The 143,082-nt window shown below is 45.3% G+C and overlaps 3 long non-coding RNA genes across 8 annotated transcripts; all 3 read left to right on the top strand.

The window, feature by feature from the left end:
- The first annotated feature begins 18,968 nt into the window (after nucleotides 1–18,968).
- LOC139764391 (uncharacterized) lies at nucleotides 18,969–28,729 on the top strand. 2 transcript variants are annotated; one of them, XR_011716359.1, is made up of 6 exons: nucleotides 18,969–19,020; nucleotides 19,870–20,096; nucleotides 21,856–22,017; nucleotides 25,908–26,105; nucleotides 27,582–27,839; nucleotides 28,074–28,729. It is a non-coding gene; the product is annotated as an uncharacterized lncRNA (long non-coding RNA). The 2 variants fall into 2 exon arrangements; XR_011716358.1 differs by lacking the exons at nucleotides 18,969–19,020; nucleotides 19,870–20,096; nucleotides 21,856–22,017 and adding an exon at nucleotides 24,915–24,999.
- A 1,292-nt stretch (nucleotides 28,730–30,021) lies between these two features.
- On the top strand, nucleotides 30,022–83,487 carry LOC139764392 (uncharacterized). Of its 5 annotated transcripts, none has more exons than XR_011716363.1 (4): nucleotides 30,022–30,126; nucleotides 34,168–34,326; nucleotides 66,019–69,590; nucleotides 82,658–83,487. It is a non-coding gene; the product is annotated as an uncharacterized lncRNA (long non-coding RNA). The 5 variants fall into 5 exon arrangements; XR_011716362.1 differs by lacking the exon at nucleotides 82,658–83,487 and adding an exon at nucleotides 76,129–76,468; XR_011716360.1 differs by lacking the exon at nucleotides 82,658–83,487 and having other exon boundaries at nucleotides 66,019–70,019.
- Nucleotides 83,488–111,235: 27,748 nt separating this feature from the next.
- Nucleotides 111,236–129,982, top strand: LOC139764271 (uncharacterized). Its single transcript, XR_011716339.1, has 4 exons — nucleotides 111,236–111,367; nucleotides 114,836–114,967; nucleotides 116,802–116,934; nucleotides 129,903–129,982. It is a non-coding gene; the product is annotated as an uncharacterized lncRNA (long non-coding RNA).
- Nucleotides 129,983–143,082: the final 13,100 nt, after the last annotated feature.

Below are 143,082 nucleotides of genomic sequence, written 5' to 3' on the forward strand. Positions count from 1 at the left end.
GGTACAAACACAGTACAAATAGGTACAAATGGAGTACAAACAGGTAATTGCAAATAGGAATACAGTATGAATAGGTCACCACATAACGAAGGTTAAGGTCAAGAAGATAACAATTATCAAGACCAGCCCCGTATCAGTGAATAAAGAGGTCAAGGTCACACTTCCAACAGACGAAACCAGAAGCCAGACTCACAACAGAGGTCAAGGTCACACTTCCAACAGACGAAACCAGAAGCCAGACTCACAACAGAGGTCAAGGTCACACTTCCAACAGACGAAACCAGAAGCTAGACTCACAACAGAGGTCAAGGCCACACTTCCAACAGACGAAACCAGAAGCTAGACTCACAACAGAGGTCAAGGTCACACTTCCAACAGACGAAACCAGAAGCTAGACTCACAACAGAGGTCAAGGCCACACTTCCAACAGACGAAAACCCGAAGCTAGACTCACAACAGAGGTCAAGGTCACACTTCCAACAGGTGAAACCAGAAGCCAGACTCACAACAGGGGTCAAGGTCACATGGACAAGACCACATCCACGGCAGATAATGAAGACCACACCTGCAGATCTGGTCCAAAACTACCCACCCACAACCGGGTGCAGGAAGCCTCACTAACGGTTTAAGACACTCCTCCACCTGCAACAGTGTCCGAAAAACACGTTTTAAACAGTGGATGAGGCCATTGCCACAACAGATGACCGAGGTCACATCTGCAGTGGTCTAAGGAGATACCTACAACAGTGGGCAACTCCCACAACAGTGGGGAAGATTACATTATAACAGTGGTCAAGGCTACACCCACATCAGTGGATGAGGATATGTCCACATGAGACTATTCCCACAACTGTGGTCGAAGCCATACCCACAGCAGTGGTCGAGGCTATACCCACAACAGTGGTCCAGGCCATACCCTCAACAGTGGTCGAGACCATACCCACAACAGTGGTCGAGACCATACCCACAGCAGTGGTCGAGGCCATACCCACAATAGTGGTCCACGCCATACCCACAAGTGGTCCAGGCCATACCTACAATAGTGATCGAGACCATACCTACAACAGTGGTCGAGACCATACCCACAACAGTGGTCGAGGCCATATCCACAACAGTGGTCGAGGCCATACCCACAACAGTGGTCCACGCCATACCCACAACAGTGGTCCAGGCCATACCCACAACAGTGGTCGAGACCATACCCACAACAGTGGTCGAGGCCATATCCACAACAGTGGTCGAGGCCATACCCACAACAGTGGTCGAGGCCATACCCACAACAGTGATCGAGACCATACCCACAATAGTGACCGAGGCCATACCCACAAAAGGCCAGACTCATATTTATGGAAATCACAACACTAAGCTCAAACATCACTGACACAATTACAGTAACTCTACAAATTTCTAAGAAACTAAAATAACTAAAGAATAATTAACAGGATCATTTCATGATTTCGGCTGAAAGTTCAATATAAAATTAAAACAACTAAAGAATAAATTGACAGGATCATCGTATGATGGTATCTGTTGAAAGTTCAAATCATAAAGTATATATGATAAACCTTCCGAGGTACTTGTGATACTCACGTACTTACTTGCGACACCTGCCACATCTAACAGCTGAGAACGAAGCAAGACTAGCGTTCTCTGCAGTGCCTTCAAACTTTGCCTAGGCCAGTGCAGTGAGACAGAACAGTGAAAACAAAGGTTTGTCAACTTGCGAGGAAAACTGGGAAAGTTTTACGAAACTCTGTCACTGCAAACACCTTTCTATATACACCCCTGCCGTCCGACAGCTCCGACAGCCGCAGAAACAACCCAGCGGTTCGGTTCACTGAGACATCAAAGACAGCTGCTGCAGCAAAATTTGAACACCAAATACCTTTGTAGGCGAGAGAGAGAGAGAGAGAGAGAGAGAGAGAGAGAGAGAGAGAGAGAGAGAGAGAGAGAGAGAGAGAGAGAGAGAGAGAGAGAGAGAGAATAAATCAAAGGAAAAGTGACTTGGAGGTGCAACAGGCGTGAGGTGGCTTTTCCACACTGACAAAGGATCTTTCATCCCTTTAAGCCTGGGAAAACGAGCAGCTGATGATATTCAACAAGCGCAGGACTCACTGTGATACGGAAGCAACTGCCAGCGGCAGATGTTTGTTTCCTGGAAGAAAAAAAAAGTTCTGTAAATTGGCGGAAGAAAAAGATGATGTATATTCCCTCCCTGGAAAACCAGGCCCTGGACCCGCAGGACGGGAGGCGTAAGACGTGTTGGAACGACGCTCACGAGGTAATAGGTGATCGAGTTATAAGACTGTCATGAGGTATTAGGTGACCCAGTTATAAGACTGTCATGAGGTATTAGGTGACCCAGTTATAAGACTCTCATGAGGTGATCGAGTTATAAGACCGTCATGAGATATTAGGTGATCGAGTTATAAGACTGTCATGAGGTATTAGGTGACCGAGTTTTAAGACTGTCATGAGGTATTAGGTGATCGAGTTATAAGACTGTCATGAGGTATTAGGTGACCGACTTATAAGACTGTCATGAGGTATTAGGTGGCCAAGTTATAAGACTGTTATGAGGCATTAGGTGACCGAGTTATAAGACTGTCATGAGGTATTAGGTGACCGAGTTATAAGACTGTCATGAGGCATTAGGTGACCGAGTTATAAGACTGTCATGAGGTATTAGGTGATCGAGTTATAAGACTGTCATGAGGTATTAGGTGATCGAGTTATAAGACTGTCATGAGGTATTAGGTGACCCAGTTATAAGACTGTCATGAGGTATTAGGTGATCGAGTTATAAGACTGTCATGAGGTATTAGGTGATCGAGTTATAAGACTGTCATGAGGTATTAGGTGATCGAGTTATAAGACTGTCATGAGGTATTAGGTGATCGAGTTATAAGACTGTCATGAGGTATTAGGTGATCGAGTTATAAGACTGTCATGAGGTATTAGGTGACCCAGTTATAAGACTCTCATGAGGTGATCGAGTTATAAGACTGTCATGAGGTATTAGGTGATCGAGTTATAAGACTGTCATGAGGTATTAGGTGACCCAGTTATAAGACTGTCATGAGGTATTAGGTGACCGAGTTATAAGACTGTCATGAGGCATTAGGTGACCGAGTTATAAGACTGTCATGAGGTATTAGGTGACCCAGTTATAAGACTCTCATGAGGTGATCGAGTTATAAGACTGTCATGAGGTATTAGGTGATCGAGTTATAAGACTGTCATGAGGTATTAGGTGATCGAGTTATAAGACTGTCATGAGGTATTAGGTGACCCAGTTATAAGACTCTCATGAGGTGATCGAGTTATAAGACTGTCATGAGGTATTAGGTGATCGAGTTATAAGACTGTCATGAGGTATTAGGTGATCGAGTTATAAGACTGTCATGAGGTATTAGGTGACCCAGTTATAAGACTGTCATGAGGTATTAGGTGATCGAGTTATAAGACTGTCATGAGGTATTAGGTGATCGAGTTATAAGACTGTCATGAGGTATTAGGTGACCCAGTTATAAGACTGTCATGAGGTATTAGGTGATCGAGTTATAAGACTGTCATGAGGTATTAGGTGATCGAGTTATAAGACTGTCATGAGGTATTAGGTGATCGAGTTATAAGACTGTCATGAGGTATTAGGTGATCGAGTTATAAGACTGTCATGAGGTATTAGGTGATCGAGTTATAAGACTGTCATGAGGTATTAGGTGATCGAGTTATAAGACTGTCATGAGGTATTAGGTGATCGAGTTATAAGACTGTCATGAGGTATTAGGTGATCGAGTTATAAGACTGTCATGAGGTATTAGGTGATCGAGTTATAAGACTGTCATGAGGTATTAGGTGATCGAGTTATAAGACTGTCATGAGGTATTAGGTGATCGAGTTATAAGACTGTCATGAGGTATTAGGTGATCGAGTTATAAGACTGTCATGAGGTATTAGGTGATCGAGTTATAAGACTGTCATGAGGTATTAGGTGACCCAGTTATAAGACTGTCATGAGGTATTAGGTGATCGAGTTATAAGACTGTCATGAGGTATTAGGTGATCGAGTTATAAGACTGTCATGAGGTATTAGGTGATCGAGTTATAAGACTGTCATGAGGTATTAGGTGATCGAGTTATAAGACTGTCATGAGGTATTAGGTGATCGAGTTATAAGACTGTCATGAGGTATTAGGTGACCCAGTTATAAGACTCTCATGAGGTGATCGAGTTATAAGACTGTCATGAGGTATTAGGTGACCCAGTTATAAGACTCTCATGAGGTGATCGAGTTATAAGACTGTCATGAGGTATTAGGTGACCCAGTTATAAGACTCTCATGAGGTGATCGAGTTATAAGACTGTCATGAGGTATTAGGTGACCCAGTTATAAGACTCTCATGAGGTGATCGAGTTATAAGACTGTCATGAGGTATTAGGTGATCGAGTTATAAGACTGTCATGAGGTATTAGGTGATCGAGTTATAAGACTGTCATGAGGTATTAGGTGATCGAGTTATAAGACTGTCATGAGGTATTAGGTGATCGAGTTATAAGACTGTCATGAGGTATTATCCCACGATGGAGACAACGCGACAGAAATTAAACTTGCCATGGATCAACAACGAAGATGATTTCTTAACTCATTTATTCCCATAGTCCTCGTCTTCGGCTGGTACCCCATGTTCTGTGTTCACATATCAGGAATGTGTATAAACCCATCTCATACGTGGTGCTTGAGAGGGAAAATAGTTTGGACTGAGCAGGGGTCAGACACACACCCCTCATCCTTAACACCAGACTGGCTCACGCTTGGGGAGGGTGGGTTGTCACCACCTCAGTCCTCATTCTTTCGAAGGCCAGATTGGCTCACGCTCAAAGGGTCGTCTGCACCTAAACCCCTTACCCCTGAGACCTCACACACCCAGCGATAAAGTAAGGTGGCGAGGCTAAGAAACCGTGCACGTCAACTACAACAGGATTAGCCTCTCAACCTTACCATCCCTGGGGCAATATCTTTGTTGCCCATCCCTATTCGCTCTTTGTGCTTCTTCAGGGGCGGTGACCAAACGTGAGGAGCATATTGCAGTTCTGGACTTAACGTAAGGTATGAACGGATTAATGTTATTTTCTTGGTATATTTATTTATTCATTTTGCTTTGTCGCTGTCTCCGCGTTAGCGAGGTAGCGCAAGGAAACAGAGAAAAGAAAATACAAATATTTTCAGATATTCTAACATATTATAGTGGATAGCTGCCACAGTTACCACCGTGGTCCTCCGTTATGTAACGGTTAGCGTTCCTGACCATGACGCGGGGGGTCGAGTGCATTGGTTCGAATCCTGGTTACGGCAGTCGGTCCACAGTCAAACCAGCTGTCTATCCATGGTTTGGTATGGTCGATGATGAGTACCTGGCTCAGCTTAGGGTATATGAGATGGCAGGGTATAATGAGATGGTAGGGTATAATGAAATGGCAGGGTATAATGAGATGGCAGGGTATAATGAGATGGTAGGGTATAATGAGATGGCCTTGATTAAGACCTCAGTTGCCCTCGCCGTCTCAGCTAACATAAGAAAAAACTGCTCCAGTGGAATGGTTCAAAGAAATGTTTAAAACATCTTCATCTGTAGCCTATACTGCGGGAAGGTGCTTCTGTTCGTCCGTCCTTGGCCTGTAGACACGGTGAGGAAGTTGCCAGACACAGGATGCCATGAGATTATCTATTTCTTAACGGGATAGAAACAGCTGGCTCCTGAGAAGGATTGTTTTCGGGAAAATATTTTACTATTGAATGAGGAGAGGAAAAATGAAGGGATGAGTGGTTGTACCACTGGACAATGCTATTAACTGTTCAGGGTGTGGCGGCCGGGAGGGAGGAGAGTCGTGGTGGTAAAGGAAGGTCTGGTAACCAGAAACGAAGGGAATGGTGGTGGTGAAAGAGGGCGTGGTGATGGTGGTGGTGGTGGTGAAGGAGGGCGTGGTGATGGTGGTGGTGGTTGTGAAGGAAGGCGTGGTGATGGTGGCGGTGGTAGTGAAGGAAGGCATGGTGATGGTGGAGGTGGTTGTGAAGGAGGGCGTGGTAATGGTGGCGGTAGTAGTGAAGGAGGGCGTGGTGATGGTGGTGGTGGTGGTGAAGGAAGGCATGGTAATGGTGGTGGTGGCGGTGGTGGTGAAGGAGGGCGTGGTGACGGCGGTGGTTGGTGGTGGTGGTGAAGGCATGGTTGGTTGCGTCCATTGGAGCAAACAGACAAGGGCTCAGATGGCCCAAGTATTTGAGTTATTCTGAGATATTCCAGCTATCTTAGAGGTCAGAGCCAACCCAGAGCTTCAAGGAAGTGCTGATGGCACCTTTCATCCTGGCCAGAGCCGAAGGGTTTGGTAGCAGTGTTGATCTACCGTACAAATAGCATTACTGAAACAAGCATTGATCCATTCCAGCCCTCAGGAGGGTGACCGTTCTGCCACCTCTAACTATCTTCCTAATACCTTGACATCTACCATTTCTAAAGTCTTTGAGTCCCTCCTCAACTCCTATATCCTTAAACACCTCGAAAATCACAGTCTTCTCTCTGATCACCGGTGTGGCTTACGTAAGGCAAGATCCACTGGTGATATTCATTTCCTATCTCACTAATGTTTAGTCATCATCCCTGAAAGATTTGGGGGAGTCTTGTGTAGTTGTCCTTGACATGTCTGAGGCTTTTGACAGGATTTGGCATCGGGGTCTCATCTCTAGGCTCCCTTCTTTTGTTTTCCCTCTCTCACTTTGCTCCTTCAAATCTACCTTCCTCTCCTGCCGATCTATCTCTGTGGTTGTTGATGGATCAGCACCCTCCCCTTTTCCCCATCAACAAGGGTGTTCCTCAAGGTTCTGTCCTGTCCCCTACACTTTTTCTCCTTTTCTTTCAACGATTCCCTCTCCCCCACAAATGATCCAATGCACTCATACGCTGACGACTCAACTCTACATTCACCCACATCCTTCAATTCTGCTTCTTCTTCTCATACTCGATCTGTATCTCGTCTTGACACAGCTTCCTCAATAAACTCAGACTTGGACAAGGTATCCCAGTGGGGGTGACAAAATCTTGTTCAGTTATAATGCCTCCAAGATCCAATTTCTACCCATTTCTTCATCAAAAACTCATCACAACTCTCGTTTTTCCTTTGACGGTTCTGTAATTCCACCTCTTGACGCAATGAACATACTTGGTATTACTGTAACATCTACTCTTTCTTGGAAACCCCTCAATACAAGAATAGATTAGTCTGCCTTTAAGAAAGTGTGTCCTGTTTAGATGTCGAACCTTCTCTTCTGAACAGTTAATCCGTTTATACAAGGGATTTATTCGTCCTTGTACGGAGTACTGCTATCGCATTTGGGATGGTTTTAGCTCTGTATACTTACTTAACAGAGTTGAGTCGAAAGCGATCCGACTTATAAACTGTCCCATGCTAACTCCTAAACTTGACCCCGTTGCCTAAGCCGCAATGTTGGTTGACTTTCCCCTCTTCTGTAGGTGTTACTTTAGTTTCTGCTCCCGAGAGCTAAGTGTTTGTGAACTGTAACCCTTGTGACTCAACTCATCTGTATTGCTAGTGGTGCTAGTTACCTGTAGCCCTTGTAACTCAACTCATCTGTATCGCTAGTGGTGCTAGTCAACTGTAGTCCTTGTAACTCAACTCATCTGTATCGCTAGTGGTGCTAGTTACCTGTAGTCCTTGTAACTCAACTCATCTGTATCGCTAGTGGTGCTAGTTAATTGTAGTCCTAGTAACACTACTCACTGTATCGCTAGTGGTGCTAGTTACCTGTAGTCCTTGTAACTCAACTCATCTGTATCGCTAGTGGTGGTAGTTACCTGTAACCCTTGTAACTCAACTCATCTGTGGTGCTCGTTAACTGTAGCCCCATTAACATAACTCACATGTAGCACCAGCATGTTAATCACCTGTATCCTTAGTAAGACCTTCTATGCGTAACCCTAATGACGCCACCTGCTATAATCCTGGCACACCACGTTCTTAATGCGTCTCAGGCCCTCAGCATAGAGGCGTAATGGCGCACTGAAATCTGTGCTATGATACGCATTGCACCAGAGACAAACAGTGTTATGGTGTACATCATGTACTTTGGTAATGTACTCCTCAGCCAAGCCTCGTAATCATGTACAGTTCGGGCTGCGGTAATTTACTATACTATACCCCTCCAGTACTATGGTGTACCGCCTGTGCTGTATTACTTCACTGTAACATAGCACTGAAGTGCTATGGCGTCCTGTGGTGTGCACTGTACCACAACAAAGCAGTGTAATGGCATATACATCTTGAGCTGCAGTAACGGCTGTGCCTCAGGCGGATGGCACACTCAAACCCGGTGGACTCACCGTATGCGACGGGTCCACGTCTGCTATTATCCGACCCGGGAGGAGCTGCGTTAGCTGCCCATCCCCCTGGGCCACGGGCCACACAGGCTGTAGTGGTGATGGTGGTGGTGACGGGCCGGAGGACTGCCTCCAGCACCTCACAAGAAGACCATTCAGTTAGGCTGAGGAAGAGAAGGAGACTCTGTGAAGTCAGGGTTAAGTATAAGGTCTTCTTAGATAAGGCACCAAGAACCTGACGAGTGCTGCCGAAGAGATGTATTTTCAGCAGGTGTTACAGCGAGACATAATCCTTCTGAGAAAAGCTCTGTCTCACTCTCCACAACAGAGGGAGACGATCGATACAACCCTGTTACCCAGCGGCAAAATACTGTCGAAGCTAAGTCATCTGGAGAAGGGTGGGAGACCCATGCGAGTTTCTGGCCTCCCTCAACCCACCAGCCGGAAGCCTAACATCCCCCCCCCTCCTCCTCCCCACTTCTTCTGGAGTTGTACTAGGAAACAGCGTTTGCTAAGAGCATGTTATTCAAGCTACACATTTTGCGTATCTCTCTGCTCTTTTCTGTCACCTTCGATAACCATTACCGTAAACTTTGTGGAAAAAACAGCTGTCTGGAAGAGGTCTGTCTATATGGTTATCCTTGTAAACTAACCTCCAACTAAACTCTAATAATCACCTTAGGTGATGTGTCTTGTTCACAAAATTTTGTAAGTATTTTTGACGCTCCGAAAACGTTTTCCAGTTTTTCCGTTACTGGAGTGGCAGACCGCACTTCAACTTGGTGAACACAAAGCTAATGGCCCGTCTGTCCTACTCCTCCTAAGATCACGCAATGCTGCAATATCTCCAGGTCTGGCAGTGTTATGGTTTCATGGGTTCTGAGTGACTCTTGCTCTAACTGGTAAGTCATGGCTACGGCATTGACTAACTCAGCTTTAGGACTTACTCTACCTGGTTCTATAACCTTGCGGTCCATGAGACGACTTGACCAGTGCCTTATTATCTTCCAGTTTCGCTCAAGGGCTGTCGAACGGTGAAGTACCGACTTTATTACTTACTTTCACCGCCGCGGGAGTCCCCAGTACATCATGGTCCTCCTTGGTGTACTGGTTAGCGTTGCTGGTCTTTACACATTTTTGGGCCACCTATGGTAGAGCGCATATATGCATACATACACATATCAACATATACATACATATACTTACACAGATATATACATGTACATATTCATACTTGCTGGCCTTCATCCATTCCTTTCGCTACTCAGCCCCACAGAAAATAGCATCGCTACCCCCCCCCCCCCCCCCCACTTTAGCGAGGTCGCGCCAGGAAAACAGACAAAAAGACCACATTCGTTCTCAGTCTCTAGCTGTCATGTGTAATGCTCCGAAATTACAGCTCCCTATCCACATCCAGACCCACAAACCTTTCCATGGCTTGCTCAGGACAGCACGTTGACTCCAGTATACCACGTTGTTCCAATTCACTCTATTCCGTGCATGCCTTTCACCCTCCTGCATGTTCGAGCCCAGATCGCTCAAAATCCTTTTCACTTCATCCTTTCACCTCCAATTTGGTCTCCAGTTTCTCTTTCTTTCCTTCAACTCTGACACACATATATCTTCTATGTACAACCTTTCCTCACTTATTCTCTCCATATGTCAAAAAAATTTCAACACACTTTCTTCTATTCTCTCAACCACACTCTTTTCATTACTACACATCTCTCTTACCCTTTCATTTCTTACTTGATCAAACCACCTCACACCACATACTCTCCTCAAACATTTCATTTCCACTACATCCACCATCCTCCGCACAACTCTATCTATTGCACATGCCTCGCAAACATATAATATTGTTGAAGCTACAAATCTTTCAAACATACCCATTTTTTCCTCTCCGAGACAACGTTCTCGCCTTCCACACATTCTTCATCGCTCTCAGAACCTTCGCCCCCTCCCCCACCATATGACTCACTGCCGCTTCAATGTTCCATTCACTGCCAAATCCACTCCCAGACATCGAAAGCACTTTGTTACCTCAAATTTTTCTCCATTGAAACTTACATTCTACCTAACTTGTCCCTCAACCCTTGCTTTCCTTCACATTTGCTCTTGAATTTCTCCTTTAACACTCTTTTCCAATTTCTGCAGTTTCTCACCCGAATCTGCACCCAGTGCTGTATCAACGGCGAACAAGAACTGACTCCCTTCCCAGGCCGTCTCATCCCACACAAACTGCATACTCACCCCTCTCTCCAATACTTTTACAAATGCCTCCCTAACCACCTCATCCGCTCATAAACCACTTACACAACCATGGAAACATTACACACCCCTGTCGCAGACCGACATTCTCTGGGAACCAATCACTCTTCTCTCTTCCTACTAGTAAACATGCGCTATACCCTTGATAAAGACGTCTCACTGCTTCTAGCAGCTTACCTCCCACACCACATATTCTGAAGACCTTCCACAAATCATTTCTATCAACTCTATCATATGGCTTTTACAGAACCATTAATGCTACATACAAATCCATCTGTTTCTTTAAGTATTTCTCACATACATTCTTCAAAGTAAACACCCGATCCACACATCCTCTACCACTTCTGAAAACACACCCAGCCTGATTCTCTGTATATGTCTTCACCCTCTCAGTCATTACTCTCCAATGCAATTTTCCAGGAATAGTAAAAAAACTTATGCCTCTATAGTTTGAAAACCCACTTTATCCTCATTCCCTCTGTACAGTGGGATTATACAAGCATTTCACCAACCCTCAGGCACTTCGTCATGATTCATACATACAATGAATATCCTTTCCAGCCAATCAACAGCACAGTTACCCACTTTTTTAGTAAATTCCACAACAGTACCATCCAAACCCGCTGCCATGCCAGATCTCATCTTCCGCAAAGCTTTCGCTACCTCTTTTCTGTTTACCAAACCATTCTCCTTAACCTTTTCATTTCGCACACCACCCCGACCAAAACACCCTAAATCTGCCACTCTACCATCTAACACTTTCAACAAACCTTCAAAATACTCGCTCCATCTTCTCACTTCATCACTACCTGTTATTACTTCCTCACTTGCCCCCTTCACTGATGTTCCCGTTTGTTTTCTTGTCTTACGCACGTAAGTTTAATAATACTCTCTCACCCCAACTCTCATTTGCCCTCTTTTTCAACTCTTGCACCTTTCTCTTGAGCTCCTGCCGCATTTTTTTACACATCTCCCGGTCATTTGCACTATTTACTTGCAAGTGTTGTCCAAATGCCTCTCTTTTCTCTTTCACTTTACTTCATCCCATCATTCACTACCCTGTCTAATCTGCCCACCTCCCATCTTTCTCATGCCACATACATCTTTCGCGCAAGCCATCACTGCTTCCCTAAATACATCCTATTCCTCACCCACTCCCCTCACGTCATTTCCTCTCCAAACTCACTTACTCTTACCACTCTCTTCTCACCAACATTCTCTCTTCCTTTTTGAAAACCTCTACAAATCTTCACCTTCGCCTCTACAAGATAATGATTAGACTTTCCTGCAGCTGCCTCTCTTAGCAAATCAACATCCAAAAGTCTCTCCTTTACGCGCCTATCAATTAACACGTAATCCAATAATGCCCTTTGACCATCTCTCCTACTCACATACGTATACTTATGTATGTCTATCCTTTTAAACCAGGCATTCCTAATCATCAGTCTTTTATCAGCACACACATCCACAAGCTCTTCATTTCGATTTACAACACTGATCACTGAACCTAGCCTGAACCAGGTTCCCATATTATCGACCAATCCCTAAGGGTGGATGAACAGCTGGGTTGACTTTGGACCGACCGCCGCAACCAGGATTCGAACCTACGCGCTCGAGCCTGGGCGGCCCGTGATAGACAGATGGATAGATATATAGACAAAGAATGAGTATTGTATATCCGATCTGAGAAGCAAAGATTACGACTGGCTCAGAATATATACACGTTTGGAAATTTCAGGACAGCAAATGTTTGCCTTAAGACTTCTCATCCATTACTACGAGTGGAATCAGGAACATCCATCCTCGAGTAATTTCTCAGATCGAGAGTATTGAAACCTGTGATAATTTTCAATACTTTTTTTTCAGATCATCATTCAACCCTCTCCTTTCCAAGCCAAATAGCTTCAGGTTGTCGTGTAGGCTCTCATAAAATTTTTTTGTTGGTCTGTCTAGGAATCCCTTTGTGTGCTTTCCGTCGTGCTATTACCTTTCTATTTCAGAAACACAGTATTCGATGCGAGGGTGCATTAGTAAATTGTAAAGGAGGACTGTATTCACGGACCACGGGTCGAATTCCCGACCAATGAGTCTTGAAATTCTAATCCTCTTCTTACTGCTTGTCTATACCGCTTACATGGCTTTAGGTTGTCAGAGACTATTATACCTAAAGCAGTTTCCCTCATTTACCTTGCGTAGCTCAGGAGAATAAATGCTGCTGCTCGCTTTCTCCATTATACCGACAACAGATGTCAACATTCATTTGCCATCTGTAAACCTAGTCTAGCAGACTGTCCAATTCGATTTCGAGCTGTAAACGTTCAATTTCTGACGTAGATTTAATTCTTGATGTAGTATCGTCTTCGAATTCTGATAGGTTCTGATGCAGGCTGATGTCTGTGTCGTCAATGTACTTGAGCAAGAGAACAAGTCTCGTTGCTGCTCCCTGTAGCACACCACTTGTCACGTCTAACTAGTCTGAGGTTTCGACATTACTCATCATTCATTGTTGGTGGCCAGTCGCCCAATTTTCTGAGCACCGAAGTTCCTCCTCCTCCTTACCTCTATTCACTATGCTTTTGCTCGTAATAGACGACTTCAATCACTTTACATTCATTATATATGTTGATTTTAACCTTAATCAAGTGGACTTGTTAGACAGGAACGAATTCGTCGAAAACCTCGCTGAGATTCGTTGATTAAAATTTGGTAATGAAAATGATTTACCGCGAATGATTGTCTCCATAAATTTGCCACAACCGAAACTGCGTAACCAGTAAGTCAACTTAACCTGTGTGTGGGTCATTACAACCTGTGGCGTGGTCAATATAACCCACAGGTGGCGCAATGTAAGTTGTGAGAGGATCTATATAACCTGTGGGTGGATCAATATTAATCAGAATAACACACAGGGTGTCATTACACCCTGAGTGAGGGCCATTAAACTCTGCTGATGGATCAATATAGCATAATTAGTATACAGTACCAGCTGGTCAGTATACAATGCCGGTGGGTTAACACATCCTAGCCGTAGGGTAATATACCCTGCTAGTGGGTCAGCTAACCCTACCAGTGGGACAATACACCATGCCGATTGATGGATATACCCTACCAATGGGTCGATATACCCTACCGTTGGGCTAACTTCAAGCTGTAGAACACGCCAAGGACCGTCATACACACATACATTTACGCTCTCAGTAACGAGGAAACCAGTCATAGAAGTCAGTCATTTGTAACTCCATATACAAATACTTTGTCAAGACTAACGACTTAGCTTATTTCAGGGTTATGAACTTATTTTTTTAGGAGCAATATGTAAACATATGAGAAGCAGGAGTGGCACTGTGTACAGACCTGATCCCATGTGTAGCGATTCAGCCTCCAAGTAACACCGCAACAAAGCCTCCAGTAACACCACAAAAATTTCCAGTAACATTGTAAGACTATTGAATAAAAGATAACGCAGAGGATAGATACTTGCAACAGACAGACAGACAGACAGACAGACACACACACACACACACACACACACACACACACACACACACACGCATCTGAACTCCCCTTCTGCCCCCATCCCCTCATTACCCCTGACCGGACCATCATCACACAGGAGCGTCTGTCTCCGACGACTTTTGACTGTGAAAGATATACCAATCAAATACTAGTGAGAGTCACTCGAGGGCCCTATGTTGGAGCTGCGATTAACTCAATGTGGGCAACATGACAGTGATGACACCGTCAGATGCCTCAGTCCTCCCACCGTTGAACTGACCCAGCAAAACACCAAGACCTACCTCCACTGGTCATCTTCCATAGGCTCTCTGTTGGTTGTGTGAGCCTACGGGACATGACCTGTGTATACCCCGTTGCTCACCACTGTGAGACGAAGGGTATTCGAGTACATAGTACTCGAATAGTCGTTTCTCTTTTAGGGGTGATCATAGCCTAGTGGTAGTGCTCCCGCTTGCTACGCAGGGGTCCCGGGTTCGATCCTGGCTGTTGGGGGTTTGTATGTTATACAGAAGTGTGTGTTCATATGCAGTATATATACATATATATGTAAAAGTATATATATATATATATATATATATATATATATATATATGTATATATAATGTATATATGGCGATAACCACAAGGAAAAACACGATGAGTTCCGAGTGCACTTTCGTGTATATTGCATCTTCACGGGAAATATACCTCCCCTGAGGAAGCAACAAATACAATAGTGCGCTCGGGCATTAATAGGGTCACATTAGTCCTCATGGTTAATCAGCAATTACTAGATAACTTACTAGATAACTATATATAAATATATATATTTTTTTTTTCATACTATTCGCCATTTACCGCATTAGCGAGGTAGCGTTAAGAACAGAGGACTGGGCCTTTGAGGAAATATCCTCACCTGGCCCCCTTCTCTGTTCCTTCTTTTGGAAAATTAGAAAAAAAAAAAACGAGAGGGGAGGATTTCCAGCCCCCCGCTCCTTTCCCTTTTAGTCGCCTTCTACGACATGCAGGGAATACGAGGGAAGTATTCTTTCTCCCCTATCCCCAGGGATAATGTATATATATATATATATATATATATATATATATATATATATATATATATATATATATATATATAGTCGTTCAGTTGCCCGTTCCGTCGCAGCCAACCTAAAAAGAACAAGTACCAAAGCCAACACGCGCTGCTTGTTCAACACCACCAGGGCGGCCAATTAAAAAGTTATAATCGACTTATTCTCTCCCGCTGTAGAGTCCAAATATTGGTGATTAAAGTTATCCCAATTCCTGAAGTTTTATACACACTCTCCTTTACACCTCTTCCCTCTCCCTGTCTTTCTCTTCTTTCCTATCTCTTTTCTCATTTTCATGTATAAATTCCTCCTCTCGAGTTGTTCTTTTTAATAACATTAATTGAGATTTATCTAGGTAAACATAGTTTTAAGAAGTGCCTTCATTGGGTAGAGAATGTTTGTTCATGTCTTGTGACCAGTACGTGTGTTTACGTGTCTCTGTACGAGGGTTTTAGATGAATAACTGCAGTGTTTTCTTTATCATATTTTCTGCTATAGAAATGCACAGACAGTCGAGGCATATGACTGCCAAAGCAAAGTCAAGCTTCCCAGTTCAATGTTCTGTTTTCCGTGATTACAATTTTCTATCTTGTCTCTTTAATATACATCTCTCTCTTTTTCCCTTTCAGCGCCTCCTTTTTCATCAAGTCTCAAGAAATACGTATTCACTTCTTCCCAAGGTGACCTCCGCAGATTGCATTACCGTATCGAAATCTAACCACATGCAACATGGTATATCGGCGTTGGTGAACCTAGCACAGGTATGTTTCCCAATGTTCCTTACGAAAGATTCTCATATGTATATGTTGTAGAAGCCTTGATATCACTTGTGACTGTTCCAGATTTGTTGTGTCTATTTCCTTGTAGCTATGACATCCCAGAGCATAAGAGTTCCTCATTCCATCTACATTACCACCTTGTAGCTATGACACCCCAGAGCATAAGACTTCCTCATTCCATCTACATTACCATCTTGTAGCTATGAAACCCCAGAGTATAAGAATTCCTCATCCCATCTACATTACCACCTTGTAGCTATGAAACCCGAGAGTATGACATTGCCTTAGTACATATGCACTGCCAGCCTTGCTGCGTCCTGTGTCGTCTCGCATCATTTTCACGTTGGATATGAAAAAAGAAGAAATCACTTGGCCTCTTTGGAGGTTAGGTTATTATCAGGGAAATGAGAGATTATCAAATCATTATTTTCTCTCCTGGAAATTACTGGCTGAAGCCTTTGGTAATTACAGCAGAGCTAGTCCACTCACTCCCTCATTCATCCTGTTTCTTGTTTTTGTTTTTTGGTATACGTCCGCCAGCAGAAATTGCATGTAATTTGATTTCGATATTGACTTTAGCCTCAAGTGTGCCTATGATATCATCAATCCTGATCTAATATTCAAATATCTCCTCATTTCCATATTCTGATTCCTTATTTTTCTTATTATCATTACTTCCTATTTCCCGCCATCTGGATATTAGTATTTTCTACTAAAACTTCGCTTTTTTTTTTTCATTTTCTTCTCAATCATCCTTTTTTTTTTCATTTTCTTCTCAATCATCCTTTTTTTTTCATTTTCTTCTCAATCATCATTTTTTTTTCTCTTTTTTCCCTTTGCTCATTCCCGAGCGAATTTCAGCACTCCCGCGTGTGCAGCAAATCTATCAATCTATCAATTTTAACAAGCTCATCATACCTGAGCTTGTTAAGTGTGATGAACTGAGCAGTATTGGACATCAAGCCATGTTTTCCTACCGTTATTTAGTATACTAACAATATTCATAAATAATATTCATCTACTCTGTTGTTCCCGTTGCTCGACTGTTCAGTACATTTCCAACAGTATATAACAGACAACAGAGCTTACATGTTTACTTAACAAGACGCAAGTGCAAATCTTATTACTGATGCGGCTAGGTTCTGTATGCACAAATGTCCATCTTTATGAGAATTTCCAAACTCTGTGCAAATGATTGGAGGCTACAGTAATGAACGAGCCCTTACACTGCCTCCACCGGGCTGTTCCGGCGTGAAGGGAGCATTATAGAGTCTCTCCGAATGAGAGGCAACAGGAACAAGCATAGTGGCTGGCATCCAAAATAGACCCATGTTGTTCATGACTGCGGTGATGAAGAAGGAGCTGGGGACTGGAAATACGAGACTTACAAAGGAGAATTTCCGAGCAGGAGACAGTTGGGTTCGTAAGCACGACTGGTGATAGAGAGAGACTTACAGTAGACGAGAGAGATGATGTTCTACAAAGTGGGTTCATAAGAACGGCTGGAGATAGAAGGAGAGTTGGAGAAAATTCAGGGAAGGAGATATTCTGTGAAAATGGTTTCATGAGGGCGATTGGAGATGGAAGAGATATACAAGAGACGGGATGAGATACTCTATGCAGTGGGTTCGTGAGCACGATTGGAGACAGGAGAGTTCCAGAGGACAAGGCAGGAGACATTCCGTGCAAGTGGGTTGGCAAACGCGACAACAATAATGAACAATGGTACTTAGCCTTACGATTCCTCACACATGGCGCGGGACACCAGAATCCGTTCTTGTGTCAAATTAAAGTTTCAGTTTGAGAATTTTCCTCTGCCTAACACGTGTGCGTAATACATGGGTCATCAAAGCAAAGCTGTTTGTTAGTAACTTTACTCTGGCTTCGGCAGACGATTCAATTTAGCTGTTGAGGGCACCAATTAAAGTTTTACTCTAAGTTTATGTTGACCAATACCAAACGATATTTTGCACTGGTCATCAAAATAAGCTTCACTTTGGGAATTACATATTTTTGGTCGATGACTGGCGATTATATTTAGCTTTCATGGCCTCCACGAATGATGAAAGTAAAGTTTCAATTTGGAATTTGATTTTAGTCTAGGCCAGACGCTCTTATTCTACTATTGTGGGCTTTACAGATCACTAAAGCAAAGCTTCACTTAGGGAATGTTACTTGGCAGATGCCTGACAATTCTCTTGAGCTTTTGCGGGCTCCCCGAGAGGTATCATAGTAAAACTTTACTTTGCTAACTTTAATATTTGAGTGACGTTAGACGATTTCATTCAGCTCTTGCTGGCTCCACGGGTCATCAGCTAGTATCTTAATACGATTATCTTCATCCGGTTTCTATTGGTCATAACACATTTGGGAAGTACTGAAAGAACTTAATGGTTTACCGTCCCCCCTCTACATGATTGCGTTTTCTATGGTGGTGTCTGACTATGAACAAGTACGGGATGATGTACTTAATGGCATGTTGCGAAGAAAATGATATTTGTAATTGCACTGTCAATGATGGAATATGTTATATTGATCGCAATTTTGTCTTCCGTCTTGATTTGCAATTGAGAAATATACGTGTAAAAGAGTATTTAAAAGTTGACTTGGCGTCGATATGGTTCGAATTAGTCTGAAATCTGGACGATATCCGATTACGAATTGTTCCGTTGGCTGTGATTTTGGTTGACTTAGGTTCAACATTATTCAATGTTCGCCTTTCTGTCAACAAAACCAGTTTCCTACGGATAAATGTTAATAAACACTCATTTTGCACAAATATATGGCCTCATTAGGAAGTATGTAGTGCAAAACGAACGTAACATAAAGGGTATGCAAATCATTTTAACGGATTGACACGCTTCGCGTTCATGTCGATGTTCTGAACCATGACTAGTGCCTACAGTGTTGGCTCCTGCTGCTTCATTTGTTCTGTTGTGGTGGTGAGTAACGGTCGTGCGGTCCGGCAAGTGACGTGGTCAAGCCGTCACTCAGGTGAGTGAGGGTTAGAAGGTTAGCATGAGTGGCCACTGGCGACTGCCAACCTGGTCTCTAGCTTTCAGACGCCTGGTAGGTAGCTGACAGCCAAGCTATGTAGCTGTCAGCCAGCTAGGTATCTCTTAGCTAGCTGTTAGCCAAGCTAAGTCCCTGTCAGTCAGGCTAGATAGCTCCCAGCCTGCGAGGTATCTCCCATCTAGCTTCGTGTTCTCGGCTAGGAGATGCTTGATATTTCTATAAACAAAAGGTCGTACTTGTAGCTAGGTTTATGAGCCCATTTGCTAAGGTTGTAACCAATAGTTGATTGATTGACGAATTGTATTCATTTAGGTGGACTGGGAGTGTTGACTTTTCTTACTGTAGTTAACACAAGTGGAACATATAGAAAATGTATAACGTCAATAGACAGAGAATTTAGTGTATATCATTAATCTAAGTGGCACCTTGTGATTGGACCAGCCATACAGGTTATTACAATTATACAATTGTTTGGGTAAATTACCAGTTTAGCTCACCATCGAAATGGCTAAGTTTGTTTAGGGTTTGCAATATACATATAGTAACAAGACCAATGGGTAGCTTTTGATGCTCCTTGTGCTATTGGAAGAAAACGGAAGGATAGATTAAAGGAAATGGATAGACTAGAATTGTTATTAAGAAATTTTATATTGTAATATGCAGCTAATTTTAAGAATAATTTTCAAAAGTAGTAAAGTGAGGTGTAATACACCCATGACTTAAAATCTCTTATTTCCAACACAGAAACGCTGGTAAATGTTAAAAACAAAATAGGTTAATTTAAATAAATATAACAAATGCCTATTTAAAATATTTTTATTAATGTAGGAAACTAGCACGATGGTCATTTCCTGAGTTCCAGTGAAACTCCGGAGTTGGGAGTAGGTAGTCTCTAACTGCCCAAGGACCAGTCAGCCTCCGTTGTCAGCTGGCGTCATAAGAGAGAGTCAGCCAATATGACAGTACTCCGTCAGGAGGAAGGAGGAGCGACCCACCCACCCGCCCGCCGTCCGTCGCCTGTCAGGACACGTGCCCCTCCTTCATGCGTCAGCGGGGTAAGTTTGACGAGGGGGAAAGACCTTGGATGGGTCGTGGCTTCAGCTTACCCACTTGTGTCAGGGAGCGGGGCGGGGCGGGGCGTTGGGAGATTGTGTGAGACGGAGCAAGTTACCGTAGAGTCCCAGGGAGAGGAGAGGACCACTGTAGGGAGTCAGGGAATACAACACCGAGCTAGTAGTGGTGGCTGACACATAGCTGTCAGTGAGGATCGCGCCGGCATGTGTCAGGCGTCATCGTCAGTCTTGGAGAGCCCTGACGTCCAGTGTCATGAGAAGACGTCTCAACACGCGCCAGGCTGTGAGGTGCTGACGTATGTTGGCTGGTGAGACATCACTGGAAAGAGCGACTTTGATGCTACTGGGAGTGAGCCGTTCTTGCTAAACAGGGAGCAAGTCGTTCTTGTTTATCAGGGAGCGAGTCGTTCTTGCTTATCAGGAAGCGAATCGTTCTTGCTTATCAGGAAGCGAGTCGTTCTTGCTTATCAGGAAGCGAGTCGTTCTTGCTTATCAGGAAGCGAGTCGTTCTTGCTTATCAGGAAGCGAATCGTTCTTGCTTATCAGGAAGCGAAACGTTCTTGCTTATAAGGGAGAGAGTCGTTCTTGCTTATCAGGGAGCGAGTCGCTCTTGCTTATCAGGAAGCGAGTCGTTCTTGATTATCAGGAAGCGAGTCGTTCTTGATTATCAGGGAGCGAGACGTTCTTGCTTATAAGGGAGAGAGTCGTTCTTGCTTATCAGGGAGCGAGTCGCTCTTGCTTACCAGGAAGCGAGTCGTTCTTGCTTATCAAAAACCGAGTCATTCTTGCTTATAAGGGAGAGAGTCGTTCTTGTTTATCGGGGAATGACTTTAACGTGCGTTGGAGACCACGCTCGTTGTAGTATACTGTCCTACATCAGGACGTAAGGCTGTGACGTGCTTCGGGGAGGGAGGCCCATCGTAGTGCACTGTCGTATTATCATGCAAGGCTACGACATGCGTCGGGGAGGGATGCCCGTCGCAGTGCACTGTCGTACATCAGGACGTAAGGTATTTAGTGATGATTTCAATCATATCAAATAGGGTTACAGGTCTAATGACCTTCCTCATAGGTCGATGGCCGTAAAACCCAACAAACAACAGACGTAGTGCGCCGGCATCGTGGTCTCCGCTTGAAGTTGATTACTCCATAACAGAGGTCTTATTTATAGCAAGGTTAATGAGTCATAGGAGATCATTGGTTGTAACCAGTGGTTAATGACTGATCAACAATAAATGGACATGGAGGTGCGGTCATCTCTGTAGTTCCCACGGCAAGAAAATGTTGAATGAAGTCATTAGTCAGAAACTATTCTTTCAGGCAACAGCTTTTGATTGTTCGTCATGGAACGATTGACCCACCATAAAGGTTATCACAGTTATATGGTTATTTGCGTCAATTGATAGTTTAGCTCATAATCAGAATAATGTTTTCTTATGTTTTGAATCTGCAGTATACAAACAATAAGAGACCAAATTTTGAAGCTCCTTGTGCTCGTAAGTGAAAACGAACAATTGCGTCTTTTTTACCCTAAAGATTTTTGTTCTTGCAATTGCAACCAATTTTAAGCGTATACTTAGAGGCATTATGAACCCATGACTTCAAATCTATTATTACCCACACATAAACACTGGTAGGTATTACATACAAGATGTCTTAATTTAACTTAATGTATGTTAACAGAAATATATACCTTAATGTATTCAGATGAAATAGAAATTGAATCACCGTTCATTTGCAGAATTCCAGTCAAACAACGGGTTGGATATCATGAACTTCCGTCCACCGTCGAGGACCACTTCACCCTCAGTCGCCGCTGACGTCGCAAGAGGGAGGGAGAGAGGAGGCCGTCATGAGAGCACTCATCTGTCTTGCGTCATGGAGGGTGGTACCTCATTCATGTGTAAGTTTGATAGGAGGGTAAACCTTCGTTGAGTCAAGGAGGATGGTACCACCTTCATGTGTACGTTTGATATGGGGTAAACCTTCGTCGAGTCAGGGAGGGTGGTGCCTTCTTTACGTGTAAGTTTGAAAGGGGGAAAAACTTCGTCGAGTCAAGGAGGGTGGTACCCTCTTCACGTGTAAGGTAGATATGGAGGGTAAACCTTCGTCGAGTCAAAGAGGGTGGTACCTCCTTCTCGTGTACGTTTAACAGGGGATACACCTTCGCCGAGTCATGGAGGGTGGTACCTCCTTCATGTGTAAGTTTGATAGGGGGTAAACCTTCGTCGAGTCGAGGCGTAAACCACCGACGGTATGTGGCAAACTTGGACCCTCCGACTTGTGTCAGGTTAGGGAGCAGTTGTTTTTCACGGAGCGCTATGCTGTCAGGTATCATCCAGGAGGCCATAGTCTTTTGTCTAGGATAGAGTTTATGTACCATCCCAGGGAAGGAGAAGGGTGAAAACCCGACGGGTGGCAGTGAGTAAGACACTGTTGTGTGTCAAGGAATGAATCTCTGGGATAATGTATCAGGCGTCTTCGTCTGTCTTGGAGTGATCTGCCACCGTGAGGTGCGGACGCATGTTTGCTGGTGAGACGGTTGCTTCAAAGTGAGCGGCTTTGATGTTAGAGGACGAGCCGGGCTTTGTTGTTTGTCAGGGTTGAAGGGGGAGAACCCCTCGTCGTCTGCCAGAGAACAACAGGCCGCCGTAGCAAACTATCTTACATCAGGGCATAAGCCCACGACGTGAGGTCGAAAGGAAGCCACTAACGTCTGTCAATGAGTGAGTAGCGTTTCTTCGCTGTCAGACCAGAAGCCGCCCTTGTGTGCCAGGGAGTTAGTAGGGACGATGTGTCCAAGAGGGAGGTAAAAACATGCGCTAGAGACAAGACAGAGGATCTGTCAGCGTGAGCAGCCTTTCTTTGCCACGGTAGTGTGTTAGGAAGTAAGCAGCGGTGGTTTAGTGTTGTCACTGTAGTAGTGTGAGGCAGGAAGCCAGCCTTGAGTATCAGGGAGTTAGTCATTACTGTGTCATGGTGTAAACTACCGACGTATGTTACCGACGAAGCCACCGACGTTTTTCTTTTTTTATTTTTTTTTACCTCTGAAGTGTGTGTGTCAGGTAGGAAGCCATGGTGATGGAGTTAGGCAATGTAGTGTATCTTGGAGTGAGCTACCGACGTGTAACAGAGACGAAGCCACTGACGTCTTGTCTCAGTGTTTTTAGTGTCAGGTAGGAGGCCATAACGTTGTGTGTCAGAGAGAGAGAGAGAGAATCGAATTTGGGTTGCCATGAGGTGAGCTACCAACACACGTGTGTTAGAGACGAAGCTCATCGATGACTGTTGGAAAGTGAACAGAGTTTTTGAGTTCGTCGAAGTAATGTGTGGTGAAGTAAGCTACCGACGTGTATCAGAGACTGAGCCACCGGTGCCTGTCGAGAGTGAAGAACGTTTTCTTTTCACCTTTGTAGTGTGCTATGCAAGAAGCTACATGAGTGTATAAACGAATCAGTCGAAGTACATTGTCGAAGAATGAAACAACGACGCCTACCCAAAGCGTCCCTTTAGAATATTTGTTGTAGCTAATGCCAGACGATTATTTTCAACTTGCATTGCTTATGAGTCGTCAGAGAAAAGCTTCACTTTCAGACCTATTCAGGCTAACGTTAGACAGTTTTATATAGGTTTTGTTGGGCACATATGTGGGTCGTCAAATTAAAGTTTGACTTTGAGAAATTTCCTCTGGCTAACACTTGTGTGTGCTACATGGGTCATCAAAGCAAAGCTACAAGTTGGCAACTTTACCTGGCTTCGCCAGACGATTCATTTTAGCTGCTAAGTAAAGTTTTACTCCATGTTTATGCTGATCAATACCAAACGATATTTTCCACCTCTATCAAGCTTCACTGGTCATCAGAATAAGCTTCCCTTTTGGAAATATATATTTTTGGTAGATGACTGGTGATTACTTTTAGCTTTCATGGGCTCCACGAATCATTAAAGTAAATTTTCAATTTGGAAATTTCATTTTCGCCGAGGAGAGATGATTTTACTTAATTTTTGTGGGCTTTAGAGATCAGTAAATCAAAGCTTTTTTTTAGGAATGTTACTTGGCAGACGCCTGACAATTCTATTAAGCTTTTGCGGTCTCCCCTAGAGGTATCATAGTAAAACTTTACTCTGCTAACTTTATTATTTGGGTGAAGTTAGACGATTTCATTCAGCTCTTGCTGGCTCCACGGGTCATCAGCTAGTATCTTAATACGATTATCTTCATCCAGTTTCTACTGATCATAACACATTTGGGAAGTACGGAAAGAACCTATTGGTTTACCGTCCCCCCTCGACATGATTCCGTTTTCTATGTTGGTGTCTGATTATGAACAAGTTCGGAATGATGTACTTAATAGTAAGTTACGAAGAAAATGATAGTTGTAATTGCACTGTCAATGATGGAATATGTTATACTGATCGCAATTTTGTCTTACGTCTTGGTGTATGATTAAGAAATATACGAGTAAAACGGTGTTTAAAAGTTGACTTGGCGTCGAAATGGTTCGAATTAGTCTGAAAGCTGGACGATATTCGAGTCCGAAATGTTCCGTTGGCTTTGACTTAGGCTGACTTAGGTTCAGCATTATTCAGCGTTCGACTTTCTCGTAACCAAATCATTTTCCCACGGTTAATTGTTTATACCATACTCATTTGGCATAAATACATTGCCTCATTAGGATATGGCCTCATTAGGAGGTATGTAGTGGAAAACGAAAGGGGTACGCAAATAATTTTACCGGATTGAGGTAACACTTCGCGTTCATTTCGATGTTCGGAACCATGACTAGCGACTACAGTGTTGGCTCCTGCGGCTTCATTTGTTCGGTTGTGGTGGTGAGTAACGGTCGTGCGGTCCGGCAAGTGATGTGGTGGAGCCGTCACTCAGGTGAGTGAGTGTTAGGTTAGCATAAGTGGCCACTGGCGATTGCCAACCTGGTCTTTAGCTTTCAGACGGCTTGTATGTAGCTGCCAGCGAAGCTATGTAGCTGTCAGCCAGCTAGGTAGCTCTTAGGTAGCTGTTAGCCAAGCTAAGTCCATGTCAGCCAGGCTAGATAGCTCTCAGCCTGCTAGGTAGCTCCCAGCTAGCTTCGTGTTCTCGGCTAGGAGATGCTTGACATTTCTATAAACAAAAGGTTGTACTTGTAGCCAGGTTTGTGTGTCACATTTCTTAAGGTTGTAACCAGTTGTTGATTGATTGATGAACTGTATTCATTTAGGTGTACTGGGAGGTGTTGACGTTTCTTATTGTAGTTGCCACAAGTAGAACATATAAAAAATGTATGACGTCAGTAGACAGAAAATTTAGTGTATATCATTAATTTAAGTAGCAGCTTGTGATTGGTCGTCCTGGGGCGTGTGACCAGCCACACAGGTTATTACAATCATATCATTGTTTGGTTAAATTACCAGTTTATGTATCCATCATAATGGCTAATTTTGTTTTGGGTTTGCAATATACAAACAGTAACAGACCAGTGGGTCGCTTTTGATGCTTCTTGTGCTAATGGAAGAAAACGGAAACATAAATTAACAGAAATGGAGAGACTAAGATTGTTTTTAACAAATTTTGCCTTGCAATTTGCAGCCAATTTTAAGTTTATTATTAGAAATGGTAAAGCGAGGAGGTAAAGTACACCCATGACTTTAAATCTCTTAATTCCAACACAGAAACGCTGGTAAATCTTAAATAAGTAATAGGTTAATTTAACTAAATATAATGTATATCAACAGATGAATATGCCTATTTGTAATATTTCTATTGATGTAGGAAACTAACACGATGGTCATTTGCAGAGGTACAAACTCCGGAGTTGGGAGTAGGTAGTCGCTAACTGCCCAAAGCCAGCCAGCCTCCGTTGTCAGCTGGCATCACCTGAGGCAGTCAGCCAATATGACAGCACTCCGTCAGGCGTCAGGAAGAAGGAGGAGCGACCCACCTGCCCGCCGTCCGTCGCCTGTCAGGACACGTGCCCCTCCTTCATACGTCAGGTGGTAAGTTTGACGACTGGGGTAAACCTTGGTCGGGTCAAGGTGTGAGCTACCCACCTGTGTCAGGGGGCAGGGTGGGGCGGGGCGGGGCGTTGGTTAACAGGGAATGATATGATCTTGAGGGAGACTGTGTGAGAGTGAGCAAGTTACCGTACACCCCCAGGGAGAGGAGAGGACCACTGTAGGGAGTCAGGGAGTACAACACCGAGCGTGGGGCGGTGGCTGACACACAGCTGTCATTGAGGATCGCGCCAGCATGTGTCAGGCTTATCAGAGTGCGCTGACGTCATGTGTCAGGAGGAGACGTCCCAAGATGCGCCATGCTATGAGGTGCTAACGTATGTCAGCTGGTGAGACATCATTGGAAAGAGCGGCTTTGATGCTGCAGAGAGCGGGTCATTCGTACTTATCAGAGAGCGAGCCGTTCTTGCTTATCAGGGAGCGAGCCGTTCTTGCCTATCAGGGGGTGAATCGTTCTTGCTTATCAGGGAGCGAGTCGTTCTTGCTTATCAGGGAGCGAGTCGTTCTTGCTTATCAGGGAGCGAGTCGTTCTTGCTTATCAGGGAACGAGCTTTAGATTCAAGCATAAATTTGGCATCTTGTATCTAGTCTAGGCTAGGGTCGGCTGGCCAGGGAGCGACAGCTTGTCTACTGGATCGCGCTGAGGTAGGCTATGGTCGGCTGGCCAGGGAGCGGCAGCTTGTCTACTGGATCGCTCGCTGGGGTAGGTTGGGATCGGCTGGCTAGGGAGCGACAGCTTGTCTACTGGATCGCACGCTGAGGTAGGCTAGGGTCGGCTGGCCAAGGAGCGGCAGCTTGTCTACTGGATCGCTCGCTGGGGTAGGTTGGGATCGGCTGGCTAGGGAGCGACAGCTTGTCTACTGGATCGCACGCTGAGGTAGGCTAGGGTCGGCTGGCCAGGGAGCGGCAGCTTGTCTACTGGATCACACTGAGGTAGGCTAGGGTCGGCTGGCCAGGGAGCGGTGCAGCTTGTCTACTGGATCGCGCGCTGAGGTAGGCTAAGGTGAATCGGAGTGAGGAGAGGTTGGTGCTCAGAGGTCGCATGATCACTCTCCTTGATAATGTTTTGTCCCTACGGGTGGTGGAGAGCAGTAACCTTAACAACTTAATGGAAGTTAGGAGTGTCTGTGAAAAGGAGTGGGGGACATGGCAGCAATAATGAAGGCTACATAGTGAATGAGGTCCCTGCATCAGAGTTTATTAGCAGCCAAATACTCCGGGTGACTCTATTAGGGTATGGCTAAGCCTTGATAACAATGAAGTAGGCAATATATCTGGGAATATTATAATCATTATTGTAACCACAATTTCATACTAAAGATATTATGTAGATTATGTCAAAGTTGTGAAATTAGGATTATAACTATCTAAACTTGGTAATTGAAATTGATATTTTCAATTTAGGCAACCGATTGTATCCATTCCCTGTGAACATGGTTGTGTTTTATTGTTTGGCAGAGAGAACAGGAGCTGCAAAGTTAACCTCCCTCCAGCGAACGTGATGGGCATAAGACGTCTCCCCGTTGAGCGGCAGGCGAATATTGCACGACAAAGGAACACACCACAGAACTCCCGAGAGGAATGAAACGCCCTGAGGGAACAGCACACATCCCGAGCGAAACTTAGATTCTGGTCTGAAGCAGTGTTCACGGAGGTGATGTGGTGTGTCTCCAACTCTCATGGCAAGGTTCACTGTTGGAGGAGGAACTGTACCAGGTAGGAAGTTAATGATTTGTTGCTCTTCAAAGACTTAGAGCGTCGTAGTTATGGTAATAAGAAATTCATGCGGATACCCAAATGTTCTTGATATACTGTTTATACACCACAAATGATATAAAATCATGCCGAACCAGTACAATAAACATTAAAATCATACAATGTTGGCACGAATGACCGAGCCAACATGAGCGAGGAGGCCCGTTCATGTCACTTTACCTACTGCATCTAGAGGAAAGTGACCTTACATGGCCTGGGTGACGTTTTCCACATTGGATGTCGCTTTACTGCAACCACTGTAGCAGTAACTGCTGGAGGAACGTTTCTTGCCGTCTCTGTGGGCGAGAGGGGTTTACCACCTCTCCCTGCCGGGCCTGTCATTTCTATTAGCGACAGGTGTGCCCCGTCCACACTGCCCGTGTTGTTCAACGCTGGTCCCTAGGGAACAAGACACCCTACAGCTCCTGGGCTAGGACAGCAAAGGAGTGGACCTGATTGTCACTGAACATATCTGGGCAGAAATGGCGTACACCTGCCCACCAGGAGACGAGAAGTGTAGCCACCAACTACTAAACCATGTCCACGCCCTTCAGGGAACTCTGCAAGCTGGACAGTGTATTGAATTGTACCTAAAAGTTGGGTTTTATTTGTCTCTATAAATTGATAAGTTTATTATTGCTTGATATACATTAGTGTCAATAATAAGCATAGGACAATGTATACTTGTACGATATGTAGAGGAAAATGTATGTATGTGATTTATTCATGCTGTTATTGAGGGTTGTTCATGCTCAGTTCTGAGTTAGATGGGGACCACCAACATTTTTATTTGTCTTTCCAGCTGTATGGAATAACTTACGAGTGATAACGATTACAATAAAACATTTGAACGGTTAATTGTGTTTGATTATATGTCTCTTGTTTTTATGCTGTATCAGACGACAAACCTCCCCCACCAACACATGGCAACGCAGCAGTGTGATACGAATGAAGAGTCGTCAGTAAAGAGAAAGAAATTAATAATTTGAGTATCGGCCAACTTTACTGCTGACGATTGATGGAGTGTATCCGTGCACTTGCTTACGAGAAAAACAAATCCATATTGATAGGAGTATCCAAGCGAATATCATTAATGGGGAAATCGTGTGGCATAATTGTAACCTATTTCCATAATATCAGCAGTGATCAGTTAAGTATACACCTTGCTGCTCAGATACTTAACAATACTACAGCAACACTTGGTTCAGTGGTTTGCATTAACCTCTTGCAGCCTTCTCCTACCTCCAGCTTTATAGATTTTACACCCTCTCTGAAATGTCTGAGGTAAACTTTGGTTGTTAGGATGATGAATGAGGATGAATGTCACTGGACCTTCGTAGAAGTTGATAGTATAGAGATAAGTTCTACTTTCATCCACAGAGGGTAATGACACTATGTATAGCTGTATACATATACCACAAATATCTATAGATAAACATTGCTCTTACCGTACCAAAAACACAAAAGTTATATGAAGGAATTTGAAAGCAAATATTTCAATAGAATAATGAAAGGTTGAAATGTGTCAATGTTTATGATATTTTGCTGAGGAAAAAATGTAGATACAATGATAGATCTATTTGTTCCCAACAGTGTGAAGCATATAATTCTCAGTAGAATAAGGATGATAACATAGAAAAGAAATACAGAATCTTGAACATTTTTCAGAGATACAAAAGAATATCTTATAGGAAATATACAAAGATGACTGAATAGTTTACTACAGCTCTTATTATATAAACTATGTATTTCTTATACAAGAAGTTTTCCATACGTTTTCAGCAATTAAAGATTGTAAGTTATGTTTACAAGCAATGGTATGTGGGTCTTATTTCAGTTCTTTCGATGTCAATTTTAGCACAGTTTCAGATGTTGTTAACAGGTGTTGTATATGGAAATCATATTATTTATTCACTTAACTGTCAAGCAGATGGTATAAGACCAATCTATGTTTACTTCAAATTGTGAATTATGCTATTAATTACCTGTGATATCTTGTTTCATCGTTGACTGCGTGTTTGTATGCATAGTCCTATAATAGTTCATAACTCGCCCCCAGATGGCGTTACTGCCAGCATCACAAAAATCAGTATGTCAAAGTCTTTAAGTTGCGCTTCTTTACATGTATTTATCGCTGAGCACGGCCGCCATTTGTAGTCTTCTCTGTGTCGCCTCCCAAGACGGACGTGTTCTTACGCTCTGTATTTCAAGTCTGTGTTGCCTGATGTTGTGTTTACTCGTCTTTTCGGTAAGTCAGGCTTTGCTTAGCACTATGGTAATGTTTCTGTGTATTTTTCCTTGACAAGTGGGGCTTCCATGAGCTTTTATTCCGCGTATCAATACGTAGGAAGGATTACACAGCTCCTAGCTAGGATGCCATTTGGGTTTCGTTTAGAATGGCATGATCAACTCTCTACTTTCAGCCTTCCTATCTTCAGTTACCCTTCACAGCTTTCATCGGATTATTTACATATATCTAAATTTGATGTACGTTTATTAGTGTTAAATATATGTTGTGCTGCTTATGGTAGCCTTGCATGTTCGTTTTTTAACTAGTGTTTATAGGGGTGTTTTTCACTTGGTGTAGTGTTTACAAAGGAAGTGTTTTTTTTCAAAATGAATGCAATGTTTTGCAATTTGTCCGTATGCTCAGGGCTGGGATCAGGATAAACATACTGAGAAACGCCAGTCAGGGCAAGCCACCACTGCTCCCTAGCGGTGGTAGCCATAACTACATGCGGAGTGGCATTGCGCAGGGCAATGTGCAGTCGTAGCTGTTCCGACCACAGTCTCGTACCAGCTACTGACCTGTACGGAGCTGTTGCCGGTCTTTCAGAGGTAGGAGATAGCTATTCCTCCCTGGTCGTTGTCGCTACCCTTGCTTAGTTTTGAAGGTTTTTTGAAAGTTATTGTTCATCAATATCTTTTATAAGGTTGTTCTATGCAAAATCGATCTTTCATTGACGGTTGTCCGCAAGAGAACTCCGCTTGACCTTTGTGCGACCGGCTCCGCCTTGAAACTTTTCTGCATAAAACAATTGCCCGACCTTTGTTTTTTCGGGATAGTTAGTTTTTTTTTCCACTATCTGGGGTGGTTTGGCATTCCAGATTTTGAGGTTAGGCCCCTTTAGGATGGACATAGGTAAGCCATCCACTGCCCCCGTAGGGGGTAGTGGTAACGGACGCTTCCATAAAAAAGAAGAAACGCTGATTTCGTGTTGGCCCATACGATCAGAGCAACGACTCTTGCTTCCCTCAGTCTCTTCCTAATCAGAAACGTCATTGATGGTTGGTTTGGACATGTTGAAACGATCAGGAAACTGGTTAGTGGTGATTTCATAAGTCGACGAAACAGGTAGCGGAGCTACTTAAGTTGACGAAGTTCCATATTTATGACGTGGTCTCAATACCCGTTGCCATGAATTCATGCAGGGGGGTCATCTACTGCACTGATGTCATGGATATGTCAGAGGACGACATTGTGAAGGAACTAGCAAACGAGGACGTTATCGCTGCCTAGCTCATCACCAAAATTATCAATGGCCAACGGCGTAGAACTCCCCTGATTAACCTAACCTGCGGGAAAGCTCGGCTACCGGACAATATCTCTATTGGTTATATGCGATGTCAAGTTCGTCCCGACATTCCGAATCCCTTACGTTGCTTTAAATGCCAGGAATTTGGCCGCTCCTTAAAGCGTTGCACTCTTTCTGCCAAATGTGGGAGGGAAGTGTGGTAAGGAGGGTCATACCGCTGAGGATTGTATGGCTAATAGGATGTTGTGTGTTAACTGCGATGGCAGCCACCCAAGCTGGGACCGGGCCTGTCCCCGGTTCCAGTTTGAGAAGGCCGTCTGTGCAGTCAAGACACAAAATAACATCTCTTATGGTGAGGGTAGGAGGAGGGTTAAGGAGTCTCGTGAAACCTCTAAACTTAATGAATCCTACGCGTCGGCTTTGAAATGTAATCCGGTTATGCGAACAATCTCGACACAATCCTTGTGACACCCCGATCGTCAGTTCCAAATATCCAGCTCCATTCAACCCTACACCTACACCTAATCCTACAACCACAGTCCAGAACAAATCCGATACCAATACCACATCCTCATTCCGTCCTACATGAAGGAAAAAGAACAACTCTAACTCATATTTAAACCATGACTAAACTTGGAATACAAACTACGTGTCGTCATTTTTCCGGTACCTCCAACTAGGAGGCCTCTGGTTCACAGGTCTTCTTCGTTGGAGGACATAAACTTGGTGGATGCCAGACAATCCACATCCAGGGACCATGTATGGTCGCCTTGGGACTCGCCCAAGTCTCGACATAAACGGGCTAAGAAACCTGGTCGGTTAAATAACTCTTAAATCAACACGTTCAACATAATTCATTGGAATTGTAGTGTATAGGCCTTAGGCAAAAGCAAGCACAACTACAAATGTTGCTTGCACTATATAGGCCTGCCGTGATCTGTTTACAAGAGACAATTCTAAACGGCACAGTCGAAGACTGTTCCGTTGTAGATAGCTAACACTCGTATAGAAGAGACGAGAATCGTGGGGTAGCTATCTATGTACACCAGAATTTGCCTCACACACGAGTGACTTTAAAACCTAATCTAGACGTTAGCGCATGTAGAATAAAATTTAATGATATATACCTGGACATATGTTGGATATATTGCTGCAGTTCAAATGCACTTGATAATGATGAGTCAAATTGGCTTGTTAATCAAAACCTAACCGTAAAGTAGCTTTAGGAGACTTCAATGTTCATCATTATCAGTGGGGAAGTATCCGGGCAGACGCCAGGGAGGAACAAATTGTTGATTATGTAATCAATGCCAACCTCACTCTTCTGAACGATGATAGTGGAACTCGTGTAGATGACCGGACTGGCAATATCTCGGCAATTGATTTATCCTCGTCATCGCCAGATATACTTACTAGATTATTACAAGAAAAACATCTGATTTAACATTGTCAGTGTACTCTGGGGCAACTCGAGTAATATTGACAAATTGATGGTCTTTCTCAGAGAAACAGAATTGATCCAGATGATGTAAGGTTGTTCGTTGGTGGTTCTCTGTGGAGGGTTTGGCTTTGGTGTAAGGCTCCTCCTACTTGGGCTGTTTGTATGGTAGGTGGACATGTCGACACATTAAACGGTCGGCCTTGAGGGGACGTGGTGGTTATTTTCCGGGGCAGCTGCGCCATGGGGTTGAGCTGGCGGTCCTCCAAATGAATTATCATCATCTATGTGCATGACGTGGTGGAGGACTATCTTTCGTCTGTCCTATCTCTTCGCACTCTTGGGTAAACTGCAACTGTGGCTGCTGTGCCGACTGGGCTGTGTTTGCCGCCACGTTGGCTCAATACCCACAGAATCTTTTTTCCCATTATTTCTAATTACAAGTCATCTATCATATGATTATAATTTCTCTTTTTCTATCTTTTTATTAAGATAGGTATTTAGGTGTGACAAATCAGATACTAGATAGGATTACAGGTCCTAATGACCTTCCTCATAGGTCGATGGCCGTAAATGCCAACAAACAACATACGTAGTCTGCCGGCTTCGTGGTCTCCGCTTGGAGTTGATTGCTCCATAAAAAAGAGGTTTTATTTATAGCCAGGTTAATGAGTCATGGGAGACCATTGGGTGTAACCACTGGTGAATGACTGGTCAACTATAGGTGAACATGGTGGAAGTGTGGACAACTCTGTAGTTCCTACTGCAAGAAAGATGTAGATTAAAGTAATTCGTCTGGAACTTTGGTTTATGTTACGATTCGTTCAGGCAACAGCTTTTAATTTCTCACAGTCTTTTGGAACGTGTGACCCCTCCAAATAGGTTATTACAGTTATATGGTTATTTGCCTTAATTAGCAGTTTAGCTGAACATAGGAATAATGACGACCTACCTTTTGTATTTGCAGTATAAAAACAATAAGAGACCAGCTTTTGAAGCTCCTTTTACTGGTAAATGATGACATACAATTGCATCTTGTTTACCCTAACGTTTCACAGATCAAGAATTGTAAGAATAACATTGCTAGCGAGAGTCTTTTGTCCTCGCAGTTGCCACCAATTAGAAGCATATATTTAAAGATGGATGATAATAGATTAAACTATAATGTGCCCATGATTTCAGATCTATCATGACCCACACACAAACATTGGTAGATGCTACATATAATATGTCGTAATTTAACTTAATATCAATAGAAAAATATGCCTTAATGTGTTCAAGCTGAAAGGGAAATCAAGACAGCGTTCATTTCCAGAATTCCAGTCAAACAACGGGTTGGATATGATGACACTCCGACCACCGTCGAGGACCACGTCACCCTCAGTCGCCTGCTGACGTCGCAAGAGGGAGGGAGGAAGCCGTCATTAGAGAACTCAAGTGTCTTGCCTCAAGGAGGGTGGTACCTCCTTCACGTGTAAGTTTGATAGGGGGTTAAACCTTCGTCGAGTCAAGGAGGGTGGTACCTCCTTCACGTGTAAGTTTCATAGGGAGGTAAACCTTCGTCGAGTCGAGGCGTGAACCACCGACATAAATGATTGACATGACGGTATGTGGCAGACTGGGACCCTCCCTGTGACTTATGTCACGATTGGGAGCATTTGGTTCCTCAGGGAGCGCTATGCTCTCATGGTATTGTTAGCCGGGAGACCATGATTTTGTGTCGGAGAGTGAGTTGCCGTAGCACCCTAGGAAGGGAGGGAGAGAGAGAAAGACATTAAACCCGGTGCGTGGCAGTAAGACTGTTGCGTGTTAGCGAATGACTCACTCGTTATGAGTCATTGTTGAGGGGGGGAGGGAGAGAACCTCTCGTCGTGTGCCAGAGAACAACAGACCGCCGTGGTAAACTATCGTACATCGGGGCATGAGCCCACGACGTATGGTCTAATCGAAGCCACTGACTTCTGTCAGGGAGTGAGTAGCGTTCCTCCACCGTCAGATAGGAAGCCGCCCTTGTGTGCCAGGGAGTTAGTGGGAACAGTGTGTCCTAGAGTGAGGTGCCAACATGTGCTAGAGAAAGAGCCAGAGAATCTGTCAGTGTGAGCAGCCATTCTTTGCCACGGGAGTTTGTTAGGAAGTGAGCAGCGGTTTTGTTTTGTCGCCACTGTAGTAGTGTGAGGTAGGAAGCCAGCCTACTGCATCAGGGAGTTAGTCATGTATTGTGTCATGGTGTGAACTACCCACGTATGTTACAGACAAAACCACCGACGTGTTTTTGCCTCTGAAGCGTGTGTGTCAGGCAGGAAGTAATCGTAACGGAGTTAGGCCATGTAGTGTATCTGGGAGTGAGCTACCGATGTGTATCAGAGACGATGCCACCGACGTCTATCAGGGAGTGAGCAGTGTTTTTAGTGTGTCAGGTAAGAAGCCATACCGTTGCGTGTCAGAGAGAGAGAATCGAATTTGGTTTACCATGAAGTGAGCTACCGACACACGTGTGTAAGAGACGAAGCTCAATGATAACTGTTGGAGAGTGAGCAAAGTTTTTGAGTTCGTCGAAGTAACGTATGTTGAAGTAAGCTACCGACGTGTATCACAAACTGAGCCAGCGACGCCTGTCGAGAGTGAGTAACGCTTTCTTTTCACATTTGTAGTGTGTAAGGCAGGAAGCCGCAATGTATGTATAAACGAATTAGTCGAAGTAGATTGTCGAGGAATGAACCAACGACGCCAAACTAAAGCGTCCCTTTAGGACATTTGTTATAGATAATGCTAGACGACTATTTTCCACTTGCATGGTTTATGGGTCGTCAAAGTAAAGCTTTACATTCAGTCTTTTATTTAGGCTAACGGTAGACGGTTTTATATGGGTTTTGTGGGACACATATGTGAGTTGTCGAATTAAAGTTTTACTTGAGGAAATTTCCTCTGGCTAACACTTGTACGTGCTACATGGGTCATCAAAGAAAAGCTGCACGTTGGTGACTTTACTCTGGCTTCGCCAGACAATTTCATTCTGCTGTTGAGGGCAACACAGGTAATCAAAGTAAAGCCTTACTGAGTTTATGCTGAACAATGCCAACCGATATTTGGCAGCTCTATCGAGCTCCACAGGTCATCAAAATAGGATTCACTTTGGGAATTATATGTTTTTGGTACATGACTGGCGATTACATTTAGCTTTTAGGGAGTGATATGAGCTTAAGGTATTAGTCGGTAGGTTATGTGTTAGGGAGCGAGTTGCCGCAGTCTCCCAAGGAGAGAGCCACTGCAGGGGGTGGTGGTGGCGGACACCCTACTGTCAGGGAGTGAATCGCCGGCATGTGTCGGGCTTCATTGTCAGTCTTGGAGTGCGTGACGTCCTCTGTCAGCAGGAAACGGACCAACACGCGCCAGGCTGTGAGATGCTGACGTATGTCAGCTGGTGAGACATCATTGGAAAAAGCAGCTCTGATGGTACAGTCGTTCTTGTTTAACAGGGAGGGAATACCTTACGTTTCTCAGAGAACAAGCCGTCGTAATGCACTGTCGTACGTACATATATAAAGTACGTATAAAGTACATATATAAAGTGTGTGGAAGAAGAAAGTTAAGAGTAAATGTGAATAAGAGCAAGGTTATTAGGTACAGTAGGGTTGAGGGTCAAGTCAATTGGGAGGTGAGTTTGAATGGAGAAAAACTGAAGGAAGTGAAGTGTTTTAGATATCTGGGAGTGGATCTGTCAGCGGATGGAACCATGGAAGCGGAAGTGGATCATAGGGTGGGGGAGGGGGCGAAAATTTTGGGAGCCTTGAAAAATGTGTGGAAGTCGAGAACATTATCCCGGAAAGCAAAAATGGGTATGTTTGAAGGAATAGTAGTTCCAACAATGTTGTATGGTTGCGAGGCGTGGGCTATGGATAGAGTTGTGCGCAGGAGGATGGATGTGCTGGAAATGAGATGTTTGAGGACAATGTGTGGTGTGAGGTGGTTTGATCGAGTAAGTAACGTAAGGGTAAGAGAGATGTGTGGAAATAAAAAGAGCGTGGTTGAGAGAGCAGAAGAGGGTGTTTTGAAATGGTTTGGGCACATGGAGAGAATGAGTGAGGAAAGATTGACCAAGAGGATATATGTGTCGGAGGTGGAGGGAACGAGGAGAAGAGGGAGACCAAATTGGAGGTGGAAAGATGGAGTGAAAAGGATTTTGTGTGATCGGGGCCTGAAGATGCAGGAGGGTGAAAGGAGGGCAAGGAATAGAGTGAATTGGAGCGATGTGGTATACAGGGGTTGACGTGCTGTCAGTGGATTGAATCAAGGCATGTGAAGCGTCCGGGGTAAACCATGGAAAGCTGTGTAGGTATGTATATTTGCGTGTGTGGACGTGTGTATGTACATGTGTATGGGGGGGGTTGGGCCATTTCTTTCGTCTGTTTCCTTGCGCTACCTCGCAAACGCGGGAGACAGCGACAAAGTATTAAAAAAAAAAAAAAATATATATATATATATATATATATATATATATATATATATATATATCTTTCTTTCTTTCATACTATTCGCCATTTCCCGCATTAGCGAGGTAGCGTTGAGAACAGAGGACTGGGCCCTTGAGGGAATATCCTCACCTGGGCCCCTTCTCTGTTCCCTCTTTTGGAAAAAAAAAAAAAAAAAAAAAAGTGAGAGGGGAGGATTTCCAGCCCCCCGCTCCCTCCCCTTTTAGTCGCCTTCTACGACACGCAGGGAATACGTGGGAAGTATTCTTTCTCCCCTATCCCCAGGGATAATATATATATATATATATATATATATATATATATATATATATATATACTCGTTAACAAGATGCCTTGATTAGGGCATTCAGGTGCCCCTGCTGCCTCGGACATCGTATGAAAAATGAATCGACCACAACAGTTCGCATACGTGTCTTGGAAATTCCCGTCGACAAAGGTTGTTTTGGGAAATACCACATTAAAAGCAGGACGAGCATATTGCACATGTTTTAGTCTGGTCTATTGACACACTTCTGTTGATTCTGTGTCCACTTATTATTACACGTTAAGGAAGTACTATAAATACATATGGGGTCATTGGAAACCATCGGCGAAATTCCATTTTCTATGGTGAGTGTGGTAAATGGTGATATAGGTTGGTAGTCCTGGCTATGGCCGTCCTCGGAGATGTACTATCTATAATCGCGATAAAAATATATTTCCATCATCGAGGACAAATTTCGTCTCAGTCGTGGTTTACCGTAAAAAGACAAATAAGTAAAACATTGTATAGAAATTGACTGACGTCAGAAGAGTCGGAATATATCATAAACGTGGACGACGTCTGAATCCGAAATGTTACATTGACTCTGACTTGGACGGACTGACATTCAAATTATATACTTTATTATAGAGCAAAAGAAATTTTCCTACATAAACTTTTAGTAACACACGCATGTAGCACGAGTACATGGAATATTAGTAAGCGTATAGTCAAAAATGAATGTTACAAAACGATAAAAGCCCATGCAAGTCATTACATTGGATTGAGACAACGCCTTGCAATACAAAAAAGCCCCGCTTCTGCTTCGAGATGGCGGAGGAGCGCGGTCATTCCGAAACCGAAGACTAGTATGTTTCTGGTTCATATGTTCATTTCCTGGGTTGTTGTGGTGAGTGACAATATCGCGTTGAGGGTTCCGGGAAGTGTAGTGGTGGAGGACACTTCAGGAGACTAGAGAAGAGGTAAGGTACTGGTCACTGAGATACTCGGGGTAAAACCCAATTTGCTGACACAAGTCTTGTGGTGGTGGAAAGGTGAGGATATGAGGCCACAGGTGTCAGGTCGCCGGCTCGGTAGCTGCGTTGAATGATGTTTGCATAAACAAAGGTCTTATTTCTAGCCAGGTATGAGTCACATTTGGAGATTAATGGTTGTAACCAATGTAGAGTGAGTGGTGAACTAGAGTTAGGTGTACTTAGTATAATTAGCACAGCTAAAAAATGTAGAAAACCTATGAACTCTGTAGACAGACACTTCGAGGTATATTACTATTCACTCATATGACAGCTTATGATTATTCATCCCGGAATGTGTAACCCGCCATTCACATTATTACAGTTAACATGGTTTTGGTAAATTGGCGGTTTAACTCATTTGAAAATTTTTTTTTTTCTTTTGGATGTCCAACATACAAATAGTAACAGACCACCGGGTCCTTTTTTAAGCTTCATGTTTCCAGGGAAAGAAATTAGAAATCTGCTGTAAGAGTTCGCCCCACTTCCAAATATCCCTTATACGTGGCGACTTCATGCGTTATCACAGCAGCTGACCACAAAAATAATGGTACATTTCCATTATGATCATGTACTTCTGGGGATGTTAGGTAAGATTTTCATAGGCTGTGGTCGGCTTTGCGGGGAGCTACTACACTGGGTCAGAGTGAGGTAGGCTAGAATAAGTGGGTGAGTAGTGGCTTCTGTACTGGATCACGGTGACGTAGGGTAGCTTCGGTCAGCCGTGAAGCGGTGGTTAGTATACTGGATCACGGTGAGGTGGCCCGAAAATGGGCGATGAGAGTTGTGGCTACTTTACTGAGTTATGGTGAGGTAGGCTAGTGTCGTCTGGCCGGGGAGTGGCAGCTCAACTACTGGATCGCGGTGAGGTAGGCTAGGATCGGCTGGCCAGGGAGCAGCAGCTTGTCTACTGGATTGCGTTGAGGTAGGCTAGGGTCGGCTGCCAGGGAGTGGCAGCTCGTCTACTGGATTATATTGAGGTAGGCTAGGGTCGGCTGGCCAGTGAGTGGTAGCTCATCCATTGGAATATATTGAGGTAGGCTAGGGTCGGCTGGCCAGGGAGCAGCAGCTTGTCTAATGGATCGCGGTGAGGCAGGTAAGGGTCGCGTGACCAGGGAGAGGCAGCTTGTCTAATTGATCGCGGGGAGGTAGCTTGTCTAATGGATCGCGGGGAGGTAGGCAAGGGTCGGATGGCCAGGGAGCGGCAGCTTGTCTACTGGATCTCGGTGAGGTAGGCTAAGGTCAGCTGGCCAGGGAGCAGCAGCTTGTCTACTGGATCGCGGTGAGGCACGCTAGGGTCGGCTGGCCAGGGAGTGGCAGCTCGTATACTGGATCGTGTTGAGGTAGGCAAAGGTCGGCTGGCCAGGAAGCGGCAGCTTGTCTACTGGATCGCGGTGAGGTAGGCTAGGGTCGGCTGGCCAGGGAGTGGCAGCTTGTCTACTGGATCCTGGTGAGTTAGGCTAGGGTCGGCTGGCCAGGGAGCGGCAGCTTGTCTACTGGATCGCGGTAAGGTAGGCAAGGGTCGGCTGGCCAGGGAGCGGCTGTTTGTCTACTGGATCCTGGTGAGTTAGGCTAGGGTCGGCTGGCCAGGGAGCGGCAGCTTGTCTACTGGATCGCGGTGAGGTAGGCTAAGGTCGGCTGGCCAGGGAGTGGCAGCTCGTTTAATGGATTATATTGAGGTAGGCTACGGTCGATGGCCAGGGAGTGGCAGCTCTTCTACTGGTAAGCGTTGAGGTAGGAAAGGGTATGTTGGCGAAAGAGCGGCAGCTTTTCTACTGGTTTGCTTTGAGGTAGCCTAGGGTCGGCTGGCCAGGGAGCGGCAGCTTGTCTACTGGATCGCGGTAAGGTAGGCAAGGGTCGGCTGACCAGGGAGCGGCTGTTTGTCTACTGGATCCTGGTGAGTTAGGCTAGGGTCGGCTGGCCAGGGAGCGGCAGCTTGTCTACTGGATCGCGGTGAGGTAGGCTAAGGTCGGCTGGCCAGGGTGTGGCAGCTCGTTTATTGGATTATATTGAGGTAGGCTAGGGTCGGCTGGCTAGGGAGTGGCAGCTCATCTACTGGATTATATTGAGGTAGGCTATGGTCGATGGCCAGGGAGTGGCAGCTCTTCTACTGGAAAGCGTTGAGGTAGGCAAGGGTAGGTTGGCCAAAGAGCGGCAGCTTGTCTACTGGTTTGCTTTGAGGTAGCCTAGGGTCGGCTGGCCAGGGAGTGGCAGCTCGTCTACTGGATCGCGTTGAAGTAGGCTAGTGTCGGCTGGCCAGGGAGCGGCAGCATGTCTAATGGATCGCGGTGAGGTAGGCTAGGGTCGGTTGGCCAGGGAGCGGCAGCTTGTCTGCTGGCCAGGGAGTGGTAGCTTTTCTACTGGATCGAGTTGAGGTAGGCAATGGTCGGCTGGCCAGGGAGCGGCAGCTTGTATACTGGATCTCGGTAAGGTAGGATAGGGTCAGCTTGCCAGGGAGCGGCAGCTTGTCTGCTGGATCTCGGTGAGGTAGGCTAAGGTCGGCTGGCCAGGGAGCGGCAGCTTGTATACTGGATCGCGGAGAGGTAGGCTAAGGTCGGCTGGCCAGGGAGTGGCAGCTCGTCTACTGGATCGCGTTGAGTAGAGCAATGGTCGGCTAGCCAGGGAGCGGCAGCTTGTCTACTGGATAGCGGTGAGGTAGGCTAGGGTCGGCTGACCAGGGAGCGCAAGCTGCCACTCTTTGGCCAACCTACCCTTGCCTACCTCAACGCTCGTCTACTGGATTATATTGATGTAAGCTAGGGTCGGTTGGACAGGGAGTGGCATCTCATCTATTGGAATATATTGAGGTAGGCTAGGGTCTGCTGGCCAGGGAGTGGCAGCTCGTCTACTGGATCGCGTTGAGGTAGGCAAGGGTAGGTTGGCCAGGCAGCGGCAGCTTGTCTACTGGATTGCTTTGAGGTAGGCTAGGGTCGGCTGCCCGGGGAGTGGCAGCTCGTCTACTGGATCGCGTTGAGGTAGGTTAGGGTCGGCTGGCCAAAGAGCGGCAGCTTGTCTAATGGATCGCGTTGAGGTAGGCAAGGGTCGCCTGGCCAGGGAGCGGCAGCTTGTCTACTGGATCGCGGTGAGGTATGCTAGGGTCGGCTGGCCAGGGAGCGGCAGCTTGTCGGCTGGCCAGGGAGTGGCAGCTCGTCTACTGGATCGAGTTGAGGTAGGCAAGGGTCGGCTGGCCAGGGAGCGGCAGCTTATCTACTGGATCTCGGTGAGGTATGGTAAGGTCGGCTGGCCAGGGAGCGGCAACTTGTCTACTGGAGCTCGGTAAGGTAGGCTAGGGTCGGCTGGACAGGGACCGGCAGCTTGTCTACTGGATCTCGGTGAGGTAGGCTAAAGTCTTCTGGCCAGGGAGCGGCAGCTTGTCTACTGGATCGCGGTGAGGTAGGCTAGGGTCGGCTGGCCTGGGAGTAGCAGCTCGTCTACTGGATCGCGTTGAGGTAGGCAAGGGTCGGCTGGCCAGGGAGCGGCAGCTTGTGTACTGGATAGCGGTGAGGTAGGATAGGGTCGGCTGGCCAGGGAGCGCCACCTTGTCTACTGGATCGCGATGAGGTAGGCTAGGTCGGCTGGCCAGGGAGCGGCAGCTTGTCTAATGGATCGCGTTGAGGTAGGCAAGGGTCGGATGACCAGGGAGCGGCAGCTTGCCTACTGGATCGCGGTGAGGTAGGCTAGGGTCGGCTGGCCAGGGAGCGGCAGCTTCTCGGCTGGCCAGGGAGTGGCAGCTCGTCTACTGGATCGCGTTGAGGTAGGCAAGGGTCGGCTGGCCAGGGAGCGACAGCTTGTCTACCGGATCTCGGTGAGGTAGGCGAAAGTCGGCTCGCCAGGGAGCGGCAGCTTGGCTACTGGATCGCGTTGAGGTATGCAAGGGTCTGCTGGCCATGGAGTGGCATTTCGTCTACTGGATCGCGGTGAGGTAGGCTAGGGTCGGCTGGCCAGTGAGTGGTATCTCGTCTATTGGATCGCGCTGAGGTAGGCAAGGGTCGGCTGGCTATGGATAGGCAGCTCGTACACTGGATCGCGTTAAGGTAGGCTAGGGTCGGCTGGCCAGGGTGTGGCAGTGGCAGCTCGTCTACTGGATCGAGTTGAGGTATGCAACGGTCTGCTGGCCAGGGAGCGGTAGCTTGTCTACTGGATTGCGTTGAGGTATGGTAGGGTCGGCTGCCCAGGGAGTGGCAGCTCGTCTACTGGATCGCGTTAAGGTAGGCTAGGGTCAGCTGGCCAGGGAGCGGCAGCTTGTCTACTAGATCGCGTTGAGGTAGGCAAGGGTCGGCTGGCCAGGGAGCAACAGCTTGTCTACTGGATCGCGGTGAGGTAGGCTAGGATCGGCTGGCCAGGGAGCGGCAGCTTGTCGGCTGGCCAGGGTGTGGCAGCTCGACTACTGGATCACGTTGAGGTAGGCAAGGGTCGGCTGGCCAGTGAGCGGCAGCTTGTCAACTGGATCTCGGTGAAGTAGGCTAAGGTCGGCTGGCCAGGAAGCGGCAGCTTTTCTACTGGATCGCGGTGAGGTAGGCTAGGGTCGGCTGGCCCGGGAGCGCCAGCTTGTCTGCTGGATCTCGGTGAGGTAGGCTAGGGTCGGGTGTCCAGGGAGTGGCAGCTCGTCTACTGGATTATATTGAGGTAGGCTAGGGTCGGCTGGCCAGGGAGTGGCAGCTCATCTACTGGATTATATTGAGTTAGGCTAGGGTCGATGGCCAGGGAGTGGCAGCTCTTCTACTGGATCGCGTTGAGGTAGGCAAGGGTAGGTTGGCCAAAGAGCGGCAGCTTGTCTACTGGATTGCTTTGAGGTACGCTAGGGTCGGCTGGCCAGGGAGCGGCAGCTTGTCGGCTGGCCAGGGAGAGGCAGCTCGTCTACTGGATCGAGTTGAGGTAGGCAAGGGTCGGCTGGCCAGGGAACGGCAGCTTGTCTACTGGATCTCGGTGAGGTAGGCTAAGGTCGACTGGCCAGGGAACTGCAGCTTGTCTACTGGATCTCGGTAAGCTAGGCAAGTGTCGGCAGGCCAGGGAGCGGCTGTTTGTCTACTGGATCCTGGTGAGTTAGGCTAGGGTCGGCAGCCAGTGAGCGCCAACTTGTCTACTGGATCGCGGTGAGGTAGGGTAGGGTCGTCTGGCCAGTGAGTGGCAGCTCGTCCACTGGATTATATTGAGGTAGGCTAGGGTCGGCTGGCCAGGGAGTGGCAGCTCATTTACTGGATTATATTGATGTAGGCTAGGGTCGATGGCCAGGGAGTGGCAGCTCTTCTACTGGATCGCGTTGAGGTAGGCAAGGGTAGGTTGGCCAAAGAGCGGCAGCTTGTCTAATGGATTGCTTTGAGGTAGGCTAGTGTCGGCTGACCAGGGAGTGACAACTCGTCTACTGGATCGCATTAAGGTAGTCTAGGGTCGGCTGGCTAGGGAGCGGCAGCTTGTCTAATGGATCGCGGTGAGGTAGGTAAGGGTCGGATGGCCAGTGAGCGGAAGCTTGTCTACTGGATCGCGGTAAGGTAGGCTAGGGTCGGCTGGCCAGGGAGTGGTATCTCGTCTACTGGATCGAGTTGAGGCAGGCAAGGGTCGGCTGCCCAGGGAGCGGCAGCTTGTCTACGGGATCTCGGTGAGGTAGGCTAAGGTCGGCTGGCCAGGGAGCGACAGCTTGTCTACTGGATCGCGGTGAGGTAGGCTAGGGTCAGCTGGCCAGGGAGCGGCTGTTTGTCTACTGGATCCTGGTGAGTTAGGCTAGGGTCGGCTGGCCAGGGAGCGCCTGCTTGTCTACTGGATCGCGGTGACGTATGCTAGGGTCGGCTGGCCAGGGAGTGGCAGATCGTCTACTGGATTATATTGAGGTAGGCTAGGGTCGGCTGGCCAGGGAGTGGCAGCTTGTCTACTGGATCTCGGTGAGGTAGGCTAGGGTCGGCTGGCCAGGGACGGCAGCTTGTCTACTGGATCTCGGTGAGGTACGCTAGGGTCGGGTGTCCAGGGAGTGGCAGCTCGTCTACTGGATTATATTGAGGTAGGCTAGGGTCGGCTGGCCAGGGAGTGGCAGCTCATCTACTGGATTATATTGAGGTAGGCTTGGGTCGATGGCCAGGGAGTGGCAGCTCTTCTACTGGATCGGGTTGAGGTAGGCAAGGGTAGGTTGGCCAGAGAGTGGCAGCTTGTCTAATGGATTGCTTTGAGGTAGGCTAGGTTCGGCTGGCCACGGAGTGGCAACTCGTCTACTGGATCGCGTTGAGGTAGGCTAGGGTCGGTTGAGGTAGGCTAGTGTGGTAGGATAAGGTCAGCTGGCCAGGGAGTGGTAGCTCGTCTACTGGACCGCGCTGAGGTAGGCAAGGGTCGGCTGGCCATGGATTGACAGCTCGTCTGCTGGATCGCGGTGAGGTAGGCTAGGGTCAGCTGGCCAGGGAGTGGTAGCTCGTCTACTGGACCGCGCTGAGGTAGGCAAGGGTCGGCTGGCCATGGATTGACAGCTCGTCTGCTGGATCGCGATGAGGTAGGCAAGGGTCGGCTGGCTAGGGAGTGGCAGCTTCTCTACTGGATCGCGGTGAGGTAGTCTAGGTTCGGCTGGACAGGGAGTAGCAGCTCGTCTATTGGATCGCGTTGAGGTAGGCTAGGGTCAGCTGGCCAGGGAGTGGCAGCTGGTCCACTGGATCGCGTTGAGGTAGGCTACGGTCAGCAGGCCAGGGAGCGGCAACTTGTCTACTAGATATCGTTGAGGTAGGGAAGGGTCGGATGGCCAGGGAGCGGAAGCTTGTCTACTGGATCACGGTGAGGTAGGCTAGCGTCGGCTGGCCAGGGAGCGGCAGCTTGTCGGCTGGCCAGGGAGTGGCAGCTCGTCTACTGGATCGCGTTGAGGTAGGCAAGGGTCGGCTGGCCAGTGAGCGGCAGCTTGTCTAATGGATCTCGGTGAGGTAAGCTAAGGTCGGCTGGCCAGGGAGCGGCAGCTTGTCTGCTGGATCGCGTTGAGGTAGACTAGGGTCGGATGGCCAAGGAGCGGCAGCTTGTATACTGGATCTCGGTGAGGTAGGCTAAGGTCGGCTGTCCACGGAGCGGCAGCTTGTTTACTGGATCGCGGTGAGGTAGGCTAGTGTCGGCTGGCCAGGGAGGGGCAGCTTGTCGGCTGGCCAGGGAGTGGCAGCTCGTCTACTGGATCGAGTTGAGGTAGGCAAGGGTCGGCTGGCCTGGGAGCGGCAGCTAGTCTACTAGATCTCGGTGAGGTAGGCTAACGTCAGCTGGCCAGGGAGCGGCAGCTTGTCTACTAGATCGCGTTGAGGTAGGCAAGGGTCGGCTGGCCAGGGAGCAACAGCTTGTCTACTGGATCGCGGTGAGGTAGGCTAGGATCGGCTGGCCAGGGAGCGGCAGCTTGTCGGCTGGCCAGGGTGTGGCAGCTCGACTACTGGATCACGTTGAGGTAGGCAAGGGTCGGCTGGCCAGTGAGCGGCAGCTTGTCAACTGGATCTCGGTGAAGTAGGCTAAGGTCGGCTGGCCAGGAAGCGGCAGCTTTTCTACTGGATCGCGGTGAGGTAGGCTAGGGTCGGCTGGCCCGGGAGCGCCAGCTTGTCTGCTGGATCTCGGTGAGGTAGGCTAGGGTCGGGTGTCCAGGGAGTGGCAGCTCGTCTACTGGATTATATTGAGGTAGGCTAGGGTCGGCTGGCCAGGGAGTGGCAGCTCATTTACTGGATTATATTGATGTAGGCTAGGGTCGATGGCCAGGGAGTGGCAGCTCTTCTACTGGATCGCGTTGAGGTAGGCAAGGGTAGGTTGGCCAAAGAGCGGCAGCTTGTCTAATGGATTGCTTTGAGGTAGGCTAGTGTCGGCTGACCAGGGAGTGACAACTCGTCTACTGGATCGCATTAAGGTAGTCTAGGGTCGGCTGGCTAGGGAACGGCAGCTTGTCTAATGGATCGCGGTGAGGTAGGTAAGGGTCGGATGGCCAGTGAGCGGAAGCTTGTCTACTGGATCGCGGTAAGGTAGGCTAGGGTCGGCTGGCCAGGGAGTGGTATCTCGTCTACTGGATCGAGTTCAGGCAGGCAAGGGTCGGCTGCCCAGGGAGCGGCAGCTTGTCTACGGGATCTCGGTGAGGTAGGCTAAGGTCGGCTGGCCAGGGAGCGACAGCTTGTCTACTGGATCGCGGTGAGGTAGGCTAGGGTCAGCTGGCCAGGGAGCGGCTGTTTGTCTACTGGATCCTGGTGAGTTAGGCTAGGGTCGGCTGGCCAGGGAGCGCCTGCTTGTCTACTGGATCGCGGTGACGTATGCTAGGGTCGGCTGGCCAGGGAGTGGCAGATCGTCTACTGGATTATATTGAGGTAGGCTAGGGTCGGCTGGCCAGGGAGTGGCAGCTTGTCTACTGGATCTCGGTGAGGTAGGCTAGGGTCGGCTGGCCAGGGACGGCAGCTTGTCTACTGGATCTCGGTGAGGTACGCTAGGGTCGGGTGTCCAGGGAGTGGCAGCTCGTCTACTGGATTATATTGAGGTAGGCTAGGGTCGGCTGGCCAGGGAGTGGCAGCTCATCTACTGGATTATATTGAGGTAGGCTTGGGTCGATGGCCAGGGAGTGGCAGCTCTTCTACTGGATCGGGTTGAGGTAGGCAAGGGTAGGTTGGCCAGAGAGTGGCAGCTTGTCTAATGGATTGCTTTGAGGTAGGCTAGGTTCGGCTGGCCACGGAGTGGCAACTCGTCTACTGGATCGCGTTGAGGTAGGCTAGGGTCGGTTGAGGTAGGCTAGTGTGGTAGGATAAGGTCAGCTGGCCAGGGAGTGGTAGCTCGTCTACTGGACCGCGCTGAGGTAGGCAAGGGTCGGCTGGCCATGGATTGACAGCTCGTCTGCTGGATCGCGGTGAGGTAGGCTAGGGTCAGCTGGCCAGGGAGTGGTAGCTCGTCTACTGGACCGCGCTGAGGTAGGCAAGGGTCGGCTGGCCATGGATTGACAGCTCGTCTGCTGGATCGCGATGAGGTAGGCAAGGGTCGGCTGGCTAGGGAGTGGCAGCTTCTCTACTGGATCGCGGTGAGGTAGTCTAGGTTCGGCTGGACAGGGAGTAGCAGCTCGTCTATTGGATCGCGTTGAGGTAGGCTAGGGTCAGCTGGCCAGGGAGTGGCAGCTGGTCCACTGGATCGCGTTGAGGTAGGCTACGGTCAGCAGGCCAGGGAGCGGCAACTTGTCTACTAGATATCGTTGAGGTAGGGAAGGGTCGGATGGCCAGGGAGCGGAAGCTTGTCTACTGGATCACGGTGAGGTAGGCTAGCGTCGGCTGGCCAGGGAGCGGCAGCTTGTCGGCTGGCCAGGGAGTGGCAGCTCGTCTACTGGATCGCGTTGAGGTAGGCAAGGGTCGGCTGGCCAGTGAGCGGCAGCTTGTCTAATGGATCTCGGTGAGGTAAGCTAAGGTCGGCTGGCCAGGGAGCGGCAGCTTGTCTGCTGGATCGCGTTGAGGTAGACTAGGGTCGGATGGCCAAGGAGCGGCAGCTTGTATACTGGATCTCGGTGAGGTAGGCTAAGGTCGGCTGTCCACGGAGCGGCAGCTTGTTTACTGGATCGCGGTGAGGTAGGCTAGTGTCGGCTGGCCAGGGAGGGGCAGCTTGTCGGCTGGCCAGGGAGTGGCAGCTCGTCTACTGGATCGAGTTGAGGTAGGCAAGGGTCGGCTGGCCTGGGAGCGGCAGCTAGTCTACTAGATCTCGGTGAGGTAGGCTAACGTCAGCTGGTCAGGGAGCGGCAGCTTGTCTACTGGATCGCGGTGACGTTGGCAAGGGTCTGCTGGCCATGGTGTGGCACTTCGTCTACTGGATCGCGTTGATGTATGCAAGGGTAGGTTGGCCAAAGAGCGGCAGCTTGTCTACTGGATTGCTTTGAGGTAGGCTAGGGTCGGCTGGCCGGGGAGTGACAGCACGTCTACTGGATCGCGTTGAGGTAGCATAGGGTCGCCTGGCCAGGGAGCGGCAGCTCGTCTAATGGATCGCGGTGAGGTAGGCAAGGGTCGAATGGCCAGGGAGCGGCAGCTTGTCTACTGGATCGCGGTGGGGTAGGCTAGGGTCGGCTGGCCAGGGAGTGGCAGCTTGTCGGCTGGGCAGGGAGTGGCAGCTCGTCTACTGGATCGAGTTCAGGTAGGCAAGGGTCGGCTGGCCAGGAAGCGGTAGCTTATCTACTGGATCTCGGTGAGGTATGGTAAGGTCGGCTGGCCAGGGAGCGGCAGCTTGTATACTGCATCTCGGTAAGGTAGGCTAGGGTCGGCTGGCCAGGGAGCGGCAGCTTGTCTACTGGATCTCGGTGAGGTAGGCTAAGGTCGGCTGGCCAGGGAGCGGCAGCTTGTCTACTGGATCTCGGTGAGGTGGGCTAGGGTCGGCTGGCCAGGTAGTGGCAGCTCGTCTACTGGATCGCGTTGAGGTAGGCAAGGGTCGGCTGGCCAGGGAGCGGCAGCTTGTATACTGGATCGCGGTGAGGTAGGCTAGGGTCGGCTGGCCAAGGAGCGCCAGCTTGTCTACTGGATCGCAGTGAGGTAGGCTACGGTCGGCTGCCAGGGAGTGGCAGCTCGTCTATTGGAATATATTGAGGTAGGCTAGGGTCGGCTGGCCAGGGAGTGGCAGCTCGTCTACTGGATCGCGTTGAGGTAGGCAAGGGTAGGTTGGCCAAAGAGCGGCAGCTTGTTCATTGGATTGCTTTGAGGTAGGCTAGGGTCGGCTGGCCGGGGAGTGGCAGCTTGTCTACTGGATCGCGTTGAGGTAGGCTAGGGTCGGCTGGCCAGGGAGAGGCAGCTTGTCTAATGGATCGCGGTGAGGTAGGCAAGGGTCGGATGGCCAGGGACCGGCAGCTTGTCTACTGGATCGCGGTGAGGTAGGCTAGTGTCGGCTGGACATGGAGAGGTAGCTTGTCTACTGTATCGCGATAAGGTAAACAAGGGTTGGCTGGCCAGGGAGTGGCAGCTTCTCTACTGGATCGCGGTGAGGTAGTCCAGGTTCGGCTGGACAGGGAGTGGCAGCTCGTCTATTGGATCGTGTTGAGGTAGGATAGGGTCGGCTGGCCAGGGTGTGGCAGCTCGTCTACTGGATCGAGTTGAGGTAGGCAAAGGTCTGCTGGCCAGGGAGCAGTAGCTTGTCTACTAGATTGGGTTGAGGTAGGCTAGGATCGGCTGGCCAGGGAGTGGCAGATCGTCCTCTGGATCGGCCTGAGGTAGGATAGGGTCAGCTGGCCAGGGAGCGGCAGCTTGTCTACTTGATCGCGGTGAGGTAGGCTAGGGTCGCCTGGCCAGGGAGCGGCAGCTTGTCTACTGGATCGCGGTGAGATAGGCTAGGGTTGGCTGGCCAGGGAGCGGCAGCTTGTCGGCTGGCCAGGGAGCGGCAGCTTGTCGGCTGGCCAGGGAGTGGCAGCTCGTCTACTGGATCGAGTTGAGGTAGGCAAGGGTCGGCTGGCCAGGGAGCGGCAGCTCGGTTATTGGATCGCGTTGAGGTAGGCTAGTGTCGGCTGCCCAGGATGGAGCAGCTCGTCTACTGAATCGAGTTGAGGTAGGCAAAGGTCTGCTGGCCAGGGAGCGATAGCTTGTCTACTGGATTGCGTTGAGGTAGGCTAGGATCTGCTGGCCAGGGAGTGGCAGCTCATCCACTGGATCGCGTTGAGGTAGGCTAGGGTCAGCTGGCTAGGGAGCGGCAGTTTGTCTACTAGATCGCGTTGAGGTAGGCTAACGTCGGCTGGCCAGGGAGCGGCAGCTTGTCTACTGGATCGCAGTGAGGTAGGCTAGGGTCGGCTGGCCAGGGAGCGGCAGCTTGTCGGCTGGGCAGGGAGTGGCAGCTCGTCTACTGGATCGAGTTCAGGTAGGCAAGGGTCGGCTGGCCAGGAAGCGGTAGCTTATCTACTGGATCTCGGTGAGGTATGGTAAGGTCGGCTGGCCAGGGAGCGGCAGCTTGTATACTGCATCTCGGTAAAGTAGGCTAGGGTCGGCTGGCAAGGGAGCGGCAGCTTGTCTACTGGATCTCGGTGAGGTAGGCTAAGGTCGGCTGGCCAGGGAGCGGCAGCTTGTCTACTGGATCGCGGTGAGGTAGGCTAGGGTCGGCTGGCCAGGTAGTGGCAGCTTGTATACTGGATCGCGTTGAGGTAGGCAAGGGTCGGCTGGCCAGGGAGCGGCAGCTTGTATACTGGATCGCGGTGAGGTAGGCTAGGGTCGGCTGGCCAGGGAGCGCCAGCTTGTCTACTGGATCGCGGTGAGGTAGGCTAGGGTCGGCTGCCAGGGAGTGGCAGCTCGTCTATTGGAATATATTGAGGTAGGCTAGGGTCGGCTGGCCAGGGAGTGGCAGCTCGTCTACTGGATCGCGTTGAGGTAGGCAAGGGTAGGTTGGCCAAAGAGCGGCAGCTTGTTCATTCGATTGCTTTGAGGTAGGCTAGGGTCGGCTGGCCGGGGAGTGGCAGCTTGTCTACTGGATCGCGTTGAGGTAGGCTAGGGTCAGCTGGCCAGGGAGCGGCAGCTTGTCTAATGGATCGCGGTGAGGTAGGCAAGGGTCGGATTGCCAGGGACCGGCAGCTTGTCTACTGGATCGCGGTGAGGTAGGCTAGTGTCGGCTGGACATGGAGTGGAAGTTCGTCTACTTTATCGCGGTCAGGTAGGCAAGGGTCTACTGGCCATGGAGTGGCACTTCGTCTACTGGATCGCGGTGACGTAGGCTATTGTCGGCTGGCCAGGGAGTGGTAGCTTGTCTACTGGATCGCGATAAGGTAAACAAGGGTTGGCTGGCCAGGGAGTGGCAGCTTCTCTACTGGATCGCGGTGAGGTAGTCTAGGTTCGGCTGGGCAGGGAGTGGCAGCTCGTCTAATGGATCGTGTTGAGGTAGGATAGGGTCGGCTGGCCAGGGTGTGGCAGCTCATCTACTGGATCGAGTTGAGGTACGCAAAGGTCTGCTGGCCAGGGAGCAGTAGCTTGTCTACTAGACTGGGTTGAGGTAGGCTAGGATCGGCTGGCCAGGGAGTGGCAGCTCATCCACTGGATCGCGTTGAGGTAGGCTAGGGTCAGCTGGCTAGGGAGCGGCAGCTTGTCTACTAGATCGCGTTGAGGTAGGCTAATGTCGGCTGGCCAGGGAGCGGCAGCTTGTCTACTGGATCGCGGTGTGGTAAGCTAGGGTCGGTTGGGTGGGGAGCGGCAGCTTGTCGGGTGGGCAGGGAGTGGCAGCTCGTCTACTGGATCGAGTTCAGGTTGGCAAGGGTCGGCTGGCCAGGGAGCGGTAACTTGTCTACTGGATCTCGGTGAGGTATGGTAAGGTCGGCTGGCCAGTGAGCGGCAGCATGTATACTGGATCTCGGTAAGGTAGGCTAAGGTCGGCTGGCCAGAGAGCGGCAGCTTGTCTACTGGATCTCGGTGAGGTAGGCTAAGGTCGGCTGGCCAGGGAGTTGCAGCTCGTCTACTGGATCGCGTTGAGGTAGGCAAGGGTCGGCTGGCCAGGAAGCGGCAGTTTGTCTACTGGATCGCGGTGAGGTAGGCTAGGGTCGGCTGCCAGGGAGTGGCAGCTCGTCTACTAGATTATATTGAGGTAGGGTAGGGTCGGTTGGCCAGGGAGTGGCAGCTCATCTACTGGAATATATTGAGGTAGGCTAGGGTCGGCTGGCCAAGGAGTGGCAGCTCGTCTACTGGATCGCGTTGAGGTTAGGCAAGTGTAGGTTGGCCAAAGAGCGGCGGCTTGTTTATTGGATTACTTTGAGGTAGGCTAGGGTCCGCTGGCCGGGGAGTGGCAGCTTGTCTACTGGATCGCGTTGAGGTAGGCTAGGGTCGACTGGCCAGGGAGCGGCAGCTTGTCTAATGCATCGCGGTGAGGTAGGCTAGTGTCGGCTGGACAGGGAGTGAAAGCTCGTCTACTTTATCGCGGTGAGGTAGGCAAGGGTCTACTGGCCATGGAGTAGCACTTCGTCTACTGGATCGCGGCGACGTAGGCTATAATCGGCTTGCCAGGGGGTGGCAGCTTCTCTACTGGATCGCGGTGAGGAAGTCTAGGTTCGGCTGGCCAGGGAGCGGCAGCTCGGTTATTGGATCGCGTTGAGGTAGGCTAGGGTCGGCTGCCCAGGATGTAGCAGCTCGTCTACTGAATCAAGTTGAGGTAGGCAAAGGTTTGCTGGCCAGGGAGCGGTAGCTTGTCTACTGGATTGCGTTGAGGTAGGCTAGGATCGGCTGGCCAGGGAGTGGCAGCTCGTCCACTGGATCGCGTTGGGGTAGGCTAGGGTCAGCTGGTGAGTGAGCGGCAGCTTGTCTACTAGATCGCGTTGAGGTAGGCGAAGGTCGGCTGGCCAGGGAGCGGTAGCTTGTCTACTGGATCGCGGTGTGGTAAGCTAGGGTCGGTTGGGTGGGGAGCGGTAGCTTGTCGGCTGGTCAGGGAGTGGCAGCTCGTCTACTGGATCGCGTTGAGGTGGGCAAGGGTCTGCTGGCCAGGGAGCGGCAGCTTCTCTACTGGATCGCGGTGAGGTAGGTTAGGGTCGGCTGGCCAGGGAGCGGCAGCTTGTCTACTGGATCGCGGTGAGGTAGGCTAGGGTCGGCTGGCCAGTGATAGGCAGCTCGTCTACTGGATTATATTGAGGTAGGCTAGGGTCGGCTGGCCAGGGAGTGGCATCTCGTCTACTGGATTATATTGAGGTAGGGTAAGGTCGGCTGGCCAGGGAGTGGCAGTTTATCTACTGGTTCGCATTGAGGTAATCTAGGGTCGGCTGGCCATGTAGTGGCAGCTCGTCTACTGGATCGCGGTGAGGTAGGCAAGGGTCGGCTGGCCAGGGAGCGGCAGCTTGTCTACTGGATCGCGGTGAGGTAAGCTAGGGGGTGCTGGACAGGGAGTGGCAGCTCGTCTACTTTATCGCGGTGAGGTAGGCAACGATCTGCTTGCCATGGAGTGGCACTTCGTCTACTGGATCGCGGTGAGGTAGGCTACCTAGGGTCGGCTGGCCAGGGAGTGGTAGCTCGTCTACTGGACCTCGCTGACGTAGGCAAGGGTCGGCTGGCCATGGATTGGCAGCTCGTCTACTGGATCGCGATGAGGTAGGCAAGTGTCGGCTGGCTAGGGAGTGGCAGCTTCTCTAATGGATCGCGGTGAGGTAGTCTAGGTTCGGCAGGACAGGGAGTGGCAGCTCGTCTATTGGATCGCGTTGAGGTAGGCTAGGATCGGCTGGCCAGGGAGTGGCAGCTGGTCCACTGGATCGCGTTGAGGTAGGCTAGGGTCAGCAGGCCAGGGAGCGGCAACTTGTCTACTACATATCGTTGAGGTAGGGAAGGGTCGGCTGGCCCGGGAGCGGAAGCTTGTCTACTGGATCGCGGCGAGGTAGGCTATGGTCGGCTGGCAAGGGAGCGGCAGCTTGTCGGCTGGCCAGGGAGAGGCAGCTCGTCTAATGGATCGCGTTGAGGTAGGCAAGGGTCGGCTGGCCAGGGAGCGGCAGCTTCTCTACTGGATCGCGGTGAGGTAGGCTAGTGCTGGCAGGCCAGGGAGTGGTAGCTCGTCTACTGGATCGCGCTGAGTTAGGTTAGGGTCGGCTGACCATGGAGCGTCAGCTTGTCTACTGGATCGCGTTGAAGTAGGCTAGTGTCGGCTGGCCAGGGAGCGGCAGCTTGTCGGCTGGCCAGGGAGTGGCAGCTCGTCTACTGGATTGCGTTGAGGTAGGCAAGGGTCGGCTAACCTGGGAGCGGCAGCTTGTCTACTAGATCTCGGTGAGGTAGACTAAGTTCAGCTGGCCAGGGAGCGGCAGCTTGTCTACTGGATCGCGGTGAGGTAGGCAAGGGTCTGCTGGCCATGGTGTGGCACTTCGTCTACTGGATCGCGGTGAGGTAGGCTAGGGTCGGCTGGCCAGGGAGTGGTAGCTCGTCTACTGGATCGCGCTGAGGTAAGCAAGGGTCGTCTGGCCATGGATTGGCAGCTCGTCTACTGGACCGCGATGAGGTTCGCAAGGGTCGGCTGGCCATGGAGTGGCAGCTTCTTTACTGGATCGCGGTGAGGTAGTCTATGTTCGGCTGGACAGGGAGTGGCAGCTCGTCTATTGGATCGCGTTGAGGTAGGCTAGGGTCGGCTGGCCATGATATGGCAGCTCGTCTACTGGATCGAGTTGAGGTAGGCAAAGGTCTGCTGGCCAGGGAGCGGTAGCTTGTCTACTGGATTGCGTTGAGGTAGGCTAGGATCGGCTGGCCAGGGAGTGACAGCACATCCACTGGATCGCGTTAAGGTAGGCTAGGGTCAGCTGGCGAGGGAGCGGCAGCTTGTCTACTAGATCTCGGTGAGGTAGGATAAGGTCAGCTGGCCAGGGAGCGGCAGCTTGTCTACTGCATCGCGGTGAGGTAGGCAAGGGTCTGCTTGCCATGGAGTGCCACTTCGTCTACTGGATCGCGGTGAGGTAGGCTAGGGTCGGCTGGCTAGGGAGTGGTAGCTCGTCTACTGGACCGCGCTGAGGTAGGCAAGGGTCGGCTGGCCATGGATTGGCAGCTCGTCTACTGGATCGCGATGAGGTAGGCAAGGGTCGGCTGGCTAGGGAGTGGCAGCTTCTCTACTGGATCGCGGTGAGGTAGTCTAGGTTCGGCTGGACATTGAGTGGCAGCTCGTCTATTGGATCGCGTTGAGGTAGGCTAGAGTCGGCTGGCCAGGGAGTGGCAGCTGGTCCACTGGATCGCGTTGAGGTAGGCTAGGGTCAGCAGGCAAGGGAGCGGCAACTTGTCTACTAGATATCGTTGAGGTAGGGACGGGTCGGCTGGCCATGAGCGGAAGCTTGTCTACTGGATCGCGGTGAGGTAGGCAAGCGTCGGCTGGCCAGGGAGTGGCAGCTCGTCTACTGGATCGCGGTGAGGTAGGCAAGGGTCGGCTGGCCAGTGAGCGGCAGGTTGTCTAATGGATCTCGGTGAGGTAAGCTAAGGTCGGCTGGCCAGGGAGCGGCAGTTTGTCTACTGGATCGCGTTGAGGTAGACTAGTGTTGGCTGGCCAAGGAGCGGCAGCTTGTCTAATGGATCTCGGTGAGGTAGGTTAAGGTCGGCTGGCCAGGGAGCGGCAGCTTGTCTACTGGATCGCGGTGAGGTAGGCTAGGGTCGGCTGGCCAGGGATTGGCAGCTCGTTTACTGGATCGCGCTGAGGTAGGCTAGGGTCGGCTGGCCAAGGAGCGGCAGCTTGTTTACTGGATCGCTGTGAGATAGGCTAGTGTCGGCTGGCCAGGGAGCGGCAGCTTGTCGGCTGGCCAGGGAGTGGCAGCTCGTCTACTGGATCGCGTTGAGGTAAGGAAGGGTCGGCTGGCCAGGGAGCGGGAGCTTGTCTACTAGATCTCGGTGAGGTAGGATAAGGTCAGATGGCCAGGGAGCGGCAGCTTGTCTACTGGATCGCGGTGAGGTAGGCAAGGGTCTGCTGGCCATGGAGTGGCACTTCGTCTACTGGATCGCGGTGAGGTAGGCTAGTGTCGGCTGGCCAGGGAGTGGTAGCTCGTCTACTGGAACGCGCTGAGGTAGGCAAGGATCGTCTGACCATGGATTGGCAGCTCGTCTACTGGATCGCGATGGGTTAGGCAAGGGTCGGCTGGCCATGGAGTGGCAGCTTCTCTACTGTATCGCGGTGAGGTAGTCTATGTTCGGCTGGACAGGGAGTGGCAGCTCGTCTATTGGATCGCGTTGAGGTAGGCTAGGGTCGGCTGGCCAGGATGTGGCAGCTCGTCTACTGGATCGAGTTGAGGTAGGCAAAGGTCTGCTGGCCATGGAGCGGTAGCTTGTCTACTGGATTTCGTTCAGGTAGGCTAGGATCAGCTGGCCAGATAGTGGCAGCTCGTCCAGTGGATTCCGTTGAGGTAGGCTAGGGTCAGCTGGCCAGGGAGCGGCAGCTTGTCTACTAGATCGCGTTGAGGTAGGCAAGGGTCGGCTGGCCAGGGAGCGGCAGCTTGTCTACTGGATCGCGGTGAGGTAAGCTCGGGTCGGCTGGCCAGGGAGTGGCAGCTCGTCTACTGGATCGCGTTGAGGTAGGCAAGGGTCGTCTGGCCATGGATTGGCAGCTTGTCTACTGGATCGCGGTGAGGTAGTCTATGTTCGGCTGGACAGGGAGTGGCAGCTCGTCTACCGGATCGAGTTGAGGTAGGCAAAGGTCTGCTGGCCATGGAGCGGTAGCTCATCCACTGGATCGCGTAAAGGTAAGCTAGGGTCAGCTGGCTAGGGAGCGGCAGTTTGTCTACTAGATCGCGTTGAGGTAGGCTAACGTCGGCTGGCCAGGGAGCGGCAGCTTGTCTACTGGATCGCAGTGAGGTAGGCTAGGGTCGGCTGGCCAGGGAGCGGCAGCTTGTCGGCTGGGCAGGGAGTGGCAGCTCGTCTACTGGATCGAGTTCAGGTAGGCAAGGGTCGGCTGGCCAGGAAGCGGCAGCTTGTCTACTGGATCGCGGTGAGGTAAGCTCGGGTCGGCTGGCCAGGGAGTGGCAGCTCGTCTACTGGATCGCGTTGAGGTAGGCAAGGGTCGTCTGGCCATGGATTGGCAGCTTGTCTACTGGATCGCGGTGAGGTAGTCTATGTTCGGCTGGACAGGGAGTGGCAGCTCGTCTACCGGATCGAGTTGAGGTAGGCAAAGGTCTGCTGGCCATGGAGCGGTAGCTCGTTACTTGATCGCGTGAGGTAGGCAGGGTCTATGGCATGGGTGGGCAGCTTCTTCTATGGATGCGTTGAGGTAGGTAGGGTCGGCTGGCCAGGAGGGAGCTTGTCTATGGATCGTAGTAGGTAGGGCAGGGGGGGTCTCTGGCCAGGGAGTGGCAGCTCGTCTATGGATCGCGTGAGGTAGGCTAGGGTCGGCTGGCCAGGAGTGGCAGCTCGTCTACTGGATCCGTTGAGGTAGGCAAGGTCGCTGGCCAGGGGTGGCAGCTGTCTATGGATCGCTGTTGAGGTAGGATAGGGTCGGTGCAGGGTGGGCAGCTGTCTACTGGATCGGTTGAGGTAAAGGTGCTGCCAGGAGCGGAGCTTGTCTACTGGATGCGTTGAGGGTAGGCTAGGTCGGCTGGCAGGATTGGCAGCTCGTCATGGATCGGTTGAGGTAGGCTAGGGTCGGCTGGCAGGGAGGGCAGCTGTCTACTGATCGGAGTCGGTGGAGGAGGAGCTTAAGGGGTCTGGCTGGCAGGAGGGAGCTTGTCTATGGATCGCGTGAGGTAGGCGTGAAAGGGTTCGTGGCCAGGATTGGCACGTCTATGGATCGAGTTGAGGTAGGCAATGTCGGCTGGCCAGGGAGCGGCAGCTTGTCTACGGATTCGGTGAGGTAGGCAAGGTCGGCTGGCCAGGGAAGGCAGCTTGTCTACTGGATCGCGGTGAGTAGCTAGGTCGGCTGGCAGGGAGGCAGCTCGTCTACTGGATTTTGAGATAGCTAGGGTCGGCTGGCCAGGGATGGCAGCTTCTACTGGATTTGAGGTAGGCAGGGTCGATGCCAGGGAGGGCAGCTTTCTACTGGATCGGTGAGGTAGGCAAGGGTGGTGGCCAGGAGGGCAGCTTTCTACTGGATCGCGGTAGGTAGCTAGGTTCGCTGGCAAGAGTGGCGCTGTCATTGATCGCGTTGAGGTAGGAAGGGTCGGCTGGCCAGGGTGGCAGCTGTCTACGGATCGGTGAGGTACTAAGGTCGCTGGCCAGGAGCGGTAGCTTGTCTACTGATTGTTGAGTAGGCTAGGGTGGGCTGGCCAGGGAGGCAGCTGTCACTGTATCGGTGAGGTAGGCTAGGTCGCTGCCGGAGCGGCACTTTCTCAGATCGCGTGAGGTAGCAGGGTCGGCTGGCAGGGAGGGCAGCTTTCTACTGGATGCGTGAGGTAGGTAGGTCGCTGCGGGAGCGCAGCTTGTCTACGGATCGCGGTGAGGTAGGCTAGGTCGGTGGCCAGGGAGGGCAGCTTGTCTACTGGATTGGTGAGGTAGGCTAGGTCTGCAGGGAGGCAACTTGTCTACTGGATCGCGGTAAGGTAGGCAAGGTCGGCTGGCCAGGGAGCGACTTTCTAATGGATCGGGTCAGTAGGTAGGGTCGGCTGGCCAGGGAGCGCAGCTTGTCAATGATCGCGGTGAGGTAGGCTAGGGTCGGCTGCAGGGGTGGAGTATGATTATATTGAGAGGCTCTTTATGATCGCGTTGACGTGCAGGGTGTTGGCAAAGACGCATTGTTATGATTCTGAGTGCTAGGGTCGGTGCGGTGGCAATATCTACGATCGCGTTGAGTAGACTGGTCGCTGCAGGAGCGGAGTTCTATGGTCGCTGTAGTAGGTAGGTCGGAGGCAGAGCGGCATGTCTCTGCATGGATGGGTAGCTAGGGTCGGCAGGGAGGCCTTGTGGCTGGCCAGGGAGTGGTAGCTCGTCTACTGGATCGAGTTGAGGTAGGCAAGGGTCGGCTGGCTAGGAGCGGCAGCTTGTCGGCTGGGCAGCGAGTGGCAGCTCGTCTACTGGATCGAGTTGAGGTAGGCAAGGGTCGGCTGGCCAGGGAGAGGTAGCTTATCTACTGGATCTCGGTGAGGTATGGTAAGGTCGGCTGGTCAGGGAGCGGCAGCTTGTATACTGCATCTAGGTAAGGTAGGCTAGGGTCGGCTGGCCAGGGAGCGAAGCTTGTCTACTTCATCTCGGTGAGGTAGGCAAAGGTCTGCTGGCCAGGAAGCGATAGCTTGTCTACTAGATTGGGTTGATGTAGGCTAGAGTCGGCTGGCCAGGGAGTAGCAGCTCGTCCTCTGGATCGGACTGAGGTAGGCTAGGATCAGATGCCAAGGGAGCGGCAGCTTGTCTACTGGATCGAGTTGAGGTAGGCAAGGGTCGGCTGGCCAGGGAGCGGCAGCTTATCTACTGGATCTCGGTGAGGTATGGTAATGTCGGCTGGCCAAGGAGCGGCAGCTTGTCTACTGGATCTCGGTAAGGTAGGCTAGGGTCGGCTAGCCAGGGAGCGGCAGCTTGTCTACTGGATTGCGGTGAGGTAGGCTAGGGTCGGCTGCCAGGGAGTGGCAGCTCGTCTACTGGATTACATTGAGGTAGGCTAGGGTCGGCTGGCCAGGGAGCGGCAGCTTGTCTACTGGATTATATTGAGGTAGGCTAGGGTCGATGGCCAGGGAGTGGCAGCTCTTCTACTGGATCGTGTTGACGTAGGCAAGGGTAGGTTGGCCAAAGAGCCGCAGCTTGTCTACTGGATTGCTTTGAGGTAGGCTAGGGTCGGCTGGCCAGGGAGTGGCAACTCGTCTACTGGATCGCGTTGAGGTAGGCTAGGGTCGGCTGGCCAGGGAGCGGCAGCTCGAACTAATGGATCGCTGTGAGGTAGGTAAGGGTCGGATAGCCAGGGAGCGGCAGCTTGTCTACTGGATCGCGGTTAGGTAGGCTATTGTCGGCTGGGCATGGAGGGGCAGTTTGTCGGCTTACCACGGAGTGGTAGCTCGTCTACTGGATCGAGTTGAGGTAGGCAAAGGTCGGCTGGCCAGGGAGCGGCAGCTTGTCTACTGGATCTCGGTGAGGTAGGCTAATGTCGGCTGGCCAGGGAGCGGCAGCTTGTCTACTGGATCGCGGTAAGGTAGGCTAGGGTCAGCTGGCCAGGGAGCGGCAGCTTGTCTACTGGATCTCGGTGAGGTAGGCTAAGGTCGGCTGCCCAGGGAGCGGCAGCTTGTCTACTGGATCGCGGTGAGGTAGGCTAGGGTCGGCTGGCCAGGGAGTGGCAGCTCGTCTACTGGATCGCGTTGAGGTAGGCTAGGGTCGGCTGGCCAGGGAGCGGCAGCTTGTCTACTGGATTGCGTTGAGGTAGGCTAGTGTCGGCTGGCCAGGGTGTGGCAGCTCGTCTACTGGATGGTGTTGAGGTAGGCAAGGGTCGGCTGGCCAGGGAGTGGCAGCTCGTCTACTCGATCGCGTTGAGATAGGCAAGGGTCGTCTGGCCAGGGAGCGGCAGCTTGTCTACTGGATTGCGTTGAGTTAGGCTAGGATCGGCTGGCCAGTGAGGCCAGTGAGGCAAGGGTCGCCTGGCCAGGGAGCGGGAGCTTTCCTACTGGATCACGGTGAGGTAGGCTAGGGTCGGCTGGCCAGGGAGTGGCAGCTCGTCTACTGGATCGCGTTGAGGTAGGCAAGTGTCGTCTGGCCAGGGTGCGGCAGATTTTCTACTCGATTGCGTTGAGGTAGGCAAGGGTCGGCTGTCCAGGAAGTGGCAGCTCGTCTACTGGATCGCGTTGAGGTAGGCTAGGGTCGGCTGGCCAGCGAGCGGCAGCTTGTCTACTGGATCTCGGTGAGGTAGGCTAGGGTCGGCTGGCCAGGGAGCAGCAGCTTGTCTATTGGATCGCGATGAGGTAGGCTAGGGTCGGCTGGACAGGGATTGGCAGCTCGTCTACTGGATCTGTTGAGGCAGGCTAGGGTCGGCTGGCCAGGGAGTGGCAGCTCGTCTACTAGATCGCGTTGAGGTAGGCAAGGGTCGGCTAGCCATGGAGTGGCAGCTCGTCTACTTTATAGCGGTGAGGTAGGCAAGGGTCGGCTGGCTAGGCGTGGCAGCTTTTCTACTGGATCGCGGTGAGGTAGTCTAGTGTCTGCTGGACAGGAAGTGGCAGCTCGTCTACTGTATCGCCATGAGGTAGGTTAGGGTCGGCTGGCCAGGGAGTGGCAGCTCTTCTACTGGCTCGCGTTGAGGTAGGCAAGGGTCGGCTGGCCATGGAGCGGCAGCTTGTCTACTGGATAGCGGTGAGGTATGCTAGTGTCGGCTGGCCAGGGAGCGGCAGCTTCTCTGCTGGATCGCGGTGAGGTAGGCTAGGGTCGGGTAGCCAGGGAGTGGCAGCTTGTCTACTCGATCGCTTTGAGATAGGCAAGAGTCGTCTGTCAGGGAGCGGCAGCTTGTCCACTGGATTGCGTTGAGGTAGGCTAGGGTCGATTGGCCAGGGAGCGGCAGCTTGTCTACTGGATCGCGGTAAGGTAGGCTAGGGTTGGAAGGCCAAGGAGCGCCAGCTTGTCTACTTGATCGCGTTGAGGTAGGCTTGTGTCGCCTGGCCAGGGAGCGGCAGCTTGTCTACTGGATCGCGGTTAGGTAGGCTAGGTTCGGCTGGCCATGGAGTGGCAGCTTGTCTACTGGATCGCGTTGAGGTAGTCTACGGTCGGCTGGCAAGGGAGTGGCAGCTTCTCTATTGGATCGCGGTGAGGTAGGCTAGGGTCGGCTGGCCAAGGAGTGGCAGCTCGTTTACTGGGTCGCATTGAAGTAGGCAAGGGTCGGCTATCCAGAGAGAGGCAGCTTATCTACTGGATTGCGTTGATGTAGGCTAGGGTCGGCTGGCCACGGAGTGGCAGCTCGTCTACTGGATAGCGTTGAGGGAGGCAAGGGTCGGTTGGCCAGGGAGCGGCAGCTTGTCTACTGGATTGCGTTGAGGTAGGCTAGGGTCGGCTGGCCAGGGTGTGGCAGCTCGTCTACTGGATGGTGTTGAGGTAGGCAAGGGTCGGCTGGCCAGGGAGCGGCAGCTTGTCTACTGGATCGCGGTGAGGTAGGCTAGGGTCGGCTGGCCAGGGGGCGGCAGCTTGTCTACTGGATCGCGGTGAGGTAGGCTAGGGTCGGCTGGCAAGGGAGTGGCAGCTTCTCTGCTGGATCGCGGTGAGGTAAGCTAGGTTCGACTGGCCAGGAAGTGGCAGCTTGTTTACTGGATTGCGTTGAGGTAGACAAGGGTCGGCTGGCCAGGGAGTGGCAGCTCGTCTACTGGATCGCGTTGAGGTCGGCTACTGTCGGCTGGCCAGGGAGTGGCAGCTCGTCTACTGGATCGCGTTGAGGTAGGCAAGGGTCGGCTGGCCAGGGAGTGGCAGCTTGTCTACTGGATCGCGGTGAGGTAAGCTAGGGTCGTCTGGCCAGGGAGCGGGAGCTTGTCTACTGGATCACGGTGAGGTAGCCTAGGGTCGGCTGGCCAGGGTGTGGCAGCTCGTCTACTGGATCGCGTTGAGGTAGGCAAGTGTCGTCTGGCCAGGGTGCGGCAGATTTTCTACTCGATTGCGTTGAGGTAGGCAAGGGTCGGCTGTCCAGTGAGTGGAAGCTCGTCTACTGGATCGCGTTGAGGTAGGCTAGGGTCGGCCTTCCAGCGAGCGGCAGCTTGTCTAATGGATCTCGGTGAGGTAGGCTAGGGTCGGCTGGCCAGGGTGCAGCAGCTTGTCTACTGGATCGCGATGAGGTAGGCTAGGGTCGGCTGGACAGGGATTGGCAGCTCGTCTACTGGATCTGTTGAGGCAGGCTAGGGTTGGCTGGCAAGGGAGTGGCAGGTCGTCTACTAGATCGCGTTGAGGTAGACAAGGGTCTGCTAGCCATGGAGTGGCAGCTCGTCTACTTTATCGCGGTGAGGTAGGCAAGGGTCGGCTGGCTAGGCGTGGCAGCTTTTCTACTGGATCGCGGTGAGGTAGTCTAGTGTCTGCTGGACAGGGAGTGGCCTGCTCGTCTACTGTATCGCGATGAGGTAGGTTAGGGTCGGCTGGTCAGGGAGTGGCAGCTCTTCTACTGGATCCCGTTGAGGTAGGCAAGGGTCGGCTGGCCATGGAGCGGCAGCTTGTCTACTGGATAGCGGTGAGGTATGCTAGTGTCGGCTGGCCAGGGAGCGGCAGCTTCTCTACTGGATCGCGGTGAGGTACGCTAGGGTCGGGTAGCCAGGGAGTGGCAGCTTGTCTACTCGATCGCTTTGAGATAGGCAAGGGTCGTCTGTCAGGGAGCGGCAGCTTGTCCACTGGATTGCGTTGAGGTAGGCTAGGGTCGGCTGGCCAGTGAGTGGCAGTTTGTCTACTGGATCGCGTTGAGGTAGGCAATTGTCGGCTTGCTAGGGAGCGGCAGCTTGTCTACTGGATCGCGGTGAGGTTCTCTAGTGTCGGCTGGCCAGGGAGCGGCAGCTTGTCTACTGGATCGCGGTGAGGTAGGTTAGGGTCGGCTGGCCAGGGAGTGGCAGCTTCTCTACTGGATCGCTGTGAGGTAAGCTTGGGTCGGATGGCCAGGGAGTGGCAGCTTGTTTACTGGATCGAGTTGAGGTAGGCAAGGGTCGGCTGGCCAGGGAGCGGCAGCTTCTCTACTGGATCGCGGTGAGGTAGGCTAGGGTCGGCTGGTCAGGGAGCGGCAGCCTGTCTACTGGATCTCGGTGAGGTAAGCTAGGGTCGGCTGGCCAGGGAGTGGCAGCTTTTCTACTGGATCGCGGTGAGGTAGGCTAGGGTCGGCTGGCCAGGGAGTGGCAGCTCGTCTACTGGATCGCGTTGAGGTAGGTAAGAGTATGCTGGCCAGGGAGTGGCAGCTCGTCTACTGTATCGCGGTGAGGTAGGCTAGGGTCGGCTGGCCAGGGAGTGGCAGCTCGTCTACTGGATCGCGTTGAGGTAGGTAAGAGTATGCTTGCCAGGGAGTGGCAGCTCGTCTACTGTATCGCGTTGAGGTAGGCTAGGGTCGGCTGGCCAGGGAGTGGCAGCTCGTCTATTGGATCGCGTTCAGGTAGGCTAGGGTCAGATGGCCGGGGAGCGGCAACTTGTCTAAAGGATCGCGTTGAGGTAGGCAAGTGTCGGCTGGCCACGGAGCAGCAGCTTGTCTACTGGATCGCGGTGAGGTAGGCTAGGGTCGGCTGGACAGGGAGTGGCACCTCGTCTACTGGACCGCGTTGAGGCAGGCTAGGGTCGGCTGGCCATGGAGCGGCAGCTTGTCTACCCGGATAGCGGTGAGGTATGCTAGGGTCGGCTGGCCAGGGAGCGGCAGCTTCTCTACTGGATCGCGGTGAGGTAGTCTAGGGTCGGGTATTCAAGGAGTGGCAGCTCGTCTACTCGATCGCGTTGAGATAGGCAAGGGTCGTCTGGCCAGGGAGCGGCAGCTTGTCTACTGGATCGCGGTGAGGTAGGCTAGGGTCGGCTGGCCAGGGTGTGGCAGCTCGTCTACTGGATCGCGTTGAGGTAGGCAAGGGTCGGCTGGCCAGGGAGTGGCAGCTCGTCTACTGGATTGCGGTGAGGTAGGCTAGGGTCGGCTGGCCAGGGAGCGGCAGCTTGTCTACTGGATCGCGTTGAGGTAGGCAAGGGTCGGCTGGCCAGGGAGTGGCAGCTCGTCTACTCGATCGCGTTGAGATAGGCAAGGGTCGTGTGGCCAGGGAGCGGCAGCTTGTCTACTGGATTGCGTTGAGGTAGGCTAGGATCGGCTGGCCAGTGAGTGGCAGTTCGTCTACTGGATCGCGTTGAGGTAGGCAAGTGTCGGCTGGCCAGGGAGCGGCAGCTTGTCTACTGGATTGCGATGAGGTAGGCTAGGGTCGTCTGGCCAAGGTGTGGCAGCTCGTCTACTGGATCGCGTTGAGGTAGGCAAGGGTCGGCTGGCCAGGGAGCGGCAGCTTGTCTACTGGATTGCGGTGAGGTAGGCTAGGGTCGGCTGACCATGGAGTGGCAGCTTGTCTACTGGATCGCGGTGAGGTAGGCTAGGGTCAGCTGGCCGTGGAGTGGCAGCTCATCTACTGGATCGTGTTGAGGTAGGCAAGGGTCGGTTGGCCAGGGAGCGGCAGCTTGTCTACTGGATCGCGTTCAGGTAGGCTATGGTCAGCTGGCCAGGGAGCGGCAGCTTGTGTACTGGATCTCGGTGAGTTAGGCTAGGGTCGGCTGGCCAGTGAGCGGCAGCCTGTCTACTGGATCTCGGTGAGGTAGGCTAGGGTCGTCTGGCCAGGGAGTGGCAGCTCGTCTACTGGATCGCGTTGAGGTACGTAAGAGTATGCTGGCCAGGGAGTGGCAGCTTGTCTAATGGATCGCGTTGAGGTAGGCAAGGGTCGGCTGGCTATGGAGTTACAGCTCGTCTACTGGATCGCGGTGAGGTAGGCAAGGGTCGGATGGCCAGGGAGTGGCAGCTTCTCTACTGGATCGCGGTGAGGTAGTCTAGGGTCGGCTGGACAGGGAGTTGCAGCTCGTCTACTGGATCGCGTTGAGGTAGGCTAGGGTCGGCTGGCCAGGGTGTGGCAGCTCGTCTACTGGATCGAGTTGAGGTATGTAAGGGTCGGCTGGCCAGGGAGCGGCATCTTGCCTACTGGATCGCTGTGAGGTAACCTATGGTGAATCGGAGAGTTGAGAGGTTGGTGCTCAGCGGTGACGTGATCACACCTCTTGATAATGTTTTCTCCATACGGGGCATCGCACATGATGTTGCCCTGTCCTCAAACACTGTGGAGTGGAATAGTAGATGGGTGGAGAGCGGTAACATTAACGACTTAATGTAAGTTATAGTGTGTGTGAAAAGGAGTGGGACATGGCAGCAATGATGAAGGATGCATAAAGAATAAGATATCTGCATCAGAGTTTATTAGCAGCCAAATCCAACGTCTCTGTTCGCGGGTGACTATATAAGGGTATGGCTAAGTTTTGATGACAATGAAGTTGGCAATATATCTGGAAATATAATAATCATTATTGTAAACACATTCTCATGTCAAAAATATGTATTTTATGTAAAAGCTATGAAATTAGGCTTATAACTATCTAAACTTGATTATTGAAATTGAAATTTTCAATTTAGGCAGTCGAAAGTGTCCCATGGTTATGTTTCATTGTTGGCAGAGAGAACATGAGCGACAGAGGCAAACCCCCTTCAGCGAACGTGATGGGCATAAGACGTCTCCCCGTTTAGCGTCAGGCGAATTTTGCATGGCAAAGGAACACACCAACCTCATCCTCGCCTGGGCCGCCAGCGTCGCCGTGTTCCTGCTGGAACTGCCCAGACACCGCTGCTCTCGCCGCTAAGAGCCAGGCACTGCTGGAGCTGCTCAGACACCGCTGCTCTCGCCGCTAAGAGCCAGGCACTGCTGGAGCTGCTACGGCATAGTTGTGTTGATGCTAAGAGCCAGACAGTGGTAGTGTTGCTCAGGCATCACTGCTCTTACCGTAAGAAGGCAGGCACTACTGTACCAGCACCAGTGCTGATAGGATCCTCACACAAAACTGTATAGGTCATGTTTCTCATTGCCAGGTGTCCATCAGTGGTGGGGTTCCTCAGGTACCAGTGCTCTTGCCTCTGCCACCATTGAGAGGGAGGGCTTAGGTAGTAGCGTAATGGCCCCTCCCACGACCCCTTGCAAATTGAAGGCATACTACTCCGACTATATTTCATTATGTGACTCCGCCACCAGTGAAAGGGAGAGCTCAGGTGGTTAGTGTATTGGCCCCTCCCAGTAACCCAGCTAACTCAAGAATTATCCCGTTGAGACATTCGCATTTCTCTGATATCTAAGACACTATTACACTCATATACCAAGCACTATTCACTGCTTACACACCACTGCTTTTATGCTTGGCGTGTCAAACATTGTTCCTACACAGACCACCGGGAAATATAGGACTCTGGTGGTAGGTCACATATCCTGGACTTAGTAATAATCAATAATCAGCACAAAACACTCGTATGTCGGTCCACACGTGTGTTACAACGTCCTGGTCCTTTTTTTTAAGTCAGGATTTCCATACTGTTACATTCCAGCACGAATTATGATTTTCATCAGTCAGTATGAAAAACAACTGCAGATTATTATCTTGAAAAAATTCATGTGGATCAACTACAGTACATTTTGCAGTCCAGTCTTATAGAATTAGGCTTACAGTAGTTATACTTGAATAGTGTTCTATATTTCACTGTTTAAGTCAACTATGTATATGCTTGAGAAGTTTTTAGTAGAATCAATTTGACCACGAAAATTTAACTAAGGTTGGTGTGTAGGATCCCATAATGGCAGACACAGAAAGGCATTGGAGTACCACTGTAATGTTAAGAAGCTGTAATGAATGGTGGGTAGGCAGACCAAGCCACAGAGATGAGGAACTTGGCTAGTGCACTAACATGGGTTTGTTCTCCTATACACTGGTTAAGGTGGGCTGGTCAGTACACAAAGAGTAGTGGGTCATCCTCTACATGGGTGAGGGTGGGCTGGTAAGTACACAGGTATGAATGGATTAACCATAACACAGACAGTGACTCCCCTTGACCACTCCGACTGTCATTCTAAGTGAAGGCCACTTTGTTCAATTAGCTTTAGTTTAATATGAAGCACATCATTCTCCTGTTGGGAGAAACCTTGTCGTAATAACACTGTGGTGATTGTACTTTAGATAGATATCAGCATTTATTTCTACGTAAATAAACAGGTAAATCAGCAAGTCAGGATGTACTCGTCTATGTAAGAGATTTTTTTTTTTCCTGTAGATTATCCAAGGGCCTAATATCCTGGGCGGCTCTGAAAATATGATCCGACTTTCACTGAATTATCATTGCTTTGTGATTTCATGTTTGTTAAACATACCAGGTATTTGAAAATGTTCCAATCTTGTGTAGTTACATTTAGAAATGAATACTGTGTACATTAGACATAGTCTCATCATATCCTTAACAGAACTCGAGGAAGGTGAGTGGAAGGTAAGCAAGAATATTCTGGCTTCAGGGTCCTATAGTCTTTAATACGCCACTGATGACAGGAAGCTGTTGCAAGCAAAGGATTGTACGCTTGTTATCTGTACCAAAGTGTATGACATTGCTTGCATAAGAGATTCGTTCTCACTGTTGCAGCTACGACCCGGAAGGTGAGTTGTTAGTGGAAGATAAGGTGCATTAAGAAAATATAATCACAACTCGGCCACAATCAGCAAGAAGCCAATTTCACATCAGTGTCTTTTACACCATCGACTGTAGAACTGGACCGGGAAAAGGCTTTGTATTAAGCTGTCAATACCAGTGTCGGTGTACTGAATGACGTGAGCATTGTTGAAGGAAATGATGCCACTGAAATACGTCAAATGGCTGCAAGGTTACAACCGGGATACCCAGAGGACCTGGAGGAATGCTATCCTGATGAATCCTTCACTATGTTCCGTGCACAAAGGGCGTCACATGTGATGACAAGACCCTTTATATGCACTTCGTGAACTAGAAACTTCACAACTGGATATGCCTTTGCCCAACATATGAGTTGCTTTGATTATACATGTGACTATTATGGCGCCAAATGCTGGAGGGGATCGAGCTATTAGAATATCTAGAAACATACATTCCACATGAGCGTTACTGTATGTTAACCCAGCATGTTATCGACTCCGTGATCAGCTTATATAAGATTTGTGTACAGTGTTATAATTTCATGCTTTAAGTGTGAGGAATTAACGGTTTTAATATAGTGCCTGGCGCCCCAAGGTAGCTTAACTCTCACAGGGGTTCCACAAGTGAACACAGGTATAAGGTATCATGTGTTAAGTTGAATTCTGAATTATTTTCTATCACTGGTTTTCATACGTGTTATCTGCGTCAGTAGAGATAGATCTTTGACCATACGACTGGCATATCCGTCCAGTCGAGGAAGATCTGTTTGGGAAATATTACTCTCCCAGACTAGTGTGGTGCCAGTCTAGCACGAGTGATATTTAGTACTGACCTCAGCGATCTGATAGCTTCACAATAATCACCTGCTCTGCGTTTGACATCTCCTCTGATGACATTTTTTGATATTTTCGGGAAAGAAGAGATGATAAGTTCCACCGAAATTTGAAAGATTCCAAAATGATCAAAATCAAACCACTTCATTATCAGTATAAGATCGTTTTACTATTAAGCACATTTTACTTAATGTGTCACCTACGAGAAAGTTTTTTTTTTTTACCCTAACCTTTCTCTGCACGTTCTCCTTTACAAGTTACGAGCTCATCCATAAGATAGCTTTAGTGGTGGCACTATTTGACGTCTTCATAAAACCTTTAGGAATCTAGGGTAGTTACCCTTCTCAAATACATTCTCCGTCGTTCAAATATGTGACGTCAGATGTTTTGTCAGTTAACCCAGAGCACTGGTGGCTTAAGGATGTATCCAGTGTGTCTCTGTCTTTGTACAATGGTTTTAAACCCGTTTTTTCGACAGTGTTGCGGTGTGAGAAGTGTTGACATACCAGTGGATATAAGAACAATGGCCAATGATTCTAAAGCGTCTTCATCTGGTGTACAGACATTCAGAGAGTGAAACATTGAGTTGTCGATGCCATGAAGATCATACACAAACAAGCGTTCGTCACAAGAGGCAGCCAAATGGAGGTCAAAGTATTATACTACCATACATTTGGATAGAGGTCATACTGAGGACGCTGCATGACCTGGACGAGGTAAGTAAGTTTTCGTTGAAATCATAAGACATGTTTGACGCCATCGGTGAATCACTGAACGAAACCCATGACGGAAGTGGGTGGAGCTGTTGCCGTATGGTTCATCGTCAAATCCTTATTATGCTTTACTTCTCGTGAAATTTATAGACGATACGAGTGAATAGTTATGTTATCTATACATTACGTAGAAGCTGTACATTTTTACATATGAGCATAAAGAATATACTTTGATTACGTGATTACGTATCGAGATATCTACTTTTTCATATATGTCTATTTAAAAGAAACTCTAAATGAGCTTTGTATGATCATTTTGATGAAGAAATAGATAATTTTATCTGATACAGAGCATATATTATCAGAAAAGACGTCAACATGTTTGTTTGGTAGGGTGAAGTACATGGAGACATCGAGACCGTGGGAGGGTGGGAGCCGTCGGCCTCAGACCTGTTAACACGCTTCTGGATTCCAGCCCAAGTTTTCATCTCAACCTTTTTTACACGTTGTATTCATATATGTTGGTGACGTCTCCTGATGTTATGACGTCACTGTTCCATGATTAGGTCGGCCTGATGACGTCTTCAAAATGGTTTTGACGTCAGCACAGAAATGTTAGGAAGATTTGATCATATATTTCTTACAGTTCACTCTGTTAATGTTTCCCCCTGAGCTGCGTTACATAGGCTGAGTCTGTCATTATCTTTTAGACCAGTGGATTTCACTCACGTGTACGTTTTTCATATGTTTCGTGTTATAAGGTTTATATTAAGTCTCTTTATAGTATCCTATAACGTGTTATAAGATGGGATCTTATATAATAATTCTTTTTTTTTAACAATACTGCCATTATTTATGACCCCTTGATATGCCTTGACTATATAGTAACCTGTTGCCTCTTATTGAACCTATAATATGTCTTCAACTGTACCTGTAGGTTGTTTCGCTGTAACTAATGGTCATCTTCTGCTGCACCTAATACTGTGCCTTCAGGTTATCTTCTACTGTACCTCCAGGTTGTCTTCTACTGTACCTCCAGGTCGTCGTCTACTGTACCTGCAAGTTGTCTTCTTCTGTACCTACAGGTTGTCTTCTACTGTACCTACAGGTCGTCTTCTACTGTACCTACAGGTCGTCTTCTAGTGAACCTCCAGGTCGTCTTCTGCTGTACCTCCAGGTCGTCTTCTGCTGTACCTCCAGGTCGTCTTCTGCTGTACCTCCAGGTCGTCTTCTGCTGTACCTACAGGTCGTCTTCTAGTGAACCTCCAGGTTGTCTTCTACTGTACCTCCAGGTCGTCGTCTTCTGTACCTACAGGTTGTCTTCTACTGTAACTACAGGTCGTCTTCTGCTGTACCTACAGGTCGTTTTCTAGTGAACCTCCAGGTTGTCTTCTGCTGTACCTCCAAGTCGTCTTCTACTGTACCTCCAGGTCGTCTTCTGCTGTACTGAAGGTCGTCTCCTGCTGCACCTCCAGTTTTTCTTCTGCTGTACCTCCAGGTTTCCTCTGCTGTACCTCCAGGTTGTCTTCTGCTATACCTCCAGGTTTTCTTCTGCAGCACCTCCAGGTTTTCTTCTGCAGCACCTCCAGGTTTTCTTCTGCAGCACCTCCAGGTTGTCCTCTGCTGTATCTCCAGGTTGTCCTCTACTGTACCTCCAGGTTGACTTCAGCTGTACCTCCAGGTTGTCTTTTGCTGTACCTTCAAGCTGTTTGCTTCACCCCCAGGTTGTCTTCTGCTGCACCTTCAGGTTGTCATATGCCATACCTCCAGGTTGTCTTCTGTTGTACCTCCAGGTTGTCATCTGCTGCACTTACAGGTTGTATTCTGCTGTACATCCAGGTTGTCTTCTGCTGTACCTAAAGGTTGTCTTCTGCTGTACCTCCAGGATGTCCTCTGCTCCACCCTCAGGTTGACTTCTGCTGTACCTCCAGGTTTTCTCCTGCTGCACCTTCAGGTTGTCTTTTGCTGCACCTTCAGGCTGTCTTCTACTGCACCTCCAGATTGTATTTTGCTGTACCTCCAGGTTGCCTTCTGCTGTACCTCCAAGTTGTCTTTTGCTGGACCTCCAGGTTGTCTTCTGCTGGACCTCCAGGTTGTCTTCTGCTGCACCCCCAGTTTGTCTTCTGCTGTACCTCCAGGTTGTCTTCTGTTATACCTCCAGGTTTTCTTCTGCTCCATTTTCAGGTTTTCTTCTGCTGCACCTCCAGGTTGTCTTCTGCTACACCTCCAAGCTGTTTCCTCCTCCTCCAGGTTTTTTGCAGCTGTGCTTCCAGGTTGTCTTCTGCTGAACCTCCAGGTTATTTTCTGCTGTACCTCCAAGTTGTCCTCTGCTGTACCTTCAAGTTGTCTTCTGCTGTATCTCCACGTTGTTTTCTGCTACACCTTTAGGTTGTCTTCTCCTGCACCTTCAAGTTGCCTTCTGCTGCACCTCCACGTTGTTTGCTGCACTTCCAGGTTGCCTTTTGCTGAAACCCAGGTTGTCCTCTGATGTACCTCCAAGTTGTCTTCTGTTATACCTCCAGGTTTTCTTCTGCTATACCTCCCGGTTGTCTTCTACTGGACCTCCAGGCTGTCCTCTGCTGTACCTCCAGGTTGTCTTCTGCTGAACCTTCAGGTTTTCATCTGCTGTACCTGCAGGTTGTCTTCTGCTGCACCTTCGGTTTTTCTTCTGCTGCACCTCCAGTTTGTCTTCTGCTGCACCTTCAGGTTGTCTTGTGCTGTACCTCCAGGTTGTCTGCTTTACCTCCAGGTTGTCTTCTGCTATATTTTTATTTTTCACTCTTGCCAGTTAGTAATGTGCGATGGGGAAGATCTCACTACTGCGCGAAGGTCTTATTTGTCGGCTACACTACGTATCGATAGTGAAGGAAGTTGTTAATTTGGAAATAATGTATGAATACTATAAGGGGGAGACTATAGGCCAGAGGGCTGATAGCATAGTTCGAGATAAGTTTGAGGTGGCAGTTAGATGATGTTTCGGACTCTGTTGGGCCCGGCGACTTAGGTTGCCGACTTAGGCACAGCGACCTTCCAGCACCGCTCCCGTTCCGGTGCGGCCGTCGCGCGGGAGCAATGGGCAGCCCTGCCAAGGCGTCCACCATCCCGCCCGACAACCCGCCCTCAGGAACTGGTACCTGCCTGTGGGGGCCATGGGAGAACAGCCTAATCCCGCACACCCCAAGCCGACAAAGGGGAGATGACCTTGCGCCTGCCCGGTGGGCCGACACCAGATGTTCGAGGCAGGCTCTGACTATTAACCTGTGCTCTTTGACCACATCCTGTGAAGGGAGTGTGTCCAGGTTAGGGCTTTGACACTGCACACCTCGAGGTCCCGGTATGTCAGCCCTAACCCCCTGAGATCACTCACCCTTTCCTGACACCATGCACCTCGCCAACTCAGGGTGGCCGAGGTTACGTGCACGGTGTCTTTCCCGGTGTATTCCCGTACGCCTTGTAAGACTTCCGGGATACCGCAGTAGCTGCACTTGTATGCATGTGCAGCCGAAAGCGGGAAGTGAACCCCAGAGACCTGGGTGTCGATGATATAGGTCTCTGTACCTTTAGAAGCCACGATGTCCGACTTTCTAAAGGACCCCACAATCGAAATGCGAGGCTCGCAGGACACCTGAAAACCTCTTTGCCCCAGTCGCCCAGCTAAAAAGGCACAGATGTTATCGTGTCGCTTGACCCGACCGCCGTGTGTACGAGGGCACATCTGCGCGATGTGTCCCAGCGTACCCGGCTTCTGGCAGGTGTCACAGAGGCCGTTGATCTCGGGCCGGCCTCTGGACGCCCTGGCAGGGGTGGGCAAGGCTCCTATCCGCACTTGGACGGCCTTCACGTAATCGGCACCGGACAGGAAACGGTTCCCGCTATTCACCCATCTGCTAACCTGAGGCACAGCGGCAGCAGATGGAGCGAGACCCACACCGTCAACGGTGCTGACCAGATTGGCCCAACGTGCGTGATGGCGTTCTAGTTTGTTCCCCGCCTGCCGACCAGCAATGGATGCGGGTCCGGTCTCGCGCTGCAGCTTGCTCATCACTGCAGGCTCCCGGACAGCTGCCTGAATCACCGGGTCGGTCGGGGTGAGTAACTTCTCGAACCTGGCTTGTTTATTCAACCGGACGGTCGAGACAAAGTCTAGTATACCCAGCCCACCATCTCCAGCTGTCGAGTGGAAGTATGCGCAAGGCACGTCAAGGGCTAGGCGTAGCCAGCGGCGAACCGCCACTCGCACTTGCCTGTCCATACGTGCTAACTGTGTCTTATAAACTTCCCCCAACACCAGTCGATGCATGAGCTTGGGCACCAGATGTCCCAAAAGCAACGCAATCCGCTTTTGGAGGTTTGAGAGGGGCTCTGGTGATGTTATGGAGCCCTTCTTCTAGCAAGGCACCGTAGGACTTAAGCCGACCCCCAGCTCTGACAAGAACGCCGAGGTACTTGTATTCGTCCTCAGCACTCCTCATGGATCCGACAGCGCTGCCCAGAGACTTGGAACGTCCCGTTCTTGTTGACGCACCAAGTCTTACGCTTGCCGTCGACCTCCATGCTGAGGGTACGACATTTCCCTGGGTTGACTTTGAAGCCCATCCACCCTCCCCGCGAGGGTCTCAGCCATCGCGTTCATTGCCTGCTGTAAGCCAGTGGGCGTCTGCGATACCAGGACCAAATCATCGGCAAACGCCAGTGCGTAATACCTTCTGGTCACCTAACCTAACCCCTACACCAGTCTCCTTCACCCGTGCGATTCCCTCGTCAATCACAAAGTTGACGAGAATCGGTGATGGTGGATCACCCTGCTTAACCCAACGAATCATATTTATCTTCTCCAACATCTCGTTGCTGCCTTCGATGTGTGTGGAGGTTCGGTCATACGTCGACATGACGTATATACCCTGATGGGGCCTGGGATGATGCCCCCCATCCGCGACATGGCCCGCTCGATAGTGCTATGATGCAGGTCTGAATGGATCAGGTCTTATGGTGCGCGTATGCAAATCACCCAGGTCACATGGTCAGCGTATGCCAAATACCTCGCGTTTATTAGGTATTTGTTTATGCTTATGGCTCATGTTTACAATTTGTTCTATTGCCAGGGGAGAGAGGTAAGGGGTGAAGGGGGGTAAATTCAAACGCCTATTTCCTCAACTTTGAAAGTGTTTCTGTAAACATTCGCACTATCATTGGTCATTGCTGTGTCCATTCCGTTTGCTGGTGTCCTTCGTGGTCGCGTCATAAGCAGAACCCAATAATTACATTTTGATAGTAAAATGGAGACTTCTCATTGGCCAAATTCAAAGAGTTTGTGTCTCGTGGTCCCGCCCCGCCCACCGACTATGGAACAACGTTGGTGATTGGTTGGCCAGTGAAAGCCATTTGGACATTGGCTTGTGCGTGACTACGTCACAGGTCGTGGCGCTTCCAGTGGCAACGGAAAATCAACGGAATCTGGTTCTATTTCAAATCGTGTCGTATTTGGCCATAAAGCATGGGAAGCCATTAGTTATGGACGTACATAACGAATCATTAATGAGCTATGCTTATTATAGATTGAGAATTAGGGCTTTAAAAGAGAACATTATGTAAGTATTAGACGACGAAACATTAACTTCTCTGATCATTAGGACAAATTGAATCATGGCGGTTGACATATGTACAGTTGGAAATTCAAAATATTAATCTAACATAGAAGTAGTAAAAATATCTGGTACATTGGCCATATTTTGAGAGTTTAGTATGTTCCCAAAACGAACGTTACAAAGAGGAAAAATAAGTATTTAGGTCACTGGATTAAGAGAACAGCTTTGTGTCTGGGAAATGGTTTAAGATTCGCCTTCGGATTCAAGTCGGCTGACGAACGGATCCATTACGGATTCAAATCCGGCGACCAGTGTGTGTTGCCCACTTGTTTTGTTGCGGTCACTGAAGGTGCTGTGACAAGTGTTATTTCAAACGTGCCGGTGGAGCCTTCACGGATCTGTGACAAGTGTTACTGGAATCGTAGTGGTGGAACCTTCAGGCATCTGTGACAAGTGTTACGGAAAGTGGAGCCTTCACGGATTTGTGACAATTGTTACTGATAACAAAGTGGTGGAGCCTTCACGGATCTGTGACAAGTGTTACTGGAAACGTAGTGGTGGAGCCCTCATGGATCTATGGCACCCCCAAAGGTTCTTTTAAGTAAACTTTTAATTTGTCTCTTTCCCTTTAGATACCACTATTCCCCTGCAAAGGCCTTTGAAGACGCCAAAGGGGATTTAGATTTATCCTTCAATTTTCTTCTAAATTTTTGGATGCCTACATGCAATTCGCTTGCCCTCTGGGATCCCCAAAGTGGTATTAAAGTAAGCTTTCCAGATGTTTCTTTCCTTTTTGATGCCTCTATGCCCCTGTAATTGCCTTTGGCGGCGCCAAAGGGGATTTAAACTCGACCTTTAATTTGTCTTTCTATTTTTGGATGCCACCATGCAACTGTATTGGACTTTGGCACCCCTAAACGGTCTTTTATGTAAACTTTTAATTTGTCTCCCTTCAGATGCCACTACTCCCCTGTAAAGGCCTTTGAAGACGCCAAAGGGGATTCAGATTAATCCTTCAATTTTCCTCTAAGATTTTGGATGCCTCCATGCAATTCCCTTGCCCTTTGCCATTCCCAAAGTGGCATTAAGGTAAGCTTCCCAAATGTTTCTTTCCCTTTTGGTGCCTCTATGCCCCTGTAATTTCCCTTTTGGTGCCTCTATGCCCCTATAATTGCCTTTGGTGGCGCCAAAGGGGATCTAAACTAAAGATTCAATTTGTCTTTTTATTTTTGGATGCCACCATGCAAAGGTATTGGACTTTGGCACCCCTAAACGCTCTTTTAAGTAAACTTTTAATTTGTCTCTTTCCCTCCAGATGCCACTATTCCCCTGTAAAGGCCTTTGAAGACGCCAAAGGGGAGTTAGAGTAATCCTTCAATTTTCCTCTAAATTTTTCGATGTCTCCACGCAATTCTCTTGCCCTTTGGCATCCCCAAAGTGGTATTAAAGTAAGCTTTCGAAATGGCTCTTTCCCTCTTGATGCCTCTATGCCCCTGTAATTGCCTTTGGCGGCGCCAAAGGGGATTTAAACTAAATCATTAATTTGTCTTTTTATTTTTGGATGCCACCATGCAAAGGTATTGGACTTTGGCACCCCTAAACAGTCTTTTAAGTAAACTTTTGATTTTATCTTTCCCTTCAGATGCCACTATTCCCCTGTAAAGGCCTTTGAAGACGCCAAAGGGGATTTAGATTAATCCTTCAATTTTCTTCTAAATTTTTGGATGCCTCACCGCAATTCTATTGACCTTTGGCATCCCCAAAGTGGCATTAAAGTAGGCTTTGCAAATGTTTCTTTCCCTTATGACGCCTCTATGCCCCTGTAATTGTCTTTGGCGGCGCCAAAGGGGATTTAAAATAAACGTTTGTCTTTTTATTTTTGGATGCCACCATGCAACTGTATTGGACTTTGGCACCCCCAAAGGGTATTTTAAGTAAACTTCTGATTAGGGTCTTTCCCTTTAGATCCCACTATTCCCCTGTAAAGGCCTTTGAAGACGCCAAAGGGGATTTAGAGTAATCCTTCAATTTTCCCTCTAAATTTTTGGATGTCTCCACGCAATTCTCTTGCCCTTTGGCATCCCGAAAGTGGCATTAAGGTAAGATTCCCAAATGTTTCTTTCCCTTTTGGTGCCTCTATGCCACGGTAATTGCCTTTGGCGGCGCCAAAGGGGATTTAAACTAAAACTTTAATTTGTCTTTTTATTTTTGCATGCCACCATGCAACTGTATTGGACTTTGGCACCCCCGAAGGGTATTTTAAGTAAACTTTTAATTTGTCTCTTTCCCTTTAGATGCCACTATTCCCCTGTCAAGGCCTTTGAAGACGCCAAAGGGGATTTAGATTAATCCTTCAATTTTCATTAAAATTTTTGGATCCCTCACAGCAATTCTCTTGACCTTTGGAATCCCCAAACTGGCATTAAAGTAAGTTTACAAATGTTTCTTTCCCTTATGATACCTCTATGCCCCTGTAATTGCCTTTGGCGGCGCCAAAGGGGATTTAGAATAAACCTTTAATTTGTCTTTTTATTCTTGGATGCCACCATGCAACTGTATTGGACTTTGGCACCCCCAAAGGGTATTTCAAGTAAAGTTTTGATTAAGGTTTTTCCCTTTAGGAGCCACTATTCTCATATAAAAGCCGTTGAAGACGCCAAAGGGGATATAGATTAATCCTTCAATTTTCCTCTAGATTTTTTGGATATCTCCACGCAATTTTCTTGCCCTTTGGAATCCCCAAACTGGCATTAATGTAAGCTACCCAAATGTTTCTTTCCCTTTTGGTGCCTCTATGCCCCGGTAATTACCTTTGGGGGCGCCAAAGGGGATTTAAACTAAACCTCTAATTTGTCTTTTTATTTTTTGATGCCACATTGCAAATGTATTGGACTTTGGCACCCCCGAAGGGTATCTTTAGTAAACTTTTAATTTGTCTCTTTCCCTTTAGATACCACTATTCCCCTGTAAAGGCCTTTGAAGACGCCAAAGGGGATTTAGATTAATCCTTCAATTTTCTTCAAAATTTTTGGATGCCTCACCGCAATTCTCTTGACTTTTGGCATCCCCAAAGTGGCATTAAAGTAAGCTTTGCAAATGTTTCTTTCCCTTTTGATGCCTCTATACCCCTCTAATTGCCTTTGGCGGCCCCAAAGGGGATTTAAACTAAACCTCTAATTTCTCTTTTTATTTTTGGATGCCACCATGCAACTGTATTGGACTTTGGCACCCCCAAAGGGTATTTTAAGTAAACTTTTAATTAGGGTCTTTCCCTTTAGATGCCACTATTCGCATGTTAAGGCCTTTGAAGACGCCAAAGGGGATTTATATTAATCCTTCAATTTTCCTCTAAATTTATGGATGCCTCACCGCAATTCTCTTGACCTTTGGCATCCCCAAAGTGGCATTAAAGTAAGCTTTGCAAATGTTTCTTTCCCTTTTGATGAATCTATACCCCTGTAATTGCCTTTGGCGGCTCCAAAAGGGATTTAAACTAAACTTTTCAATTGTCTTTTTATTTTTGGATGCCACCGTGCAGCTGTATTGGACTTTGGCGCCCCTAAACGGTCATTTATGTAAACTTTTAATTTGTCTCTTTCCCTTCAGATGCCACTATTCCCCTCTAAAGGCCTTTGAAGACGCCAAAGGGGCTTTAGATCAATCCTTCAATTTTCATCTAAATTTTTCGATGCGTCCATGGAATTCTCTTGCCCTTTGGCATCCCCAAAGTGGCATTAAAGTAAGCTTTCCAAATGTTTCTTTCCCTTTTGATGCCTCTATGCCCCTGTAATTGCCTTTGGCGGCGCCAAAGGGGATTTAAAATAAATTTTTAATTTGTCTTTTTATTTTTGGATGCCACCATGCAACTGTATTGGACTTTGGCACCCCCAAAGGGTATTTTAAGTAAACTTTTAATTAGGGTCTTTCCCTTTAGATGCCACTATTACCCTGTAAAGGCCTTTGAAGACGCCAAAGGGGATTCAGATTAATCCTTCAATTTTCCTCTAAATTTTTGGATGTCTCCACGCAATTCTCTTGCCCTTTGGCATCCCCAAAATGGTATTAAAGTAAGCTTTCGAAATGTTTCTTTCCCTTTTGATGCCTCTTTGCCCCTGTAATTGCCTTTGGCGGCGCAAAAAGGGGATTTAAACTAAATCTTTAATTTGTCTTTTTATTTTTGAATGCCACCATGCAAAGGTATTGGACTTTGGCACCCCTAAACGGTCTGTTAAGTAAACTTTTAATTTGTCTCTTTCCCTTCAGATGCCACTATTCCCCTGTAAAGGCCTTTGAAGACGCCAAACGGGAGTTAGATTAATCCTTCAATTTTCCTCTAAATTTTTCGATGCGTCTATGCAATTCTCTTGCCCTTTGGCATCCCCAAAGTGGCATTAAAGTAAGCTTTCCAAATGTTTCTTTCCCTTTTGATGCCTCTATGCCCCTGTAATTGCCTTTGGCGGCGCCAAAGGGGATTTTAAATAAACCTTAAATGAGAGTTGGGGTGAGAGAGTATCATTAGATTTTAGGGAGAATAAAAAGATGTTCTGGAAGGAGGTAAATAAAGTGCGTAAGATAAGGGAGCAAATGGGAACTTCAGTGAAGGGCGCAAATGGGGAGGTGATAACAGGTAGTGGTGATGTGAGAAGGAGATGGAGTGAGTATTTTGAAGGTTTGTTAAATGTGTTTGATGATAGAGTGGCAGATATAGGGTGTTTTGGTCGAGGTGGTGTGCAAAGTGCGAGGGTTAGGGAAAATGAGTTGGTAAACAGAGAAGAGGTAGTAAAAGCTTTGCGGAAGATGAAAGCCGGCAAGGCAGCAGGTTTGGATGGTATTGCAGTGGAATTTATTAAAAAAGGGGGTGACTGTATTGTTGACTGGTTGGTAAGGTTATTTAATGTATGTATGACTCATGGTGAGGTGCCTGAGGATTGGCGGAATGCGTGCATAGTGCCATTGTACAAAGGCAAAGGGGATAAGAGTGAGTGCTCAAATTACAGAGGTATAAGTTTGTTGAGTATTCCTGGCAAATTATATGGGAGGGTATTGATTGAGAGGGTGAAGGCATGTACAGAGCATCAGATTGGGGAAGAGCAGTGTGGTTTCAGAAGTGGTAGAGGATGTGTGGATCAGGTGTTTGCTTTGAAGAATGTATGTGAGAAATACTTAGAAAAGCAAATGGATTTGTATGTAGCATTTATGGATCTGGAGAAGGCATATGATAGAGTTGATAGAGATGCTCTGTGGAAGGTATTAAGAATATATGGTGTGGGAGGCAAGTTGTTAAAAGCAGTGAAAAGTTTTTATCGAGGATGTAAGGCATGTGTACGTGTAGGAAGAGAGGAAAGTGATTGGTTCTCAGTGAATGAAGGTTTGCGGCAGGGGTGTGTGATGTCTCCATGGTTGTTTAATTTGTTTATGGATGGGGTTGTTAGGGAGGTGAATGCAAGAGTTTTGGAAAGAGGGGCAAGTATGAAGTCTGTTGGGGATGAGAGAGCTTGGGAAGTGAGTCAGTTGTTGTTCCCTGATGATACAGCGCTGGTGGCTGATTCATGTGAGAAACTGCAGAAGCTGGTGACTGAGTTTGGTAAAGTGTGTGAAAGAAGAAAGTTAAGAGTAAATGTGAATAAGAGCAAGGTTATTAGGTACAGTAGGGTTGAGGGTCAAGTCAATTGGGAGGTGAGTTTGAATGGAGAAAAACTGGAGGAAGTGAAGTGTTTTAGATATCTGGGAGTGGATCTGGCAGCGGATGGAACCATGGAAGCGGAATGGATCATAGGGTGGGGGAGGGGGCGAAAATTCTGGGAGCCTTGAAGAATGTGTGGAAGTCGAGAACATTATCTTGGATAGCAAAAATGGGTATGTTTGAAGGAATAGTGGTTCCAACAATGTTGTATGGTTGCGAGGCGTGGACTATGGATAGAGTTGTGCGCAGGAGGATGGATGTGCTGGAAATGAGATATTTCAGGACAATGTGTGGTGTGAGGTGGTTTGATCGAGTAAGTAACGTAAGGGTAAGAGAGATGTGTGGAAATAAAAAGAGCGTGGTTGAGAGAGCAGAAGAGGGTGTTTTGAAATGGTTTGGTCACATGGAGAGAATGAGTGAGGAGAGATTGACCAAGAGGATATATGTGTCGGAGGTGGAGGGAACGAGGAGAAGAGGGAGACCAAATTGGAGGTGGAAAGATTGAGTGAAAAAGATTTTGTGTGATCGGGACCTGAACATGCAGGAGGGTGAAAGGAGGGCAAAGAATAGAGTGAATTGGAGCGATGTGGTATACCGGGGTTGACGTGCTGTCAGTGGATTGAATCAAGGCATGTGTATGGGGGTGGGTTGGGCCATTTCTTTCGTCTGATTCCTTGCGCTACCTCGCAAGCGCGGGAGACAGCGACAAAGCAAAAAAAAAAAATAAAAAAAATTTTGGATACCACCATACAACTGTATTGGACTTTGGCACCCCCAAATGGTAATTTAAGTAAACATTTAATTAGGGTCTTTCCCTTTAGATGCCACTATTCCCCTGTAAAGGCCTTTGAAGACGCCAAAGGGGATTTAGATTAATCCTTCAATTTTCCTCCAAATTTTTGGATGTCTCCAAACAATTCTCTTGCCCCTTGGCATCGCCAAAGTGGTATTAAAGTAAGCTTTCGAAATGTTTCTTTCCCTTTTGATGCCTCTATGCACCTGTAATTGCCTTTGGCGGCGCCAAAGGGGATTTAAACTAAATCTTTAATTTGTCTTTTTATTTTTGGATGCCACCACGCAAAGGTATTGGACTTTGGCACCCCTAAACGGTCTGTTAAGTATATTTTAATTTGTCTCTTTCCCTTCAGATGCCACTATTCCCCTGTAAAGGCCTTTGAAGACGCCAAAGGGGAGTTAGATTAATACTTCAATTTTCTTCTGAATTTTTCGATCCGTCCATGCAATTCTCTTGCCCTTTGGCATCCCCAAAGTGGCATTAAAGTAAGCTTTCCAAATGTTTCTTTCCCTTTTGATGCCTCTATGCCCCTGTAATTGCCTTTCCCGGCGCCAATGGGGATTTAAAATAAACCTTTCATTTGTCTTTTTTTTTTAATGCCACCATGCAACTGTATTGGACTTTGGCGCCCCCAAAGGGTATTTTAAGTAAACCTTTAATTAGGGTCTTTCCCTTTAGATACCACTATTCCCCTGTAAAGGCCTTTGAAGACACCAAAGGGGATTTAGATTAATCCTTCAATTTTCCTCTAAATTTTTGGATGCCTCACCGCAATTCTCTTGACCTTTGGCATTCCCAAAGTGGCATTAAAGTAAGCTTTGCAAAGGTTTCTTTACCTTTTGGTGCCTCTATGCCCCTGTAATTGCCTTTGGCGGCTCCAACGGGGATTTAAACTAAACCTTTCATTTTTCTTTTTATTTTTGGATGACACCGTGCAGCTGTATTGGACTTTGGCACCCCTAAACGGTCTTTTATATAAAATTTTAATTTGTGTCTTTCCCTTCAGATGCCACTACTCCCCTGTAAAGACCTTTGAAGACGCCAAAGGGGATTTAGATTAATCCTTCAATTTTCCTCTAAGATTTTGGATGCCTCGAGCAATTCCTTTGCACTTTGGCATCCCCAAAGTGGCATTAAGGTAAGCTTTCCAAATGTTTCTTTCCCTTTTGATACCTCTATGCCCCTGTAATTGCCTTTGGCGGCCCCAAAGAGGATTTAAACTATTACTCTAATTTGTCTTTTTAATTTTGGATGCCACCATGCAACTGTATTGGACTTTGGCACCCCTAAACGGTCTTTTAAATAAACTTTTAATTTGTCTCTTTCCCTTCAGATGCCAATATTCCCATGTAAAGGCGTTTCAAGACGCCAAAGGGGATTTAGATTAATTCTTCAATTTTCTAAATTTTTGGATGCCTCACCACAATTCTCTTGACCTTTGGCATCCCCAAAGTGGCATTAAAGTAAGCTTTGCAAATGTTTCTTTCCCTTTTGAAGCCTCTATGCCCCTCTAATGCCTTTGGCGGCACCAAAGGGGATTTAGAATAAACCTTTAATTTGTCTTTTTATTTTTGGATGCCACCAGGCAACTGTATTGGACTTAGGCACCCCCAAAGGGTATTTTAAGTGAACTTTTAATTAGGGTCTTTCCCTTTAGATACCACTATTACCCTGTAAAGGCCTTTGAAGAAGCCAAAGGGAATTTAGATTAATCCTTCAATTTTCCTCTAAATTTTTGGATGCCTCAACGCAATTCTCTTGACCTTTGGCATCCCCAAAGTGGCATTAAAGTAAGCTTTACAAATGTTTCTTTCCCTTTTGATGCCTCTATGCCCCTGTAATTGCCTTTGCTGGCGCCAAAGGGGATTTAAACTAAAGCTTTAATTTGTCTTTTTATTTTTGGATGCCACCATGCAAAGGTATTGGATTTGGTACCCCTAAAAATTTTTCGATGCGTCCATGATATTCTCTTGACCTTTGGCATCCCTAAAGGGGCATTAAATTAAGCTTTCCAAATGTTTCTTTCCCTTTTGATGCCTCTATGCCCCTGTAATTGCCTTTGGCGGCGCCAAAGGGGATTTAAAATAAACCTTTAATTTGTCTTTATTTTTTTTGGATGCCACCATGCAACTGTCTTGGACTTTGGCACCCCCAAAGGGTATTTTAAGTAAAATTTTAATTAGAGTCTTTCCCTTTAGATGCCACTATTCCCCTGTAAAGGCCTTTGAAGACGCTAAAGGGCATTTAGATGAATCCTTCAATTTTCCTCTAAATTTTTGGATGCCTCCACGCAATTCTCTTGCCCTTTGAAATCTCCAAAGTGGTATTAAAGTAAGCTTTCGAAATGTTTCTTTCCCTTTTGATGCTTCTATGCCCCTGTAATTGCATTTCGCGGCGCCAAAGGGGATTTAAACTAAATCTTTAATTTGTCTTTTTATTTTTGCATGCCACCATGCAAAGGTATTGGACTTTGGCACCCCTAAACGGTCTGTTAAGTAAACTTTTAATTTGTCTCTTTCCCTTCAGATGCCACTACTCCCCTGTAAAGGTCTTTGAAGACCCCAAAGGGGATTTACATTAATCCTTCAATTTTTCTCTAATTTTTTGGATGCCTCACCGCAATTCTCTTGACCTTTGGCATCCCCAAAGTGGCATTAAAGTAAGCTTTCCAAATGTTTCTTTCCCTTATGTTGCCTGTATGCCCCTGTAATTGCCTTTGGCGGCGCCAAAGGGGATTTAAAATAAAACTTTAATTTGTCTTTTTATTTTTGGATGCCACCATGCAACTATGTTGCACTTTGGCACCCCCGAAGGGTATTTTAAGTAAACTTTTAATTAGTCTCTTTCCCTTTAGATGCCAATATTCACCTGTAAAGGCCTTTGAAGACGCCAAATGGGATTCAGATTAATCCTTCAATTTTCCTCTAAATTTTTGGATGCCTCATCGCAATTCTCTTGACCTTTGGCATCCCCAAAGAGGCATTAAAGTAAGATTTAAAATGTTTCTTTGGTTTTTGATGCCTCTATGCCACTCTAATTGCGTTTGGCGGCCCAAAAGGGTATTTAAACTAAACCTATAATTTGTCTTTTTATTTTTGCATGCCACCATGCAACTATATTGGACTTTGGCACCCCTAAACGGTCTTTTATGTAAAATTTTAATTTGTCTCTTTCCCATCACATGCCACTAATCCCCTGTAAAGGCCTTTGAAGACGCCAAAGGGGATTTCGGTTAATCCTTCAATTTTTCTCTAAATTTTTGGATGCCTCAACGCAATTCTCTTGACTTCTGACATCCCCAAAGTGGCATTAAAGTAAGCTTTCCAAATGTTTCTTTCCCTTATGATGCCTCTATGCCCCTCTAATTGCCTTTGGCGGCGCCAAAGGGGATTTAACCTAAGTGTTTAATTTGTCTTTTTTTATTTTTGGATGCCACCATGCAACTGTATTGGACTTTGGCACCCCCAAAGTGTTTTTTAAGTATACTTTTAATTAGGGTCTTTCCGTTTAGATACCACTATTCCCCTGTAAAGGCCTTTGAAGACGCCAAATGGGATTTAGATTAATCCTTCAATATTCCTCTTAATTTTTGGATGCCTCACCGTTATTCTCTTAACCTTTGGCTTCCCCAAAGTGGCATTAAAGTAAGCTTTCCAAATGTTTTTCCCTTTTGATGCCTCTATGCCCCTGTAATTGCCTTTGGCGGCTCCAAAGGTGATTTAAACTAAACCTTTCATTTGTCTTTTTATTTTTGGATGCCACCGTGTAGCTCTATTGGACTTTGGCACCCCTAAACGGTCTTTCTTGTAAAGTAAACTTTTAATTTGTCTCTTTCCCTTCAGATGCCACTACTCCCCTGTAAAGGTCTTTGAAGACGCCAAAGGGGATTTCGATTAATACTTCAATTTTCCTCTAAGATTTTGGATGCCTCCACGCAATTCCCTTGCCCTTTGACATCCCCAAAGTGGCATTAAGGTAAGCTTTCTAAATTTTTCTTTCCCTTTTGGTGCCTCTATGCCCCTGTAATTGCCTTTGATGGCGCCAAAGGGGATTTAAACTAAAGCTTTAATTTGTCTTTTTATTTTTGGATGCCACCATGCAAAGGTATTGGACTTTGGCACCCCCGAAAGGGTATTTTAAGTAAACTTTTAATTTGTCTCTTTCCCTTCAGATGCCACTATTCCCCTGTAAAGGCCTTTGAAGACGCCAAAGGGGAGTAAAATTAATCATTCAATTTTCCTCTAAATTTTTCGATGCGTCCATGAAATTCTCTTGCCCTTTGGCATCCCCAAAGTGGCATTAAAGTAAGCTTTCCTGTTTTTTTCCCTTTTGATGCGTCTATGCCCCTGTGAATGCCTTTGGCGGCGCCAAAGGGGATCTAAAATAAACCTTTAATTTGTCTTTTCATTTTTGGATGCCACCTAGCAAAGATATTGGAGTTTCGCACCCCTTAACGGTCTTTTAAGTAAACTTTTAATTTGTCTCTTTCCCTTTAGATGCCACTATTCCCCTATAAAGGCCTTTGAAGACGCCAAAGGGGATTTAGATTAATCCTTCAATTTTTTTATAAATTTTTCGATGCCTCACCGCAATTCTCTTGACCTTTCGCATCCCCAAAGTGGCATTAAAGTAAGCTTTGCAAATGTTTCTTTCCCTTTTGATGCCTCTATGCCCCTCTAATTGCCTTTGGCGGCCCCAAAGGGGATTTAAAATAAAACTTTAATTTGTCTTTTTATTTTTGGATGCCACCATGCAACTGTATTGGACTTTGGCACCCCCAAAGGGTATTTTAGGTAAACTTTTAATTAGGGTCATTCCCTTTAGATGCCACTATTCCCCTGTAAAGGCCTTTGAAGACGCCAAAGGGGATTTAGATTAATCCCTCAATTTTCCTATAAATTTTTGGAATCCTCACCGCAATTCACTTAACCTGTGGCATCCCCAAAGTGGCATTAAAGTAAGCTTTGCAAATGTTTCTTTCCCTTTTGATGAATCTATGCCCCTGTAATTGCCTTGGCGGCTCCAAATGGGATTTAAACTAAATCTTTAATTTGTCTTTTTAGTTTTGGATGCCACCATGCAAAGGTATTGGACTTTCGCACCCCTGAAGGGTATTTTAAGTAAACTTTTAATTTGTCTCTTTCTCTTCAGATGCCACTATTCCCCTGTAAAGGCCTTTGAAGACGCCAAAGGGGATTTAGATTAATCCTTCAATTTTTTTTATAAATTTTTAGATGCCTCACCGCAATTCTCTTGACCTTTGGCATCCCCAAAGTGGCATTAAAGTAAGCTTTCCAAATGTTTCTTTCCCTTATGATGCCTGTATGCCCCTGTAATTGCCTTTGGCGGCGCCAAGGGGGATTTAAAATAAACCTTTAATTTGTCTTTTCATTTTTGGATGCCACCATGGAACTGTATTGCACTTTGGCACACCCAAAGGGTGTTTTAAGTAAACTTTTAATTAGGGTCTTTCCCTTTAGATTACACTATTCCCCTGTAAAGGCCTTTGAAGACGCCAAAGGGGATTTAGATTAATCCTTCAATTTTCCTCTAAATTTTTAGATGTCTCCACGCAATTCTCTTGCCCTTTGGCATCCCCAAAGTGGCATTAAGTTAAGCTTCCCAAATGTTTCTGTCCCTTTTGGTGCCTATATGCCCCTGTAATTCCCTTTGGCGGCGCTAAAGGGTATTTAAACTAAATCTTTAATTTGTCTTTTTGTTTTTGGATGCCACCATGCAAAGGTATTAGACTTTGGCACCCCTAAACGGTCTGTTAAGTAAACTTTTAATTTGTTTCTTTACCTTCAGATGCCACTATTCCCCTGTAAAGGCCTTTGAAGACGCCAAAGGGGAGTTAGATTAATCCTTCAATTTTCCTCTAAATTTTTCGATGCGTCCATGCAATTCTCTTGCCCTTTGGCATCCTCAAAGTGGCATTAAAGTAAGCTTTCGAAATGTTTCATTCCATTTTGATGCCTTTATGCCCATGTAATTGCCTTTGGCGGCGCCAAAGGGGATTTAAATTAAAGCTTTAATTTGTTTTTTTTTTATTTTTGGATGCCCTATACAACTGTATTGGACTTTGGCACCCCCAAAGTGTTTTTTAAGTAAACTTTTAATTAGGGTCTTTCCCTTTAGATGCCACTATTCCCCTGTAAAGGCCTTTTTAGACTCCAAAGGGGATTTAAATTAATCCTTCAATTTTCCTCTAAATTTTTGGATGTCTCCACGTAATTCTCTTGCCTTTTGGCATCTCCAAAGTGGTATTAAATTAAGCTTTCGAAATGTTTCTTTCCCTTTGATGCCACTATGCCCCTGTAATTGCCTTTGGCGGCGCCAAAGGGGATTTAAACTAAATCTTTAATTTGTCTTTTTATTTTTGGATGCCACCATGCAAACGTATTGGACTTTGGCACCCCTAAACGGTCTTTAAAGTAAATTTTTAATTTGTCTCTTTCCCTTTAGATGCCACTATTCCCCTGTAAAGGCCTTTGAAGTCGCCAAAGGGGATTTAGATTAATCCTTCAATTTTCTTATGAATTTTTGGATGCCTCACCGCAATTCTCTTGACCTTTGGCATCCCGAAAGTTGCATTAAAGTAAGCTTTGTAAATGTTCATTTCCCTTTTGATGCCTCTATGCTCCTCTAATTGCCTTTGGCGGCCCCAAAGGGGATTTAAACTAAACCATTAATTTGTCTTTTTATTTTTGGATGCCACCATGCAACTGTATTGGACTTTGGCACCCCCAAAGGGTATTTTAAGTAATCTTTTAACTAAGGTTTTTCCCTATAGATGCCACTATTCCCCTGTAAAGGCCTTTGAAGACGCCAAAGGGGATTTAGATTAATCCTTCAATTTTCCTCTAAATTTTTGGATTCCTCAAAGCAATTCTCTTGCCCTTTGGCATCCCCAAAGTGGCATTAACTTAAGCTTCCCAAATGTCTCTTTCCCTTTTGGTGCCTCTATGCCCCGGTAATTGTCTTTGGCGGCGCCAAAGGGGATTTAAACTAAATCTCTAATTTGATTTTTTAATTTTGGATGCCACCATACAAATGTATTGGACTTTGGCACCCCCGAAGGGTATTTTTAGTAAACTTTTAATTTGTCTCTTTCCCTTTAGATGCCACTATTACCCTGTAAAGGCCTTTGAAGACGCCAAAAGGGGATTTAGATTAATCCTTCAATTTTCCTCTAATTTTTGGATGCCTCCACCGTAATTCTCTTGCCCTTTGGCATCCCCAAAGTGGCATTAAAGTAAGCTTTCCAAATGTTTCTTTCCCTTTTGATGCCTCTATGCCCCTGTAATTGCCTTTGGCGGCGCCAAAGGGGATTTAAAGTAAACCTTTAATTTGTCTTTTTATTTTTGGATGCCACCATGCAACTATGTTGCACTTTGGCACCCCCGAAGGGTATTTTAAGTAAACTTTTAATTTGTCTCTTTCCCTTTAGATGCCAATATTCACCTGTAAAGGCCTTTGAAGACGCCAAAGAGGATTTAGATTAATCCTTCAATTTTCCTCTAAATTTTTGGATGCCTCACCGCAATTCTCTTGACCTTTGGCATCCACAAAGAGGCATTTTGATGAATCTATGCCCCTGTAATTGCCTTGGCGGCTCCAAATGGGATTTAAACTAAATCTTTAATTTGTCTTTTTAGTTTTGGATGCCACCATGCAAAGGTATTGGACTTTCGCACCCCTGAAGGGTATTTTAAGTAAACTTTTAATTTGTCTCTTTCTCTTCAGATGCCACTATTCCCCTGTAAAGGCCTTTGAAGACGCCAAAGGGGATTTAGATTAATCCTTCAATTTTTTTTATAAATTTTTAGATGCCTCACAGCAATTCTCTTACCCTTTGGCATCCCCAAAGTGGCATTAAAGTAAGCTTTCTAAATGTTTCTTTCCCTTATGATGCCTCTATGCCCCTGTAATTGCCTTTGGCGGCGCCAAAGGGGATTTAAAATAAACCTTTAATTTGTCTTTTTATTTTTGGATGCCACCATGCAACTGTATTGGACTTTGGCACCCCCAAAGTGTATTTTAAGTAAACTTTTAATTAGGGTCTTTCCCTTTAGATACCACTATTCCCCTGTAAAGGCCAATGAAGACGCCAAAGGGGATTTAGATTAATTCTTCAATTTTCCTCTAAATTTTTGGATGCCTCACCGCATTTCTCTTGACCTTTGGCATCCCCAAAGTGGCATTAAAGTAAGCTTTACAAATGTTTCTTTCCCTTTTGATTCCTCTATGTCCCTCTAATTGCCTTTGGCGGCCCCAAAGGGGATTTAAACTAAAACTTTGATTTGTATTTTTATTTTTGGATGCCACCATTCAACTGTATTGGACTTTGGCAACCCTAAAAGGTCTTTTATGTAAAATTTTAATTTGTTTCTTTCCCTTCAGATGCCACTACTCCCCTGTAAAGGTCTATGAAGACGCCAAAGGGGATTTCGATTAATACTTCAATTTTCCTCTAAGATTTTAGATGCTTCCACGCAATTACCTTGCTCTTTGGCATCCCCAAAGTGGCATTAAGGTAAGCTTCCCAAATGTTTCTTTCCCTTTTGGTGCCTCTATGCCCCTGTAATTGCCTTTGGTTGCTCCAAAGGAGATTTAAACTAAAGCTTTAATTTGTCTTTTTATTTTTAGATTCCACCAAGCAAAGGTATTTGACTTTGGCTCCCCTAAACGGTCTGTTAAGTAAACTTTTAATTTGTCTCTTTCCCTTGAGATGCCACTATTCCCCTGTAAAGGCTTTTGAAGACGCCAAAGGGAGTTAGATTAATCCTTCAATTTTCCTCTAAATTTTTCGATGCGTCCATGCAATCCTCTTACCCTTTGGCATCCCCAAAGTGGCATTGAAGTAAGCTTTCCAAATTTTTTTTCCCTTTTGATTCCTCTATGCCCCTGTAATTGCCTTTGGCGGCGCCAAAGGGGATTTAAGATAAACCTTTAATTTGTCTTTTTATTTTTGGATGCCACCATGCAACTGTATTGGACTTTAGCACCCCCAAAGGGTATTTCAAGTAAACTTTTAATTAGGGTCTTTCCGTTTAGATGCCACTATTCCCCTGTAAAGGCCTTTGAAGACGCCAAAGGGGATTTAGATTAATCCTTCAATTTTCCTCTAAATTTTTGGATGTCTATACGCAATTCTCTTGCCCTTTGGCATCCCCAAAGTGGTATTAAAGTAAGCTTTCGAAATGTTTCTTTCCCTTTTGATGCCTCTATCCCCCTGTAGTTGCCTTTGGCGGTGCCAAAGGGGATTTAAAATAAATCTTTAATTTGTCTTTATATTTTTGGATGCATCCATGCACAGGTATTAGACTTTGGCACCCCTAAACGGTCTGTTAAGTAAACTTTTAAGTTGTCTCTTTAATTTCAGATCCCACTATTCCCCTGTAAAGGCCTTTGAAGACGCCAAAGGGGATTTAGATTAATCATTCAATTTTTCTCTAAATTTTTGGATGCCTCACCGCAATTCTCTTGCCCTTTGGCATCCCCAAAGTGGCATTAAAGTAAGCTTTCTAAATGTTTCTTTCCCTTATGATGCCTCTATGCCCCTGTAATTGCCTTTGGCGGCGCCAAAGGGGATTTAAAATAAACCTTTAAGTTTTTTTTTTAATTTTGGATGCGACCATGCAACTGTATTGGACTTTGGCACCCCCAAAGTGTATTTTTAGTAAACTTTTAATTAGGGTCTTTCCCTTTATATACCACTATTCCCCTGTGAAGGCCTTTGAAGACGCCAAAGGGGATTTAGATTAATCCTTCAATTTTCCTCTAAATTTTTGGATGCCTCACCGCATTTCTCTTGACCTTCAACCAATGTTTCCAATTTCACCACTAAATTTTATATAAAATTTTTAATACTTTTCCTTAGGTTCCCTTCAGATGGGCTTTACCCAAGGGAATTTGAGTACCCAATTTTCTTAACTTTGGATCCCCAATTCTTTCACAATTCTCCATTGCTTTAGCTGCAAATGTTTAAGCCCTTTGAGTTTACCCTTTAATTGCCTTTTGCGCCAGGCTTTACTAAGCTGTTTACATTATTTTTGATATTGAATTTATTATTTGGCCCCTCAAGTACTTTATAACTTTTTGTAACCTAAGCATAATCCTCCCTTAAAGCCTTTGAAGACCCAAAGGGATTAGATTAATCCTTCAATTTTCTCTAAATTTTGATGCTCAGCAATTTCTTGCCCTTTGCATCCCAAAGTGGCATTAAAGTAAGCTTTCCAAATGTTTCTTTCCCTTTGATGCCTCTATGCCTGTAATTGCCTTTGGGCGCCAAAGGGGATTTAAAATAACTTTAATTTTTTTTTATTTTTGATGCACTTGCAACTATGGACTTTGCACCCGTACTTTTAAGAAACTTTTTAATATTCCTTTCCCTTTAGATGCCACATTCCTTAAAGCCTTTGAACCCAAAGGGGATTTAATTAACCTTCAATTTCTCTAAATTTTGATGCCTTCACTGAATTCCTCTTGCCTTGGATCCCCAAAGTCATTAAATAACTTTTCAAATGTTTCTTTCTTTGATGCCCATGCCCCTTAATTGCCTTTGGCGCCCAAAGGATTTAATAAACTTTAATTTTTTTATTTGCCACTCAGTTGGCTTTGGACCCAAAGGTTTTAATAAATTTAATTTTCTCTCCTAATCCTATTCCCTGTAAAGCCTTTAAGACGCCAAAGGATTTTTCCTTAATTTTCTTAATTTTGCTCCAGCAATTCTTGCCTTTGGACCCAAAGGATTAAAGTAACTTTAATGTTTTTCTTTTGATCCATCCCTGTATTGCCTTGGCGCCAAAGGATTTAAATAAACTTTATTTTTTAGATCCACATTCCCCTGTAAAGCCTTTGAAACGCCAAGGGATTAGATTATCCTTCAATTTCCTCAATTTGATCTCAGCAATTCTTGCCTTTGGCATCCCAAAGTGTAATAACTTTCAAATGTTTCTTTCCCTTGATGCCTTATGCCCCTGTAATTGCTTGCGCGCAAGGGATTAATAACTTAATTGTTTTATTTGATGCACCATGCAAGTATTGACTTTGGCACCCCAAAGTTTAGTAAATTAATGTCTTTCCTTGATGCAATCCTTAAAGCCTTTGAAGACGCCAAGGATTAATTAATCCTTCAATTTTCTCTAAATTTTGATTCACAATTCTCTTGCCTTGCATCCAAATGGATTAAAGTAAGCTTTCAAATGTTTCTTTCCCTTATGCTTATCCTTAATTGCTTGGCGGCCAAAGGATTTAATAACTTTATTGTTTTTTTTGGATGCCACCATGCAGTATTGACTTGCACCCCAAGGTTTAAGTAACTTTTAATTGTCTTTCCTTAATCCACTATTCCTGTAAAGGCCTTGAAGACGCCAAAGGGGATTAGATTAATCCTTCAATTTTCCCAATTTTGATGCTCCAGCAATTCTCTTGCCTTTGGCATCCCAAAGTGGCATTAAAGAACTTTCCAAATGTTTCTTTCCTTTGTGCCTCATGCCCTGTATTGCCTTTGCGGCGCAAGGATTAAATAAACTTTATTTGTCTTTTATTTGGATGCACCATGCAACTTGACTTTGGCACCCAAGGTTTTAAGTAAATTTAATTCTTTCCTTAGATGCCATATTCCCCTGTAAAGGCCTTTGAAGAGCCAAAGGGATTTAGATTAATCCTTCATTTTCCTCTAAATTTTGGATGCCCACGATTCTCTTGCCTTGCATCCCAAAGTGATTAAGTAAGCTTTCAAATGTTTCTTTCCCTTTGATGCTTAGCCCTGTAATTGCCTTTGCGGCGCCAAGGATTAAATAACTTTAATTTGTTTTTTATTTGATGCCACCATGCAAGGTATTGGACTTTGCACCCAAAGGTTTTAAGTAAACTTTTAATTTGTCTCTTCCTTAATGCCAATTCCCTGTAAGGCCTTGAAGACGCCAAAGGTTGATTAATCCTTCAATTCTCTAATTTCGATGCTCCAATTCTCTTGCCTTTGGCATCCCCAAATGATTAAAGTAGCTTCAATGTTTTCCTTATGCTTACCCTGTAATTGCTTTGCGCGCCAAAGGATTTAATAACCTTTAATTTGTTTTATTTGATGCACCATGCAGTATTGACTTTGCACCCCAAAGTTTTTAATAAACTTATTCTTCCCTTAGCCATTCCTGTAAGCTTGAAGACCCAAGGATTTAGATTAATCCTTCAATTTCCTATTTTTGATGCCTCACGATTCTTCCTTTGGCATCCAAATGATTAATAACTTCAAGTTCTTCCTTTGCCTCTTCCCTGTAATTGCCTTGCGCCCAAAGGATTAAATAAACTTTATTTCTTTTATTTGAGCCCCTGAGTATTGGACTTTGGCACCAAAGTCTTTATAATTTTATTTTTCTCCTTAGATGCCACTATCCCTGTAAAGGCCTTTGAAGACGCCAAAGGGGATTAGATTAATCCTTAATTTTCTCTAAATTTTGGATGCCTCCAGCAATTCCTTGCCTTTGCATCCCCAAAGTGGCATTAAGTAAGCTTTCAAAGTTTCTTTCCTTTTGTGCCTCTATGCGCACCATGCAATGTATTGGACTTTGCACCCCAAAGGTTTTAAGTAAATTTAATGGGTCTTTCCTTTAGATGCACTATTCCCTGTAAAGGCCTTGAAGACGCCAAAGGGATTTAATTAATCTTCAATTTTCTCTAATTTTTGATGCTCAGCAATTCTCTTGCCTTTGGCATCCCAAAGTGGATTAAGTAACTTCAATGTTTCTTTCCCTTTTGATGCTCTATGCCCTGTAATTGCCTTTGGCGCGCCAAGGGGATTTAAAATAAACTTTAATTTTTTTTATTTTTGGATGCCACATCAATGTTTGGACTTGGCACCCCAAGGTATTTAAGTAATTTTATTAGGGTTTCCCTTTAGATGCACTATTCCCTGTAAGGCTTTGAGACGCAAGGGGATTAGATTAATCTTCAATTTTCCTCTAAATTTTTGATGTCCGCATTCTCTTGCCTTTGCACCCAAAGTGATTAAGTAAGCTTTCAAATGTTTCTTTCCTTTTGATGCCTTATGCCCCTGTAATTGCCTTTGCGGCCCAAAGGGATTTAAATAAACTTTAATTTGTTTTTTATTTTTGGATGCCACCATGCAAGTATGGACTGGCACCCAAAGGTTTTAAGTAAACTTTTAATTTCTTTCCTTAGATGCCATATTCCCTGTAAGGCCTTTGAAGACGCCAACATAAAGTAAGCTTTCAAATGTTTCTTTCCCTTTTGATGCCTCTATGCCCTTAATTGCCTTTGGCGGCCCAAAGGGGATTTAAATAAACCTTTAATTTGTCTTTTTATTTTTGGATGCCACCATGCAACTGTATTGGACTTTGGCACCCCTAAACGGTCTTTTATGTAAAACTTTTAATTTGTTTCTTTCCCTTCAGATGCCACTACTCCCTGTAAAGGCCTTTGAAGACGCCAAAGGGGATTTAGATTAATCTTCAATTTTCCTCTAAGATTTTTGGATGCTCCACGCAATTCTCTTGCCCTTTGGCATCCCCAAAGTGGCATTAAAGTAAGCTTTCCAAATGTTTCTTTCCCTTTTGATGCCTCTATGCCCCTGTAATTGCCTTTGGGGCCCAAAGGGGATTTAAACTAAACTTTAATTTGTCTTTTTATTTTTGATGCCACCATGCAAAGGTATTGGACTTTGGCACCCCTAAACGGTCTGTTAAGTAAACTTTTAATTTGTCTCTTTCCCTTCAGATGCCACTAATTCCCCTGTAAAGGCCTTTGAAGACGCCAAAGGGGATTAGATTAATCCTTCAATTTTCCTCTAAATTTTCGATGCGTCCATGCAATTCTCTTGCCCTTTGGCATCCCCAAAGTGGCATTAAGTAAGCTTTCCAAATGTTTCTTTCCCTTTTGATGCCTCTATGCCCCTGTAATTGCCTTTGGCGGCCAAAGGGGATTTAAAATAAACCTTTAATTTGTCTTTTTATTTTTGGATGCCACCATGCAACTGTATTGGACTTTGGCACCCCAAAGGTATTTTAAGTAAACTTTAATTAGGGTCTTTCCCTTTAGATGCCACTATTCCCTGTAAAGGCCTTTGAAGAGCCAAAGGGATTTAGATTAATCCTTCAATTTTCCTCTAAATTTTTGATGCTCACCGCAATTCTCTTGCCCTTTGGCATCCCCAAAGTGGTATTAAAGTAAGCTTTCGAAATGTTTCTTTCCCTTTTGATGCCTCTATGCCCCTGTAATTGCCTTTGGCGGCGCCAAAGGGGATTTAAATAAACTTTAATTTGTCTTTTTATTTTTGGATGCCACCATGCAACTGTATTGGACTTTGGCACCCCTAAAGGTCTTTAAGTAAACTTTTAATTTGTCTTCTTCCCTTTCAGATGCCACTATTCCCCTGTAAAGGCCTTTGAAGACGCCAAAGGGGATTTAGATTAATCCTTCAATTTTTCCCCTAAATTTTTGGATGCTCCCCGCAATTCTCTTGCCTTTGGCATCCCCAAAGTGGCATTAAAGTAAGCTTTCAAATGTTTCTTTCCCTTTTGATGCCTCTATGCCCCTGTAATTGCCTTTGGCGGCCCAAAGGGGATTTAAATAAATCTTTAATTTGTCTTTTTATTTTTGGATGCCACCATGCAAAGGTATTGACTTTGGCACCCCTAAACGGTCTTTAAGTAAACTTTTAATTTGTCTCTTTCCCTTCAGATGCCACTATTCCCTGTAAAGGCCTTTGAAGACGCCAAAGGGGATTTAGATTAATCCTTCAATTTTCCTCTAATTTTTCGATGCTCTCACGCAATTCTCTTGCCCTTTGGCATCCCCAAAGTGGCATTAAAGTAAGCTTTCAAATGTTTCTTTCCCTTTTGATGCCTCTATGCCCCTGTAATTGCCTTGGTGCGGCCAAAGGGGATTTAAAATAAACTTTAATTTGTCTTTTTATTTTTGGATGCCACCATGCAAAGGTATTGGACTTTGGCACCCCTAAACGGTCTGTTAAGTAAACTTTTAATTTGTCTCTTTCCCTTCAGATGCCATATTCCCTGTAAAGGCCTTTGAAGACGCCAAAGGGGAGTTAGATTAATCCTTCAATTTTCCTCTAAATTTTTCGATGTCGTCCATGCAATTCTCTTGCCCTTTGGCATCCCCAAAGTGGCATTAAAGTAAGCTTTCAAATGTTTCTTTCCCTTTTGATGCCTCTATGCCCCTGTAATTGCCTTTGGCGGCCAAAGGGGATTTAAAATAAACCTTTAATTTGTCTTTTAGCCGGTTGTTAATTTCCTTTTCTAATGGATTTAACAAACAATTTTCTTTGGATCCCAATGATTAGACTTTCCCAATTTTCTTTAGTATATCCTTTTTCCTTTGACGCCCAAAGGCTTTAAAACTCAAAGGGATTTGTTATTTTATTCCTCAAATTTTGGATTGCACCAAATCTGTTTGATCCAATGGTTTTCATAGTTTCATATCTTTCTCCTTTGAGCCTATGCCTGAATTTCCTTTGCCCAATGGTTAAAATTTTATTTGATTTCTTTGGTCCCATGCAAAGTGGACTTAGCCCAAAGTTTTTACTTTATCTTTCCCTCTTAATGCCTTTGCGGCCAAGGTTAAAAACTTATTTTTATTTTAATTTCCCTAAATTTGTGCTCTGCAACCAGTCTTTTATCCAAATGCATTAAGTAGCTTTCCTTTCTTCCCTTTGCCTAAGCCTTAATGCCTGGGGTCAAGGATCTAAAATTTACCTTAATTTGTTTTCTGATCCACCTTGCATCCAAAGTTGGCACTAAGGTTTCAATATACTTTCTTTTGGTCTCTTCCCTTAATTCCTTTGAGGCCAAGGGAACAAAGGTTTAATTATTTATTTTTATTTTTGATGCCACTGAAATTCTGCTTGGCACCCTAAAGGTTTAAGTAACTTTAATGTTCTTCCTTAGCCTATCCCTGTAATGGCTTTGGCGCCAAAGGGATTTAATTAACTTAATTTGTTCTTTAATTTTGATGCCCATGCAATTTGCTTTGGCACCCCTAAAGTCTTAAGTAAGTTTAATGTTTTTCCCTTAGATGCCACTATCCCTGTAAGGCCTTGGACGCAAAGGGGATTTAAATCCTTTTTTCTTTATTTTTGGATGCTCCAGCAATTTCTTTGGCACCCAAAGTGGATTAAGTAAGCTTTTAAATTTCTTTCCCTTTGATCCTATGCCCTGTAATGCCTTTGGGCGCCAAAGGGGATTTAAATAACTTTAATTTTTTTTTATTTTTGATGCACCTCATGTATTGGACTTTTTGGCCACCCCTAAAGGCGATTTAAGTAAACTTTAATTGGTTTTCTTTAATCCATTCCCTGTAAAGGCTTTGAGAGCAACCCCCCCCCCCCCCCCCCCCCCCCCCCCCCCCCCCCCCCCCCCCCCCCCCCCCCCCCCCCCCCCCCCCCCCCCCCCCCCCCCCCCCCCCCCCCCCCCCCCCCCCCCCCCCCCCCCCCCCCCCCCCCCCCCCCCCCCCCCCCCCCCCCCCCCCCCCCCCCCCCCCCCCCCCCCCCCCCCCCCCCCCCCCCCCCCCCCCCCCCCCCCCCCCCCCCCCCCCCCCCCCCCCCCCCCCCCCCCCCCCCCCCCCCCCCCCCCCCCCCCCCCCCCCCCCCCCCCCCCCCCCCCCCCCCCCCCCCCCCCCCCCCCCCCCCCCCCCCCCCCCCCCCCCCCCCCCCCCCCCCCCCCCCCCCCCCCCTTTTGGGACCCCTAAACGGTCTGTTAAGTAAAACTTTTAATTTGTCTCTTTCCTCTTCAGATGCCACTATTCCCCTGTAAAGGCCTTTGAAGACGCCAAAGGGGATTTAGATTAATCTTCAATTTTCCTCTAAATTTTGATCGTCCACGCAATTCTCTTGCCCTTTGGCATCCCAAGTGGCATTAAGTAAGCTTTCGAAATGTTTCTTTCCCTTTTGATGCCTCTATGCCCCTGTAATTGCCTTTGGCGGCGCCAAAGGGGATTTAAACTAATCTTTAATTTGTCTTTTTATTTTTGGATGCCACCATGCAAAGGTATTGGACTTTGGCACCCCTAAACGGTCTGTTAAGTAAACTTTTAATTTGTCTCTTTCCCTTCAGATGCCACTATTCCCCTGTAAAGGCCTTTGAAGACGCCAAAGGGGATTTAGATTAATCCTTCAATTTTTCTCTAAATTTTTCGATGCCTCACCGCAATTCTCTTGCCCTTTGGCATCCCCAAAGTGGCATTAAAGTAAGCTTTCGAAATGTTTCTTTCCCTTTTGATGCCTCTATGCCCCTGTAATTGCCTTTGGCGGCGCCAAAGGGGATTTAAAATAAACCTTTAATTTGTCTTTTTATTTTTGGATGCCACCATGCAACTGTATTGGACTTTGGCACCCCCAAAGGGTATTTTAAGTAAACTTTTAATTAGGGTCTTTCCCTTTAGATGCCACTATTCCCCTGTAAAGGCCTTTGAAGACGCCAAAGGGGATTTAGATTAATCCTTCAATTTTCCTCTAAATTTTTCGATGCCTCACCGCAATTCTCTTGCCCTTTGGCATCCCCAAAGTGGCATTAAAGTAAGCTTTCCAAATGTTTCTTTCCCTTTTGATGCCTCTATGCCCCTGTAATTGCCTTTGGCGGCGCCAAAGGGATTTAAAATAAACCTTTAATTTGTCTTTTTATTTTTGGATGCCACCATGCAACTGTATTGGACTTTGGCACCCCCAAACGGTCTTTTAAGTAAACTTTTAATTAGTGTCTTTCCCTTTAGATGCCACTATTCCCCTGTAAAGGCCTTTGAAGACGCCAAAGGGGATTTAGATTAATCCTTCAATTTTCCTCTAAATTTTTGGATGCCTCACCGCAATTCTCTTGCCCTTTGGCATCCCCAAAGTGGCATTAAAGTAAGCTTTCGAAATGTTTCTTTCCCTTTTGATGCCTCTATGCCCCTGTAATTGCCTTTGGCGGCGCCAAAGGGGATTTAAACTAAATCTTTAATTTGTCTTTTTATTTTTGGATGCCACCATGCAAAGGTATTGGACTTTGGCACCCCTAAACGGTCTTTTAAGTAAACTTTTAATTTGTCTCTTTCCCTTCAGATGCCACTATTCCCCTGTAAAGGCCTTTGAAGACGCCAAAGGGGAGTTAGATTAATCCTTCAATTTTCCTCTAAATTTTCGATGCGTCCATGCAATTCTCTTGCCCTTTGGCATCCCCAAAGTGGCATTAAAGTAAGCTTTCCAAATGTTTCTTTCCCTTTTGATGCCTCTATGCCCCTGTAATTGCCTTTGGCGGCGCCAAAGGGGATTTAAAATAAACCTTTAATTTGTCTTTTTATTTTTGGATGCCACCATGCAACTGTATTGGACTTTGGCACCCCTAAACGGTCTTTTAAGTAAACTTTTAATTTGTCTCTTTCCCTTCAGATGCCACTATTCCCCTGTAAAGGCCTTTGAAGACGCCAAAGGGGATTTAGATTAATCCTTCAATTTTCCTCTAAATTTTTGGATGTCTCCACGCAATTCTCTTGCCCTTTGGCATCCCCAAAGTGGCATTAAAGTAAGCTTTCGAAATGTTTCTTTCCCTTTTGATGCCTCTATGCCCCTGTAATTGCCTTTGGCGGCGCCAAAGGGGATTTAAACTAAATCTTTAATTTGTCTTTTTATTTTTGGATGCCACCATGCAAAGGTATTGGACTTTGGCACCCCTAAACGGTCTGTTAAGTAAACTTTTAATTTGTCTCTTTCCCTTCAGATGCCACTATTCCCCTGTAAAGGCCTTTGAAGACGCCAAAGGGGATTTAGATTAATCCTTCAATTTTTCTCTAAATTTTTGGATGCCTCACCGCAATTCTCTTGACCTTTGGCATCCCCAAAGTGGCATTAAAGTAAGCTTTCAAATGTTTCTTTCCCTTTTGATGCCTCTATGCCCCTGTAATTGCCTTTGGCGGCGCCAAAGGGGATTTAAAATAAACCTTTAATTTGTCTTTTTATTTTTGGATGCCACCATGCAACTGTATTGGACTTTGGCACCCCTAAACGGTCTTTTAAGTAAACTTTTAATTTGTCTCTTTCCCTTCAGATGCCACTATTCCCCTGTAAAGGCCTTTGAAGACGCCAAAGGGGATTTAGATTAATCCTTCAATTTTCCTCTAAATTTTTGGATGCCTCCACGCAATTCTCTTGCCCTTTGGCATCCCCAAAGTGGCATTAAAGTAAGCTTTCGAAATGTTTCTTTCCCTTTTGATGCCTCTATGCCCCTGTAATTGCCTTTGGCGGCGCCAAAGGGGATTTAAACTAAATCTTTAATTTGTCTTTTTATTTTTGGATGCCACCATGCAAAGGTATTAGGACTTTGGCACCCCTAAACGGTCTGTTAAGTAAACTTTTAATTTGTCTCTTTCCCTTCAGATGCCACTATTCCCCTGTAAAGGCCTTTGAAGACGCCAAAGGGGATTTAGATTAATCCTTCAATTTTCCTCTAAATTTTTGGATGCCTCACCGCAATTCTCTTGCCCTTTGGCATCCCCAAAGTGGCATTAAAGTAAGCTTTCTAAATGTTTCTTTCCCTTATGATGCCTCTATGCCCCTGTAATTGCCTTTGGCGGCGCCAAAGGGGATTTAAACTAAAGCTTTAATTTGTCTTTTTATTTTTGGATGCCACCATGCAAATGTATTGGACTTTGGCACCCCAAACGGTATTTTAAGTAAACTTTTAATTTGGTCTTTCCCTTTCAGATGCCACTATTCCCCTGTAAAGGCCTTTGAAGACGCCAAAGGGGATTTAGATTAATCCTTCAATTTTCCTCTAAATTTTTGGATGCCTTCACGCAATTCTCTTGACCTTTGGCATCCCCAAAGTGGCATTAAAGTAAGCTTTCAAATGTTTCTTTCCCTTTTGATGCCTCTATGCCCCTGTAATTGCCTTTGGCGGCGCCAAAGGGGATTTAAACTAAACCTTTAATTTGTCTTTTTATTTTTGGATGCCACCATGCAACTGTATTGGACTTTGGCACCCCTAAACGGTCTTTTAAGTAAACTTTTAATTTGTTTCTTTCCCTTCAGATGCCACTATTCCCCTGTAAAGGCCTTTGAAGACGCCAAAGGGGATTTAGATTAATCCTTCAATTTTCCTCTAAATTTTTGGATGCCTCCACGCAATTCTCTTGCCCTTTGGCATCCCCAAAGTGGCATTAAAGTAAGCTTTCCAAATGTTTCTTTCCCTTTTGATGCCTCTATGCCCCTGTAATTGCCTTTGGCGGCGCCAAAGGGGATTTAAACTAAACTTTAATTTGTCTTTTTATTTTTGGATGCCACCATGCAAAGGTATTGGACTTTGGCACCCCTAAACGGTCTTTTAAGTAAACTTTTAATTTGTCTCTTTCCCTTCAGATGCCACTATTCCCCTGTAAAGGCCTTTGAAGACGCCAAAGGGGATTTAGATTAATCCTTCAATTTTCCTCTAAATTTTTGGATGTCTCCACGCAATTCTCTTGCCCTTTGGCATCCCCAAAGTGGCATTAAAGTAAGCTTTCGAAATGTTTCTTTCCCTTTTGATGCCTCTATGCCCCTGTAATTGCCTTTGGCGGCGCCAAAGGGGATTTAAACTAAATCTTTAATTTGTCTTTTTATTTTTGGATGCCACCATGCAAAGGTATTAGACTTTGGCACCCCTAAACGGTCTGTTAAGTAAACTTTTAATTTGTCTCTTTCCCTTCAGATGCCACTATTCCCCTGTAAAGGCCTTTGAAGACGCCAAAGGGGATTTAGATTAATCCTTCAATTTTCTCTAAATTTTTGGATGCCTCACCGCAATTCTCTTGCCCTTTGGCATCCCCAAAGTGGCATTAAAGTAAGCTTTCAAATGTTTCTTTCCCTTTTGATGCCTCTATGCCCCTGTAATTGCCTTTGGCGGCGCCAAAGGGGATTTAAACTAAACCTTTAATTTGTCTTTTTATTTTTGGATGCCACCATGCAAAGGTATTGGACTTTGGCACCCCTAAACGGTCTTTAAGTAAACTTTTAATTTGTCTCTTTCCCTTCAGATGCCACTATTCCCCTGTAAAGGCCTTTGAAGACGCCAAAGGGGATTTAGATTAATCCTTCAATTTTCTCTAAATTTTTGGATGCCTCACCGCAATTCTCTTGCCCTTTGGCATCCCCAAAGTGGCATTAAAGTAAGCTTTCAAATGTTTCTTTCCCTTTTGATGCCTCTATGCCCCTGTAATTGCCTTTGGCGGCGCCAAAGGGGATTTAAAATAAACCTTTAATTTGTCTTTTTATTTTTGGATGCCACCATGCAAATGTATTGGACTTTGGCACCCCTAAACGGTCTTTTAAGTAAACTTTTAATTTGGTCTTTCCCTTTAGATGCCACTATTCCCCTGTAAAGGCCTTTGAAGACGCCAAAGGGGATTTAGATTAATCCTTCAATTTTCCTCTAAATTTTTGGATGCCTCACGCAATTCTCTTGCCCTTTGGCATCCCCAAAGTGGCATTAAAGTAAGCTTTCCAAATGTTTACGCAATTCTCTTGCCCTTTGGCATCCCCAAAGTGGCATTAAAGTAAGCTTTCTAAATGTTTCTTTCCCTTTTGATGCCTCTATGCCCCTGTAATTGCCTTTGGCGGCGCCCAAAGGGGATTTAAACTAAAGCTTTAATTGTCTTTTTATTTTTGGATGCCACCATGCAAAGGTATTGGACTTTGGCACCCCTAAACGGTCTTTTAAGTAAACTTTTAATTTGGTCTTTCCCTTCAGATGCCACTATTCCCCTGTAAAGGCCTTTGAAGACGCCAAAGGGATTTAGATTAATCCTTCAATTTTCCTCTAAATTTTTGGATGCCTCACCGCAATTCTCTTGCCCTTTGGCATCCCCAAAGTGGCATTAAAGTAAGCTTTCAAATGTTTCTTTCCCTTTTGATGCCTCTATGCCCCTGTAATTGCCTTTGGCGGCGCCAAAGGGGATTTAAAATAAACCTTTAATTTGTCTTTTTATTTTTGGATGCCACCATGCAACTGTATTGGACTTTGGCACCCCCAAAGGGTATTTTAAGTAAACTTTTAATTAGGGTCTTTCCCTTTAGATGCCACTATTCCCCTGTAAAGGCCTTTGAAGACGCCAAAGGGGATTTAGATTAATCCTTCAATTTTCCTCTAAATTTTTGGATGCCTCACGCAATTCTCTTGCCCTTTGGCATCCCCAAAGTGGCATTAAAGTAAGCTTTCGAAATGTTTCTTTCCCTTTTGATGCCTCTATGCCCCTGTAATTGCCTTTGGCGGCGCCAAAGGGGATTTAAACTAAATCTTTAATTTGTCTTTTTATTTTTGGATGCCACCATGCAAAGGTATTGGACTTTGGCACCCCTAAACGGTCTTTTAAGTAAACTTTTAATTTGTCTCTTTCCCTTCAGATGCCACTATTCCCCTGTAAAGGCCTTTGAAGACGCCAAAGGGGATTTAGATTAATCCTTCAATTTTCCTCTAAATTTTTGGATGCCTCACGCAATTCTCTTGCCCTTTGGCATCCCCAAAGTGGCATTAAAGTAAGCTTTCCAAATGTTTCTTTCCCTTTTGATGCCTCTATGCCCCTGTAATTGCCTTTGGCGGCGCCAAAGGGGATTTAAAATAAACCTTTAATTTGTCTTTTTATTTTTGGATGCCACCATGCAACTGTATTGGACTTTGGCACCCCTAAACGGTCTTTTAAGTAAACTTTTAATTTGTCTCTTTCCCTTCAGATGCCACTATTCCCCTGTAAAGGCCTTTGAAGACGCCAAAGGGGAGTTAGATTAATCCTTCAATTTTCCTCTAAATTTTTCGATGCGTCCATGCAATTCTCTTGCCCTTTGGCATCCCCAAAGTGGCATTAAAGTAAGCTTTCCAAATGTTTCTTTCCCTTTTGATGCCTCTATGCCCCTGTAATTGCCTTTGGCGGCGCCAAAGGGGATTTAAACTAAATCTTTAATTTGTCTTTTTATTTTTGGATGCCACCATGCAACTGTATTGGACTTTGGCACCCCCAAAGGGTATTTTAAGTAAACTTTTAATTAGGGTCTTTCCCTTTAGATGCCACTATTCCCCTGTAAAGGCCTTTGAAGACGCCAAAGGGGATTTAGATTAATCCTTCAATTTTCCTCTAAATTTTTGATGCTCCACGCAATTCTCTTGCCCTTTGGCATCCCCAAAGTGGTATTAAAGTAAGCTTTCGAAATGTTTCTTTCCCTTTTGATGCCTCTATGCCCCTGTAATTGCCTTTGGCGGCGCCAAAGGGGATTTAAACTAAACCTTTAATTTGTCTTTTTATTTTTGGATGCCACCATGCAACTGTATTGGACTTTGGCACCCCTAAACGGTCTTTTAAGTAAACTTTTAATTTGGTCTTTCCCTTTCAGATGCCACTATTCCCCTGTAAAGGCCTTTGAAGACGCCAAAGGGGATTTAGATTAATCCTTCAATTTTCCTCTAAATTTTTGGATGCCTCACCGCAATTCTCTTGCCCTTTGGCATCCCCAAAGTGGCATTAAAGTAAGCTTTCGAAATGTTTCTTTCCCTTTTGATGCCTCTATGCCCCTGTAATTGCCTTTGGCGGCGCCAAAGGGGATTTAAACTAAATCTTTAATTTGTCTTTTTATTTTTGGATGCCACCATGCAAAGGTATTGGACTTTGGCACCCCTAAACGGTCTGTTAAGTAAACTTTTAATTTGTCTCTTTCCCTTCAGATGCCACTATTCCCCTGTAAAGGCCTTTGAAGACGCCAAAGGGGATTTAGATTAATCCTTCAATTTTCCTCTAAATTTTTCGATGACTCCACGCAATTCTCTTGCCCTTTGGCATCCCCAAAGTGGCATTAAAGTAAGCTTTCCAAATGTTTCTTTCCCTTTTGATGCCTCTATGCCCCTGTAATTGCCTTTGGCGGCGCCAAAGGGGATTTAAAATAAACCTTTAATTTGTCTTTTTATTTTTGGATGCCACCATGCAACTGTATTGGACTTTGGCACCCCTAAACGGTATTTTAAGTAAACTTTTAATTAGGGTCTTTCCCTTTAGATGCCACTATTCCCCTGTAAAGGCCTTTGAAGACGCCAAAGGGGATTTAGATTAATCCTTCAATTTTCCTCTAAATTTTTGGATGTCTCCACGCAATTCTCTTGCCCTTTGGCATCCCCAAAGTGGTATTAAAGTAAGCTTTCGAAATGTTTCTTTCCCTTTTGATGCCTCTATGCCCCTGTAATTGCCTTTGGCGGCGCCAAAGGGGATTTAAACTAAATCTTTAATTTGTCTTTTTATTTTTGGATGCCACCATGCAAAGGTATTAGACTTTGGCACCCCTAAACGGTCTGTTAAGTAAACTTTTAATTTGTCTCTTTCCCTTCAGATGCCACTATTCCCCTGTAAAGGCCTTTGAAGACGCCAAAGGGGATTTAGATTAATCCTTCAATTTTCCTCTAAATTTTTCGATGACTCACCGCAATTCTCTTGCCCTTTGGCATCCCCAAAGTGGCATTAAAGTAAGCTTTCAAATGTTTCTTTCCCTTTTGATGCCTCTATGCCCCTGTAATTGCCTTTGGCGGCGCCAAAGGGGATTTAAAATAAACCTTTAATTTGTCTTTTTATTTTTGGATGCCACCATGCAACTGTATTGGACTTTGGCACCCCCAAACGGTATTTTAAGTAAACTTTTAATTAGTGTCTTTCCCTTTCAGATGCCACTATTCCCCTGTAAAGGCCTTTGAAGACGCCAAAGGGGATTTAGATTAATCCTTCAATTTTCCTCTAAATTTTTGGATGTCTCACCGCAATTCTCTTGCCCTTTGGCATCCCCAAAGTGGCATTAAAGTAAGCTTTCCAAATGTTTCTTTCCCTTTTGATGCCTCTATGCCCCTGTAATTGCCTTTGGCGGCGCCAAAGGGGATTTAAACTAAACCTTTAATTTGTCTTTTTATTTTTGGATGCCACCATGCAACGGTATTGACTTTGGCACCCCTAAACGGTCTTTTAAGTAAACTTTTAATTTGTCTCTTTCCCTTCAGATGCCACTATTCCCCTGTAAAGGCCTTTGAAGACGCCAAAGGGGATTTAGATTAATCCTTCAATTTTCCTCTAAATTTTTCGATGCTCCACGCAATTCTCTTGCCCTTTGGCATCCCCAAAGTGGCATTAAAGTAAGCTTTCCAAATGTTTCTTTCCCTTTTGATGCCTCTATGCCCCTGTAATTGCCTTTGGCGGCGCCAAAGGGGATTTAAACTAAACCTTTAATTTGTCTTTTTATTTTTGGATGCCACCATGCAAAGGTATTGGACTTTGGCACCCCTAAACGGTCTGTTAAGTAAACTTTTAATTTGTCTCTTTCCCTTCAGATGCCACTATTCCCCTGTAAAGGCCTTTGAAGACGCCAAAGGGGATTTAGATTAATCCTTCAATTTTTCTCTAAATTTTTGATGCCTCACCGCAATTCTCTTGCCCTTTGGCATCCCCAAAGTGGCATTAAAGTAAGCTTTCCAAATGTTTCTTTCCCTTTTGATGCCTCTATGCCCCTGTAATTGCCTTTGGCGGCGCCAAAGGGGATTTAAAATAAACCTTTAATTTGTCTTTTTATTTTTGGATGCCACCATGCAAAGGTATTGGACTTTGGCACCCCTAAACGGTCTTTTAAGTAAACTTTTAATTTGTCTCTTTCCCCTTAGATGCCACTATTCCCCTGTAAAGGCCTTTGAAGACGCCAAAGGGGATTTAGATTAATCCTTCAATTTTCCTCTAAATTTTTGGATGCCTCACCGCAATTCTCTTGCCCTTTGGCATCCCCAAAGTGGCATTAAAGTAAGCTTTCAAATGTTTCTTTCCCTTTTGATGCCTCTATGCCCCTGTAATTGCCTTTGGCGGCGCCAAAGGGGATTTAAAATAAACCTTTAATTTGTCTTTTTATTTTTGGATGCCACCATGCAACTGTATTGGACTTTGGCACCCCAAACGGTCTTTTAAGTAAACTTTTAATTAGGGTCTTTCCTTTAGATGCCACTATTCCCCTGTAAAGGCCTTTGAAGACGCCAAAGGGGATTTAGATTAATCCTTCAATTTTCCTCTAAATTTTTGGATGCCTCACCGCAATTCTCTTGCCCTTTGGCATCCCCAAAGTGGCATTAAAGTAAGCTTTCCAAATGTTTCTTTCCCTTTTGATGCCTCTATGCCCCTGTAATTGCCTTTGGCGGCGCCAAAGGGGATTTAAACTAAACCTTTAATTTGTCTTTTTATTTTTGCACCATGCAACTGTATTGGACTTTGGCACCCCTAAACGGTCTTTTAAGTAAACTTTTAATTAGTGTCTTTCCCTTCAGATGCCACTATTCCCCTGTAAAGGCCTTTGAAGACGCCAAAGGGGATTTAGATTAATCCTTCAATTTTCCTCTAAATTTTTGGATGCTCCACGCAATTCTCTTGCCCTTTGGCATCCCAAAGTGGCATTAAAGTAAGCTTTCGAAATGTTTCTTTCCCTTTTGATGCCTCTATGCCCCTGTAATTGCCTTTGGCGGCGCCAAAGGGGATTTAAACTAAATCTTTAATTTGTCTTTTTATTTTTGGATGCCACCATGCAAAGGTATTAGACTTTGGCACCCCTAAACGGTCTGTTAAGTAAACTTTTAATTTGTCTCTTTCCCTTCAGATGCCACTATTCCCCTGTAAAGGCCTTTGAAGACGCCAAAGGGGATTTAGATTAATCCTTCAATTTTCTCTAAATTTTTGATGCCTCACCGCAATTCTCTTGCCCTTTGGCATCCCCAAAGTGGCATTAAAGTAAGCTTTCAAAATGTTTCTTTCCCTTTTGATGCCTCTATGCCCCTGTAATTGCCTTTGGCGGCGCCAAAGGGGATTTAAACTAAACCTTTAATTTGTCTTTTTATTTTTGGATGCCACCATGCAAAGGTATTGGACTTTGGCACCCCTAAACGGTCTTTTAAGTAAACTTTTAATTAGGGTCTTTCCCTTTAGATGCCACTATTCCCCTGTAAAGGCCTTTGAAGACGCCAAAGGGGATTTAGATTAATCCTTCAATTTTCCTCTAAATTTTTGGATGCCTCACCGCAATTCTCTTGCCCTTTGGCATCCCCAAAGTGGCATTAAAGTAAGCTTTCTAAATGTTTCTTTCCCTTTTGATGCCTCTATGCCCCTGTAATTGCCTTTGGCGGCGCCAAAGGGGATTTAAACTAAATCTTTAATTTGTCTTTTTATTTTTGGATGCCACCATGCAACTGTATTGCACTTTGGCACCCCTAAACGGTCTGTTAAGTAAACTTTTAATTTGTCTCTTTCCCTTCAGATGCCACTATTCCCCTGTAAAGGCCTTTGAAGACGCCAAAGGGGATTTAGATTAATCCTTCAATTTTCCTCTAAATTTTTGGATGCCTCACCGCAATTCTCTTGCCCTTTGGCATCCCCAAAGTGGCATTAAAGTAAGCTTTCTAAATGTTTCTTTCCCTTTTGATGCCTCTATGCCCCTGTAATTGCCTTTGGCGGCGCCAAAGGGGATTTAAAATAAACCTTTAATTTGTCTTTTTATTTTTGGATGCCACCATGCAACTGTATTGGACTTTGGCACCCCCAAAGTGTATTTTAAGTAAACTTTTAATTAGGGTCTTTCCCTTTAGATACCACTATTCCCCTGTAAAGGCCTTTGAAGACGCCAAAGGGGATTTAGATTAATCCTTCAATTTTCCTCTAAATTTTTGGATGCCTCACCGCATTTCTCTTGACCTTTGGCATCCCCAAAGTGGCATTAAAGTAAGCTTTCCAAATGTTTCTTTCCCTTTTGATGCCTCTATGCCCCTGTAATTGCCTTTGGCGGCGCCAATGGGGATTTAAAATAAACCTTTAATTTGTCTTTTTATTTTTGGATGCCACCATGCAACTGTATTGGACTTTGGCACCCCTAAACGGTCTTTTAAGTAAACTTTTAATTTGTTTCTTTCCCTTCAGATGCCACTATTCCCCTGTAAAGGCCTTTGAAGACGCCAAAGGGGATTTAGATTAATCCTTCAATTTTCCTCTAAATTTCTGGATGTCTCCACGGAATTCTCTTGCCCTTTCGCATCCCAAAGTGGCATTAAAGTAAGCTTTCCAAATGTTTCTTTCCCTTTTGATGCCTCTATGCCCCTGTAATTGCCTTTGGCGGCGCCAAAGGGGATTTAAACTAAATCTTTAATTTGTCTTTTTATTTTTGGATGCCACCATGCAAAGGTATTGGACTTTGGCACCCCTAAACGGTCTGTTAAGTAAACTTTTAATTTGTTTCTTTCCCTTCAGATGCCACTGTTCCCCTGTAAAGGCCTTTGAAGACGCCAAAGGGGAGTTAGATTAATCCTTCAATTTTCCTCTAAATTTGTCGATGCGTCCATGCAATTCTCTTGCCCTTTGGCATCCCCAAAGTGGCATTCAAGTAAGCTTTTCAAATGTTTCTTTCCCTTTTGATGCTTCTATGCGCCTGTAATTGCCTTTGGTGGCGCCAAAGGGGATTTAAAATAAACCTTTAATTTGTCTTTTTATTTTTGGATGCCACCATGCAACTCTATTTGACTTTGGCACCCCCAAAGGGTATTTTAAGTAAACTTTTAATTAGGGTCTTTCCCTTTAGATGCCACTATTCCCCTGTAAAGGCCTTTGAAGACGCCAAAGGGGATTTAGATTAATCCTTCAATTTTCCTCTAAATTTTTGGATGTCTCCACGGAATTCTCTTGCCCTTTGGCATCCCAAAGTGGCATTAAAGTAAGCTTTCCAAATGTTTCTTTCCCTTTTGATACCTCTATGCCCCTGTAATTGCCTTTGGCGGCGCCAATGGGGATTTAAACTAAATCCTTAATTTGTCTTTTTATTTTTGGATGCCACCATGCAAAGGTATTAAACTTTGGCACCCCTAAACGGTCTGTTAAGTAAACTTTTAATTTTTCTCTTTCCCTTCATATGCCACTATTCCCCTGTAAAGGCCTTTGAAGACGCCAAAGGGGATTTAGATTAATCCTTCAATTTTTCTCTAAATTTTTCGATGCCTCACAGCAATTCTCTTGACCTTTGGCATCCCCAAAGTGGCATCAAAGTAAGCTTTCAAAATGTTTCTTTCCCTTATGATACCTCTATGCCCCTGTAATTGCCTTTGGCGGCTCCAAAGGGGATTTAAAATAAACCTTTAATTTGTCTTTTTATTTTTGGATGCCACCATGCAAATGTATTGGACTTTGGCACCACCAAAGGGTATTTTAAGTAAACTTTTAATTAGGGTCTTTCCCTTTAGATACCACTATTCCCCTGTAAAGGCCTTTGAAGACGCCAAAGGGGATTTAGATTAATCCTTCAATTTTCCTCTAAATTTTTGGATGCCTCACCGCAATTCTCTTGACCTTTGGCATCCCCAAAGTGGCATTAAAGTAAGCTTTGCAAATGTTTCTTTCCCTTTTGATGCCTCTATGCCCCTGTAATTGCCTTTGGCGGCTCCAAAGGGGATTTAAACTAAACCTTTCATTTGTCTTTTTATTTTTGGATGCCACCGTGCAGCTGTATTGAACTTTGGCACCCCTAAACGTTCTTTTATATAAAATTTTAATTTGTCTCTTTCCCTTCAGATGCCACTATTCCCCTGTAAAGGCCTTTGAAGACGCCAAAGGGGATTTAGATTAATCCTTCAATTTTCCTCTAAGATTTTGGATGCCTCCACGCAATTCCCTTGCACTTTGGCATCTACAAAGTGGCATTAAGGTAAGCTTTCCAAATGTTTCTTTCCCTTTTGATGCCTCTATGCCCCTGTAATTGCCTTTGGTGGCGCCAAAGGGGATTTAAACTAAAGCTTTAATTTGTCTTTTATTTTTTGATGCCACCATGCAAAGATATTGGACTTTGGCACCCCTAAACGGTCTTTTAAGTAAACTTTTAATTTGTCTCTTTCCCTTCAGATGCCACTATTCCCCTGTAAAGGCCTTTGAAGACGCCAAAGGGGAGTTAGATTAATCCTTCAATTTTCCTCTAAATTTTTCGATGCGTCCATGCAATTCTCTTGCCCTTTGGCATCCCCAAAGTGGCATTAAAGTAAACTTTCCAAATGTTTCTTTCCCTTTTGATGCCTCTATGCCCCTGTAATTGCCTTTGGCGGCGCCAAAGGGGATTTAAAATAAACCTTTAATTTGCCTTTTTATTTTTGGATGCCACCATGCAACTGTATTGGACTTTGGCACCCCCAAAGGGTATTTTAAGTAAACTTTTAATTAGGGTCTTTCCCTTTAGATGCCTCTGTTCCCCTGTAAAGGCCTTTGAAGACGCCAAAGGGGATTTAGATTAATCCTTTAATTTACCTCTAAATTTTTGGATATCTCCACGCAATTCTCTTCCCTTTGGCATCCCCAAAGTGGTATTAAAGTAAGCTTTCGAAATGATTCTTTCCCTTTTGATGCTTCTATGCCCCTGTAATTGCCTTTGGCGGCGCCAAAGGGGATTTAAACTAAATCTTTAATTTCTCTTTTTATTTTTGGATGCCACCATGGAAAGGTATTAGACTTTGGCACCCCTAAACGGTCTGTTAAGTAAACTTTTAATTTGTCTCTTTCCCTTCAGATGCCACTATTCCCCTGTAAAGGCCTTTGAAGACGCCAAAGGGGATTTAGATTAATCCTTCAATTTTTCCCTAAATTTTTGGATGCCTCCCGCAATTCTCTTGCCCTTTGGCATCCCCAAAGTGTCATTAAAGTAAGCTTTCTAAATGTTTCTTTACCTTATGATGCCTCTATGCCCCTGTAATTGCCTTTGGAGGCGCCAAAGGGTATTTAAAATAAACCTTTAATTTGTCTTTTTAATTTTGGATGCCACCATGCAACTGTATTGGACATTGGCACCCCCAAAGTGTATTTTAAGTAAACTTTTAATTAGGGTCTTTCACTTTAGATACCACTATTCCCCTGTAAAGGCCTTTGAAGACGCCAAAGGGGATTTAGATTAATCCTTCAATTTTCCTCTAAATTTTTGGATGCCTCACCGCATTTCTCTTGACCTTCGGCATCCCCAAAGTGGCATTAAAGTAAGCTTTGCAAATGTTTTTTTTCCCTTTTGATGCCTCTATGCCCCTGTAATTGCCTTTGGCGGCGCCAAAGGGGATTTAAAATGAACCTTTAATTTGCCTTTCTATTTTTGGATGCCACCATGCAACTGTATTGGACTTTGGCACCCCCAAAGGGTATTTTAAGGAAACTTTTAATTAGGGTCTTTCCCTTTAGATGCCAGAGTTCCCCTGTAAAGGCCTTTGAAGACGACAAAGGGGATTTAGATTAATCCTTCAATTTTCCTCTAAATTTTGGATGTCTCCACGCAATTCTCTTGCCCTTTGGCATCCCCAAAGTGGTTTTAAAGTAAGCTTTCGATATGTTTCTTTCCCTTTCGATGCCTCTATGCCCCTGTAATTGCATTTGGCGGCGCCAAAGGGGATTTAAACTAAATCTTTAATTTGTCTTTTTATTTTTGGATGCCACCATGCAAAGGTATTGGACTTTGGCACCCCTAAACGGTCTGTTAAGTAAACTTTTAATTTGTCTCTTTCCCTTCAGATGCCACTATTCCCCTGTAAAGGCCTTTGAAGACGCCAAAGGGGAGTTAGATTAATCCTTCAATTTTCCTCTAAATTTTTCGATGCGTCCATGCAATTCTCTTGCCCTTTGGCATCCCCAAAGTGGCATTCAAGTAAGCTTTTCAAATGTTTCTTTCCCTTTTGATGCCTCTATGTCCCTGTAATTGCCTTTGGTGGCGCCAAAGGGGATTTAAATAAACCTTTAATTTGTCTTTTTATTTTTGGATGCCACCATGCAACTGTATTGGACTTTGGCACCCCCAAAGGGTATTTTAAGTAAACTTTTAATTAGGGTCTTTCCCTTTAGATGCCACTATTCCCCTGTAAAGGCCTTTGAAGACGCCAAAGGGGATTTAGATTAATCCTTCAATTTTCCTCTAAATTTTTCGATGACTCACCGCAATTCTCTTGACCTTTGGCATCCCCAAAGTGGCATTAAAGTAAGCTTTCAAATGTTTCTTTCCCTTTTGATGCCTCTATGCCCCTGTAATTGCCTTTGGCGGCGCCAAAGGGGATTTAAAATAAACCTTTAATTTGTCTTTTTATTTTTGGATGCCACCATGCAACTGTATTGGACTTTGGCACCCCCAAACGGTATTTTAAGTAAACTTTTAATTAGGGTCTTTCCCTTTAGATGCCACTATTCCCCTGTAAAGGCCTTTGAAGACGCCAAAGGGGATTTAGATTAATCCTTCAATTTTCCTCTAAATTTTTGGATGCTCCACGCAATTCTCTTGCCCTTTGGCATCCCCAAAGTGGCATTAAAGTAAGCTTTCTAAATGTTTCTTTCCCTTTTGATGCCTCTATGCCCCTGTAATTGCCTTTGGCGGCGCCAAAGGGGATTTAAACTAAATCTTTAATTTGTCTTTTTATTTTTGGATGCCACCATGCAAAGGTATTGGACTTTGGCACCCCAAACGGTCTGTTAAGTAAACTTTTAATTTGGTCTTTCCCTTTAGATGCCACTATTCCCCTGTAAAGGCCTTTGAAGACGCCAAAGGGGATTTAGATTAATCCTTCAATTTTCCTCTAAATTTTTGGATGCCTCACCGCAATTCTCTTGCCCTTTGGCATCCCCAAAGTGGCATTAAAGTAAGCTTTCCAAATGTTTCTTTCCCTTTTGATGCCTCTATGCCCCTGTAATTGCCTTTGGCGGCGCCAAAGGGGATTTAAAATAAACCTTTAATTTGTCTTTTTATTTTTGGATGCCACCATGCAACGGTATTGACTTTGGCACCCCTAAACGGTCTTTTAAGTAAACTTTTAATTAGGTCTCTTTCCCTTTAGATGCCACTATTTCCCCTGTAAAGGCCTTTGAAGACGCCAAAGGGGATTTAGATTAATCCTTCAATTTTCCTCTAAATTTTTGGATGTCTCCACGCAATTCTCTTGCCCTTTGGCATCCCCAAAGTGGTATTAAAGTAAGCTTTCGAAATGATTCTTTCCCTTTTGATGCTTCTATGCCCCTGTAATTGCCTTTGGCGGCGCCAAAGGGGATTTAAACTAAATCTTTAATTTGTCTTTTTATTTTTGGATGCCACCATGCAAAGGTATTAGACTTTGGCACCCCTAAACGGTCTGTTAAGTAAATTTTTAATTTGTCTCTTTCCCTTCAGATGCCACTATTCATCTGTAAAGGCCTTTGAAGACGCCAAAGGGGATTTAGATTGATCCTTCAAATTTTCTCTAAATTTTTGGATACATCACCGATATTCTCTTGCCATTTGGCATCCCCAAATGGCATTAAAGTAAGCTTTCTAAATGTTTCTTTCCCTTATGATGCCTCTATGCCCCTGTAATTGCCTTTGGCGGCGCCAAAGGGGATTTAAAATAAACCTTTAATTTGTCTTTTTATTTTTGGATGCCACCATGCAACTGTATTGGACTTTGGCACCCCAAACTGTACTTTAAGTAACCTTTTAATTAGGGTCTTTCCCTTTAGATACCACTATTCCCCTGTAAAGGCCTTTGAAGACGCCAAAGGGGATTTAGATTAATCCTTCAATTTTCCTCTAAATTTTTGGATGCCTCACCGCATTTCTCTTGACCTTTGGCATCCCCAAAGTGGCATTAAAGTAAGCTTTGTAAATGTTTGTTTCCCTTTTGATGCCTCTATGCCCCTGTAATTGCCTTTGGCGGCTCCAAAGGGGATTTAAACTAAACCTTTCATTTGTCTTTTTATTTTTGGATGCCACCGTGCAGCTGTATTGGACTTTGGCACCCCTAAACGGTCTTTTATGTAAAATTTTAATTTGTCTCTTTCCCTTCAGATGCCACTACTCCCCTGTAGAGGCCTTTGAAGACGCCAAAGGGGATTTTGATTAATCCTTCAATTTTCCTCTAAGATTTTGGATGCCTCCACGCAATTCCCTTGCACTTTGGCATCCCCAAAGTGGCATTAAGGCAAGCTTTCCAAATGTTTCTTACCCTTTTGGTGCCACTAAGCCCCTGTAATTGCCTTTGGTGGCGCCAAGGGGGATTTAAACTAAAGCTTTAATTTGTCTTTTTATTTTTGGATGCCACCATGCAAAGGTATTGGACTTTGGCACCCCTAAACGGTCTTTTAAGTAAACTTTTAATTTGTCTCTTTCCCTTCAGATGCCACTATTCCCCTGTAAAGGCCTTTGAAGACGCCAAAGGGGATTTAGATTAATCCTTCAATTTTCCTCTAAATTTTTGGATGTCTCCACGCAATTCTCTTGCCCTTTCGCATCCCCAAAGTGGTATTAAAGTAAGCTTTCGAAATGATTCTTTCCCTTTTGATGCTTCTATGCCCCTGTAATTGCCTTTGGCGGCACCAAAGGGGATTTAAACTAAATCTTTAATTTGTCTTTTTCATTTTGGGTGCCACCATGCAAAGGTATTAGACTTTGGCACCCCTAAACGGTCTGTTAAGTAAACTTTTAATTTGTCTCTTTCCCTTCAGATGCCATAATTCCCTTGTAAAGGCCTTTGAAGACGCCAAAGGGGATTTAGATTAATCCTTCAATTTTTCTCTAAATTTCTCGATGCCTCACCGCAATTCTCTTGCCCTTTGGCATCCCCAAAGTGGCATTAAAGTAAGCTTTCTAAATGTTTCTTTCCCTTATGATGCCTCTATGCCCCTGTAATTGCCTTTGGCGGCGCCAAAGGGGATTTAAAATAAACCTTTAATTTGTCTTTTTATTTTTGGATGCCACCATGCAACTGTATTGGACTTTGGCACCCCCAAAGTGTATTTTAAGTAAACTTTTAATTAGGGTCTTTCCCTTTAGATACCACTATTACCCTGTAAAGGCCTTTGAAGACGCCAAAGGGGATTTAGATTAATCCTTCAATTTTCCTCTAAATTTTTGGATGCCTCACCGCATTTCTCTTGACCTTTGGCATCCCCAAAGTGGCACTAAAGTAAGCTTTACAAATGTTTCTTTCCCTTTTGATGCCTCTATGCCCCTCTAATTGCCTTTGGCGGCCCCAAAGGGGATTTAAAATAAACCTTTAATTTGTCTTTTTATTTTTGGATGCCACCATCCAACTGTATTGGACTTTGGCACCCCTAAACGGTCTTTTATGTAAAATTTTAATTTGTTTCTTTCCCTTCAGATGCCACTACTCCCCTGTAAAGGCCTTTGAAGACGCCAAAGGGGATTTCGATTAATACTTCAATTTTCCTCTAAGATTTTGGATGCCTCCACGCAATTCCCTTGCCCTTTGGCATCCCCAAAGTGGCATTAAGGTAAGCTTCCCAAATGTTTCTTTCCCTTTTGGTGCCTCTATGCCCCTGTAATTGCCTTTGGTGGCGCCAAAGGGGATTTAAACTTAAGCTTTAATTGTCTTTTTATTTTTAGATGCCACCATGCAAAGGTATTGGACTTTGGCACCCCTAAACGGTCTGTTAAGTAAACTTTTAATTTGTCTCTTTCCCTTCAGATGCCACTATTCCCCTGTAAAGGCTTTTGAAGACGCCAAAGGGGAGTTAGATTAATCCTTCAATTTTCCTCTAAATTTTTCGATGCGTCCATGCAATTCTCTTGCCCTTTGGCATCCCCAAAGTGGCATTCAAGTAAGCTTTCCAAATGTTTCTTTCCCTTTTGATGCCTCTATGCCCCTGTAATTGCCTTTGGCGGCATCAAAGGGGATTTAAAATAAACCTTTAATTTGTCTTTTTATTTTTGGATGCCACCATGCAACTGTATTGGACTTTGGCACCCCAAAGGGTATTTTAAGTAAACTTTTAATTAGGGTCTTTCCCTTTAAATGCCACTATTCCCCTGTAAAGGCCTTTGAAGACGCCAAAGGGGATTTAGATTAATCCTTCAATTTTCCTCTAAATTTTTGGATGTCTCCACGCAATTCTCTTGCCCTTTGGCATCCCCAAAGTGGTATTAAAGTAAGCTTTCGAAATGTTTCTTTCCCTTTTGATGCCTCTATGCCCCTGTAATTGCCTTTGGCGGCGCCAAAGGGGATTTAAACTAAATCTTTAATTTGTCTTTTTATTTTTGGATGCCACCATGCAAAGGTATTAGACTTTGGCACCCCTAAACGGTCTGTTAAGTAAACTTTTAATTTGTCTCTTTCCCTTCAGATGCCACTATTCCCCTGTAAAGGCCTTTGAAGACGCCAAAGGGGATTTAGATTAATCCTTCAATTTTTCTCTAAATTTTTGGATGCCTCACCGCAATTCTCTTGACCTTTGCATCCCCAAAGTGGCATTAAAGTAAGCTTTCGAAATGATTCTTTCCCTTTTGATGCTTCTATGCCCCTGTAATTGCCTTTGGCGGCACCAAAGGGGATTTAAACTAAATCTTTAATTTGTCTTTTTATTTTTGGGTGCCACCATGCAAAGGTATTAGACTTTGGCACCCCTAAACGGTCTGTTAAGTAAACTTTTAATTTGTCTCTTTCCCTTCAGATGCCATAATTCCCTTGTAAAGGCCTTTGAAGACGCCAAAGGGGATTTAGATTAATCCTTCAATTTTTGTCTAACTTTCTCGATGCCTCACCGCAATTCTCTTGCCCTTTGGCATCCCCAAAGTGGCATTAAAGTAAGCTTTCTAAATGTTTCTTTCCCTTATGATGCCTCTATGCCCCTGTAATTGCCTTTGGCGGCGCCAAAGGGGATTTAAAATAAACCTTTAATTTGTCTTTTTATTTTTGGATGCCACCATGCAACTGTATTGGACTTTGGCACCCCCAAAGTGTATTTTAAGTAAACTTTTAATTAGGGTCTTTCCCTTTAGATACCACTATTACCCTGTAAAGGCCTTTGAAGACGCCAAAGGGGATTTAGATTAATCCTTCAATTTTCCTCTAAATTTTTGGATGCCTCACCGCATTTCTCTTGACCTTTGGCATCCGCAAAGTGGTACTAAAGTAAGCTATACAAATGTTTCTTTCCCTTTTGATGCCTTTATGCCCCTCTAATTGCCTTTGGTGGCCCCAAAGGGGATTTGAAATAAACCTTTAATTTTTCTTTTTATTTTTGGATGCCACCATTCAACTGTATTAGACTTTGGTACCACTAAACGGTCTTTCATGTAAAATTTTAATTTGTTTCTTTCCCTTCAGATGCCACTACTCCCCTGTAAAGGCCTTTGAAGACGCCAAAGCGGGTTTCGATGAATACTTCAATTTTCCTCTATGATTTTGGACGCCTCCACGCAATTCCCTTGCCCTTTGGCATCCCCAAAGTGGCATTAAAGTAAGCTTCACAAATGTTTCTTTCCCTTTTGATGCCTCTATGCCCCTGTAATTGCCTTTGGCGGCATCAAAGGGGATTTAAAATAAACCTTTAATTTGTCTTTTTATTTTTGGATGCCACCATGCAACTGTATTGGACTTTGGCACCCCCAAAGGGTATTTTAAGTAAACTTTTAATTAGGGTCTTTCCCTTTAGATGCCACTATTCCCCTGTAAAGGCCTTTGAAGACGCCAAAGGGGATTTAGATTAATCCTTCAATTTTCCTCTAAATTTTTGGATGTCTCCACGCAATTCTCTTGCCCTTTGGCATCCCCAAAGTGGTATTAAAGTAAGCTTTCGAAATGTTTCTTTCCCTTTTGATGCCTCTATGCCCCTGTAATTGCCTTTGGCGGCGCCAAAGGGGATTTAAACTAAATCTTTAATTTGTCTTTTTATTTTTGGATGCCACCATGCAAAGGTATTAGACTTTGGCACCCCTAAACGGTCTGTTAAGTAAACTTTTAATTTGTCTCTTTCCCTTCAGATGCCACTATTCCCCTGTAAAGGCCTTTGAAGACGCCAAAGGGGATTTAGATTAATCCTTCAATTTTTCTCTAAATTTTTGGATGCCTCACCGCAATTCTCTTGACCTTTGGCATCCCCAAAGTGGCATTAAAGTAAGCTTTCCAAATGTTTCTTTCCCTTATGATGCCTCTATGCCCCTGTAATTGCCTTTGGCGGCGCCAAAGGGGATTTAAAATAAACCTTTAATTTGTCTTTTTATTTTTGGATGCCACCATGCAACTGTATTGGACTTTGGCACCCCCAAAGGGTATTTTAAGTAAACTTTTAATTAGGGTCTTTCCCTTTAGATACCACTATTCCCCTGTAAAGGCCTTTGAAGACGCCAAAGGGGATTTAGATTAATCCTTCAATTTTCCTCTAAATTTTTGGATGCCTCACCGCAATTCTCTTGACCTTTGGCATCCCCATAGTGGCATTAAAGTAAGCTTTGCAAATGTTTCTTTCCCTTTTGATGCCTCTATGCCGCTGTAATTGTCTTTCGCGACGCCAAAGAGGATTTAAACTAAATCTTTAATTTTTCTTTTTATTTTTGGATGCCACCATGCAAAGGTATTGGACTTTGGCACCCCTAAACGGTCTTTTAAGTAAACTTTTAATTTGTCTCTTTCCCTTCAGATGCCACTATTCCCCTGTAAAGGCCTTTGAAGACGCCAAAGGGGATTTAGATTAATCCTTCAATTTTCCTCTAAATTTTTGGATGCCTCCACGCAATTCTCTTGCCCTTTGGCATCCCCAAAGTGGCATTAAGGTAAGCTTTCCAAATGTTTCTTTCCCTTTTGATGCCTCTATGCCCCTGTAATTGCCTTTGGCGGCGCCAAAGGGGATTTAAACTAAACCTTTAATTTGTCTTTTTATTTTTGGATGCCACCATGCAACTGTATTGGACTTTGGCACCCCCAAAGGGTATTTTAAGTAAACTTTTAATTTGTCTCTTTCCCTTAGATGCCACTATTCCCCTGTAAAGGCCTTTGAAGACGCCAAAGGGGATTTAGATTAATCCTTCAATTTTCCTCTAAATTTTTGGATGCCTCCACGCAATTCTCTTGCCCTTTGGCATCCCCAAAGTGGCATTAAAGTAAGCTTTCTAAATGTTTCTTTCCCTTTTGATGCCTCTATGCCCCTGTAATTGCCTTTGGCGGCGCCAAAGGGGATTTAAACTAAATCTTTAATTTGTCTTTTTATTTTTGGATGCCACCATGCAAAGGTATTAGACTTTGGCACCCCTAAACGGTCTGTTAAGTAAACTTTTAATTTGTCTCTTTCCCTTCAGATGCCACTATTCCCCTGTAAAGGCCTTTGAAGACGCCAAAGGGGATTTAGATTAATCCTTCAATTTTTCTCTAAATTTTTGGATGCCTCACCGCAATTCTCTTGACCTTTGGCATCCCCAAAGTGGCATTAAAGTAAGCTTTCAAATGTTTCTTTCCCTTATGATGCCTCTATGCCCCTGTAATTGCCTTTGGCGGAACCAAAGGGGATTTAAAATAAACCTTTAATTTGTCTTTTTATTTTTGGATGCCACCATGCAACTGTATTGGACTTTGGCACCCCTAAAGGTATTTTAAGTAAACTTTTAATTAGGTCTCTTCCCTTTAGATGCCACTATTCCCCTGTAAAGGCCTTTGAAGACGCCAAAGGGGATTTAGATTAATCCTTCAATTTTCCTCTAAATTTTTGGATGTCTCCACGCAATTCTCTTGCCCTTTGGCATCCCCAAAGTGGCATTAAAGTAAGCTTTCGAAATGTTTCTTTCCCTTTTGATGCCTCTATGCCCCTGTAATTGCCTTTGGCGGCGCCAAAGGGGATTTAAACTAAACCTTTAATTTGTCTTTTTATTTTTGGATGCCACCATGCAAAGGTATTGACTTTGGCACCCCTAAACGGTCTTTTAAGTAAACTTTTAATTTGTCTCTTTCCCTTCAGATGCCACTATTCCCCTGTAAAGGCCTTTGAAGACGCCAAAGGGGATTTAGATTAATCCTTCAATTTTCCTCTAAATTTTGGATGCCTCCACGCAATTCTCTTGCCCTTTGGCATCCCCAAAGTGGCATTAAAGTAAGCTTTCCAAATGTTTCTTTCCCTTTTGATGCCTCTATGCCCCTGTAATTGCCTTTGGCGGCGCCAAAGGGGATTTAAACTAAACCTTTAATTTGTCTTTTTATTTTTGGATGCCACCATGCAAAGGTATTGGACTTTGGCACCCCTAAAGGGTCTTTTAAGTAAACTTTTAATTTGTCTCTTTCCCTTCAGATACCACTATTCCCCTGTAAAGGCCTTTGAAGACGCCAAAGGGGATTTAGATTAATCCTTCAATTTTCCTCTAAATTTTTGGATGTCTCCACGCAATTCTCTTGCCCTTTGGCATCCCCAAAGTGGTATTAAAGTAAGCTTTCGAAATGTTTCTTTCACTTTTGATGCCTCTATGCCCCTGTAATTGCCTTTGGCGGCGCCAAAGGGGATTTAAACTAAATCTTTAATTTGTCTTTTTATTTTTGGATGCCACCATGCAAAGGTATTAGACTTTGGCACCCCTAAACGGTCTGTTAAGTAAACTTTTAATTTATCTCTTTCCCTTAAGATGCCACTATTCCCCTGTAAAGGCCTTTGAAGACGCCAAAGGGGATTTCGATTAATCCTTCAATTTTTTCTCTAAATTTTTGGATGCCTCACCGCAATTCTCTTGCCCTTTGGCATCCCCAAAGTGGCATTAAAGTAAGCTTTCCAAATGTTTCTTTCCCTTTTGATGCCTCTATGCCCCTGTAATTGCCTTTGGCGGCGCCAAAGGGGATTTAAACTAAATCTTTAATTTGTCTTTTTATTTTTGGATGCCACCATGCAAAGGTATTGGACTTTGGCACCCCTAAACGGTCTTTTAAGTAAACTTTTAATTTGTCTCTTTCCCTTCAGATGCCACTATTCCCCTGTAAAGGCCTTTGAAGACGCCAAAGGGGATTTAGATTAATCCTTCAATTTTCCTCTAAATTTTTGGATGCCTCACCGCAATTCTCTTGCCCTTTGGCATCCCCAAAGTGGCATTAAAGTAAGCTTTCGAAATGTTTCTTTCCCTTTTGATGCCTCTATGCCCCTGTAATTGCCTTTGGCGGCGCCAAAGGGGATTTAAAATAAACCTTTAATTTGTCTTTTTATTTTTGGATGCCACCATGCAACGGTATTGGACTTTGGCACCCCTAAACGGTCTGTTAAGTAAACTTTTGATTTGTCTCTTTCCCTTCAGATGCCACTATTCCCCTGTAAAGGCCTTTGAAGACGCCAAAGGGGATTTAGATTAATCCTTCAATTTTCCTCTAAGATTTTGGATGCCTTCACGCAATTCCCTTGCCCTTTGGCATCCCCAGAGTGGCATTAAGGTAAGCTTTCCAAATGTTTCTTTCCCTTTTGATGCCTCTATGCCCCTGTAATTGCCTTTGGTGGCGCCAAAGGGGATTTAAACTAAAGCTTTAATTTGTCTTTTTATTTTTAGATGCCACCATGCAAAGGTATTGACTTTGGCACCCCTAAACGGTCTGTTCAGTAAACTTTTAATTTGTCTCTTTCCCTTCAGATGCCACTATTCCCCTGTAAAGGCCTTTGAAGACGCCAAAGGGGATTTAGATTAATCCTTCAATTTTCCTCTAAATTTTTCGATGCTCCACGCAATTCTCTTGCCCTTTGGCATCCCCAAAGTGGCATTAAAGTAAGCTTTCAAATGTTTCTTTCCCTTTTGATGCCTCTATGCCCCTGTAATTGCCTTTGGCGGCGCCAAAGGGGATTTAAAATAAATCTTTATTTTGTCTTTTTATTTTGGGATGCCACCATGCAAAGGTATTAGACTTTGGCACCCTAAACGGTCTGTTAAGTAAACTTTTAATTTGTCTCTTTCCCTTCAGATGCCACTATTCCCCTGTAAAGGCCTTTGAAGACGCCAAAGGGGATTTAGATTAATCCTTCAATTTTTCTCTAAATTTTTGGATGCCTCACCGCAATTCTCTTGACCTTTGGCATCCCCAAAGTGGCATTAAAGTAAGCTTTCCAAATGTTTCTTTCCCTTATGATGCCTCTATGCCCCTGTAATTGCCTTTGGCGGCGCCAAAGGGGATTTAAAATAAACCTTTAATTTGTCTTTTTATTTTTGGATGCCACCATGCAAAGGTATTGGACTTTGGCACCCCCAAAGGGTATTTTAAGTAAACTTTTAATTAGGTCTCTTCCCTTTAGATGCCACTATTCCCCTGTAAAGGCCTTTGAAGACGCCAAAGGGGATTTAGATTAATCCTTCAATTTTCCTCTAAATTTTTGGATGCCTCACCGCAATTCTCTTGCCCTTTGGCATCCCCAAAGTGGCATTAAAGTAAGCTTTCCAAATGTTTCTTTCCCTTTTGATGCCTCTATGCCCCTGTAATTGCCTTTGGCGGCTCCAAAGGGGATTTAAACTAAACCTTTAATTTGTCTTTTTATTTTTGGATGCCACCATGCAAAGGTATTGGACTTTGGCACCCCTAAACGGTCTTTTAAGTAAACTTTTAATTTGTCTCTTTCCCTTCAGATGCCACTATTCCCCTGTAAAGGCCTTTGAAGACGCCAAAGGGGATTTAGATTAATCCTTCAATTTTCCTCTAAATTTTGGATGCCTCCACGCAATTCTCTTGCCCTTTGGCATCCCCAAAGTGGCATTAAAGTAAGCTTTCCAAATGTTTCTTTCCCTTTTGATGCCTCTATGCCCCTGTAATTGCCTTTGGCGGCGCCAAAGGGGATTTAAACTAAAGCTTTAATTTGTCTTTTTATTTTTGGATGCCACCATGCAAAGGTATTGGACTTTGGCACCCCCTAAACGGTCTTTTAAGTAAACTTTTAATTTGTCTCTTTCCCTTCAGATGCCACTATTCCCCTGTAAAGGCCTTTGAAGACGCCAAAGGGGATTTAGATTAATCCTTCAATTTTCCTCTAAATTTTTGGATGTCTCCACGCAATTCTCTTGCCCTTTGGCATCCCCAAAGTGGTATTAAAGTAAGCTTTCGAAATGTTTCTTTCCCTTTTGATGCCTCTATGCCCCTGTAATTGCCTTTGGCGGCGCCAAAGGGGATTTAAACTAAATCTTTAATTTGTCTTTTTATTTTTGGATGCCACCATGCAAAGGTATTAGACTTTGGCACCCCTAAACGGTCTGTTAAGTAAACTTTTAATTTGTCTCTTTCCCTTCAGATGCCACTATTCCCCTGTAAAGGCCTTTGAAGACGCCAAAGGGGATTTAGATTAATCCTTCAATTTTTCTCTAAATTTTTGGATGCCTCACCGCAATTCTCTTGCCCTTTGGCATCCCCAAAGTGGCATTAAAGTAAGCTTTCCAAATGTTTCTTTCCCTTATGATGCCTCTATGCCCCTGTAATTGCCTTTGGCGGCGCCAAAGGGGATTTAAAATAAACCTTTAATTTGTCTTTTTATTTTTGGATGCCACCATGCAACTGTATTGGACTTTGGCACCCCCAAAGGGTATTTTAAGTAAACTTTTAATTAGGGTCTTTCCCTTTAGATACCACTATTCCCCTGTAAAGGCCTTTGAAGACGCCAAAGGGGATTTAGATTAATCCTTCAATTTTCCTCTAAATTTTTGGATGCCTCACCGCAATTCTCTTGACCTTTGGCATCCCCAAAGTGGCATTAAAGTAAGCTTTGCAAATGTTTCTTTCCCTTTTGATGCCTCTATGCCCCTGTAATTGCCTTTGGCGGCTCCAAAGGGGATTTAAACTAAACCTTTCATTTGTCTTTTTATTTTTGGATGCCACCGTGCAGCTGTATTGAACTTTGGCACCCCTAAACGGTCTTTTATATAAAATTTTAATTTGTCTCTTTCCCTTCAGATGCCACTATTCCCCTGTAAAGGCCTTTGAAGACGCCAAAGGGGATTTAGATTAATCCTTCAATTTTCCTCTAAGATTTTGGATGCCTCCACGCAATTCCCTTGCACTTTGGCATCCCCAAAGTGGCATTAAGGTAAGCTTTCTAAATGTTTCTTTCCCTTTTGATGCCTCTATGCCCCTGTAATTGCCTTTGGTGGCGCCAAAGGGGATTTAAACTAAAGCTTTAATTTGTCTTTTTATTTTTGGATGCCACCATGCAAAGGTATTGGACTTTGGCACCCCTAAACGGTCTTTTAAGTAAACTTTTAATTTGTCTCTTTCCCTTCAGATGCCACTATTCCCCTGTAAAGGCCTTTGAAGACGCCAAAGGGGAGTTAGATTAATCCTTCAATTTTCCTCTAAATTTTTCGATGCGTCCATGCAATTCTCTTGCCCTTTGGCATCCCCAAAGTGGCATTAAAGTAAGCTTTCAAATGTTTCTTTCCCTTTTGATGCCTCTATGCCCCTGTAATTGCCTTTGGCGGCGCCAAAGGGGATTTAAAATAAACCTTTAATTTGTCTTTTTATTTTTGGATGCCACCATGCAACTGTATTGGACTTTGGCACCCCCAAAGGGTATTTTAAGTAAACTTTTAATTAGGGTCTTTCCCTTTAGATGCCACTATTCCCCTGTAAAGGCCTTTGAAGACGCCAAAGGGGATTTAGATTAATCCTTCAATTTTCCTCTAAATTTTTGGATGTCTCCACGCAATTCTCTTGCCCTTTGGCATCCCCAAAGTGGTATTAAAGTAAGCTTTCGAAATGTTTCTTTCCCTTTTGATGCCTCTATGCCCCTGTAATTGCCTTTGGCGGCGCCAAAGGGGATTTAAACTAAATCTTTAATTTGTCTTTTTATTTTTGGATGCCACCATGCAAAGGTATTAGACTTTGGCACCCCTAAACGGTCTGTTAAGTAAACTTTTAATTTGGTCTCTTTCCCTTCAGATGCCACTATTCCCCTGTAAAGGCCTTTGAAGACGCCAAAGGGGATTTAGATTAATCCTTCAATTTTTCTCTAAATTTTTGGATGCCTCACCGCAATTCTCTTGCCCTTTGGCATCCCCAAAGTGGCATTAAAGTAAGCTTTCTAAATGTTTCTTTCCCTTATGATGCCTCTATGCCCCTGTAATTGCCTTTGGCGGCGCCAAAGGGGATTTAAAATAAACCTTTAATTTGTCTTTTTATTTTTGGATGCCACCATGCAACTGTATTGGACTTTGGCACCCCCAAAGTGTATTTTAAGTAAACTTTTAATTAGGGTCTTTCCCTTTAGATACCACTATTCCCCTGTAAAGGCCTTTGAAGACGCCAAAGGGGATTTAGATTAATCCTTCAATTTTCCTCTAAATTTTTGGATGCCTCACCGCAATTCTCTTGACCTTTGGCATCCCCAAAGTGGCATTAAAGTAAGCTTTGCAAATGTTTCTTTCCCTTTTGATGCCTCTATGCCCCTGTAATTGCCTTTGGCGGCGCCAAAGGGGATTTAAACTAAATCTTTAATTTGTCTTTTTATTTTTGGATGCCACCTTGCAGCTGTATTGGACTTTGGCACCCCTAAACGGTCTTTTAAGTAAACTTTTAATTTGTCTCTTTCCCTTCAGATGCCACTATTCCCCTGTAAAGGCCTTTGAAGACGCCAAAGGGGATTTAGATTAATCCTTCAATTTTCCTCTAAATTTTTGGATGCCTCCACGCAATTCTCTTGCCCTTTGGCATCCCCAAAGTGGCATTAAGTAAGCTTTCAAATGTTTCTTTCCCTTATGATGCCTCTATGCCCCTGTAATTGCCTTTGGCGGCGCCAAAGGGGATTTAAACTAAAGCTTTAATTTGTCTTTTTATTTTTGGATGCCACCATGCAAAGGTATTGGACTTTGGCACCCCTAAACGGTCTTTTAAGTAAACTTTTAATTTGGTCTTTCCCTTCAGATGCCACTATTCCCCTGTAAAGGCCTTTGAAGACGCCAAAGGGGATTTAGATTAATCCTTCAATTTTCCTCTAAATTTTTGGATGTCTCCACGCAATTCTCTTGCCCTTTGGCATCCCCAAAGTGGTATTAAAGTAAGCTTTCGAAATGTTTCTTTCCCTTTTGATGCCTCTATGCCCCTGTAATTGCCTTTGGCGGCGCCAAAGGGGATTTAAACTAAATCTTTAATTTGTCTTTTTATTTTTGGATGCCACCATGCAAAGGTATTAGACTTTGGCACCCCTAAACGGTCTGTTAAGTAAACTTTTAATTTGTCTCTTTCCCTTCAGATGCCACTATTCCCCTGTAAAGGCCTTTGAAGACGCCAAAGGGGATTTAGATTAATCCTTCAATTTTCCTCTAAATTTTTGGATGCCTCACCGCAATTCTCTTGACCTTTGGCATCCCCAAAGTGGCATTAAGTAAGCTTTGCAAATGTTTCTTTCCCTTTTGGTGCCTCTATGCCCCTGTAATTGCCTTTGGCGGCGCCAAAGGGGATTTAAAATAAACCTTTAATTTGTCTTTTTATTTTTGGATGCCACCATGCAAAGGTATTGGACTTTGGCACCCCTAAACGGTCTTTTAAGTAAACTTTTAATTTGTCTCTTTCCCTTCAGATGCCACTATTCCCCTGTAAAGGCCTTTGAAGACGCCAAAGGGGATTTAGATTAATCCTTCAATTTTCCTCTAAATTTTTGGATGCCTCACCGCAATTCTCTTGCCCTTTGGCATCCCCAAAGTGGCATTAAAGTAAGCTTTCGAAATGTTTCTTTCCCTTTTGATGCCTCTATGCCCCTGTAATTGCCTTTGGCGGCGCCAAAGGGGATTTAAAATAAACCTTTAATTTGTCTTTTTATTTTTGGATGCCACCATGCAACTGTATTGGACTTTGGCACCCCTAAACGGTCTTTTAAGTAAACTTTTAATTTGGTCTTTCCCTTCAGATGCCACTATTCCCCTGTAAAGGCCTTTGAAGACGCCAAAGGGGATTTAGATTAATCCTTCAATTTTCCTCTAAATTTTTGGATGCCTCACGCAATTCTCTTGCCCTTTGGCATCCCCAAAGTGGCATTAAAGTAAGCTTTCCAAATGTTTCTTTCCCTTTTGATGCCTCTATGCCCCTGTAATTGCCTTTGGCGGCGCCAAAGGGGATTTAAACTAAACCTTTAATTTGTCTTTTTATTTTTGGATGCCACCATGCAACTGTATTGGACTTTGGCACCCCTAAACGGTCTTTTAAGTAAACTTTTAATTTGTCTCTTTCCCTTCAGATGCCACTATTCCCCTGTAAAGGCCTTTGAAGACGCCAAAGGGGATTTAGATTAATCCTTCAATTTTCCTCTAAATTTTTGGATGCCTCCACGCAATTCTCTTGCCCTTTGGCATCCCCAAAGTGGCATTAAAGTAAGCTTTCAAATGTTTCTTTCCCTTTTGATGCCTCTATGCCCCTGTAATTGCCTTTGGCGGCGCCAAAGGGGATTTAAACTAAACCTTTAATTTGTCTTTTTATTTTTGGATGCCACCATGCAACTGTATTGGACTTTGGCACCCCTAAACGGTCTTTTAAGTAAACTTTTAATTTGTCTCTTTCCCTTCAGATGCCACTATTCCCCTGTAAAGGCCTTTGAAGACGCCAAAGGGGATTTAGATTAATCCTTCAATTTTCCTCTAAATTTTTGGATGTCTCCACGCAATTCTCTTGCCCTTTGGCATCCCCAAAGTGGTATTAAAGTAAGCTTTCGAAATGATTCTTTCCCTTTTGATGCCTCTATGCCCCTGTAATTGCCTTTGGCGGCGCCAAAGGGGATTTAAACTAAATCTTTAATTTGTCTTTTTATTTTTGGATGCCACCATGCAAAGGTATTAGACTTTGGCACCCCTAAACGGTCTGTTAAGTAAACTTTTAATTTGTCTCTTTCCCTTCAGATGCCACTATTCCCCTGTAAAGGCCTTTGAAGACGCCAAAGGGGATTTAGATTAATCCTTCAATTTTCTCTAAATTTTTGGATGCCTCACCGCAATTCTCTTGCCCTTTGGCATCCCCAAAGTGGCATTAAAGTAAGCTTTCTAAATGTTTCTTTCCCTTATGATGCCTCTATGCCCCTGTAATTGCCTTTGGCGGCGCCAAAGGGGATTTAAAATAAACCTTTAATTTGTCTTTTTATTTTTGGATGCCACCATGCAACTGTATTGGACTTTGGCACCCCCAAAGTGTATTTTAAGTAAACTTTTAATTAGGGTCTTTCCCTTTAGATACCACTATTCCCCTGTAAAGGCCTTTGAAGACGCCAAAGGGGATTTAGATTAATCCTTCAATTTTCCTCTAAATTTTTGGATGCCTCACCGCAATTCTCTTGACCTTTGGCATCCCCAAAGTGGCATTAAAGTAAGCTTTACAAATGTTTCTTTCCCTTTTGATGCCTCTATGCCCCTGTAATTGCCTTTGGCGGCGCCAAAGGGGATTTAAAATAAACCTTTAATTTGTCTTTTTATTTTTGGATGCCACCATGCAACTGTATTGGACTTTGGCACCCCTAAACGGTCTTTTATGTAAAATTTTAATTTGTTTCTTTCCCTTCAGATGCCACTACTCCCCTGTAAAGGCCTTTGAAGACGCCAAAGGGGATTTCGATTAATACTTCAATTTTCCTCTAAGATTTTTGGATGCCTCACGCAATTCCCTTGCCCTTTGGCATCCCCAAAGTGGCATTAAGGTAAGCTTCCCAAATGTTTCTTTCCCTTTTGGTGCCTCTATGCCCCTGTAATTGCCTTTGGTGGCGCCAAAGGGGATTTAAACTAAAGCTTTAATTTGTCTTTTTATTTTTGGATGCCACCATGCAAAGGTATTGGACTTTGGCACCCCTAAACGGTCTGTTAAGTAAACTTTTAATTTGTCTCTTTCCCTTCAGATGCCACTATTCCCCTGTAAAGGCCTTTGAAGACGCCAAAGGGGAGTTAGATTAATCCTTCAATTTTCCTCTAAATTTTTCGATGCGTCCACGCAATTCTCTTGCCCTTTGGCATCCCCAAAGTGGCATTAAAGTAAGCTTTCAAATGTTTCTTTCCCTTTTGATGCCTCTATGCCCCTGTAATTGCCTTTGGCGGCGCCAAAGGGGATTTAAAATAAATCTTTAATTTGTCTTTTTATTTTTGGATGCCACCATGCAAAGGTATTGGACTTTGGCACCCCTAAACGGTCTGTTAAGTAAACTTTTAATTTGTCTCTTTCCCTTCAGATGCCACTATTCCCCTGTAAAGGCCTTTGAAGACGCCAAAGGGGATTTAGATTAATCCTTCAATTTTCTCTAAATTTTTGGATGCCTCACGCAATTCTCTTGACCTTTGGCATCCCCAAAGTGGCATTAAAGTAAGCTTTCAAATGTTTCTTTCCCTTTTGATGCCTCTATGCCCCTGTAATTGCCTTTGGCGGCGCCAAAGGGGATTTAAAATAAACCTTTAATTTGTCTTTTTATTTTTGGATGCCACCATGCAACTGTATTGGACTTTGGCACCCCCAAAGGGTATTTTAAGTAAACTTTTAATTAGGGTCTTTCCCTTTAGATGCCACTATTCCCCTGTAAAGGCCTTTGAAGACGCCAAAGGGGATTTAGATTAATCCTTCAATTTTCCTCTAAATTTTTGGATGCTCCACGCAATTCTCTTGCCCTTTGGCATCCCCAAAGTGGTATTAAAGTAAGCTTTCGAAATGTTTCTTTCCCTTTTGATGCCTCTATGCCCCTGTAATTGCCTTTGGCGGCGCCAAAGGGGATTTAAACTAAATCTTTAATTTGTCTTTTTATTTTTGGATGCCACCATGCAAAGGTATTAGACTTTGGCACCCCTAAACGGTCTGTTAAGTAAACTTTTAATTTGTCTCTTTCCCTTCAGATGCCACTATTCCCCTGTAAAGGCCTTTGAAGACGCCAAAGGGGATTTAGATTAATCCTTCAATTTTCTCTAAATTTTTGGATGCCTCACCGCAATTCTCTTGCCCTTTGGCATCCCCAAAGTGGCATTAAAGTAAGCTTTCCAAATGTTTCTTTCCCTTATGATGCCTCTATGCCCCTGTAATTGCCTTTGGCGGCGCCAAAGGGGATTTAAAATAAACCTTTAATTTGTCTTTTTATTTTTGGATGCCACCATGCAACTGTATTGGACTTTGGCACCCCCAAAGGGTATTTTAAGTAAACTTTTAATTAGGGTCTTTCCCTTTAGATGCCACTATTCCCCTGTAAAGGCCTTTGAAGACGCCAAAGGGGATTTAGATTAATCCTTCAATTTTCCTCTAAATTTTTGGATGCCTCACCGCAATTCTCTTGACCTTTGGCATCCCCAAAGTGGCATTAAAGTAAGCTTTGCAAATGTTTCTTTCCCTTTTGATGCCTCTATGCCCCTGTAATTGCCTTTGGCGGCTCCAAAGGGGATTTAAACTAAACCTTTAATTTGTCTTTTTATTTTTGGATGCCACCATGCAACTGTATTGGACTTTGGCACCCCTAAACGGTCTTTTAAGTAAACTTTTAATTTGTCTCTTTCCCTTCAGATGCCACTATTCCCCTGTAAAGGCCTTTGAAGACGCCAAAGGGGATTTAGATTAATCCTTCAATTTTCCTCTAAATTTTTGGATGCCTCCACGCAATTCTCTTGCCCTTTGGCATCCCCAAAGTGGCATTAAAGTAAGCTTTCCAAATGTTTCTTTCCCTTTTGATGCCTCTATGCCCCTGTAATTGCCTTTGGCGGCGCCAAAGGGGATTTAAAATAAACCTTTAATTTGTCTTTTTATTTTTGGATGCCACCATGCAACTGTATTGGACTTTGGCACCCCTAAAGGGTATTTTAAGTAAACTTTTAATTAGGTCTCTTTCCCTTTAGATGCCACTATTCCCCTGTAAAGGCCTTTGAAGACGCCAAAGGGGATTTAGATTAATCCTTCAATTTTCCTCTAAATTTTTGGATGTCTCCACGCAATTCTCTTGCCCTTTGGCATCCCCAAAGTGGTATTAAAGTAAGCTTTCGAAATGTTTCTTTCCCTTTTGATGCCTCTATGCCCCTGTAATTGCCTTTGGCGGCGCCAAAGGGGATTTAAACTAAATCTTTAATTTGTCTTTTTATTTTTGGATGCCACCATGCAAAGGTATTAGACTTTGGCACCCCTAAACGGTCTGTTAAGTAAACTTTTAATTTGTCTCTTTCCCTTCAGATGCCACTATTCCCCTGTAAAGGCCTTTGAAGACGCCAAAGGGGATTTAGATTAATCCTTCAATTTTTCTCTAAATTTTTGGATGCCTCACCGCAATTCTCTTGACCTTTGGCATCCCCAAAGTGGCATTAAAGTAAGCTTTCCAAATGTTTCTTTCCCTTATGATGCCTCTATGCCCCTGTAATTGCCTTTGGCGGCGCCAAAGGGGATTTAAAATAAACCTTTAATTTGTCTTTTTATTTTTGGATGCCACCATGCAACTGTATTGGACTTTGGCACCCCCAAAGGGTATTTTAAGTAAACTTTTAATTAGGGTCTTTCCCTTTAGATACCACTATTCCCCTGTAAAGGCCTTTGAAGACGCCAAAGGGGATTTAGATTAATCCTTCAATTTTCCTCTAAATTTTTGGATGCCTCACCGCAATTCTCTTGACCTTTGGCATCCCCAAAGTGGCATTAAAGTAAGCTTTGCAAATGTTTCTTTCCCTTTTGATGCCTCTATGCCCCTGTAATTGCCTTTGGCGGCTCCAAAGGGGATTTAAACTAAACCTTTCATTTGTCTTTTTATTTTTGGATGCCACCGTGCAGCTGTATTGGACTTTGGCACCCCTAAACGGTCTTTTATGTAAAATTTTAATTTGTCTCTTTCCCTTCAGATGCCACTACTCCCCTGTAAAGGCCTTTGAAGACGCCAAAGGGGATTTAGATTAATCCTTCAATTTTCCTCTAAGATTTTGGATGCCTCCACGCAATTCCTTGCACTTTGGCATCCCCAAAGTGGCATTAAGGTAAGCTTTCCAAATGTTTCTTTCCCTTTTGATGCCTCTATGCCCCTGTAATTGCCTTTGGCGGCGCCAAAGGGGATTTAAACTAAAGCTTTAATTTGTCTTTTTATTTTTGGATGCCACCATGCAAAGGTATTGGACTTTGGCACCCCTAAACGGTCTTTTAAGTAAACTTTTAATTTGTCTCTTTCCCTTTAGATGCCACTATTCCCCTGTAAAGGCCTTTGAAGACGCCAAAGGGGATTTAGATTAATCCTTCAATTTTCCTCTAAATTTTTGGATGTCTCCACGCAATTCTCTTGCCCTTTGGCATCCCCAAAGTGGTATTAAAGTAAGCTTTCGAAATGTTTCTTTCCCTTTTGATGCCTCTATGCCCCTGTAATTGCCTTTGGCGGCGCCAAAGGGGATTTAAACTAAATCTTTAATTTGTCTTTTTATTTTTGGATGCCACCATGCAAAGGTATTGGACTTTGGCACCCCTAAACGGTCTGTTAAGTAAACTTTTAATTTGTCTCTTTCCCTTCAGATGCCACTATTCCCCTGTAAAGGCCTTTGAAGACGCCAAAGGGGATTTAGATTAATCCTTCAATTTTCCTCTAAATTTTTCGATGCCTCCACGCAATTCTCTTGCCCTTTGGCATCCCCAAAGTGGCATTAAAGTAAGCTTTCAAATGTTTCTTTCCCTTTTGATGCCTCTATGCCCCTGTAATTGCCTTTGGCGGCGCCAAAGGGGATTTAAAATAAACCTTTAATTTGTCTTTTTATTTTTGGATGCCACCATGCAACTGTATTGGACTTTGGCACCCCCAAAGGGTATTTTAAGTAAACTTTTAATTAGGGTCTTTCCCTTTAGATGCCACTATTCCCCTGTAAAGGCCTTTGAAGACGCCAAAGGGGATTTAGATTAATCCTTCAATTTTCCTCTAAATTTTTGGATGCCTCACCGCAATTCTCTTGCCCTTTGGCATCCCCAAAGTGGCATTAAAGTAAGCTTTCAAATGTTTCTTTCCCTTTTGATGCCTCTATGCCCCTGTAATTGCCTTTGGCGGCGCCAAAGGGGATTTAAAATAAACCTTTAATTTGTCTTTTTATTTTTGGATGCCACCATGCAACTGTATTGGACTTTGGCACCCCTAAACGGTCTTTTAAGTAAACTTTTAATTTGTTCTTTCCCTTCAGATGCCACTACTCCCCTGTAAAGGCCTTTGAAGACGCCAAAGGGGATTTAGATTAATCCTTCAATTTTCCTCTAAATTTTTGGATGCCTCACGCAATTCTCTTGCCCTTTGGCATCCCCAAAGTGGCATTAAAGTAAGCTTTCCAAATGTTTCTTTCCCTTTTGATGCCTCTATGCCCCTGTAATTGCCTTTGGCGGCGCCAAAGGGGATTTAAACTAAACTTTAATTTGTCTTTTTATTTTTGGATGCCACCATGCAAAGGTATTGGACTTTGGCACCCCTAAAAAGTCTTTTAAGTAAACTTTTAATTTGGTCTCTTTCCCTTCAGATGCCACTATTCCCCTGTAAAGGCCTTTGAAGACGCCAAAGGGGATTTAGATTAATCCTTCAATTTTCCTCTAAATTTTTGGATGTCTCCACGCAATTCTCTTGCCCTTTGGCATCCCCAAAGTGGCATTAAAGTAAGCTTTCGAAATGTTTCTTTCCCTTTTGATGCCTCTATGCCCCTGTAATTGCCTTTGGCGGCGCCAAAGGGGATTTAAACTAAATCTTTAATTTGTCTTTTTATTTTTGGATGCCACCATGCAAAGGTATTAGACTTTGGCACCCCTAAACGGTCTGTTAAGTAAACTTTTAATTTGTCTCTTTCCCTTCAGATGCCACTATTCCCCTGTAAAGGCCTTTGAAGACGCCAAAGGGGATTTAGATTAATCCTTCAATTTTCTCTAAATTTTTGGATGCCTCACCGCAATTCTCTTGCCCTTTGGCATCCCCAAAGTGGCATTAAAGTAAGCTTTCTAAATGTTTCTTTCCCTTATGATGCCTCTATGCCCCTGTAATTGCCTTTGGCGGCGCCAAAGGGGATTTAAAATAAACCTTTAATTTGTCTTTTTATTTTTGGATGCCACCATGCAACTGTATTGGACTTTGGCACCCCAAAGGGTATTTTAAGTAAACTTTTAATTAGGGTCTTTCCCTTTAGATGCCACTATTCCCCTGTAAAGGCCTTTGAAGACGCCAAAGGGGATTTAGATTAATCCTTCAATTTTCCTCTAAATTTTTGGATGTCTCCACGCAATTCTCTTGCCCTTTGGCATCCCCAAAGTGGTATTAAAGTAAGCTTTCGAAATGTTTCTTTCCCTTTTGATGCCTCTATGCCCCTGTAATTGCCTTTGGCGGCGCCAAAGGGGATTTAAACTAAATCTTTAATTTGTCTTTTTATTTTTGGATGCCACCATGCAAAGGTATTAGACTTTGGCACCCCTAAACGGTCTGTTAAGTAAACTTTTAATTTGTCTCTTTCCCTTCAGATGCCACTATTCCCCTGTAAAGGCCTTTGAAGACGCCAAAGGGGATTTAGATTAATCCTTCAATTTTTCTCTAAATTTTTGGATGCCTCACCGCAATTCTCTTGCCCTTTGGCATCCCCAAAGTGGCATTAAAGTAAGCTTTCCAAATGTTTCTTTCCCTTTTGATGCCTCTATGCCCCTGTAATTGCCTTTGGCGGCGCCAAAGGGGATTTAAAATAAACCTTTAATTTGTCTTTTTATTTTTGGATGCCACCATGCAACTGTATTGGACTTTGGCACCCCCAAAGGGTATTTTAAGTAAACTTTTAATTAGGGTCTTTCCCTTTAGATGCCACTATTCCCCTGTAAAGGCCTTTGAAGACGCCAAAGGGGATTTAGATTAATCCTTCAATTTTCCTCTAAATTTTTGGATGCTCCACGCAATTCTCTTGCCCTTTGGCATCCCCAAAGTGGCATTAAAGTAAGCTTTCGAAATGTTTCTTTCCCTTTTGATGCCTCTATGCCCCTGTAATTGCCTTTGGCGGCGCCAAAGGGGATTTAAACTAAACCTTTAATTTGTCTTTTTATTTTTGGATGCCACCATGCAACTGTATTGGACTTTGGCACCCCTAAACGGTCTTTTAAGTAAACTTTTAATTTGTCTCTTTCCCTTCAGATGCCACTATTCCCCTGTAAAGGCCTTTGAAGACGCCAAAGGGGATTTAGATTAATCCTTCAATTTTCCTCTAAATTTTTGGATGCCTCCACGCAATTCTCTTGCCCTTTGGCATCCCCAAAGTGGCATTAAAGTAAGCTTTCCAAATGTTTCTTTCCCTTTTGATGCCTCTATGCCCCTGTAATTGCCTTTGGCGGCGCCAAAGGGGATTTAAACTAAACCTTTAATTTGTCTTTTTATTTTTGGATGCCACCATGCAAAGGTATTGGACTTTGGCACCCCAAACGGTCTTTTAAGTAAACTTTTAATTTGTCTCTTTCCCTTCAGATGCCACTATTCCCCTGTAAAGGCCTTTGAAGACGCCAAAGGGGATTTAGATTAATCCTTCAATTTTCCTCTAAATTTTTGGATGCCTCACGCAATTCTCTTGCCCTTTGGCATCCCCAAAGTGGCATTAAAGTAAGCTTTCCAAATGTTTCTTTCCCTTTTGATGCCTCTATGCCCCTGTAATTGCCTTTGGCGGCGCCAAAGGGGATTTAAACTAAACCTTTAATTTGTCTTTTTATTTTTGGATGCCACCATGCAAAGGTATTGGACTTTGGCACCCCCTAAACGGTCTTTTAAGTAAACTTTTAATTAGGCTCTTTCCCTTTAGATGCCACTATTCCCCTGTAAAGGCCTTTGAAGACGCCAAAGGGGATTTAGATTAATCCTTCAATTTTCCTCTAAATTTTTGGATGCCTCACCGCAATTCTCTTGCCCTTTGGCATCCCCAAAGTGGCATTAAAGTAAGCTTTCAAATGTTTCTTTCCCTTTTGATGCCTCTATGCCCCTGTAATTGCCTTTGGCGGCGCCAAAGGGGATTTAAACTAAATCTTTAATTTGTCTTTTTATTTTTGGATGCCACCATGCAACTGTATTGGACTTTGGCACCCCCAAAGGGTATTTTAAGTAAACTTTTAATTAGGCTCTTTCCCTTCAGATGCCACTATTCCCCTGTAAAGGCCTTTGAAGACGCCAAAGGGGATTTAGATTAATCCTTCAATTTTCCTCTAAATTTTTGGATGCCTCACCGCAATTCTCTTGACCTTTGGCATCCCCAAAGTGGCATTAAAGTAAGCTTTGCAAATGTTTCTTTCCCTTTTGATGCCTCTATGCCCCTGTAATTGCCTTTGGCGGCGCCAAAGGGGATTTAAACTAAACCTTTAATTTGTCTTTTTATTTTTGGATGCCACCATGCAACTGTATTGACTTTGGCACCCCTAAACGGTCTTTTAAGTAAACTTTTAATTTGTCTCTTTCCCTTCAGATGCCACTATTCCCCTGTAAAGGCCTTTGAAGACGCCAAAGGGGATTTAGATTAATCCTTCAATTTTCCTCTAAATTTTTGGATGCCTCCACGCAATTCTCTTGCCCTTTGGCATCCCCAAAGTGGCATTAAAGTAAGCTTTCCAAATGTTTCTTTCCCTTTTGATGCCTCTATGCCCCTGTAATTGCCTTTGGCGGCGCCAAAGGGGATTTAAACTAAATCTTTAATTTGTCTTTTTATTTTTGGATGCCACCATGCAAAGGTATTGGACTTTGGCACCCCTAAACGGTCTGTTAAGTAAACTTTTAATTTGTCTCTTTCCCTTCAGATGCCACTATTCCCCTGTAAAGGCCTTTGAAGACGCCAAAGGGGATTTAGATTAATCCTTCAATTTTCCTCTAAATTTTTGGATGCCTCACCGCAATTCTCTTGCCCTTTGGCATCCCCAAAGTGGCATTAAAGTAAGCTTTCAAATGTTTCTTTCCCTTTTGATGCCTCTATGCCCCTGTAATTGCCTTTGGCGGCGCCAAAGGGGATTTAAAATAAACCTTTAATTTGTCTTTTTATTTTTGGATGCCACCATGCAACTGTATTGGACTTTGGCACCCCCAAAGGGTATTTTAAGTAAACTTTTAATTAGGGTCTTTCCCTTTAGATGCCACTATTCCCCTGTAAAGGCCTTTGAAGACGCCAAAGGGGATTTAGATTAATCCTTCAATTTTCCTCTAAATTTTTGGATGCCTCCACGCAATTCTCTTGCCCTTTGGCATCCCCAAAGTGGCATTAAAGTAAGCTTTCCAAATGTTTCTTTCCCTTTTGATGCCTCTATGCCCCTGTAATTGCCTTTGGCGGCGCCAAAGGGGATTTAAACTAAACCTTTAATTTGTCTTTTTATTTTTGGATGCCACCATGCAACTGTATTGGACTTTGGCACCCCTAAACGGTCTTTTAAGTAAACTTTTAATTTGTCTCTTTCCCTTCAGATGCCACTATTCCCCTGTAAAGGCCTTTGAAGACGCCAAAGGGGATTTAGATTAATCCTTCAATTTTCCTCTAAATTTTTGGATGCCTCACGCAATTCTCTTGACCTTTGGCATCCCCAAAGTGGCATTAAAGTAAGCTTTCCAAATGTTTCTTTCCCTTATGATGCCTCTATGCCCCTGTAATTGCCTTTGGCGGCGCCAAAGGGGATTTAAAATAAACCTTTAATTTGTCTTTTTATTTTTGGATGCCACCATGCAACTGTATTGGACTTTGGCACCCCCAAAGGGTATTTTAAGTAAACTTTTAATTAGGTCTCTTTCCCTTTAGATGCCACTATTCCCCTGTAAAGGCCTTTGAAGACGCCAAAGGGGATTTAGATTAATCCTTCAATTTTCCTCTAAATTTTTGGATGCCTCACCGCAATTCTCTTGCCCTTTGGCATCCCCAAAGTGGCATTAAAGTAAGCTTTGCAAATGTTTCTTTCCCTTTTGATGCCTCTATGCCCCTGTAATTGCCTTTGGCGGCGCCAAAGGGGATTTAAACTAAACCTTTAATTTGTCTTTTTATTTTTGGATGCCACCATGCAACTGTATTGGACTTTGGCACCCCTAAACGGTCTTTTAAGTAAACTTTTAATTTGTCTCTTTCCCTTCAGATGCCACTATTCCCCTGTAAAGGCCTTTGAAGACGCCAAAGGGGATTTAGATTAATCCTTCAATTTTCCTCTAAATTTTTGGATGTCCTCCACGCAATTCTCTTGCACTTTGGCATCCCCAAAGTGGCATTAAAGTAAGCTTTCAAATGTTTCTTTCCCTTTTGATGCCTCTATGCCCCTGTAATTGCCTTTGGCGGCGCCAAAGGGGATTTAAACTAAATCTTTAATTTGTCTTTTTATTTTTGGATGCCACCATGCAAAGGTATTGACTTTGGCACCCCTAAACGGTCTTTTAAGTAAACTTTTAATTTGTCTCTTTCCCTTCAGATGCCACTATTCCCCTGTAAAGGCCTTTGAAGACGCCAAAGGGGATTTAGATTAATCCTTCAATTTTCCTCTAAATTTTTCGATGCGTCCAAGCAATTCTCTTGCCCTTTGGCATCCCCAAAGTGGCATTAAAGTAAGCTTTCCAAATGTTTCTTTCCCTTTTGATGCCTCTATGCCCCTGTAATTGCCTTTGGTGGCGCCAAAGGGGATTTAAACTAAAGCTTTAATTTGTCTTTTTATTTTTGGATGCCACCATGCAAAGGTATTGGACTTTGGCACCCCTAAACGGTATTTTAAGTAAACTTTTAATTAGGGTCTTTCCCTTTAGATGCCACTATTCCCCTGTAAAGGCCTTTGAAGACGCCAAAGGGGATTTAGATTAATCCTTCAATTTTCCTCTAAATTTTTGATGTCTCCACGCAATTCTCTTGCCCTTTGGCATCCCCAAAGTGGTATTAAAGTAAGCTTTCGAAATGTTTCTTTCCCTTTTGATGCCTCTATGCCCCTGTAATTGCCTTTGGCGGCGCCAAAGGGGATTTAAACTAAATCTTTAATTTGTCTTTTTATTTTTGGATGCCACCATGCAAAGGTATTGGACTTTGGCACCCCTAAACGGTCTTTTAAGTAAACTTTTAATTTGTCTCTTTCCCTTCAGATGCCACTATTCCCCTGTAAAGGCCTTTGAAGACGCCAAAGGGGATTTAGATTAATCCTTCAATTTTCCTCTAAATTTTTGGATGTCTCCACGCAATTCTCTTGCCCTTTGGCATCCCCAAAGTGGCATTAAAGTAAGCTTTCGAAATGTTTCTTTCCCTTTTGATGCCTCTATGCCCCTGTAATTGCCTTTGGCGGCGCCAAAGGGGATTTAAACTAAATCTTTAATTTGTCTTTTTATTTTTGGATGCCACCATGCAAAGGTATTGGACTTTGGCACCCCTAAACGGTCTGTTAAGTAAACTTTTAATTTGTCTCTTTCCCTTCAGATGCCACTATTCCCCTGTAAAGGCCTTTGAAGACGCCAAAGGGGATTTAGATTAATCCTTCAATTTTCCTCTAAATTTTTGGATGCCTCACTGCAATTCTCTTGCCCTTTGGCATCCCCAAAGTGGCATTAAAGTAAGCTTTCCAAATGTTTCTTTCCCTTTTGATGCCTCTATGCCCCTGTAATTGCCTTTGGCGGCGCCAAAGGGGATTTAAAATAAAACTTTAATTTGTCTTTTTATTTTTGGATGCCACCATGCAACTGTATTGGACTTTGGCACCCCTAAACGGTCTTTTAAGTAAACTTTTAATTTATCTCTTTCCCTTCAGATGCCACTATTCCCCTGTAAAGGCCTTTGAAGACGCCAAAGGGGATTTAGATTAATCCTTCAATTTTTCTCTAAATTTTTGGATGCCTCACCGCAATTCTCTTGACCTTTGGCATCCCCAAAGTGGCATTAAAGTAAGCTTTCCAAATGTTTCTTTCCCTTATGATGCCTCTATGCCCCTGTAATTGCCTTTGGCGGCGCCAAAGGGGATTTAAAATAAACCTTTAATTTGTCTTTTTATTTTTGGATGCCACCATGCAACTGTACTGGACTTTGGCACCCCCAAAGGGTATTTTAAGTAAACTTTTAATTAGGGTCTTTCCCTTTAGATACCACTATTCCCCTGTAAAGGCCTTTGAAGACGCCAAAGGGGATTTAGATTAATCCTTCAATTTTCCTCTAAATTTTTGGATGCCTCACCGCAATTCTCTTGACCTTTGGCATCCCCAAAGTGGCATTAAAGTAAGCTTTGCAAATGTTTCTTTCCCTTTTGATGCCTCTATGCCCCTGTAATTGACTTTGGCGGCTCCAAAGGGGATTTAAACTAAACCTTTCATTTGTCTTTTTATTTTTGGATGCCACCGTGGAGCTGTATTGGACTTTAGCACCCCTAAACGGTCTTTTATATAAAATTTTAATTTGTCTCTTTCCCTTCAGATACCACTACTCCTCTGTAAAGGCCTTTGAAGACGCCAAAGGGGATTTAGATTAATCCTTCAATTTTCCTCTAGGATTTTGGATTCCTCCACGAAATTCCCTTGCACTTTGGCATCCCCAAAATGGCATTAAGATAAGCTTTCTAAATGGTTCTTTCACTTTTGGTGCCTCTATGCCCCTGTAATTGCCTTTGGTGGCGCCAAAGGGGATTTAAACTAAAGCTTTAATTTGTCTTTTTATTTTTGGATGCCACCATGCAAAGGGGTTAGACTTTGGCACCCCTAAACGGTCTTTTAAGTAAACTTTTAATTTGTCTCTTTCCCTTCAGATGCCACTATTCCCCTGTAAAGGCCTTTGAAGACGCCAAAGGGGAGTTAGATTAATCCTTCAATTTTCCTCTAAATTTTTCGATGCGTCCATGCAATTCTCTTGCCCTTTGGCATCCCCAAAGTGGCATTAAAGTAAGCTTTCCAAATGTTTCTTTCCCTTTTGATGCCTCTATGCCCCTGTAATTGCCTTTGGCGGCGCCAAAGGGATTTAAACTAAATCTTTAATTTGTCTTTTTATTTTTGGATGCCACCATGCAAAGGTATTGGACTTTGGCACCCCTAAACGGTCTTTTAAGTAAACTTTTAATTTGTCTCTTTCCCTTCAGATGCCACTATTCCCCTGTAAAGGCCTTTGAAGACGCCAAAGGGGATTTAGATTAATCCTTCAATTTTTCTCTAAATTTTTGGATGCCTCACCGCAATTCTCTTGCCCTTTGGCATCCCCAAAGTGGCATTAAAGTAAGCTTTGCAAATGTTTCTTTCCCTTTTGATGCCTCTATGCCCCTGTAATTGCCTTTGGCGGCGCCAAAGGGGATTTAAAATAAACCTTTAATTTGTCTTTTTATTTTTGGATGCCACCATGCAACTGTATTGGACTTTGGCACCCCAAAAGGGTATTTTAAGTAAACTTTTAATTAGGTCTTTCCCTTTAGATGCCACTATTCCCCTGTAAAGGCCTTTGAAGACGCCAAAGGGGATTTAGATTAATCCTTCAATTTTCCTCTAAATTTTTGGATGCCTCACCGCAATTCTCTTGCCCTTTGGCATCCCCAAAGTGGCATTAAAGTAAGCTTTGCAAATGTTTCTTTCCCTTTTGATGCCTCTATGCCCCTGTAATTGCCTTTGGCGGCTCCAAAGGGGATTTAAACTAAATCTTTAATTTGTCTTTTTATTTTTGGATGCCACCATGCAGCTGTATTGGACTTTGGCACCCCTAAACGGTCTTTTATGTAAAATTTTAATTTGTCTCTTTCCCTTCAGATCCCACTACTCACCTGTAAAGGCCTTTGAAGACGCCAAAGGGGATTTAGATTAATCCTTCAATTTTCCTCTAAATTTTTG

Source organism: Panulirus ornatus, chromosome 49 (assembly GCF_036320965.1).
Source record: "Panulirus ornatus isolate Po-2019 chromosome 49, ASM3632096v1, whole genome shotgun sequence".
NCBI lineage: Eukaryota > Metazoa > Arthropoda > Malacostraca > Decapoda > Palinuridae > Panulirus > Panulirus ornatus.